The 144,179-nt window shown below is 42.3% G+C and overlaps 2 protein-coding genes across 2 annotated transcripts; both read left to right on the top strand.

The window, feature by feature from the left end:
• Nucleotides 1-26,106: 26,106 nt before the first annotated feature.
• On the top strand, nt 26,107-89,313 carry ATP10B (ATPase phospholipid transporting 10B (putative); the record flags this gene model as incomplete). Its single annotated transcript, XM_082621775.1, is given in 9 exon segments — nt 26,107-26,381; nt 27,307-27,501; nt 44,977-45,181; nt 76,785-76,870; nt 79,028-79,134; nt 83,254-83,385; nt 86,826-86,953; nt 88,847-89,162; nt 89,165-89,313. Coding segments are annotated over 9 exon segments (1,593 nt in total).
• LOC309805098 (ubiquitin carboxyl-terminal hydrolase 1-like) lies at nt 52,320-55,667 on the top strand (the record flags this gene model as incomplete). The annotated part of the gene is given in 2 exon segments (XM_082622918.1): nt 52,320-52,460; nt 52,462-55,667. Coding segments are annotated over 2 exon segments (2,346 nt in total). The 3' UTR covers nt 54,667-55,667.
• Nucleotides 89,314-144,179: the final 54,866 nt, after the last annotated feature.

The raw sequence follows: 144,179 nt of genomic DNA, 5'->3' as shown, positions 1-144,179 counted from the left end.
TATTTGGCCAACAACTGGAAGGATGGAGTTGTAATTTGGGAACAAGTTATGATTAACCTCTCTCTGCCTCCTTTTTCTCATCTGCCAAATGGGTCAATTAATTAAAATGTGAAAAGTAAATGAGTTGTTACAAGCAAATGGCTTAGAATTATTCCTGGTATGTAAAAATCAAGTGTTAGCTACTCATCTCAGGATTATCCTCCTTTCCATGCTTACTTCCTTCAGAGAACTAAGCACAGTCAGCTATGATCTTGTTTACTTTTCTTTGTCATCTATCCCCTCCACCGAAATAGAAGCCTCATGAGGGGAAAGATCTCATCGGCCAAGCTCATGCCATATCGTCAGCTTCTACAACACTATTTCAACTTTAATATATGCTTGGTAAATACTTACGTGTAGAAGCATGAAAGGCTATAACACTCAGCCTGCATTTCCCGTGATATCTCTGCTTGACATCTGTCTGTTTCATACACTCACACTTGTCCGTTTGCAGCTTAGAAAATGTCACTAAGGAGGGCCTTTTTAAAAGGTGGATCACGCTTAGGCTAAATAGTTCACTCAGAGAAGTCTCTGTACTATGCCTTGATGAAGAGAAAAGTTCTACCTAAGTGCTGCCATCTACAGGAGCTCCGAGATTCCAGGCACCACAATCTACGCTGCTCCTTCTGAAGCTGAAATCAATGCATCCAGTTCTTTAATTAGCAGAGCTGTTGCCCTGCCTCTGCCCCGTTTCTGCTGTCAAGATGTCGCACATCTCTGGGCTGGCTGCCTGTCCCAAGATGGTTTAGCTCTCTGTGCATGGCTGAGGAAGGCAGGAAAAGGGCAAGGAGCCAATTAGATTGAAATGGAATCTGGTCTTTGGAGGTCCCTGTTAGGGTAAAGAGTTTTGGATGTTCCCAAAGATGACAGATGTTTCTTTATTTGAGCTGATCTCAGAGGTTAGAGGTCATTTGTAAATAAGATTTGGTCCATTTGGCATGGCAAGTCCTGTTCTTCTTGCCTTCTTTTTTTTAATCCCTGAGTCTTTTTCTCTGTGTTTTGACATGTTTGCTGTCCGCAGAAAGGCTATTTGGTCTGTAATGAATATTTCATATTCTTGGGAGCAGCTGAAATAGCAGTCAAATTCAGTGAGGGTGCCCGTGATCAACTGACATGGTGCTAAGACAACCCACTGGGAAGGATAATATAGAGCAACTGGGGTACTGAATGAATGAATGAGTGAGAAAATGAGTGAAGCGTCAAAAATTATTTCCTCTGATTTTAGCTGAGAGGAGAGGAAATAACCTAAATTCTATTATTTAGTCTTTCTGTTGTTGGTCTAAGGAATTTAGTCTTTGTATAGATGATATTCCATGGAATATAATCTTCAAGTAAATAACCCATTCTGATTATAAACACAAATTTTAATCCAAATCAGGAAATATTTCTAACTCAGGTCAATGGACTTATAAGTATCCACAAACTGTCTTTGTGTATATATATTTACATATGAAATATAAATGTATATATTTATATATATAAGTTAGCAACCACTTTAAAAAGAAACATTTAGTATGGGCAGTCATTGCTCGAATGTTTTAGAAACTTTTTCTCATTTAATCCCTACAACCCTAGAAGGTAGATATTATTACTATCTCCACACAAATAAGGTCACTGAGATACTAAAAGGATAAGTAGGACTTAGAGCTAGGGAGTGGCAGAGCTGGGGTTTTAACTCAGGTAGTCTGGATCAAATTGTATACATGATGTCATGATAGGTCAAGGAGAAAGCATGGATGTGGAGTTGTTTTTCAGTTTTGTTTTATAAAGGAGGGTATATTGAAGGAAATCAGAGCATCTCATAGACTCCAAGGGCAAGAAAGCAGCTACCCTCACAGAGATTAGAACCAGAGGTCAAGTCATCAGGAAGCTCTGCAGCCATCTATCTGGTCTCTTAGAGTTTCTGTGTGTTTTCTCTGCAAGACTGTCCTATGAACCCATCCATCAGCTTGAACATGACTCATTATAGCTGATCAAAACACACCTTGAGGGCTTCCCTGGTGGCGCAGTGGTTGGGAGTCCACCTGCCGATGCAGGGGATGCGGGTTCATGCCCCGGTCCGGGAGGATCCCACATGCCACGGAGTGGCTGGGCCCATGAGCCATGGCCGCTGAGCCTGCACGTCCGGAGCCTGTGCTCCGCAACGGGAGAGGCCACAACAGTGAGAGGCCTGCGTACTGCAAAAAAAATAAAATAAAATAAAAAATAAAACACAGCTTGAGCTTCTTAAGCTTAAGCTCCAGAAGCTTCATTGGAAATCTTGATTTGCACTGTAGCAGCCTGTTCGGAACTCCCCATTCCATGTTCCTTCCTTCATGCTATCATACTCATGGCAATGGACTTGGGCCAAGAAGAGGCAAAAGTGTGAGCTTTAGCCCAGGGATGACTGTGTTGAAGATCTAGCAGAACCCACTTTATATCTTAAAACCTCATTTCAATATTCAATCAGTATTATGAATTAGGTCAATATCACCATAATTACCTATGAAAGCTCATTGCTCAGGAAGTGTTAACATTTGGTGGGGAGCAGAATACATCATCTCCAGAACGTGCCACTTTGGCACGTGGATTATTTTGAGCTGAAGACAATTTGGGCCCAGCAAACTCAGAAAGAGCTTTTTTACCTCCCCGTTAACCGCCTAAAAGAATTTTAGATAGAGGGCCTGTACCAGGAAGAGAAGAACTATTACCAGAGATAAATTTTTATATCAGAAAGACTCATTTGGATGGCAGGGCAAACATTGTTTACCAAACATTTGCTCGTCTCATCTTCCTGTGAATTGTCTTCCTCCCTTCTAAAGCCCCAGATCCCTTACCCCTTCTCCTTAGCTCAGGATGGTATGTAAGCCTCAATCACCTGACTGCTGGGGAGTCTCATCTTTACAGGCCTCTCATATGTACAAAACTTGTTTTTCTCCTGTTAATCTGTCATGTGTCAATTTAATTATTAGACCAGCCAAAGAACCTAAAAAGGAAGAAGGGGAAAGTTTTCCACCACTACGTGTTCCATAAGGAGCGAGCACCATTGTCCATGGATCCCTAGGTGTTCTGATGCATCTTATCCTGTGATTCAAAGAGATCACTGTGTGTGCGCTGTCCCCAACTTAGAAGGCCCAACTGGCAACTTTCCACATTCATACTGTTCTTATCACAAGTCACACACACACACTCTTAGTCCTTAGCACCCACAACTTGTGTTAAAACTGGCCTACTTACTATACCAATGTAGTCACTCATGCCAATTATCAGCTGAGTGAATTGGCAGAACACTAATTAGAAAAAGCAATGAACCCACACACCTATGGTCAATTAATCTTTGAAGGAGGCAAGAATATACAATGGAGAAAAGACAGTCTCTTCAGCAAGTGGTGTTGAGAAAGCTGAACAGCCACATGTAAATCAATGAAGTTAGAACACTCCCTTATACCATACACAAAAATAAACTTAAAACGGCTTAAAGACTTAAATATAAGGCATGGCATCATAAAATTCCTAGAAGAGAACATATGCAAAACATTCTCTGACATAAATCATACCAATGTTTTCTTAGGTCAGCCTCCCAAGGCAAAAGAAATAAAAGCAAAAATAAACAAATGGGACCTAATCAAACTTACAAGCTTTCGCACAGCAAAGGAAACCATAAACAAAATGAAAAGACAACCTATGGAATAGGAGAAAATATTTGCAAGTAATAAAACCAACAAGGGCTTACTTTCCTAAATATAAAAACAGCTCATACAACTCAACAACAACAGCAAAAAAAACCCAATCAAAACATGGGCAGAGGGCTTCCCTGGTGGCACAGTGGTTGAGAGTCTGCCTGCCGATGCAGTGGACACAGGTTCGTGCCCTGGTCTGGGAAGATCCCACATGCCGAGGAGCAGCTGGGCCCGTGAGCCATGTCTGCTGAGCCTGCGCATCTGGAGCCTGTGCTCCGCAACGGGAGAGGCCACAACAGTGAGAGGCCTGCATAACGCAAAAAAAAAAAAAAAAAAAAAAAAAATGGGCAGAAAACCTAAGTAGACATTTCTCCAAAGAAAACATACAGATAGATGCCAATAGGCACATGAAAAGATGCTCAACATCACTAATAGAGAAATGCAAATCAAAACTACAATGAGGTTTCACCTCACATGGGTCAGAATGACCATCATTAAAAAGTCTACAAATAACAAATTCTGGAGAGGGTGTGGAGAGAAGGGAACCCTTCTACACTGTTGGGGAGAATGTAAATTGGTGCAGCCACTATGGTAAACAGTATGGAGGTTCCTTAAAAAACTAAAAACAGATTTACCATATGATCTGGCAATCCCACTCCCGGGCATAAGAAAACTCTAATTCAAAAAGATATATGCAACCCAGTGTTCAGAGCAGCACTGTTTTCAGTAGCCAAGACATGGGAACAACCTAAGTGTCCATATCAACAGATGAATGGATAAAGAAGATGTAGTATATATACACAGTGGAATACTACTCAGCCATAAAAAAGAATAAATTAATGTCATTTGCAGCAACGTGGATCGACCTAGAGATTATCATACTAAGTGAAGTAAGTCAGAAAGAGAAAGACAAATACCATCTGATATCACTTATATGTGGAATCTAAAACATGACACAAATGAACTTATTTACAAAACAAACAGACTCACAGACAGAGAAAACAAAGTTACAGTTACCCAAGAAGAAAGGAGGTGGGGGAGGGATAAATTAAGAGTTTGGAATTAGCAGATACAAACTATTATATATAAAATAGATAAATAACAAGGTCCTACTGTGTAGCACAAGGAAGTGTATTCAGTATCCTGTAGTAAACCATAGTGGAAAAGAATATGGGGGGAAAAAAAGAAAAAGCAATGGGCTAAGTCATGAGGTGGAATAATTTTTGATCGCATGGCTTTATGTGCAGACATGCAAATCATATACTTTTCCACCAAAGCAACAATTTTTACCAAGACAGTATCTCTCTGAAAAGCTAACAGCACATGTGATGAGATATCAAAGATGAGTTTCTACCATGAGTTTAAGGATAGTTTGAGATTTCAAGGCTATAAACACAGGGGGGAAATATAAATGCATCAAAGAAGCAAAAGAAGAATCTTCAAGAGAACTGAGCTGAAACTCTTGAAGAGGGTAGTCATTGCAGAGTATTTTACATCAAAAAACAAGGATCAAGATTTCCTGGTCAAAGCCTGATTGCAGAGGTTTTCAGGCACATTGACTCATAAGAAAAGTTTGAGTTGATTTTCATTTGAATTCAATTCAAAGGACCCTGGAGCAAAAAAGAGTGCTTAGGAAGCTTGTTAGAGGGATATTTGCCAAAAAAGGAAGCCAGCGCTTGCATTTCAGACTTCGTTGCTCTCAGATTTTTATAAAGTCTCTTTAAGAACAGAAAGAAGAAAATACAATGTAGCCTTTGCATTCCCTATTTGATTTTTCTTCTTAATAAATATTTGCAAAAGCATGCATTTGGGGGTTGCTTTTTCCTTCATTTATGTTCAAGATTAATGTTGGTATTTTTAGGGTATACCAAGTTTCCATAGGGTAATACCAATTCACAGCGTCACTCCTATGGGAAATAAGGATTTACATTAAGTCAACTAGATTTGCCAGCAGAAAACAATTAGATTAGGAGCTGCAGCTTAAGTATATTCAGAGTAGCCATAAGATCACCTGTGCCTTGGGAGGAGTTATGGGAACATGCCAGAATCTTTCCTTAAGGAGAAATGTAACTTCTTTACTGCCATTTTTTGATGTTGCAACTCAGTCGGTGAAAGGGGAAAAGTCTGGCCACCGCAGTAGTAGAAGTATAGACTTTGGAGCCCAAGAGAACCGCATTTAAATCCTAACTGGGATCCTAACTGGGCTCCTATGTGATATGTTTGATCTTCAAGAGGCCACTTAACCTTCTAGGACTGGGCCTCTTCATTGTGAAATGGTAAGGATAATACCTACCTTGCAAGGTGATGGTAAGTTTTAGAGATAATATACTTAACAACACCTGACACATAAGATAGACCAAATAAATTGTGGCCATAATTTTTTTGTTTTTGATGATGAGATTCATGATGTTTTTATTAGAGGTTTGGGATCATTTTCAAACAACCCCCTGGCTCTTTACCTGTGGATCTCTGGAATACACCATACGATTCCAGTGCATTGTTATAAATCCCTGTTTTTATTTTGTAATTCATCTCAATTCTGCTCAGCTGTGGGCATGATGCTGGGGCAAAGTGTGCAAACACGAATAATGCCTTGCCCTCAAGGAACTTAAACTAAATTTGTGTTTATTGTGCTGAGTGTTCAGCCCCAACTCAGAGGACACCAGCAAACCTCAGTCCTCTTGAGTTTACTTGTTTGTTTGTTTGTTCATTTGTTTATTCAGCAAACATTTATGTTCCTACCGTATGCCGACACCATCTCAGATCTTGCACCAGACAGTCTCCTCAAGGAGCTCTCTAGAGGGGAAGCAGAGGGAACAGGCAGTGAGAGCACAAGTCATTGGTACTGTGCCCTGCTTAAAACTCAGGGAGAAATGACAGTGGGGACGTCAGTGTAGGTACACTCTTCCTGGCCAGGGTTCCACCCTGAGTGCCTGGCTGATTCGTACCCTGTGGCAGCAACACTGTGACTGATGAAAGCCTCTTGAGAAATCCCCTTATTTCTTTGGCTTCTAGACCAAGTCCCCGCTCTGAGCACTTAACTTTCTCCTTCATCTCAGCCTGGCCCTCCGTGGCCTTTCCAAACTGAGACCCCTATCAACCATAGGAAAACCCAGACTGTTTTTCCATCCCGATCCTAGCATCCATCTTATCCTTGGCATCTTGCTTTGGCTACATCCCAGAGAACCCTTCTTAGAAGTTCTAGCAGGAGATGGGGCAGGGGAGTGATTGGACATCAGAAGAGCTGGTTACAAGCCCAGATCCAGAGGCCAGACAGGTGTGGCTTCCAATCTGGACTCTGCCCCTGTGGACTATGGGATCTTTGGAAAGATATGCAAACTCTCTGAGCCCTATTCCCTCCTCTGTCACATGGAAATAACAGTAGTTCTTAGCTGCCAGGGCTCTTGTGGATTAAATAAGTTAATGCTTGCCAAGGCAATAGCTTAGTGTTTGACATTTGATAAGCCCTCAACCAATTTTTTCCTGTTGAAGCAGGTGCACTCCAAAAATGCTGCAGTTTGGAACAAACTGCCATAAGTTCGGTGAGGGCTTGAGCTTTCGACCGGGGACATGGCTCTGGGGGATCTCTCCCCTTCTCTAGAAAAAGAGAGGAAAATGAGAAGGAGTGTATGAATCACACAGAAGAAGAAGGAGAGCATTGAAAACATACATACCTGCCCAAAAGGCACACCCAGCCTTACCCTCCACCCAAATTATTGCAATTTAACCGTCATTTTTGCTTCAGATTTTTTTTTGAAGTTGACATGCAATTGAAGTTTATTGTGTATCCTCCCACTTCCTTCCTTCTCCAAACATAACTATTGTCCTAAATTTGGTATTAATTATTCCCATGCATGTTTTTATATCATAATAAGTATGTATATATCTATAAACAGTATATCACATTCTTTTAAACCCTATATAAATGGCACTTCCGATAGAAACTCTTTGTTGCCTACTCAGTATTTATTTATTAGTTGACGTACTTCAATATTTACTTTTCTTCTTTGAAGAACAAGTAGTTTGTTCTGGGCAGCAATGCATCCAGCTAAAGGCCTACATTTCCCACCTTCACTTGCTGCTAGAGAGGCAGCCAGTGAGCTGAAGGTGAAGGTCATTGGCCAGTGTTTCTGGAATGACCCTTTGAAGAGACTCAGCTGCCAGGTGCACCCTTGCTCTTCCTCCCCTTTTCCTCCTTCCTACCTGGAATCTGAGTGAGGTGGATGAAGCTCCAGTAGCTCTTTGGTTTATAACACACCTGGAGGTTGGACGCCAGTGCTAAACATGGTGGAGCAGAAAGGCCTGCGTCTCTCATTACCCTGGAGCTTGTGTATCAGCCAGCCTTGGAGACTTACCTCTAGATTTGTTTTGTGTCATGACTAAATACCCTGGTTAAGGCACGTTTTGTTACTGTGGTTAAATGCAGTTGAAGCTAAGCCTAATCATACTAACCAGAGAATCAGAGAATCATACTGTATGTATCATCTTCCAAACTGAATTTTTGTTCAACATTATATTTTCATTGCTCAGCATTCTTATTTATTTTACAAGACAGGTATAGGGTTTAAAGCACCCATTCTGGAATTAGACAGGCTGGCTCACAGCCCACCTCCGGCACTGGCAGCTATGAGACCTTGGGTAACTGCTTAAACGTCTCTGTATCTTAGTTTACTCATCTATAAAATGGGAATGATAATAGTACCCTTATCACAGGATTGGCAAGGGAATTAAATGAGTTAATATTCACATGCAAAGTGCTTACAGTTGTACCTACAGCAACATGATAAGTAAACCTGTAGAGACTTATTAACTATTATTTTGCAGCTTATTGATGGTGATATAGTTCAATTTTAACTGCCATATGATATTCCATTTTATAAACATGCTATAATCTATTTTTTTATTCTATGTTTGATGGATTTTTAAGTTGTTTCCAGTTTTTAACTTTTACTAAATGATGGTGCATTGAACATTTCTGAATGTTTCCTTCTGTACATGTGTGTGAGTTTCTCCTGGGTATCTACCTAGAAGTGGAAATGCTCAGTCCAGAGCCATGTGCACTTTCCACCTGGCTTGATAAAGCTAATTTGCTTTCCCAAGTGGTCATAACAATCTCTCTAAGAAAGTGTCCATTACAGCTCATCTTCCCCAAATCCCAATGTAATTCAGCTTCTTATTTTTTGCCCATCTGATGTTGTAGCAAGGTATCATTTTGTTGTTGTTTAAGTTTGTATTTCCCTGATCAGTAGTGAAGCTGGATATAATTTCATGTGATTTGGAGCCGTTTGGGTGCTCTCTTCTGTGAACAACTTGTTCTTATCATCTCTCATTTTTCTTCAGGGTTGTTTGCCTTTTCCTTTTTGAATTTGTATCTATAATAATGTTACAAAAATATCTTCCCAATCTGTGACTTGTCTTTCCACATTCTTTAGGGCATAGAAATTTTAATATAGTCAACTTTATCAAACTTTAATTATTGATGTCTGTGCCTTAAGAGTTCCCTCTCAACCTCAAGGTCATAGGGATTTTCTCCTATATTTTGTTTTAAATTCCTCTCCCCAGGAGGGGAGTCTTGACTGCACCTGCGATTGTTTTTTGTACGTGCAGTGTTAAGTAGAAATTGGTTGCTTCTGTATGAGTTAACAGTGATCTCAACACTATTGATTGAGCAGTCCGTCCACCCACACTGATTTGTAAGGCTACCTCTGTCACTTATTGAGTCCCCATATGTACATAAGTCTGTTGCCCAGCTCTCTGGTGTGTATCATCTGTCTGCTTGCTATCTAGTGCCAGTGCGCACTGCCTGAATCTCAGTCTCTAAAGGGTCTTTAGTCCATGAGAACCCTGGTTTTGTGGCCTCGTGCAGATAAATCAAATCATAGTTAGGATGGATTTTCCCCTGTTCAGACAGCTCTTCCAGCTTTATGTAGGACAAGTCTCAGTGCCACAGGGACACAGCAGAAGGGAAAAATAGGTTTAACTCAAACGTGCATCTTCTCTCTCTTCTCAGTATATACCCTGTGGTGTTTCAGACTCCAAAACCCATACGTGCATCCTGCCACCATCAGAGTTTACTCTACATGATGCTGTACTCAACAGTACCCCCCAACTCTACTTGATAACAAAGCCATTTTGTCTTTCTAATGGTCCAAAGAAAGGGAAAGGTGCCTAGATGCAATATTTATAGCCAGATAGTTATGAAGCACCTGGGACAGGAACCATTATATTGGAGATGTAAAACATCATCAAATCCCCACATGCACAACTCTAAAAAGGTTGAGAAAATTAGAAATAAATTATCTGTTTACCAGATGGAGTGTTATCTCCTTGGCTCTTTCATAAAAGGACAGAATGAAGTGATTAGGAGGTGGGAAGGAGAGTGAGTGTAGCTACCTACATGTGTTAATTTGCTTTTATCTCAATTTTCTATATCAGAATAATAGGCCAAACAAAGTGCCTCAGAGAGAATGCTGATTTTGCTTTATTAATCAGGTAACAAAACCCCTGCAACACCCTAAGTAAATGTTTAAATGGTTGCCAACCACCCCCGGGCACCAGGAAATGTCAGTGGGTCTGCTTCAGCAGCCTCAATCAGAATTCAATCAGACAAGAACATAAAAAGCAAGGCCCAGTGGTTTTTCTAAACATCCAGGATCTCTCACCAAGGACTGAGGTTTAATGAAGAGGGGAGAATTGGGCCTCGGGGACCAAGTCTTCAGAAGGGGTAAATTTCCTGGAGACGTGTGCAGCCCCCAAGCTCCATCAAGCAGTCCAGCCAGGGAACATCACTCTGCCATTCTCCTTCAAGCTGATCATGGCTGATTGATTTATCACTGTGCTGCTTCTCCCCTATCTCCATGGGCCTTTGCCATTTAAGGCAGAAGAGTATTTAAATGGTGAAACCTGTTTTCCTACTTTCTTCCCATTTCTTTTTTGTCTATTTTCTCTCTCCTTCTGTCTCTGGGTTTATGATCTCACCATAGGAAACCACAGTCATATTCTCCTTTACAATCTTGTAGACCTCCATTCACTCACCCGATATTAACAAAATTTTCTTTACTGTGGGAAACAAACATTAACAACTGTGGTCTATTATTCTTCACAAAGCCATATGTGGATCTGTGTGCCCCTATCCTGAAGGTAAATTGTGCATATTACAGAAAAGGAAAAAGTGTATGTGATGTTGTCACATGCCAATGCAAAGCCTCTGTCCAGAAATTTGCTTGCTTGCAGTTTACTGAGTCTTCAAATAGCCAGAGAACCTTTCAGAGTCTGAAATGAGGCAAGAAGCTTGTGATTAGCTCTTCTCAAGAGTCCAAAGTTGAGAAGAGCTAGCCCCCTGCCCACTCACACCAGCTCAGGGCTCTGCCATAGTGGGAGAGATAGAAGGAGTGTGGGTGTCATGAGAAAGTCACTTAGTATCATTTCAGATAGGAATAGAAGGATATGAAAACAAACAATCCACCAACACATATTTAACCCATTGAGTCTCTTGCTGCCAGTGATCAAGTATTGTGGCCCTGGGGTCAAGCTGTGTTTTTTTCTCTAATTTGAAATGCTTTGTAACTTGAGAAATTGTAAAATGCCAACGTAAAACCCAAATAAAGTTTGTAGTTTAATTAATTGTAGTGTACGGACACTAATTTCTCATTTTGACAAATGTATCCTGGTTTTTTAACGTTAGGAGAATCTCAGGTAAAGGAAGTCTCTGTACTATCTTTGCAACTCTTCTGTAAACCTAAAATTATTCCAAAATCAAAAGTTTATTTTCAAACAAATAATCACAGGGCAATCACAGATGTCTAAAATTATAGGAATAAACATAAATGGCTCACATTGACATAGAAAAACCAAAAGCCATTTGTCCAGCCTATACATTAGGAAACTGATGTCAGCTCTACCGCTGATTATTTGTGTGACCTTAAGCACGTCACCTAACCTCTCTTCTTTTTATTTATTATTCCAGAGAAAAAGGGCAATCAGATTGATCTGCAAAATATGGAAAAGTTCAGAATTATCCACAGCCATCCCCTCCAAGGCATGATTTCACCAAATATGAAAATTCAGTAGCAGCAGATTTACTTCTGCACATCTAGTTGACCCAGGCAATATCAGTTCTGGTATATGCAAATATCACGTCATTTCTAACAGAACAAGGAACTAAAGAGGAAGAAGATGGTACATTGGAAGTAGAGATGGGAGTGACATAATACTGAAAGATAAAGAATACTGAAAGCCTGTGAATTGTGATCTTAGAACCGCACCCTGGTTCTGTAGGGAAAGCCTTTGCTGAGAGGTATGAGAGCATTTTGTTACAAGCACTCTGATCAGAATTCCTTCTGAGCAGAGTGAAGGACATGTAACACTGTGTTATGGGAAGGTAGTTTGAGAAGCACGTCCCCAATAATTTGCCCATATCAAAAATCCAGTCATTCAGAGTCTCTGAGATCTGAGGAGCCAGAAATCAAAAGCTCTGAGTCATAAATCAGCAATTTTGTTTTCATGCTTCATAACAGATGCTAGTGACAAACAAAATTAATTTCAAGTTTCTCGTGTTAGCTGAGGCAAGCATTAAAATGTTCCAGGGAGCAGATTCTGAGTGAAATTGTGCCATACCTATGGTTATTTTAAAAGATAAATGTCATTGATATTGACATGCTATCTTGATTGCTTTGTTCAAAATATTTTTTATTACACTCTCAAACTTGGTCGCAAGGAAGAAGAACTTCTACTATGAGTTCTGAAGTTCCTTAACCACAGGTTCTCCTAAATGGGCATATTGAGGAACTTAACACCTACAGCTGGGGAGAACCAGTATAATACAGACCCAGCCTACCTCAAAGGATTATTTGGGGGGTAAAGTGGAATACAGTCATACCTCATTTTATTGCACTTCTCAGATACTGCGTTTTTTACAGATTGAAGGTTTGTGGCACATCTGCTTCGAGCGAGTCTTCCGATGCCACTTTTCCAATGGCATTTGCTCACTTCGTGTCTCTGTGTCACATTTTGGTGATTCTCCCAATATCTCAAACCTTTTCATTATTATTATATCTGTTATGGTGACCTGTGATCAGTGATCTTTTTTTACATCTTTATTGTAGTATAATTGCTTTACAATGGTATGTTAGTTTCTGCTCTTTAACAAAGTGAATCAGTTATACATATACATATGTTCCCATATCTCTTCCCTCTTGCATCTCCCACCCTCCCTATCCCACCCCTCTAGGTGGTCACAAAGCACCAAGCTGATCTCCCTGTGCTATGCAGCTGCTTCCCACTAGCTGTCTATTTTACGTTTGGTAGTGTATATATGTCCATGCCACTCTTTCAGTTTGTCATCATCAGTGATCTTTGATGTTACTATTGTATTTGTTTCGGGGCGCCACGAACCACACCCATATAAGACTTGAACTTGATTGTTATTACATAAACTTAGTTGATAAAGCAGTGGCAGGGTTTGAGAGGACAGACTCCAATTTTGAAAGACGTTCTACTGTGGGTAAAATGCTATCAAGCAGCATTTCATGCTACAGAGAAATTGTGTGCAGCAGACTTCATTGTTTTTTTTAAGAAACTTGTACAGCCACCCTAACTTTCAGCAAGCACGACCCTGATCGGTCAGCAGCCATAGACATAATGCTCTTGCATACTTAATAGACTACAATGTAGTGCAAACATAACTTCAAATGCCCTGGGAAACCAAAAAATTCATGTGACTCACTTTATTTTGCAACATTCACTTTATTGTGGTGGTCTGGAACTGAACCTATAATATCTCTAAGGGTATGCTTGTAATAGAGTTGAAGTTCTTTGAAATTTTTAAAAATAATATTGGTATATACTTTTTTTTTTTTTTTTTTTTTTTTTGCGGTACGCGGGCCTCTCACTGCTGTGGCCTCTCCCGTTGCGGAGCACAGGCTCTGGACACGCAGGCCCAGCGGCCATGGCTCACGGGCCCAGCTGCACCGTGGCACGTGGGATTTTCCCGGACCGGGGCACGAACCCGTGTCCCCTGCATCGGCAGGCGGACTCTCAACCACTGCGCCACCAGGGAAGCCCGATATACACATTTTTTATTCATCAGAGAAATCAAGCATGTCTTGGTGCCTATCATTGCACTGGGAAAGGAGGTGTAAAGTGCTCACTGCTCCCAGGAGACACTGGTGGGTAGAGTAGTGACTACCCTGTAGAAACCCTCAATCCTGACAAGTACATAGGCTTAATATACAGAACTAGGAGCTAAAACGGGATAAGGACAGAGAACTATGAGGCACATGAGTAGCTCCTCAATCATATTTCAGGACAAAGGAAGGCTTTCTGGGGGAGGTAACATCTAAGTCCTAAAAAAAAATGAATGGAAACTAGCTAGGTTTTGGGGGGATGGGAGCTAGGGAGTGCTGGTGGTGTTGGCTATGACAGACAGACACAAAGGGCAATAAAATAATTTCCTAGGATTAAAATAGAGCATGAACGAGAGATTAACAAAAGATGAGGCTGGAAAGAGAGGCCATCGCCAGACCATGGAGGGAAGGAGTTGTCAGTTATATTAAAGTTTTGTTCCTTATCCTGTCTGAGGGAAACTGAAGCCAGAATGGGGTTTTTTTGTTTTGCTTTGCTTTAATAAATTTATTTATTTATTTATTTGTTGCTGCATTGGGCGTTCGTTGCTGTACGCGGGCTTTCTCTAGTTGCGGCGATCGGAGGGCTACTCTTTGTTTTGGTGCACGGGCTTCTCACTGCGGTGGCTTCTCTTGTGGCAGAGCACGGCCTCCAGGCACACAGGATTCAGTAGTTGCAGCGCGCGGGCTCAGTAGTTGCGGCCAGCAGGCTCTAGTGTGTGGGATCAGTAATTGTGGCGCACGGGCTTAGCTGCTCCATGGCATGTGGGATCTTCCCGGACCAGGGCTTGAACCCGTGTCGCCTGCATTGGCAGGTGGATTCTTAACCATTGAGCCACCAGGGAAGTCCCCAGAATGGGTTTTGAGCAAGGTTATGGCATAAATGGATGGACAATTTGATGATGTCTTTCTGACTTTACTGTGGAAAAACAGATTGGGTGAGGGGGGTGGGGGGTGTTGGAAGCAGAAGGACAAACTATGAAACTGTTCAAGTAATCAAGGCAAGAGATGTGAGTGGCCTGGACTGGGGTGGTGGCAATGGGCCCAGAAAAGAGTCAACAGAACTGACAGATATGTAGAGGTTACAATAAACAGGACTTGGTAACTGATTGGATACACTGGATGAGAGAAGAATCTAAAGCTTGGGTAACTGAAAGGATAGCATTGCCATTCCATGGAGATAGGAAAGAGGGGGTAATAGCAGATGTAGGAGTAAAGATAATGAGTTTACTTGGAGGCAAACTGAGTTTGATATTCTTAAGAGATGTCCAAGTGGTGATGTCCAATAGACAGTTGGATCTTTCCTGAAATGTCTCTCCACTTTGAGAATAGAAGTTTGGAACATATGGAGGCCTTTTGAGAACCTTGTTATTAATATATTAATCTAATAGAAGAGGAGAAATAAAAATGAGAGAGTAAGTTATTTCTTTGGAAATAAGAGAATGTTCAGTCCAAAGTATGTGTGAGAGAGTAACTCAACCAAAATGGATGGATGAAAAATCTGCATTTCTGAAAAGAGAAAAGATCAGCCACTTAGCAATTATGTGCTGTGAGATCACTTACCTTTTATGAAAAGGCTGGCATCTGGGGAGGAAATAATCTGCCCTCTGGCAATATCCCTCATCAGGGGCACTCATCCCCTTGATTTCAGAAAAGTCAGTGAATTAAAGCTGAAGTGAAAGTGTGAGAGACATACATGGGCCTTCACCATTACCTGGTCCAATTCTTTCATTTTATAGAGAAAGGAACTAAGACCCAGAGAGTGTGACTGACCTGCCCATGGTCACACAGCTGGTCAGTGGGATGTGTAGGCCAGATATCAGCTTGGTGTCTTACTCTGCCCTTTAAAATCCAGATGAGATCAACCTGAGCCCCCATCCCATATCCTATGGAAAACCCCATGCCACCACTTCCCCTGCCCCCAACTTCTGTGAATTCCTGTGGGACTAACATTTCTGCCAGTCATCTCTGGTTCTCATTCCCAGAATTTGCCAAATTTCTCACTCTCTACTTTTTCTTGTGGCTCTTCTTTTAGCTTCTCCCATTGGCATTGAGCCAAATATGGGGACGCCTCCTTCTTGACTTTTAGACCTCTACCCCCAATCAAACGATACCAATCAGACAAGGCCACTCTGTGTTGTAAAGTTTTACTAACAATTTTAAAGTAACATGGATGGATATTATATCACATTATAATATCATACATATTTGTAAGTAAATATTGTTTAAAGTACCATTTATACCATGGAATATTATTCAGCCATAAAGAAATAAGGAAATCTTATCATTTGTAACAACATGGATGTATCCTAAGGATGGATTATGCTAAGCGAAATAAGCCAGACAGAGACAAATGCTGTATGATCTCACATATATGTGGAATATAAAACAAATAAAAAACAAGTTCATAGATACAGAGAACAGATTAGTAGTTGCTAGAGGTGGGTGTGGGCGGTGAGATGTGTGAAGAGAGTCAAAAGGTACAAACTTCCAGTTATAAAATTAAGTCATGTGTAGTGTACAACGTGGCGACTATAGTTAATAATGATTTGAAAGTTACTAAGAGAGTAGATCTTAACAGTTCTCATCACAAGAAAAAAAAATTTTGTTACTGTATATGGTGACAGATATTAATTAGAATTCTTGTGCTAATCATTTGCAAAATATACAATTATAGAATCATTATGTTATACACCTGAAACGTATATAATGTTATATGTCCATTATACTTCAATTTAAAAAAATAGCCCCTCTGCCCTTTTTTGACAACACAAGCACCAACCTGCTCCCATCTTAATCTCATTTCTCATGCTTTTGGCAACTGATTCTCTCCCGTTCCCTTTCCTGTTTCCTCTTCCCCTTAATTCTTGTCCTCTTGCCTTTCATCCCAAGTACTAATCAGAGGATATTCCCTCCCTAGAGAAACTCTGGAGGTACCTGCTAAAATATCCATTTTTCTCACCCCACTTAACAAATCTGGTCCTACGCTCTTTGCACTAAGCCAGGTGACTCATCCATCTGACCTTGTAGAAAGGTCCTCCCAAATTTCCCAGGTCCTGCTCCCTGCCTGTCCCCACCTCAGGCTTTCCTGGGCTTGTTAGTCAGCATGAAACTCACATAAGCACGCATATGTTTTGAGTGACATGAACTGAGGCCATTAGTGTGTACTATTGTCTTTTAATTGCTTTCAGCCCTGCAGACTTTGAACAACTTTCTTCACCCTCAGCTCAGCACTGATTTATTCAGCTTCTACGAGCAATTTATTCACTTTTAATTAGACCCAACTTAATTATTTTGTTGGTAAAAAAACCCAAAAGAATCTATAAAACAACTTTTAAGTGAAATCACATCTCTGCCTGGAGAGATATAAAAAATGAAATTACGCATCTCATTTTACCTGCCTCTTACAAAGACAGGATTGCCCACATTGTCTTTATTTCCCAAGACCTTTTGTCTTTCATTAAGGAAAAGACTTGGGAAATCAGGCTTGGAGTAGAGGGGAGAAAATGAGAAGAGGTCATTTTCAATGGAGAGCAGATATGTGAGTGCATATGGCAGGGCCTCTCCAGGTTGGTTCTTTGGCAACCCCTGCCATAGAATATCTGGGAACTGGTTAAGAGAGCAGATTCCCCACCCTAGCCCCAGGCTTTCTGACTAGTAGGTCTGAGAGGTCGGGACAACAGATGGGGCTTCTCACTTGCCTATTCTTATACTTTCTGGACCCAAGCCTGCTTCTGGATACCTAAGTCCTCATATTCACTAATTGGCCACTTCTGCTTCCCCAGGAACTTGCCTCATCCTTTCTAGTCACCCAGGTTTTCTTCTATCTCTGACAACCGCCACTCCTTGATGTCTGCATTTATTCAATTCCCCATTGATAGCCTATCCAGTTACCTTTCCTATGTATACATCTCATGTCTGCAATTATTTTGTTACGTCAGGAACTGTGCATTACAGATCAGTCTCTCGGCCAAACACCCTGCGTGCAGTCCTGGGCTCCCTCTACTATACCAGTGTTTCCAACCTTTCAGAGCCCAAAGATCTCTTTTGTCATCAGAGAATTTTGATGACGACCTCCACCTGGAATTTACTATAATTTTAATTGAAAAAATGCATAGCAGCTAAATCCGATTGTGTATTTGGTAATGCCTTTATACAAATTTACAATATATCTATCTTAAAAGTATCTGCCACGCTTTAAAATAGGGGCTCACATATGTATGCAGCACATAATGTGTTCCATCTACAGACTGTGCCAGGAGCCCATGGGAATTCTCTGACCTCTTGCTGTCAGCAGTCTACCTCAAGGGCAATTTTGAAGGGTCAGAGTTTAGGAGCTACTCTCTTGGCCTCAAATTTGAAGTAGAACACACAAGTAGAAGGTGTCAGAGTATTTGGAAAATGTAAACTCTTTCTTCAGCTAACGGCAATAATGACGTTCTGACCATGTCCTGTCGTCATGCTGCCACGTTACTCCAGTAGCACTCACTGGATTAATCTGTTATTTAACTCTCTGAAGAAACGTCTTTTAATCTGCGACCTGGAAGAGACAGCCAATACCCACCAAAGATTCTGTGTGTTTCCCACATAGCCCAGCCTCCCTTGCAGTTAAGATGAGGCCATGTGACTGATTCTGGCCATTTGACTATGAGCAAAGTAATGTTATTCACTTCTGGGTCCTTGTCATGGCTATATTTAAAGCCACATGTTGAGATCATGGGGTGGAGGGAGCTTGGATCCCTGAGTCACTGGATGGAGGTGAGTTACTTGGACCTGCAAACTCTTCATATGTTGTGCTAAACCACTGAGATTTGGAGCCTTATTTGTTTCACAGCCTAGCCTAGCTTAAAAGTGAAAAAAGAGCTTTTAAGGAAAGGAACTACTAAATGCCTAGATCCATGCACCAAGAAAAAGAGAGAGAGAGAGAGAGGGAGAGCTTGGAGTGTTTGAGAATATTGAGCAGCAAGGAAAGAGGTAGGCAGGAGCTGCATCCTATAAAGAAATGTAGGCCACAGTGAGAAGTCTCGATTTTGTACAAAGGCAATCATAAAGAGCATTAATAAGAGAACTGACATGATCTAACTTACACTTTAGAAAAATAACTCTGGCTGCTATGTGAAGGCTAGATTGGAAAGGGAACAAGCAAGGATGTAGGAACCAGTTAAAAGTTTGTTGCAGTCACATCCAAGACAAGAGATGCTAATGCCTTTTTTAAATGGAAGCAGTAGAAATGTTGAGAAGCTGATGGATTTGAAGAATATTCAGAAGACAAAAATGGATAGAACACAAAGATAGATCGGCTGTATCACATGAAGGAGGAATCAAAGGTAATGACTAGGTCATTTGGGTAACTGGAGATGCTATTCATAGAAATAAGGACTACTGGAGCCAAAGTGAATTTTGGAGAGAATCCAGGAGTTCTAGAAATGATAAAGTTGAGGTACTCAGCAAAGAAGTAGAGATGGCAGGTAGGCAGGGGGATTACCTTGGTCCAATACTCCATGAGTGAGGTTTGAGCTCCAAGTACACTGAATGAGAGATAAGCTTGCTGGATAACTGGTGGTGCCCAAGTGCTAATGAACTCAGAGGATAATGACATTTAACATGGCAGACTACAGAAATATCTTCTCATCTGTTTAAAAAATAGTTGTCCTTAAAAAAAAAAAAAAAAGTTGTCCTTGAAAATCTGTTGGAGTAAGTCTTTTATGGACTGAGGAGCTAAGAGAAAATCAATCAGGTAAGAAACATTAACTAGACTCATCATGGACACTGAGTGTGGCACGCTGATAATGCATAAGTTTTATAAAAATCTATCTTTTGATAGTTCCTTTCCCACAAAAGTCCTATAGGATTTCATTTGTCAGGTATTTTCATCATCTTCTGCAGACCTGCATCCTTTGGTTAATTTTATTTAAGGTGATTGCTGTTTTGTTCTCACTCTCCCCCCACCTTTCACACTACTCCCACTTTCACCAACCTCTAAAAGCAGCCATCCTCACCCCACCCTGTGCAAGGGCCTGCAGACTCGGTTCTTATTCAGTATTTCTTCCTCTCTAGAGGAAGGCAGCATCTGGCATCCTAATTATAGGACACGTTTTGTGGTCTGTGAATGAGGCACAATCACAGCTTTTGTCCTTCCCTTTGGGAAGGACAGAGCACTGTCTAGTACTTACAGGAACTGATGGCTCATAGCAGCTCTATGTAGACTCCTGTACTGAATTCAAGGCAAATGAAGACTCTGAAGTTGAGGCATCCACAAGGCTTCTGCCCGAGCTGAACTCTACTGCAGGAAAAGGTCTCCCCTTTGACCATTCCTTTCTCATGAAGCCTTACTGAACTTTCCTGGACAGGTCCCAGAACTAGAAACCTTAGTGAGCGGCTCTCAAACTATGATTTCTGTTTTCTGACTGCAACCAAAGACATTTCTTTGAATCTAAAATGCTATCAATTTAATAATGTTGTGAGGAAGCCTGCCGGCTAACTCAGTTGGTAGAGCATGAGACTCTTAGTAATGTTATGAGGGTAAAAAAAAAAAAAAGAAACATTACCGTATCAATAATGTGACATATCCTAGGTTCAAAACAAATGTGAAAAAAAAAGTTGGACTTCCCTGGTGGCACAGTGGTTTAGAATCCACCTGCCAATGCAAGGGACACAGGTTCAATCCTTGGTCCAGGAAGATCCCACATGCCACAGAGCAACTAAGCCCGTGAGCCACAACTACTGAGCCTGCACGCCACAACTACTGAAGCCTGTGTGCCTAGAGCCCATGCTCCACAATAAGAGAAGCCACTGCAATGAGAAGCCCGCGCCCACAACAAAGGTTAGCCCCCGCTCACCTCAACTAGAAAAAGCCCATGTGCAGCAACAAAGACCCAACACAGCCAGATAAATTAAAAAAAAAAAAAAGGTATACCTCAGATTCTAGTAAATATAGGTTTTCCTGAAATGGAGTAGGAAGAAATGACAGGTTCTACAGAGAAATTATTCTATTTCCCTTATTTTTGTTTCTTCATCTGTAAAATGAGTATGGGTAAAATAGGTAAAAGACTACATAAACGTGATGGTCATTTCCTTAAGCAAATCCAATCAACATAAATGGAAAAAGCAAAATGAATAAGAAATTGATGATAAGATTGTTTTATTGCAAATTTTTCCTTGATCTAGTAAAATGCTTGGGGAATGGATAGGAATGTGGTCACTGGACTTTTGCTTTAATTCAGGGTTGATGAAAAACCTTTTGTTGCCGTTGCGTCTGTTGTTCTGAAACTTCTGTGAGAAGTAAACAAAAGTCTTACAAAACGTTTTAGCAGTCTTTCCTGCAGTAGTTGGAAATACCTCAAATAATGAAAATGACTGATACTTTCTTGGTGATTGGTGATGTTTCTGAACCTGGTTTCCAGATAGCAAATAGAGTTATAAATGGTCTAGGACAAATGTTTTAGTAACAGGCCAACAGTTTTTATTTTAATAAAAGTCAGACCTGTTAGTGCCTATTAAAAAAAATAATGTGTGTCAAACTCCTCATTTCAGATATCAGTGCTTTAGCACAAAGCCAAAGTTGATTAAGCTTTTAAAAAGTGAGTTGACTTGAAATAAAATATACTGCATTTAATAAAACAAATGTTATTAGGGTATGGCAAGAATTGGAAAGATGACTCTAGAATGCTTGCAATTTGGGGAAAACTGATATAATTGATAGATTTGAGGACACGCTAACCCCAGACTATTTCTTCTAAGGTGTTTATTGTTTAACTCAGTGTCTAACAGGAAATTGTTTTTGTAAGATTTACACGTTTTGTCCTCAGGGTGGAGTGCTTTAAAAACCCCTGTGGTTAACTGAAGACCAAACTTTCTTAGATTCTAATTAATTCTAATATCAGGACAGTGTACTATTCTTCAAGAATCTAAGTGTAGATTAAACTTAATTTTTTAGGGTCCCCCTGCTCCCACGGTCCTGACCAACTGATATCATTTTCAGAGAACTGTACATGAAGGGAAAATAATTTTCTACTCACCACTTTGTCCTGCTTTCTAGCCCCACTTGGGTCTTTCCATTTTTAAAGTCAACATGTTTGCTGTAGCCACAGGAAGCCTGCAAATGTGGCTGCTTCCTAGGTTGCTCACTTACATCCAGACACACATACTCAACTTTATCCAGTTACTTCTCATCTCTTGATCTCAGCTCAGTGAACCCCACCTCCTCAGGGACGGGGCCACATCCCTCTGTCCTGCAATCACATTGCACCCTCTTCTCCTTTGTGACACTTATCCTGACAAAGGTTCAGTAAGTATTTTTTTGATTCAATGAATAACTGGTTAATTGACCCCTAACGATAAAAATGGAATTTGCTAAAGATGGGGTTTAGTTGAGTTCATTACAATGTAAAAACAAAGAACTAGGGTGAATTGAAAACATGAGCCAGGCAGGATAGAGAAAGTGTGGGAATAAGAACAGAATTTCTTAGCAAACTCTCATTAACCCAGACTAATGGTCCACCGTATAGAAATACTCCCCCACACACCCCATCTAGGGGACATTCTACCCAGTGGAAAAGTGATATTGGTGCTGGAGAGGATTACTGTCTCAAGCCAGAGGTGATCTGAGTGTTCATTAGCAAAATAAGATAATCCCCAAGTTTATTGTTAGTGGAAGGTGCCATTTCGGAAAAATTAGAATGAGAGAGAGATTTTACAATCGGAAGGACCTTGGAGAGTTGCTTCAGATATGCCCCTCCCTTTCTGAAAGCAGTAATAAACCACACCTCAGATAAAAGAATTGCACAATCCCCCTTTGTTTCCTGTTCTACTTTTGGAAAGAAGTGGCTTCTCTGGAGCAAAGGGGAAGCAGTGGGTTACGGAGCTGCCTCCCCGTCTTGGTCCCTCCAGCCCATTCTCGTGCACTTCACGTGGCCTGGGGGCCACAGCTCTGCTCGATGCTGCTTCCCTGCCCAACACCCTCCAGGACTTCTTACTCTCAGCATAATAAATAGCTCTAACAGGCCACCTCGCCCTTGCCTGCCTCTCCACCCTCACCTTTTGCTACTCTTTGTCCCCTACTTCATGGCCCCTATAGAACAGACCTATGAACTTTCTGTTTCTAGAGCCAGTTCTTCTACCTGGAACACCCTTCCACAACCTCCTACCTAGCTAACTGTGTATATATACACATACGCATATATGTATACACACACATATACAAACATATTATTGTCTGAACCATTGAAGTGTCTTGCCCCTTAACCCATAACTACTTTAGGATGGATTTCCTGCAAACAAGAGCAATTTCTTTTTTTCCTTTTTTTTTTTTTTTTTTTAGTATATATTGATCATCTGCTTTGTGAAAGGTCATATGCAAGCTGCTACAGATAATACAAAAGACACGATATATGGCCCCTTCCTTAAGATTCTTTGTTTCAAATGACTAATGAAAAAGAGCTTATTTACTAAATTCATATATATTATTATTTAATTAAGTACTGACTAAATATAGCCAACTGCCTAAGAGGCTGGATCAGGTAATACAGGTATGCGCGGGGACAAGAAGTAAGATTTCAATGCGTGCAAGAGTTAGGAAATGACACTAAAGTCAACGTAAGGGAAAGCAGAGCTAAGATGGTTTACTGTTGACATCATCTGCGTACCTACCTCTAACCATACTTAAATATAATCTAGCTAAATAAGTCAATCAGTTTCCTTCCTCCCCTTATTTTCCTTTAGCTTCTTCTTGCTGACCTCTTTGTTGCTTTTTATTTTTTATTAATTTTTATTGGAGTATACTTGCTTTACAATGTTGTGTTAGTTTCTGCTATACAGCAAAGTGAATCAGCTATACATATACATATATCTCCTCTTTTTTGGAGTTCCTTCCCGTTTAGGTCACCACAGAGCACTGAGTAGAGTTCCCTGTGCTATACAGTAGGTTCTCATTAGTTATCTATTTTATACATAGTACTGTGTATATGTCAATCCCAGTTTCTGCATTCATCCCACCCCACCCCACTCCCTTCCCCTCTGGTTTCCATATGTTAAGAACAATTTCTTATATAACCACTATGTAATTATCATAATCAGAAGATTTAACATTATTAAAATCCTGTTTCTAATCCACATTTCATATTTAAATTTTCCCCATTATCCAATAATGTCTTTTATACCTATTTTATCTCCCCCTGTCCAGGAGCCAATCCAGGATCATACATTACTCTTAGCTGTCATACCTTTTTAGTCTTCTTTAATCAGAAGCAGTTCCTCTGCTTTTCTTTGACCTTTGACATTTGAACAACCTAAGCCAGTAATTCTGTAGACCAGCCCCCAGGTTGGGATTTTTCAGTGTTTCCTTGTGACTACCACAGAAGTGACGTTCTTCTCAGTATATTGTATCAGGAGACCCAACATATCCAGTTATCCCAAAATGGGTGATGTTTGCTTTGATTTCTTGGGTAAGGTGGTGTCTGCCACATTTCTCCACTACAAAGAGATTCTTTTTTTTTCCTTTAACCATTGTAATTAATAACTTGAAGGAAAGATACTTTGAAACTATGCAAATATTCAGTTCCTCATCAAACTTCATCCACTTGTTTGGCATCCACTTCATACCTGCTTTGCTTTTAAGGACGCTCATTTTACATTGTTAATAAAGAAAATAAAAGAAAAGAATATGATAAGTGGACTTTCTCAATTGCCCCACCTAACATACCTGCATCTCCCGTGTCAATCCAGTCTTCCTTTATGAAGACCTTATCACATAAAATTGACAGATGTCTGATATGTATGGCATTAGTCAAGGCAAGATTTCTTGTTTGCATTTTCCACTCTATTCATGAATGATATTTTCATTTCCTTTTCTTTTATAATAATAATATTTTAAAAAAAGAATCCGTGAAAGGGGCATTTATTTTAATAATGAGAAAGAAGATATACATTATTATTTCGGGCTTACCACATGTCATAATATTGCTTTTGTCTCATTATGATGGGTGTCAGTAATTGCATTTACTTTTTTTCATGCTTGATACAAGGGCTCACTTAAGACTCTGAAGAGCTTCTTTCAGCCTTGGGGTCTGTGCATTAGAAATCATTTGGATTCATTAAAGTCATGAGGAGAATTAGGGTAAGGGTCAGATCATAGGAGCATCAGGAAGGTAAAATATTACCATTTAAACGAGAAATGGAACTTCTCCTTTAGTGAATCACATTTTCAATGACAGATGGTGTTGCTCACTGAGATTAATAATGCCTGACATTCACTCATCCATTTATTCAAAAGAAAATCAGCCTGCAAGCCTACTAGGTGAGAAGCAAACTATCTACAACTTCTAACCTTATAAAGTATGTATTTGAATTAATTCTACTGGGTCTCTAAGCAAGATTTGGCCAAAAGGAACTTTGAGAGCTTGCTTATAGGTTCTATTAAAAGAGCTCAGAAACTGGAATATCCTAGATAAAGCAGCCTCCTTCCTCCATCTAGGTTAAGGGCTCAGTTTCAGAAACCACCAAATGGAATAGCAAGAAAGAAAGGGGTCTCCAACCCTCACCCCCAGACAACCAGATCAGGAAAAGCCCACGGCGTTCATGGAACCACATTCAGTGCAGTCCAGTCACCTCAGGCCCAAATTTCCTAGGAAAGAGACTTTCTCCTGTTTCACCAATCACTCTCACGTGAGGTTCTGACCACAAATGAGCTTCTCTGAAATATCATCAGTATCAGAAAACTTTAGAGTGAGGGAAAACCTAGAGAATAAACAGCTTTCCCTTTAAGACATGTCTCCACTTACTCTTTATACTGTCCAATTTGTTCCTCACAAAAGGCTTGTGAAAAAAATTACAGTAAGACTAGGTCTCCTCATACTCTGGTGAGGACACTGAACCCCAGCGAGGTGAAGGGGCAGTTTGGAGTCAGGAATGAACCAGAGCTAGAATTCTGAGCCCTGGGTTCACAGTCCTCCAGGCCACACTTCTGCCCCAACGAGGTCATCTACAGCCTCTCCATACCATCCACCAGCTGAAATGCTTTCATGGCACTTATCAGAGTGTTAGTTGTATTTTATTTATATGGTCATTTGTTTAATGTCTCTCACCCTAGAATGGATGGATTATAGGGATTGAACATATGTTTCTCACCTCGTGTGCCACAGTCTACCTTGGATGGTTGGGTGGACAAGTGGATGAGCCAATATGCCACCCGTGTATCCTAAACATAGCCACACCTTGTGTTGACATGCCTCATATTTCTCCTGACCATGGTGACTTCATGTCCTTTCTCAGGTCGTAGCTTGCTGCCAGACATGGCCCTCTCAGTGGACTCATCTTGGTACCGGTGGCAGTGGCGAGTCAGAGATGGCCTCCCACAGTCTCCATCAGAAGCCACACCACTGCTGTCCCCAGAGGAGGGGGCGCAGAACTACAACCTGGCGCAGCAGCGGGTCGTGTTCCCCAACAACAACGTATTCCACCAGAATTGGGCCAAGGTCTCCAGGAGATACTCTGGCAACAGAATCTGCACCACCAAGTATACCCTCTTCACTTTCCTGCCCCAGAATCTCTTGGAGCAGTTTCACAGGTATATGACCACTTGGCTGAACAGTACACACATTATAACCAAGTATTTGCCACTCAGATGAACTCAGAAATGCTACCCTCTGGGCCAAATGCGTGGTAGCTTTGTCATTCATTCATTCATTCATTCATTCAGTATTTATCAGATTCTACTCTGTGTTAAGTCATGTGTTGTGTATTAGAGATACATGAGTGAAAAAAAAAAAGACACATTGTCCTGACTATATTGGCTAGTGAAAGAGACAGATACTAATTTTAGGAATTATGTAAATTGGCGTAAACTATAATTCAGATAGATACTTCCAAGGAGAAGTATATGGTGCTATTAGAGTGAGTACAAGAGAAATCGGGCCTAGTTAGGAAAGTCAAGGGAGACTTCTAGGAGGAAGTAACTGTGGAAGTCTAATATGAAAGAAGAGAATGTGTTAACTAGGTGGAAAGAGGCAGAGAGAAGTCAGAGAAGGGAGCCAGAAGAATGTTCTTTCAAACAGAACTTCATGTGCAAAAGCACTGTGGCAAGAGGGAGAAAGATGCACTTGGAAAATGTAGAAGTGCAAGCCACTCTTTTGAGATAATATATGCAAAATTATCTTTTAATTATAAAACAAAATATGCACCTAGACATTATCCTAAGTTTTGTAATTATTAGCACCTACCATTTACTGAGCAACTACTATACTCTGGAACCCTCCATTGCATACATAACAAATATTCATCCCATGTAATATTTATAGGAGCCCTTTAAAGTAGATAGTACTATACCCATTTTAAATTGATTTGACTTTAAAGCCCTTACCATGATGTTCGAGGTGACACTGAAAGAGACTGTCATTTTTAGCTGGCAAGGGCTAATAGTAGGAAAGCAGTTATGCGGCAAGTATATTTCTCTTCTCCACGGTTTTCATTCATACCTTGCTTGCCCCTTCCAGATGGGCTAACCTCTATTTCCTGTTCCTGGTGATTCTGAACTGGATGCCCTCCATGGAAGTCTTCCACAGGGAAATCACCATGTTACCCTTGGCCATTGTCCTGTTCATCACCATGGTCAAGGATGGCATAGAGGACTTCAAGAGACACCGCCTTGATAGAGAGATAAACTGCTCCAACATCCAGATATATGAAAGGTAAGGGAAATCATTCCTCTGTTTTCTCTGTGGCAAATAGATTATGCAAACTTATCAGTGTTTTCAAAAAATTGGTCTCTCTTCTCACATTAATTTTCTTCAATTCATTTAATTCAGTGATACTCAACCAGGGCAATTTTGCCCTGCAAGGAACTTTTGACAATGTCTGCAGATGTTTTTGGTTGCCATATTGGGAAGGAGGTTGCTACTGGCATTTAGTGAGTAAAAGCCAAGGATGATGCTAAACATCTTACAATATATGGGACAACCTTCCACAACAAAGAATTATGATCCAGCCCAAAATGTCAATAGTGCTGAGATTTAGAAACCTTAATTTAACTCATGTAAATGCCATAAGAGCAGCGTTGAAACTTCAAGAATTAAACTCTAAAATTGACTGAATCATCTCAGGAGACCAAGTTCAGGAACAGCTCTCTGGAGAGTGACAGGCAATGTCTCCCAAACAGGAAAATGTATACCGTTTTTTTGTTTGTTTGGTTGGTTTTTTTCTTACATCTTTATTGGAGTATAATTGCTTTACAATGGTGTGTTAGTTTCTGCTTTATAAAAAAGTGAATCAGTTATACATATATATGTGTTCCCATATCTCTTCCCTCTTGCATCTCCCTCCCTCCCACCCCTCTAGGTGGTCACAAAACACCGAGCTGATCTCCCTGTGGTATGCGGCTGCTTCCCACTAGCTATCTATTTTACGTTTGGTAGTGTATATATGTCCATGCCACTCTCTCGCTTTGTCACAGCCTACCCTTCCCCCTCCCCATATCCTCAAGTCCATTCTCTAGTAGGTCTGTGTCTTTATTCCTGTCTTACCCCTAGGTTCTTCATGACATTTTTTTTTCTTAAATTCCATATATATGTGTTAGCATACGGTATTTGTCTTTCTCTTTCTGACTTACTTCACTCTGTATGACAGACTCTAGGTCCATCCACCTCATTACAAATAGCTCAATTTCGTTTCTTTTTATGGCTGAGTAATATTCCATTGTATATATGTGCCACATCTTCTTTATCCATTCATCCGATGATGGACACTTAGGTTGTTTCCATGTCCTGGCTATTGTAACTAGAGCTGCAATGAACATTTTGGTACATGACTCTCTTTGAATTATGGTTTTCTCAGGGTATATGCCCAGTAGTGGGATTGCTGGGTCATATGGTTGTTCTATTTGTACTTTTTTAAGGAACCTCCATACTGTTCTCCATAGTGGCTGTACCAATTCACATTCCCACCAGCAGTGCAAGAGGGTTCCCTTTTCTCCACACCCTCTTCAGCATTTATTGTTTCTAGATTTTTTGATGATGGCCATTCTGACTGGTGTGAGATGATATCTCATTGTAGTTTTGATTTACATTTCTTTAATGATTAATGATGTTGAGCATTCTTTCATGTGTTTGTTGGCAGTCTGTATATCTTCTTTGGAGAAATGTCTATTTAGGTCTTCTGCCCATTTTTGGATTAGGTATACTGTTTTTAAAGCATCTGTGGCTCTTGGCTAAAAATCCTTGCTTTTAGAACTTAGCCAGGTAGGTTTTAGGACCCAGAGTTGGCACACCTGTTCTTGGTTGCCTGGGGTGGAAAAGGAAGCTACCTGTGGGTGACGTCTGCATTCCAACAGGTGGAGTCTCAACAAATAGAAGGAAGTGACCTGGTGGGTACACACCTGTTCTCTGCAAGCTCTTTCCTTGTCATACTTCTCCCCTAGTGTTTATACACCGGCTTTTTATTTTTAGTTTTCCTTTTGAAAGAAGAGAGAAATTTTCAGCAGAGAAGGCGAGCAAAGGATGTCAGGAACATCACTCGCTGACAGCTGAACAATGGAACTGATCAGGGAAGAGCCTCTTTTATGGGGAGCTCAAGTGTCCTGCTATGAGAATTAAAGAGACGGGATTGAGCAGAGATGAGAAAGGAAGGCAAGAAAAGGCTTAAAAGGAAAGAAGACAAGAAGCGAGTGGTGGCCTCCAACCTGCCCTTTGAAGGACGGTCCCACAAAGAGAACCCCAACAGACATTATCATGGGAATCAAATTAAGACCAGCAAGTACACTCTCTTGTCCTTCATACCCAAGAACATCTTTGAGCAGCTACACCGGTTTGCCAATTTCTATTTTGTGGGCATTGTGGTTCTGAATTTTATCCCCGTAGTCAATGCTTTCCAGCCTGAGGTGAGCATGATACCAATCTGTATCATCCTGACGGTCACTGCCATCAAGGATGCTTGGGAAGACCTCCGGAGGTACAAATCCGATACAGTGATCAATAACCGAGAATGCCTCGTCTATAGCAGGTAAAACAAAACACCCGGGCGAGTCTCGGCCCCATCTCTGATCTTTCTGTGGCTGCTGCTACCGCAGGTACTGTTTATAGAAGGATGGGGTAGGGAGATTGCGTTATTTTATCGCAGTGAAGCTGTTCAGTTCTCCACAATGGGGATTATGGTTTAAAACCGAAAAACACAAAGCGAAAGAAATTGAGGCTTGAGTCAATCGTTCATTAAAATTAGGAGGTCTTTATTATGTAACATTTTCTTTGCTGTTTCAAACGTGTTAGACACTTAAGAGTTTTGCATAAATTCACAACCATTTTAGGTCCAGTGTGGCCATGAGCACATTGGAGCAGGTTTGGAGACCCTTGGAGAAAAGTGGCATCACTGTTTTTCAGGGAAGCAGTAGGCAGTGTATTAGGGGAACCAGCCCTGGAGACACACTGCCTGGATTGAACGCTGTCTCGATCAGTCGTTAACTCTGTGACCTTAGGCAAGTGACCTAACCTCTCTGAGACTCATTTTGTCCTTCGTAAAATTGGAACACTTCCTGAGGTGGTCGTGAGAATTCCATGTGATAATCCTTGGAAAGTACTTAGCACTGCTCCTGATGTATGATAAATACTCCGTATGCAAACTGTAGTTGCTTTATTTTTAGAATGTAAAACTCACATTAGCTCGATCAAGACTATCCTTAAGCTTTCTCTCTGATATCCCAACCCAAACAAAAATGGCTCACCACCTGTCTTGCCATGTTCTTTAACATAATTTTATACCTGTCGTTGTCTTAGAAAGACTCCATTGAGTCAAAAACCAAACTGGGTTGTTAGGAAAAGGACATGCTCTCGATCAGTAAGGGAAGAAAACAGAGTTACCGTGTGTCTCAACTTTGTGACAATCCATGTAGCCCAGAAAGAAGCAAGGGAATGGAGGCTGGGCTTGCAGTGAGATTGCGGTGACAAAGAGTGCTTTCTGGGCTGGCAATAAGAAACTTTGGATGAGTCAGTCACTTAGATGAATACAGCAGGTAGGGGCTTGACTTCCTGCCAAGTAAGGGGAAAAGTCCATCTCTCTCAAGAAGCACCATCCCTCTGACTTGTTCCTTCTGACCTTACGGACCCCAAGATGTTCTGCAGTTGCTCGGGTCCTTCTTAGAGTGAAAGGGGCTTGCTCCGATGTGTGCCCTACAGCTGTTTAAGGGCTGCTTCTTTCTAAGAAGTTCTCTTCCCCGGGGGAGAACATGGAGCTTATGACTTGGAGCTGGCTGATGATAGCTTATGAGCCAGACTCCACTCGGAAAATTGTAGCCTGGGAAAGCTTCTAAGGAGATCATGTAATGCAAGGGACTCAGCTGTCTCCAGGGCACCCCTAAGAGAACTTCTGTACCGTCTCCTCAGCAAAAATGAGCTTCTGTTCTGTTTGCCTACAGGACCAAAATTGCACATCTAAAAATATTAATCTGAAGGTTTGGGGTTTTTTTTTTTCAGCTGGATCTAATTGTCTTGAGTATTATTAGCCCACTGAATACCTAGAGTTGAGATTGAGTCATTCCTCACCTTTGAGTAAGGAAATCATAAAGAGAGAAAATTAAAAAAAACTGTTGGAGTGTGCCACTTTTCCTAAAGAGACTGATTTTTTAAGAAAACATTGTTTTTCTCTTGTCACAAAGCCACCCCATCACTTTTTGTTTTCTGTCTTTCTCCTTTGTTGTTTTTCTCATAGAAGATGCACAGTGAGGCTGGTTCCTTGGGGAGGGATACAGGTGGACCTCAGTGAGGCTGGTTCTCTTCTCCCTGCTTTGCCAGAAATCTTCTGCCCTGAGCATCCCAGAAAAATAGGCCTGTTCTTGGGGATAATCTCAGTGTCAATCAGACCACAGACTGACCTGTGCTGGGTGCTGGCCTGATACAGGCCAGGCTGTTGTCATTCTGTTCTCAAAATTGCTTCCAGGAAAATGGCAGAAAACTGAGGAGATAACAATCCAGAAAAAAAGAGACATTTATCCCCAGGCTCACTGGCAGGGAGGGACATACAGGTTTGTTTTTTTTTTTTTAACAAATAATATTATTTATTTCTTAATAATATAATTTCAGAGAAATCATTCTAAAATTATTATAGATAAAAGTTTAGTGATAATAATGGGTTTGATCATTCTTCACTATTTTGGTGAATCATAGTTTAACAAAGAGAGTATTTGAAAACCAGGTTCTAAGTTCAGTTTATTTCAATACTTGATTATCATAGTTGTCAGGACGGAAAAATTACCTTGGAAAAGCACACATCGGGCTCCCCTGGTGGCACAGTGGTTGAGAATCCGCCTGCCAATGCAGGGGACACGGGTTCGAGCCCTGGTCTGGGAAGGTCCCACATGCCGCGGAGCAACTAGGCCCGTGAGCCACAGCTACTGAGCCTGCGCGTCTGGAGTTTGTGCTCTGCAACAAGAGAGGCCGCGACAGTGAGAGGCCCGCGCACCACGATGAAGAGTGGCCCCAGCTCGCTGCAACTAGAGAAAGCCCTCACACAGAAATGAAGACCCAACACAGCCAAAAATAAATAAATAAATTAATTTTAAAAAAAAGAAAAGCACATATCATGCAATATGTACTTGGGAAGACTTTATGGTTATTGATAATGGATATACAAATTCATATTTTTAACTGAAGTATAATTAATTTACAGTGTTGTGTTAGTTTCAAGTATACAGCAAGGTGATTCAGTTTTATATATATTCTGTTGTGTCAGTTGAGATGCTCTCTACTGCAAGAAGCAGAAACCTCAACTTAAACAATTTTAACAATGAAGAGACTTTGTTTCTTAAGTCACTACAAATATGCTGAGGTGGGCAGGTGATCAGGCATGGTTCATTCAGGCAATCAGCCTTCTAGCTGCAGCAGTTAGCTCTCCTTTTCATTCAGTCCCCCTCTGTGTCATCTTTACCCTCAGGTAGATTTCCCTCATGGAAATGAGATGGCTGCAGCGGCTCCAGCCCTCACATCTACATATAATAACCCACAAAGGGAGAAAGAAAAGCACTTCCAGAAGCATTCTTGGAAGGTCCAGAAAGCTTACTCCCCAGATCCTCCTCATCTCTCAGTGACCCCAGTGGGTCACATGCCCATTCCTGAACCAATCCCTCTGAGCAGGAGGTGAGATTATGCTAATTAGGTTATACCTGAGCCATAGAGCCCAGCATGAGGTTCACTTCCCTGAAAGCATATGGGCTACACAGGGAAGGTGAAAAATCCAAATTTAAAAAATGAGGTATTTCCAAGAGAAGGAGAAACACATGTTGGAGAGGCCACCACCATGTCCTCAACATCATCACCTTAAAATAGTTTTGAGCCTCAACTCCTTGTGAATTGCTTTCCACATATTAACAGGGGCAGACACACTTTGGGACATTCTGTAATATATATCCTTAAAGTTCTTCTAACCCTGAAGTGGATTAATTCTATGAAAAACCTCAGAATAGGAAGTTAGAAAATGCTAGATATTATTATTATCTTAAGTGATGATGCTGAGGGAACATTTCCTTTTGCCAAACGTTGAAGATATTGGATTGGCCAAAAAGTTTGTTTGGGTTTGTCATCCCATCTTACTGGAAACCCCGACTGAACTTTTTGGCCAACAAAATACATGACGGGATGTCAGGCAAAGAATACAAGATCTGAGAGGACATTTTTTTTTTTCTGAGAAGCAGCATAAAAGCTTATATCTCAAGCACTAGTTCTATCCATTTTGTCTCAGATTCACACATTTGAGAAACTGATGTCAAATGTCCTCATTTTTGTACAGTTGAGTACTAGGACCCTAAGAATTTTGCTCACCTTAATCCCATGTATCATCCAGCCTAGACTTGTTTATACTGTGAGAGAATCTTTTTGCAAACAGCAGAAGCCTTATTTACAGAATTACAATCCTGTTAGAGTATTTTCTTTTAAGATAGCAACTGTGCTTGTGGTCTAAAGGTGACCCATTAATCAGATTTATGGAATGACTTCAAGGAGAGATTAGCTTCAGAATTGTATTAGCTTAGTTTCTCCCAGGGCTCAATTTAATGAATCTAGAAACCATACCCAGCAAGAGAATTGTATTTTTCCATCCAGCTTCATATATTTTTATTTGTATTCAGAAAACAGGCAACAAGGAAGCAGGAGTGGGAACCAAGGGAATCCGTGAAGGTTTTTGTCCCCATATTGTAATGCAGTAAAAGCCTTCCACTGTTTCAGCAGCTGAGCACACAATTATTCATCTGTTCAGCAAGTCTTACGTCTGGACCGAGGACGTGTATATCAACATGGAAGGCCCCATGTACCCTCGAGGGGCTCTCAGTCCAGAGAGCATGAGGAACTTGTAAACAGCTACAGTGTCCCTTGCCTATGGACAAAGGGTCACAGTCATGCATGGGCCGCAGTGACACAGCTGCCTGCCAGAAACATCAGAGCCAGCCGAGGGAAGCCTTCTCTGAAGAGGTGACATTTCAGGAGGGCACTGAAGGACAAGCAGCATTCAAATAGGTAAAGAAAACAGGTCAGCTCACAGCCTATTCATGTGTCACCTAAAGGTCGTATGTGTGATTTATGCTGGTATCAAAAAGACCAGGATCAAGAGATATCAGGAGCTTAAGAGAGAAATGATTCCAATTAGAAACTTTATTTTATTTTATTGGCCTCGCTGCATGGCTTGGGGGATCTTAGTTCCCCGACCAGGGATCGAACTCAGGCCCTGGCAGCGAAAGCTCCGAGTCCTAGACACTGGGCCGCCAGGGAATTCCCTAGAAGCGTTTAAATTCTGACTTTTTACCAAGACTTGAAGATTCTCTTTTCTGTAAGTCAGGTGGCTGCTATAACATAAAAAGAATCACAGACGCTACAGGACTGCAGCCAGTCTTCTGACAGCATGGCACTGAAGGCCTGGTTTCCCGGCTGTGGAAAGCTCTGTTGGAGAAGGCAGATGCCTGGCCTGCAGCCTGTTTTTATTTGTATGTCAGTTTCCTTCCGTGCCGGTGCCCCCATAGGAAAGCCTGAGAATGAGGAAACCAGAGGTCCTCATCCTGGGTCTGTCACCAATTATCTACATGACCTAAATGAAGCCACTTAGGCAGTTGTGTCCCCATTTGTCTCATCTTTAAATAGTGGTCATAGTCTCTCTATGGTAAATTTTGTGAAAAGATGTGAGATGACATGTCAGAGGGCTTGAACGTAGCAGAGCTATAGAAACAACTAAACGGTGCAGTGCCAAAGGAGAGTGCATAAAGCAGTCTCAGCAAGGATGTTTAAAATGTGACATCATACTGAATGCTTGGTATTACACCTGGGCTTGTCTCAGAACTGCCACTTACTAAATGTGTGGACACTTGTAGTTACTTGATCACTACAGCCTCCATTTCAACTTGTATAAAGTAGGGCCAGTATCTCCCAGGGGCATGTGGGTTGAATGAAATAATCCTTATAAACCGTTAACTCAGTGTCTGCACCATAATTAGCACTACGTAATTTTTTAAATTTCCAGTCACTTCAACTCTAATTTTTTCAATGTCAGGCCCAACCTCAGCCTTCATCTTTCTTGCTACATTTCCCACCCATACAAGGGAGGAATTGTTTATTTTATTGGCAAAAGTCACGGACATTCACTGCGCCACATTTACCAGTGGGCAGTGTAACAGTGTTTTCAAAGCAAAAACTTAGGCTCTGCTCTCTCATTTCTCTTCTATTCTATGTGGCAGGATTTAAAATCTGAATTTGGGAAACCCTTCTAGAGCCTGGACCTCTTTCCCCTAACTCCGTTTCCACAGCACTCCTGAGCACACCCAGACCAAGATTTAGATTTAGGTGAGGGATTTAGGTGGCTTCATCTGGCCCAGAGCCTAAGCCACTTCTCCCAACCCAGCTTCTAACATAGAATGTACATTCAAATATCATATTTGTGTGACTCTTAATATAGTAGCTATTTGATCCCCATTCTACTATCATTTTCCTCCATATATCATCCCTCTGGGAAACCCAAAGGATATGAGATGATTGACAGGGTAGAATTTAGGCTTTGCCAGGGCCGTCCTAACATCGAAATACAATGTATTCTTTACCCTAAAACTATATCCTCAGTTTGCTGCAGCTGTTAAATGAACAGCTGTACCATCGGTTTGCTGCACCTGTTAAATGAACAGCTGTACCATCGGTTTGCTGCAGCTGTTAAATGAAGTAATGCATGTGAAATGCTTAGTATAGTTTCTGGCATTCAGTAGCCCTCAGAAAATATTGGCTAAAGTATTACTAAGGAGATTTCTATAACCTTGATAGCCAAGAGTCACCATGAGCTTGACTCAAGGGAAGTAAGAAAGACAGATCATTGGCTGGGGTGTTGAACCGCATGGAAGAAGACAAACGCTTTACCATAGAACTTGACGCCAAGCTATAATAACATAGCAAAATAGGCCTGGGGAAAGAATCTGAAAGTGCACAAAACAGAGGATCACAGTGTCATTTGAAGCATGACTATGAAAAGTGCCACTGGCTGTAGTTGACAGACCAGCAGACCACTGCACCCACTCTGCGGGTCTTTGCTCTGCATTTGGCACCAGCCAAGTAGCCTCCTCTCTAAAGGGTCAGTTTTGCAAGTGCCCACCCGACTCCCATGGCCTCGCCCTGTGCTCAGAGAAGGCCATAAACTATGTTGGCCAATTCAGCTTGTCATTTCAGGATAGAATGCATTAGGTTCTCCCCCAAACTCAATGGCTGGAAGAATCATAAAACAAGAATTCAGGTGTCCCTGAAGCTCTGCACTTGTGTCAACAGGCCTGATCTGTATCTGAGCGGGTGAGCATTTATAGCCTCTGATTTGCCATTGTGGAACTCACAATTCCAAAAGCTGAGGCTCCTGTTCCCCACCCAGCCTCAGTTATGTTTATGTCACCAGCTTCTGAGGCATCATCTGCTTAGTACTGCACTTTTGAACAGGACCAAGAGACCACACTGAGCCATGAAGTCCCCACAGCTATCACTCCTATGTCCTGGCAGACACACCTATGTGACCTTACACAAGTTAGATAACCTTTCTGGGCTTAAGTTTCCTCATCTATGAAACTGAGATAACAGTAATAATAAAAGTTGTGTCATTATTAGGCAGCTAAATGGTAACGTTGGTTAAATGCTGGGCTTATTATAGGCACTTAATACAAATAAGTTTATTCTATTACATTACATTAAATACATTATATTATATTATATCATCTCATCATATCTCATCATATCATACATCATATTATTATGATGTCATTTTTGGAAGCCTCCATTAGTGCGTCCATAACAAAAAGATGTCAAAATGACTTAAGATTAGGAAAAGCTTCTCCTCTACTGCCTCATGTTCAAGACAAATCTACAAGGAGTCAATTACTGAATATTTACTGAACACTCCCCTGTGTGCTAGACACCATACCGGACTCCGTGTAGGTACGGAAATATAAGACTCAGGGTCATCCCAGCTCTCAGCCAGCTTATTACATAGTTGAAAGTAGAAGACACATGAAACAATTAGGCCTCTGGGTGTTAATGAATTCACATAAATACAGATGCCCCAAGCTGCTGATTTGGGTCTTCATTCTTCCCGCCCTAATACTCAGGCCTCCCCAGGTATATCTGGGCATCCTCAGGTATAGCTAATATGTTCATGTCCCCCAATATTTCCATCCAAGCCAGGGGTCCAGGTCTCCTACCCACTCCTCTGGCCTCAGCTGTTTCTTTCTGGAGCTTCCCTGAGTCTAAAGCCCCTGTCATCATGGTCTGTAGCAAACAGGCGGGTGCGGGGACACAGCTGCACTCACTGCCCTCTGTCCCAGGCCCACGCTGTCTTTAGCGTAACTTTAACTTAACGCCAAACCTCTAACTGCTGTTCCATTTCCATTTTGTGGGACCAGGTCAGGACAGAAGCCACAGGACCCTTCCTCCCTTTGCAGTTCCTTCCCCCTTACTAAGCTCCTCCTCCAACCACAAAGCCCACCCCTCATTCACGACAGCTCATGAAAATAGACAACCACACAGATTCTGTTCTCCTATCACCACAGCAGTGACCCTGTTTGCTCCAAGCTAATAATAACTAATGATAATAATAGCAGCAGTAAATGCCATTTGCTCTAAGGTCATTTCATGTATTATCTTATTGAACTCTCACTTTAACCTGTAGAATAGATTTTATTTGTCCATTTGGTAGATGAATAAATTGAGGGTCATATAGTCAAGTAGTGGGTTCAGGGTCACACTACCTTGTATGTAAGAAGTAAGTAGTAGTTCTGGGTTTTAGTCAGGCTCACATGACTCCAGAGCTTTTAACCACCCCCACGATATTGTCTCTACGTGAGCACACCGCTGTCAAGACAAAGACAGTTGGGCATTTCAAGTATTCCTGAACCAGCTTCAGGACGCTTGACTCTTCTTGGAGCCGTGGAAAGAATAGAGGTTCCAACCCAAGTTTTGTTGCTATACACCTTGGCCAGGTCAGTTTCCTCACCCAAACTGGAGATTTATCAAATTTCCTCCAGCCTTGTTTTAGGTTCACAGTAAAACTGAGGGGAAGGTACAGAGATTTCCCATATACCCTCTGCCCTCACACACGCACAACTTCCTCCATTATCAACATCCCTCACCAAAGTGGTCCGTTTGTCGAAATTAATGAACCAACATTGAGACATCATAGTCACCCCAAGTCTGTAGTTTACAAGACGGCTCACTCTAGGTATTATACATTCTATGGGTTTGGTCAAATGTATAACGACCTGTATCCACCATGACGGTATCATACAGAGTAGTTTCACTTCCCTAAATATCCTCTGTGCTCCATCTGTTCATCCCTACCCACCTCCCAACCCCTAGCCATCACTGTTATTTTTACTGTCTCCATAGTTTTGCCTTTTCCAGAATGTCTTACAGTTGACATCATACAGTGTGTAGCCTTTTCACATTGGCTTCTTTCACTTAGCCATATGCATGTAAGTTCCCTCCATGTCTTATCATGGCTTGATAGCTCACTTCTTTCTAGCTATGAATAATATTTCATTGTCTGCATGTACCATAGTTCATTCATTCACCTACTGAAGGACATCTGGATGCTTCCAAGTTTGGAAATTATGAAGAAAGCTGCCATAAACATACATGTGTGGGTTTTTGCATGGCATAAGTTTTCAACTCATTTAGGTAAATAGGATATGTGATTGCTAGATCGTAGAGTAAGAATACGTTTAGTTGTATAAGAAACCACCACCTTGTCTTTCAAAGGGGCTGGACCATTGTGCATTCCTACCAACAGCATGTGAGAGTGCCTCTCGCTCTACCTCCCCACCAGCAACTGGTGGTGTGAGCGTTCAAGAGTCGGGGCATTCAAACAGGTATTGTGTGGTATCTCATTTTAATGTGCATTTCTCTGATGACATGGGATGTGCTGCTCTTTTCAGGCTTACTTGACATCTGTATATCTTCTTTGGTGAGATGTCTATTCAGATCTTTTGTCCATTTTTAATTGGGTTGTTTGTTCTCTTGTTGAGTTCTGAGTTTGTTTTTTTCTTTTTATATTTTGAATAATGACCCTTTATCAGATGTGTCTTTTGCAAAACACATATTTTCTCCCAGATGGTGGCTCGTCTTCTCATTCTCTTACCATTCTTTCACAGAACAGAAATTTTTAATTTTAATGAAGTCCAGCTTCTCAGTTACTTCTTTCATGAATAGTGCCTATGGTGTTTACCTAAAAAGTCATCGCCATACCTAAGGTCATCTAGGTTTCCTGCTATGTTGTCTTCTAGGAGTTTTATAGTTCTGCATGTTACATTTAGGTCTGTGATGCATTCTGAGTTAATTTTTGTCAAGAGTGTAAGGTCTGTGTCTGGATTCTTCTCTTTTTTTTTTTTTTTTTTTTGGCATGTGGACATCCAGTTGTTGAAAAGATTATCTTTCCTTGGTTGTATTGCCTTTGTTCCTTTGTCAAAAGTCAGTTGACTATAATTATGTGAATCTATTTCTGGGCTATCTGTTCTGTTCCATTGATCTATTTGTTTCCTCTTTTGCCAATACCGCACTGTCTTGATTACCGTAACTTTATAGTAAGTCTCGAGGATAGGTAGTGTCAATCCTCTCCTTCAATTATCGAGTTGGCTAGTGTGGGTCTTTAGCCTCTTTATATAAACTTTAGAACTAGTTTGTCAACATCCACAAAGAACTTGATGGGCAGCCCTGATTTTAACAATGTATTTTTCTGGGAGTTTGCCCAGTAGCCAGCCAGCATCCAGAGCCCTTAGTCTTCAGTAGGCTGAATTTGGGTCCTTCTTTTCTGGACTTGGGGAAAATGTTTGGATTTTTTAAGTTCCTTGTGTTTGCACATTATGTGCCTGAGCCCAATTCATGAAATGTAATCACAGACATAAAGCAGGCATCCCAATAGCATGAAGAAGAAAATGCTGGGGCTGGCGGTGGTGGTTAGCCCTCACCATAGCATTAACATTCACTGTCATCAACATCATAAAAGAAGCTTGTATTCCTCAAGTACTTACTAAGTGCAAAACCAAGATCTCAGTCCCTTACATGGGTCATGTCACTAATCCTTCCAATCACCCTCTGAGGCAAATACACGTATTACCTTCAACTGAAGAAATAGAGTCTCTGAAAGATTAAGTAACTTCCCCAAGTCACACAGGTAGTAAGTGCTGAAGCTGAGATTCAAACCCACTCTTAATCCCTAGATTGCACTCATTCTCACTGGCTTCCCCTTTCACCCTCGGGTAGTGATGCTGACCATCCTGGGCCTGACATTGCAGCTTCCTGAAGGACAGCCCAGGTCAGCTCATCATCTTACACTGAATGGGAAATCCCACAGACAACTAAGCTTCCTGATAAATCCACTCTACTCTAGTTCCTTGAAACCCTTTTTACAAAACCCACATAGTATTTGAGAAATGGAAGCTTAAGCACCTTCTCCTCCTCCATTCCCCCCCTTTCACCTGCTTCCCCACAGGATCCAGTTGGTTATAAACCTCTCTTGCTGTTTATTTACCTCTTAATAAGCCCTATCTCCTCTCAGAAAGCCATTTAGCACTGCACCACTTAATTTCTCCCCAAGGCAGAATCTGCCAGATGGAGTCTTCATCCCCAGCCATGTCGATTTGTCTTATTTTTAAGCAGCAGTGAACATGCCACAAAACTAAAATAGCAATCAGTTCCCAGGTGTGGACTCACTGAGCAGGGAAATGACCAGGAGTGTGTGCATGTGTCCACCCGGGGCAGCTGTTCTGAACGGGCTGGATTAACCCAGGAATGACTCCCGAAGGTGGCTCCCAGCTAGCTGTGGCCACATCTGGGCACCCCTCACTGCAGAAGCACGCCACTTTTCTGCCTCAGCTGGATTCAGCCACTCAGCACCTCCTCGGGCTGGACGCCCCAACCCTGGAGCTATGCACCCTTGCCTTTTCCACAGTTGAGGAGACAAAGTGGGCCCCCAGAGGATCAGGAAACCAGCACAGAATAACCCAGTGCAAGAAGGAAATGTCCCTGATGTCACTTTTTCTTATTCCAAAATTCCTATGAAATCTGACTCTGATTCTATAATATTACTACATTTGGGTCAATATAAATATAAAATTCTTCAAATTTTGTACCAGCTAAATTACTAAATTATGTCCCCCCCAAAAAAATTTTGAACACCCCAAAAATCATGTTGTTCCCATAACTTCAGTGCTCCTGGACACACACGACAAGATGTGTGCCTGGAGGTGTATGTGCCTCTGTTTGAGCAGCACGACCCGGACATGGGCAATCTCTGTTTTGGGGAGGGTAAGCCTACAACAGGGATGAAGAGTGTCCCTTCACCACTGCATGTCATCCTAAGGAAGAGAAGATGACATCTAAAGCAAAGACAGGCGATTATTAACAGGACAGCAGTACTGGACAGGACCTCCCAGGGACCCAAAGAATAATAGAAAGAAAACAGAGACCAGTCTGACTTATAGCTTCTTGTGTGGTTCCATTGACCTTGCGATACCTATCATCATTATGGGAATTGACAAGTCAGCACTCCAGCCAAACTCACAGAAGTGACTGCTCATAAATATATACGTATACAGACACACACACACACACACACACAAATATACACACACATATATTTCATAAGTTCATCTGCATAACATCCATCGTCCATCCCATTAATAATTCACATCCCATAATATGCAGTGGAGCCCTTTATTAGAAGGAAGAAGAATGAATATCAGTGTTCACGGGTGGAGGTGCATTGGCCTCGCCTTCAGTATGTCTATGTATGTAGCGTTCCCAACTAGCTTTTGCAAACCTTCTGGTTTGAGCCAGTGTGCTCTGGAAGTGTTGGCAGTCAGGATATTGTTCACAGTCAAAGGTGTGCTCATTGAATCTAATCTCAATACCGGCCAGATTGCTGAGATTACAGCAAGCAACCAATGGTGGGCCATCCCCAAAGGCATTACCCAATAGGGCAGAAGTCAAAGGGCAGAAGTGTAAAGACAAGTTGAGTGATAATCCTTTATTCCTTGGAGCAATTTTGCTGTAATATTCAAGGATCCTTTTTTTTTAAGTGTCCTCTCAAAAAGGAAAAAAAAAAAAGCAATAGAGAAAGCCTCCCTCCTTCACCATACAAGATTCCTTTTCCAATGGAGAGTATCTGCCATTCCAATTTCTTTAAGTAGCTTTATATTTGGACATTTAACAGGTGTTCCCAAGGCTGCTCTAAAGAAAAAACAATTCTTCCCTGAATCAACAGGTAAATGTTTTTCTGAAATGACAGCAAGAAACAGATCTGGGGGGACTATCTCTATTTTTCATGGTAAAAAATAATAATAAAAAAAAATAAGGTAGAGCAGATGATAATCTGCTCTAAAATAAGCTGAGGGAATGAAAAAGTGCTTAGAAACCTGTTGCATCCTTTTTCCATTAAAATAATTATTATTAAAATGCTACAGATGCACTGCCCACAAAATGCTCAGAAGCGGTCCCCGTTTGGGTGATACTGCCCACGGTTAACCAGTGGCTGCTGCACTGGGCTCCCTAGAGCATGGGCACTTCCACAGAACTCTGTGGGTCTTTACAGTTACAAGACTGCTCCCTAATTGTAATCCCTGATTATTTTATAGACTCTGATCCCATCTTCCCTTGGTTGGCCTTCCAAAAGTCTTCCAGATGGATGTGCATGTATTTCAGGAAACTGGGCGAGTCCTTTGCAAGGATCTTTTTGACAAGGAAAATGGGGTCTTAGGAGGGCTTGCTTGGGGTTCTCTAGAGGGCCCCCAAAGAAAGGAGGAAGGCGTCAAACGCTTATCCTCCTCAAGGACTTTTACGAACTCAGAGGAGAAAAGTGAAATTTGTCACGTCTCTTTCTCTGTGGAAGAGTGGTCTTGTCATGCCCAGGGCAGCTCAGATTCCAACAAATACAGAAGCAGTAACATGTCCAGAGAGGCTGGAGCATCAGTGGAGAAAAAGAGCAAAAGAGAGCCTGCTTCTCCAGGCCTGGATGGGCTCAGAGGCAAGCCAGCTGGACTTAGTTTAAAAGACCACGTGTGGAATATTGGTTTGGTCCCAGATCCCACATTTTAAGAGGAACATTTCCAAACACAGCCTTAGTCAGAAGAGCCCTCTCCTCTAAGACAGACCTTGAAGCTGTGTCACACAGAATAATTGAGGGCACTTGGAAAGTTAAATTTGACTTGGCAAGTCCAAAAGGCTTCAAAAGACACTTGATGAACACTTTCAAGTATTTTTTTAGGGCTTCCCTGTGTGGCGCAGTGATTAAGAATCCGTCTGCCAGTGCAGGAGACACTGGTTCGAGCCCTGCTCCGCGAAGATCCTACATGCCTGGAAGCAACTCAGCCCGTGCGCCACAGCTACTGAGCCTGCGCTCTAGAGCCCATGAGCCACAGCTACTGAAGCCCGGGCACCTAGAGCCCGTGCTCCGCAACAAGAGAAGCCACCACAGTGAGAAGCCCGCGCACCGCAACGAAGAGTAGCCCCTGCCTGCCACAAGTAGAGAAAAGCCCACGTGCGGCAACAAAGACCCAACACAGCCAAAAATAAAATAAATTCATTTAAAATATATATATATATATATATGTATTTTATGGTAGAAGATGGAGTAAATCTGATTGCCTGGGAGAGCAGAATTAGTTCAACATTTGGCTAATCAGAAGGAAGAATTTCGTAAACTGAGGGCTCTTAGAAATGGAATGTATCCCCTTGGGGAGTAGCGAGTCCTTCTGCCAGGGCTATAAAGCTGATGCTGCCATTCCACTGGAGAGGAAAGAGGGGAATGATTTCCAGGAGGCAGGATATTCACGCAGTGAAAACTGGGTTTTGTGTCAAGTTGGACCCAGACTTGGGGTCCAGCTCTGTTTTTGTAAGGCCCTGGGAAATTTCTCTTGAACTCTCAAGTTCCTCATTGTGAGATGGGTATAACGTCTCCTCCAATGAGTTATTATGCAAGTAAATGAAGTCTTAATTCACCCTAGTGCTTGGCACGGTAGAAATGTTAAATTCACGATTGTTGCTTCCCCTGTTATTACCCAAACTTGATAAATTGGATAGGAAGAGAAAGTACATCATTTTCTCAGATGTCTTTAGCCCTCTGATCCTGTGGTCACTGTGGGGCCCATCCTATCAAAGTTCCTGGTGCCATCTTCCTAATTCCCTGCTTCCTATTTCAGCACCACTCCAGATCTTCCTAGACAATGGTCTATATTCTCACCTTTCCCACTGCCGCTCTCCACCCACAACCAGAAGCAGTCTTTCCTATACTCCATTCTTTTGTGACCCTGCTTTCTACAGCGATAACTGGGTATTCTAGGAAGTGATGTATATTAAGAATACTATGTTAATATGACTATATAATCACCTTATCCTTTAAATTTTTTCTCCTGCTAGAAAGCAAGGGCTGAGCACAGCAACCAGTCAATAGCCGACAGTCAATCAAAAGTCTACATGGTCAGAAGGAGGGATCTTTACTGGTGGGATTCTATAGATCATGCTTCGCTTTTCTAGAGACGATGATAGTGGTCATTTGGGGAGAGGTAGAATACAGAGCAGTCCTGTGACAGGCTGCCTGGAGGATGTTAGGTGCAGGGGGACCTTTTCCATTCACTCATTCATGCTCTGGAGAGCTTTAACATTCACTCTGCCCCTGTCTTTCTCCAACCCCAGAAAAGAGCAGAGCTACACGCAGAAGTGCTGGAAGGACGTGCAAGTGGGGGACTTCATCCAAATGCAATGCAATGAGATCATCCCAGCCGACACACTCCTCCTCTTTTCCTCGGACCCCAGTGGGATCTGTCATCTGGAAACTTCCAACTTGGATGGAGAAACAAACCTCAAACAGAGGCGTGTTGTAAAGGGCTTCACACAGCAGGTAGGGCTCTTTCTAAGATCTTCAACTGGAATGGCGAAGGGAAGATGCCAGCCAGTTCTACTGGGAAACTTTATTTAATCTGTTGTGTAGAGGAGAATGTAGTAGATGCCTCCTTTTCCCAGGCACTTATGTACACTTAATCTTCCCACCAACTCTCTGAGATGGATATCATCCCCTTCTCATGGATGGGGAAACTGAGGCTTGGGAAGGGTAAAGAACTTGCTGAAGGCCTCAGAATCCTTAAATGGGGACCCCCTCCATTCAACTGAAGAAACTCTGCTTTCTGCTCTAAACTGAGGAGTCTAGTATCTGCTCAATTACTCAAGACCAACCCATTTTTCTGTGCTTATCCAATCCTGGCTCATCCTGCCCAGCTCAGCTTCAGCAATTTCTCCTTCCATGAATGTTTTCTAGTACTCCTTTGACCGCAGCAAGGTATCATTAACTATTTTTCCATTTGTGTAGGTCTTACCTTCTCAACAGTACTGAAACCTCTTTAAGGACAGGGAGTGATCATCAACATTTTAATTTAATCCCCACTTTACGTGTGTGATACCTTGGATATCATGGAGGAATCATGATTGTTTGGTGGTGAAGAGCCCAGGCTCTAGAGTCTGGCAGAGCTGAACCCAAAGCCCAACCCCACCATTTATTAGCTGTCTCACCTAAGGCAAGTTATTACCCTCTCACACCTTCATTCCCTCATCTGGAAAATGGGCACAAAAATAGTACCCTCTCCATAGGGTGTTTCTGAAGACTGCATTGTTACTGAGCCAAACTTGGTTCTGCTTTTGCCCACGTGCAGTAAAGCCAGTCTACTGACACTGGGTCGTAGTGAAGGAAAATGCAGCATTTATTGTAAGGCTCCATACAAATAGTCTGGGACAGCTAGTGCTCAAAAAGACTGAACTCCCTGATGGGTTTCAGGAAAACATTTTTAAAGGCCAGCTAAGGGAGGGGGGTCACAGGGTATGTGATCTCCTCGTGCACAATTCTCTGATTGGTTGATGGTAAGGGAACAGGGTGGTGTCACAGGGTTTATCAATCCACAGGCGCCATTAGGTCTTGGGCTATGTGCTCATGGTCATCAAATAGTTAATATCTTCCATTTGATGGGGGTTTTCATGTCTGTCAAACAACTCAGGAAATGTGCATCAGATACTATTATCTAGGTACTTCAGAAAGGAACTAAAGCAAGGAATATGGGGGAGAGGTCAGCCCCAAAAAGGCCCCATAAGGTCCTGCTCGATTATAAAATAATATGTACATGAATTACTTAGCATGAAGCTAGGCACATAGTAAGTAAGAGACCAGTAAATAGTTGGCAGTAAATATCAATGGCGTTCATAGGCAATATGCGTTGACTGATCAAAACTGGGTGTGATATTCCAGTTTTCCATTAAAATTCCCCTTGAAAGTGTTGATTTCCCATCTGGTACCTTGCTCTATGCATGGAAAAGAATAAAATTCTATCACTCCTCTTCATCCTGACAGCCTGTGGCTAGGGAGAAAACGAATGAATCAGGGGATTTAGAAGAAGGAAGGCAAGTGGTTCATTCCTCAGAGATGCTCATGAGCTAACGTTTCGTTATCTAGACAGAAACTTCTCAAGAGAAGGCCACTCATCATACCTCACTTTGCCTCTCTCAAAGCCCCAGATGAACAGTTCTCATAAAATCGCTTGTCTATGACTGAACTCTGTTCTCTCATCCTTACAATGGGAATACTAAGAATGGCTCTCCCAAAGTTGTGCTGTGTGATTCAAGTGAGATAAGGAACGTAGAGAACAAACTAGAGGGTTTGCTGCATTGCAGATACACAGTAAACGGTCTATGGCTGCTACCTCGGCTACAGTTCCTACAATGGGAATGGAAACCGCCATGACCACCGCGCCGTCACCTTGCTTTGTGGTTGTGATAGTGGCTCGGTCCTCCCATTGGTGTCCAGGCTCTGTTGAGTCAATCACTGCCCTGGGGCTTGGCGTCTGAGTTTCCTCTACCTTTGCTTGTCCTTGTCACACTCACCCAATCATCCCAGTGTTTACAAAAATGTAGGGCGGGATCTGGGTAAGCTCACAGCGCCATCCTAGACACAAAATAATCTATTTCTTGGCTCAGGGCCCTGTGGGCTGCCCTCTAGAGCAAAGGTTTTCAAGCTTTTTTAACCACAAGTCACGATAAGAAATACATATTGCACACACACACCTAGCCACATGCACATGTGGGTATGTGTGTGAGTGTGTAAGACTGCCACCTCAGTCATACTACATGCAAAGGACTCTGAAACTTTCTATTCTATTCTATCGGGTTTTGGTTTTTGTTGTTGTGTTAATTTATTTATTTATTCATTTATTTATTTTTGGCTGTGTTGGGTCTTCATTGCTGTGCACAGGCTTTCTCTAGCTGTGGTGAGTGGGGGCTTCTCTTGTTGTGCAGCACGGGCTCTAGGCACTTGAGCTTCAATAGCTGTGGCGCACGGACTCAGCTGTGGCTTGCAGGCTCAGTAGTTGTGGTGTGTGGGCTCAGCAGTTGTGGCACGCAGGCTCTAGAGTGCAGGCTCAGTAGTTTTGGCGCACAGGCTTAGCTGCTCCGTGGCATGTGGGACCTTCCCGGACCAGGGCTCGAACCTGTGTCCCCTGCACTGGCAGGCGGATTCTTAACCACTGCGCCACCAGGGAAGCCCCCGTTTTTGCTGTTGTTGTTTTAAGTTCCAGGAGCAGCAAAACGTGTGTGCGTTTGTAAATCTACCCTTCAGCTGGCCCACCCCAACATCCTCACCGTAACTCTAAGTCGTTTACTCTTTCTCAGGCAGTTATTTCGGCACTGTTGAGGTTCACCCAGTCCCTTCTCTTTTTTGCCACTGGCAGTGGCTCCCAAGCTGTTTCTTGTATATTAATTGGTCTGATAGTTTGGGATTTGACTAGAATGAAGAGCTGGATGAAAGGGTCATTCACGCTCCACTGCTATAAACCAGCTAATTCAAGTTAATCACATCTCTCAAACTCTAACCCTAAATTCTAATAGGGTACTTGGTGTCATGATTTACCAAAATAAATAAATTCACTTGTAAAGGGAACAAGATTTATCTGATTTTGAAAGTTTCCAGAATTCTCTATTCTATTTCACTTCTTGATTCTCCCCCTCACTTTGCTTAAGTGTGCTTTTCCAGTTCTATAAGAACAGGGATAAATAGTACTAATAATAATGCCCTTTTTTAAAGCTCTTATACATATAAGGTAAGTGAGGCACAGAAACGTGAAGTAACTTGCCCAAGGTCACTAAGCTGGGAAGTATTGGAACCAGGATTCAAAGCCAAGTTTGTCCAGTCTCAGCACTTAAGGTTTGCAGTAGCTCATCTCCCTGGTCCTTTGACTCTCACCCAGACTTTACCCAGAATTGCTTACTTGAAAACACACATTTATCGTTTTCAATACTCTTTCCACATGTAAGTAACAAGCAGCAGGAAGAATAAAAGCAGGCCTAGCCAGCTCCCTGGGGAGGAGGAATTTTAGCTGCTCTTTGCGACCTTGCCTCTCCCTTATGTCTTCAGTGCAGAAAGATTTCTGAATATGGACAGAATTCTCTTCTGACTAACTCTCTATATAATATTTCTCAAATGTGCTGAACAAAGATGTTGACGAGAGTTGCAAGAAAAATACATGCTGCACTGTCATGTGAGATCAGAAGGCAATAGGTTACAAGTTTTCCAACAGTGTGGACTGCAGAACTTCTCAGATACTTTAATAAAGGGGAAGGGAGGGGGAGGGTGGTACTAGTATATAAGATCTCTACTTATTTAACCACAGAAACCGTTTATTCCAAGGACCATATCCCAGGACTACTACAGGAGAGCTGGGATCACAATTTAGAAATTTGCCTTAAACGCACTGAAGGTGTTTTGGATGTATCATAACCATCACAGGGAGAAACTTTTTCATATATACATGCATCCTTCCCCATTATCATCACCCAATTATGATTCATGGGGACTGAGTAGTGGTCTGGGCATGCATATTTTTTAAATGTTCTCCCGGATGATCTTAATAGGAACCTACCACTAGTTCATCAAAAACCTGTGTAATAAAGGGAAGGTGTTACCTCCAAAAAACACTCATCATAATAATGGGAATAAAGCCACCATCTACAGGAGTCTTACATGTTTTGCCCATATTGTCCTTTGTCCTCATGACCATCCTGTGAGGGGGACATCACTACTCCATTAGACAGATGAAAACCCTAAGGTACAGAAAAGGCAAAATTCACCACTTGTCTCAGAGAAGATTTTGAACACCTGCAAATGTGGTTTGTTTGTCAACTTAATACCTTAAATAATTAGTATTAATGACTTTTTTTAGCTTGTTATTCCTATTGGCTATGAGACTTTGATTTTGCCCAAAGGGGATTTTTACTAACCTCAGAGATTTCTAGAAACTCCCAACCCCACACCATATACCCACAACCATTTTCACTGCTGTGTTCTGTTCATCCAGAGTCAGTAAGACAAACTTTGTCCCAGCTCCTCTAGATCAGCACTTCTCAAGGTGGAGTCTGCCAAACCCTTATCTCAAGAGATAGTTCTTAAAAAACAAGGTCTGTGGTCAAATCTGATTAGGAGGCCGGAGTCCTGTGGACCCCTCTGGGAGGTTCCAACGTCCATGAACATTTTAAGGTCTCGGAGAAGACCTAGAGGAAGGAGGCCAGTTAAACTTTCTTTAACCCTGAGCTTTCTAAACTCATTTAACCTCAGAACCATTTGGGGCACAATAAGTTTTCACCTTCATATGGAAACTTGAACACATTAATCTACATTGTGTGGAACACAAGTGATCTCAACAGGTGAGGAATGACCGAGAGGCTGACCATCCTCATGGCTTAGACAGCTCATCCTTGCCTTTCCTGTCTAGGTTCAGAGGAAATTATAAACATGAGAGAGCTTCTCAAAAGGATCTTTCCCCTGTGACACAGCACATCATTCTCAAGGTTGCCAAAGAGTTAGTTTCAAAATCCATTTCCCAGAATGCAACTTGGACAAGTCAGGTTTCGGGTTTTGTTTTTTTTTTCAATTGGAACTTTTATCATGATGGGCCATCTTTACTTTCACAACATTATTGACCTGTTCTTGAAATATTTATTCCTACATCCCATTGCTGGGAAAAGGACAGAAAAGGAAGGAATACAAAATTAGGATTATGCCGAGGTCTGCAGAACAGGCAAGAGGACTTCATTAGAGAATTAAATTGTACAGTTTTCTCTTTGGGGACATTTTTGACACCTGAAATCACTTCTTTTGAAAAAAATTATGAATTGAAGTATAGTTAATTTACAATATTATTTTAATTTATGCTGTACAGCAAAATGAGTCAGTTCTACACATATATACATTCTTTTTTCATAGTCTTTTCCATTATGGTTTATCAAAGAATATTGAATCTAATTCCCTGTGCTATACAGTAGGACCTTGTTGTTTATCAATTCTGTATATAATAGTTTGCATCTGCTAATCCCAAACTCCCAATCCATCCTTCTTCCACTGCCCCCGGCTTAGTAAAATCTCTTCTTTAAAGGGGTTCCAAGATGGGCACTAGAGATTTAACACCTGAAAATAAGTATGTGCCATTTATTTTGGTAGATGGAACATTTACCAAAGCCAAAGAATCAGAAATGAATTCTTCCAATTAGTATTTCAGAGCAATTCTCCTAGTTATCTTTTGTCCAAACCATTGAAGCCCAAATCCTGCTGAAGTGTGTGTCAGATCATTTCCCAGTGACAAGGAATTTGAGACACCAAGTTGACATGGACTAGCCTCTTCAGCATCACCCGAAAGCTTGTCAGAAATGCAAAATTTCAGGCCCTGCCCCGAACTAAACCAGACTCTGCAGTTTAAGAGATCCCCAGGTGATTCATGTGCAATTGAAGTTGGAAAGTACTGGCCTAGAGCACCATTGATTAATGTAATAATTGTGCCTATCTGTTTTATTGCCCACGTGAAAGATTCTTAATTGACTCTGCCTTTTAACTAGCTTGAACTCCACTGATGGTTAGTGCTTTTAAGCCATTTGCTCAACTAAAAAGAGCCATTGTAACCTGGATCCTCCGCAGTGAATGTGTGTGCTGATTTAACATATTTAGACAGGAGAGCACTTTACCTACGGAGTTGAGGTGGGATGGGGAATTATCTGTCACCATCCCAGTTCAGTGGTGATGCATCCTGAATGAAACAAAAAGTCTCTGCCTGTCCATTCAACTTGTCTGCCCTGAGGACCAGAGAAGAATCCTCTTTCCTGGTGGATTTGATAATGGGACCGCCCCTAGTGGGCTGTTACACATTTTCTTGAAGAATGATACTTAGGGCGAGCTGCCCGTGACGTTGCCTGCGCTGTTTGAAACTGCAGAACCCGTTACCAGCTTGGGGCAACTACCGCTCCGGCTGGTTCCGGAGCCCGTGCGTGCCAGGAGGGCTAGTGGCGGGCGTGAGGTGGCTCTAGCCTTTCGCGTCTCCGCAGCCTGGAGACTAGAACCGGCACTTTCGTAGGACGCCACCTCCAATCGCAGCGCTGGCGCGGGCGGAGGCTAAAACACACGAGTCCTGAGACTGAGGAAAATGCGCCAAGTTCCCGTCGGCGGCGTCGTGGGGAAGACCCCAGCGGTTCGGGCGCCGGGCGAGCAGAGCCGCTTCTGGCGCTCCTTGCCGTCCTGGGGCGGGGACGGGGGCGGGCGCGGTCGGGCGCCGCTTCGGGGATGTAGTCGGTGCCGGCGCCCAGGCAGGACCGAGCCGCAGCCCGGGTTCCCGCTCTTGAGAGCGAATGGGCACTCCCCTGCGGGGAGGGCGATCCGGCCAGCTTTTCCGTGGGTCGCGGGCCCCCGCAGGCTCGGGGCAGGGGCTCACCTGTCGCCCCCGCCCTCAGCCCGGTTAGACTTGTCGGCGTCACCGCCGCGGACCTCGCTCTGGGCCATGACCATAGTTACGGGAGAAACATTGGTGATGTCACAACCCCCAGTGATTAGGACAGCCAGGAGCAAGAAATGGTATAGCAGAAGAGACGGCCCCTGGGCAAATGTTATATTCTACATATGCTTGGTGATTACAGGGTCCCTGTATAAATGAATTCTCCTCAACTCCTTGGGATTTGAAGAGAAAATGCCCCGTGTCATACCTCGTGAAAGTAATAGGCTTTCAAGAGGTAGTCCCTCACAAAAACCCAGACGTTCTTTGAAGTTTTTTCAGAAAAAGGAAACCAAGAGAGCCTTGGATTTCACAGATTCTCAAGGAAATGAAGAAAAAAACTTCTGAATACAGAGGATCTGAAATTGATCGAGTTATTCCTGCAGCACAGTCCTCACGTGTCAACCGTGAGAAGAGAAAAAACTTGTTACCGTTTGTGGGACTGAATAATCTCGGCAATACTTGTTATCTTAATAGTATACTTCAGGTATTATATTTTTGTCCTGGTTTTAAATCTGGAGTGAAGCACTTATTTAATAGTATTTCAAGGAAGAAAGAAGCCCTAAAAGATGAGGCCAGTCAAAAAGCTAAGGGAAATTGCAAAGGAGATTCTTCAGTAAGTTTTGAACTAATATGCAGCTTACATTCCTTGATCATTTCAGTCGAACAGCTTCAGGCTAGTTTTCTCTTACATCCAGAGAAATATACTCGTAAACTTGCTACTCAGCCAAGGCGACTACTTAACACACTCAGGAAACTCAACCCTATGTATGGAGGATATCTACAGCATGATGCACAGGAAGTATTACAGTGTATTTTGGGACACATTCAAGAAACATGCCAACTCCTAAAAAAAGGAGTAAAAAATGTGGCAGAGTTATCTACTAAGGTAGAAGAAAAACATCCGAAAGAGGAAATGAGTGGTCATAACAGCATGGACATGGACAGTATGAGGCATTCTGAAGACTATAAAGAAAAACTGCCAAAAGTACATGGGAAAAGAAAGAGTGACACTGAACTTGGTAACATGAAGAAAAACGTTAAAGTCTCTAAGGACCACCAGTCTTTGAAAGCAAACCAGAGACAAACCAGATCAAAAAGAAAAGCTACAGTTGATTCATCAGATATTCCTGCTAAAATCATCCCCAAGTACATTTCTGAAAATGAGAGTGCAAGACCCTCACAAAAGAAATCAAGAGTTAAGAGAAACTGGTTCAAGTCTACAGCTAAGCAACCCAGCATTATTTCTAAATCCTTTAGTCTGGGTAAAATAACAACAAACCAAGAATCCAAAGGACAATCTAAAGAAAATGAATGTGGTCTTGAAGAGGACATGGGGAAGTATGAGAATGATAATACAGCTGATGGTTGTGGACTTGAATCTCCAGGGAAGAATGTTATGCCTGTTAAGGAAGTTAAGCCCATCAACAAAGGTGCAGAGCCAATTGGTTTTGAGCTGGTGGAGAAATTATTTCAAGGTCAGCTGGTAATAAGGACTCGTTGCTTAGAATGTGAAAGTTTAACAGAAAGAAGAGAAGAGTTTCAAGACGTCATCGTACCAGTGCAAGAAGATGAGCTTTCCAAAGCAGAGGAGAGTCCTGAAAGTTCTTCAGAGCCAAAACCAGACATGAAGACCCTGAGATGGGCAATTTCCCAGTTTGCTTCAGTGGAGAGGATTGTAGGAGAAAATAAATATTTCTGTGAAAATTGCCATCATTATACTGAAGCTGAACGAAGTCTTTTGTTTGACGCAATGCCTGAAGTTCTAACTATTCATTTGAAGTGCTTTGCTGCTAGTGGCTTCGAGTTTGATTGTTATGGTGGTGGACTTTCCAAGATCAACACTCCTTTACTGATACCTCTTAAACTGTCACTAGAAGAATGGAGCACAAAGCCAACCAATGACAGCTATGGATTATTTGCAGTTGTGATGCATAGTGGCATTACAATTAGTAGCGGGCATTATACTGCTTCTGTGAAAGTCACTGACCTTAACAGTTTAGAACTAGATGAGGAAAATTTTGTGATCGACCAAATGTGTGAAGTAGGTAAGCCAGAACCATTGAATGAGGAGGAAGCAAGGGGTGTGGTCAAAAACTATGACGATGAAGAAGTGTCGATTAGAGTCAGTGGAAATACCCAGCCAAGTAAAGTTTTGAACAAAAAAAATGTAGACACTCTTGGACTTCTCAGAGGACAAAAGACTCAAGCAGATTATGAGTTATACAACAAAGCATCTCATCCTGATAAAGTTGCCAGTACAGCATTTGCTGAAAATAGAAATTCTGAGACGAACAATACTAATGGGACCCATGAATCTGATAGAAACAAGGAATCCAATGACCAAAGAGGCATTAACATGAGTGATTTTGAAAACAAAATTTCATATGCAGTGCAAAGCTTAAAGGAGTATGAGGGGAAGTGGTTGCTTTTTAATGATTCTCAAGTGAAAGTTACTGAAGAGAAGGACTTTTTGAATTCTCTTTCCCCTTCTACATCTCCTACATCTACTCCTTACTTGCTATTTTATAAGAAATTATAGAGTGAGTGTATTTTCCTTGTGTGTATATTAAACATTGGTAAATTGATTACATCAAAAAGTCTTTAGCTTATCTTTTGAAGCTATTGGATATTATGGGTCTCTCTAGGTTTCTATATAAATAGTGAAATCTGAGTTATTGAAAACCATGTTAATTTTTAGAATTCCTTTATCCTTAGTGGAGACTAGGGATTGATGCATTAGCTTCTGGGAACAAACTTGTATAGGTTCTTAACTGAATTATTCAAAATGGAAGCATTTAAACACTTTGAATTTACACCTATCTTTTGTGTTTGCTTTTTCAAATAAAGTGCTTGTATTTTTATCTCCATATTTTGGAGTAATTATCTACATGATGTTTATAGGTTCTGTGGTTTTTCAGCTAAGAAGCAGAATCTCATTTCAGTACATTTACTTGTGTAAGTCATGAAGCCAGATCTTTGATGGGCTGTATTAGAGGCACGTGTATGTATTCACAATAGTGCACATTTTGTGCCTTCAGTCACTTTGAAAAGTGTCTCAGGAAACCTGAAGAGTCAGTCCTCTACTATCTTCAAAAGAATTTTATATGTATTTATGAAAATGATCCTGTACCCTAGTAAATATTTTTCAGTGTGGACTAATTTGTATCTCTTCATAGTCATACTCTGCACGATCTGTATATAATGCAACGAACTTAGAGGTATGACCTTAAATTTAACTTTTTTTAAAAAACCAGGAGGTCAATAAAATTTAAACTGCTTAACAAGTAAAAAAAAAAAAAAAAAAAGAATGATACTTAGTCTTTTTACTCTTGGACCAGTGATTAAATGTTGAGCAGAGATCACATTTTCTATATCTTTTAATATAAGATCTACATAACAGTATACAATAATACTACTAATAATAAACAACAGTATCAGTAGATAACTTGGTTGAGCACATACTCTGTGCTATAAGCAGCTCTTCTAAGTGTTTCATAGCTATTATTTCTTTCTACTCCTTCTGAAAAACCCTATGAGAGAGGCACTTTGATTATCCCCATTTGACAAATGAAGCAAGGACAGTTCAATAACTCTGCAAGCAAAGGACTGAGCTCAGCTTTAAACCCAAGCAGAGTTCTTTTATTTTAACTTTTCATTATGGGAATTTTCAAGTATATACAAAAGTAAGAATAATATGATAAATTTTTATGTGCTCATCACCAAATTTCAACAATCAGCTCATAACCAATCTTGTTTTATCTAGATCCCCACCCTCTTCTGTTAATTATTTTGAAGCATGTCTTTTCAATATCCAGCATTGTATCTGTAAATATTTCATTATCTATCTGTCAAGAATAAGATTTTTTTTAATATACCATTCTATCTTTGTCATGCCTAAAATGGTGGCAATGATTCCTTGATCTCAACTTTCAAGTTGGTGTTCAATACTTCCAGTTTGTTTGAATAAGGATCAAAATAAGGCCAAATACTAAGATTACTTTCTTAAAACTCTTTTACTCTGTAGGTTCTCTATTCAGTTTTTCTTTGTTCCCTTGCGTATTTAGTTTTTGCTGCTGAATAAACCAAGTTGTTTGTCCCGTAAAATTTCCCATAGTCTGGATTTTGCTGACTGTGTTGTTTCCTTGTGGCTCCATTTTATGTTTTCCTACCCACTATATTTCTGTAAATTGGTGGTTGGATCTAGTGCCTAAATCAGACTCAGACTAGACTTGTGTTTGTGTGCATGTTTATGTCAACATTACATCATAGGAAATAAAGTGTGTTACCATCTTGAGGTACAAAATGTCTGGTGGTCTTTTTTCAGTGTAAGCAGTCATTGATGATCATTGTTTAGATCCATTAATTCAGTGGGGTTTGCAAAATGGTGACACTCTAACTCATGTATAAAGAGGAATTTCCCCTCATCAAGTATTTGGTTACTGTGCACTACCCTCTATAAAGGCAGGATAAGTGTTTGTTCCTTTCCTTTTATTTACCAGTTTTAAAACAATGACTTGATTCCCTAACATCCCCCAAAGTTGACCAATGAGTTTTTCTTTCTTAGTATCAATATGAACTCCTGGATTTAAACATGTTTGATGTATGTCAAATCATTGCAGTTATTATCTTGATTGACTATCCCATCTTTAGCCAGTGGGAACTTCTTCAAATTGGCTTCCAAGTTCTTTTGCCATGACCTCAGTAGTCTTTGATAAGTCTAGTCCCTTTCGATAGAAAAATAGCCTTTAGAAATCATAGTAAGTACATGCTGGAGGTACTTTTTGCTAGTGGGTTGATCATTGTTTCTAAGCCATTTAAGTGAACAGAACTAGGACTTTTTTTTTTTAGGATTAAATACATCAAGAATTATGCTGATACTTCAATTCAAATTCAGGGCTAGAGGGTTTTACTCAACCTCATCAATATCGAGTATGTAAATCCTTCTCCCACATCAGGCAAAGTCCTTAACCACTGTCCTTAACCAAGATTTTTAGAAATTTCATGTAATGTCTGAAACATTTATATTAACATATTTCCATACAAATAACCCAAAGAAAGTTTAGTATTACTTGTTTTTTGTTTGTTTGTTTATACTGCAGGTTCTTATTAGTCATCAATTTTATACACATCAGTGTATACATGTCAATCCCAATCGCCCAGTTCAGCACACCACCATCCCCACCCCACCACGGTTTTCCCCCCTTGGTGTCCATACATTTGTTCTCTACATCTGTGTCTCAACTTCTGCCCTGCAAACTGCTTCATCTGTACCATTTTTCTAGGTTCCACATACATGTGTTAATATACGATATTTCTTTTTCTCTTTCTGACTTACTTCACTCTGTATGACAATCTCTAGATCCATCCACGTCTCATCAAATGACTCAATTTTGTTCCTTTTTATGGCTGAGTAATATTCCTTTGTATACATGTACCACATGTTCTTTATCCATCCGTCTGTCGATGGGCATTTAGGATGCTTCCATGACCTGGCTATTGTAAATAGTGCTGCAATGAACATTGGGGTGCATGTGTCTTTTTGAATTATAGTTTTCTCTGGGTATATGCCCAGTGGTGGGATTGCTGGGTCGTATGGTAGTTCTATTTTTAGTTTTTTAAGGAACCTCCATACTGTTCTCCATAGTGGCTGTATCAATTTACATTCCCACCAAGAGTGCAAGAGGGTTCCCTTTTCTCCACACCCTCTCCGGCATTTGTTGTTTGTAGATTTCCTGATGATGCCCATTCTAACTGGTGTGCAGTGATACCTCATTGTAGTTTTGATTTGCATTTCTCTAATAATTAGTGATGTTAAGCAGCTTTTCATGTGCTTCTTGGCCATCTGTATGTCTTTTCGGAGAAATGTCTATTTAGGTATTCTGCCCATTTTTGGATTGGGTTGTTTGTTTCTTTAATATTGAGCTGCATGGGCTGTTTATATCTTTTGGAGATTAATCCTTTGTCCGTTTCTTCATTTGCAAATATTTTCTCCCATTCTGAGGGTTGCTTTTCATATTGTTTATGGTTTCCTTTGCTGTGCAAAAGCTTTGAAGTTTCATTAGGTCTCATTTGTTTATTTGTTTTTATTCCAATTACTCTAGGAGGTTGATCCAAAAAATCTTGCTGTGATTTATGTCAAAGAGTGTTCTTCCTATGTTTTCCTCTAAGAGTTTTATAGTGTGTGATCTTACATTTAGGTGTCAAATCCATTTTGACTTTATTTTTGTGTACGGTGTTAGGGAGTGTTCTAATTTCATTCTTTTACATATAGCTGTCCAGTTTTCCCAGCATCACTTATTGAAGAGACTGTCTTTTCTCCATGGTATATCTTTGCCTCCTTTGTCATAGATTAGTTGACCACAGGTGCGTGGGTTTCTCTCCGGGCTTACTATCTTGTTCCATTGATCTATGTTTCTGTTTTTGTGCCAGTACCATATTGTGTTGATTAGTGTAGCTTTCTAGTATAGTCTGAAGTCAGGGAGTCTGATTCCTCCAGCTCCGTTTTTTTCCCTCAAGACTGCTTTGGCTATTCAGGGTCTTTTGTGTCTCCATACAAATTTTACGAGGATTTCTTCTAGTTCTGTAAAAACTGCCATTGGTAATTTGATAGGGATTGCATTGAATCTGTAAATTGCTTTGGGTAGTATAGTCATTTTCACAGTATTGATTCTTCCAATCCAAGAATATGGTATATCTCTCCATCTGTTTGTATCATCTTTAATTTCTTTCATCAGTGTCTTATAGTTTTCTGCATACAGGCCTTTTGTGTCCTTAGGTAGGTTTATTCCTAGGTATTTTATTCTTTTTTGTTGCAATGGTAAATGAGAGTGTTTCCTTAATTACTCTTTCAGATTTTTCATTATTAGTGTATAGGAATGCAAGAGATTTCTATGCATTAATTTTGTATCCTGCAACTTTACCAAATCCATTGATTAGCTCTAGTTGTTTTCTGGTGGCACTTTTAGGATTCTCTATGTATAGTATCATGTCATCAGCAAACAGTGACAGTTTTACTTCTTCTTTTCCAATTTGTATTCCTTTTATTTCTTTTTCTTCTCTGATTGCCGTGGCTAGGACTTCCAAAACTATGTTGAATAATAGTGGTGAGAGTGGTCATCCCTGTCTCGTTTCTGATCTTAGAGGAAATGCTTTTAGTTTTGCACCATTGAGAATGATGTTTGCTGTGGGTTTGTTGTATATGGCCTTTATTATGTTGAGGTAGTTTCCCTCTATGCCCACTTTCTGGAAAGTTTTTGTCATAAATGGGTGTTGAATTTTGTCAAAAGCTTTTTCTATATCTATTGAGATGATCATATGGTTTTTATTCTTCAGTTTGCTAATATGGTGTATCACATTGATTGATTTGTGTATATTGAAGAATCCTTGCATCCCTGGGATAAATCCCACTTGATCATGGTGTATGATCCTTTTAATATGTTGTTGGATTCTGTTTGCTAGCAGTTTGTTGAGGATTTTTGCATCTATATTCATCAGTGATATTGGTCTGTAATTTTCTTTTCTTGTAGTATCTTTGTCTGGTTTTGATATCAAGGTGATGGTGACCTCATAGAATGAGTTTGGGAGTTTTCCTTCCTCTGCAATTTTTTGGAAGAGTTTGAGAAAGATGGGTGTTAGCTCTTCTCTAAAGGTTTGATAGAATTCACCTGTGAAGCCATCTGGTCCTGGACTTTTGTTTGTTGGAAGATTTTTAATCACAGTTTCAATTTCATTACTTGTGATTGGTCTGTTCATATTTTCTCTTTCTTCCTGGTTCAGTTTTGGAAGGTTCTGCCTTTCTAAGGATTTGTCCATTTCTTCCAGGTTGTCCATTTTATTGATATAGAGTTGCTTGTAGTAGTCTCTTAGGATGCTTTGTATTTCTGCAATGTCTGTTGTAACTTCTCCTTTTTCATTTCTAATTTTATTGATTTGAGTCCTCTCCCTCTTTTTCTTGATGAGTCTGGCTAATGGTTTATGAATTTTGTTTATCTTCTCAAAGAACCAGCTTTTAGTTTTATTGACTTTTGCTGTTGTTTTCTTTGTTTCTATTTCATTTATTTCTGCTCTGATCTTTATGATTTCTTTCCTTCTGCTAACTTTGGGTTTTCTTTGTTCTTCTTTCTCTAGTTCCTTTAAGTGTAAGGTTAGATTGTTTACTTGAGATTTTTCTTTTTTCTTGAGGTAGGCTTGCATAGCTATAAACTTCCCTCTTAGAACTGCTTTTGCTGCATCCCATAGGTTTTGGATCGTGGTGTTTTCATTGTCATTTTTCTTTAGGTATTTTTTCATTTCCTCGATTTCTTCAGTGATCTCTTGGTTATTTAGTAACGTATTGTTTAACCTCCATGTGTTTGTTTTTTTTAGGTTTTTGCCTGTAATTCATTTCTAATCTCATAGCGTTGTGATCAGAAAAGATGCTAGATATGATTTAAATTTTGTTAAATTTACTGGGGCTTGATTTGTGACCCAAGATGTGATCTATCCTGGAGAATGTTCCATGCGCACTTGAGAAGAAAGTGTAATCTGCTGTTTTGGGATGAAAGGTCCTATAAATATCAATTAAATCTATCTGGTCTATTGTATCATTTAAAGCTTCTGTTTCCTTATTTATTTTCATTTTGGATGATCTGTCCATTGGTGTAAGTGAGATGTTAAAGTCCCTCAATATTACTGTGTCACTGTCGATTTCCTCTTTTATAGCTGTTAGCAGTTGCCTTATGTATTGAGGTGCTCCTATGTTGGGTGCATATATATTTATAACTGTTATATCTTCTTCTTGGATTGATCCCTTGATCATTATGTACTGTCCTTCCTTGTCTCTTGTAACATTCTTTATATTACAGTCTATTTTATCTGATATGAGTATAGCTACTCCAGCTTTCTTTTGATTTCTATTTGCATGGAATATCTTTTTCCATCCCCTCACTTTCAGTCTGTATGTGTCCCTAGGTCTGAAGTGGGTCTCTAGTAGACAGCATCTCTATGGGTCTTGTTTTTGTATCCATTCAGCAAGCCTGTGTCTTTTGGTTGGAGCATTTAATCCATTCACGTTTAACGTAATTATAGATATGTATATTCCTGTGACCATTTTGTTAATTGTTTTGGGTTTGTCTTAGTAGGTCCTTTTCTTCTTCTCTTGTTTTTCCCACTTAGAGAAATTCCTTTAGCTTTTGTTGTAGAGCTGTTTTGGTGGTGCTGAATTCTCTTAGCTTTTGTTTGTCTGTAAAGCTTTTGATTTCTCCATCGAATCTGAATGAGATCCTTGCTGGGTAGAGTAATCTTTGTTGTAGGTTCTTCCCTTTCATCACTTTAAATATATCATGCCACTCCCTTCTGGCTTGTAGAGTTTCTGCTGAGAAATCAGCTGTTAACCTTATGGGAGTTCCCTTGTATGTTGTCATTTTTCCCTTGATGCTTTCAATAATTTTTCTTTGTCTTTATTTTTTGCCAGTTTGATTACTATATGACTTGCCATGTTTCTCCTTGGGTTTATCCTGTATGGGACTCTCTGCACTTCCTGCACTTGGGTGGCTATTTCCTTTCCCATGTTAGGGAAGTTTTCGACTATCATCTCTTCAAATATTTTCTCTGGTCCTTTCTCTCTCTCCTCTCCTTTTGGGACCCCTATAATGCGAGTGTTCTTGCATTTAATGTTGTCACAGAGTTCTCTTAGGCTGTCTTCATTTCTTTTCATTGTTTTTTCTTTATTCTCTTCCACAACTGTTAATTCCACCATTCTGTCTTCCAGGTCACTTATCCGTTCTTCCGCCTCAGTTATTCTGCTATTGATTCCTTCTAGTGTAGTTTTCATTTCAGTTATTGTATTGTTCATCTCTGTTTGTTTGTGTCTGTTTGTTCTTTAATTCTTCTAGGTCTTTGTTATACATTTCTTGCATCTTCTCAATCTTTGCCTCCATTCATTTTCCCAAGGTCCTGGATTATCTTCACTATCATTATTCTGAATTATTTTTCTGGAAGGTTGCCTATCTCCACTTCATTTAGTTGTTTTTCTGGGGTTTTATTTTGTTCCTTCATCTGGTACATAGCCCTCTGCCTTTTCATCTTGTTTACCTTTCTGTGAATGTGGTTTTTGTTCCACAGGCTGCAGGATTGTAGTTCTTCTTGCTTCTCTGACTTCCTTTTGGTGAATCTCTCCTCCAGAGTTCTGCTGGGGCATGGGTGCACACACACACACAGAGACATGGGATGCCCCCTTCCCAATGGTTTGCCCACTTCTATTAAACATTCTTTTTCCATTTTTACCCCTTAAGGGCCTCATTAGGAAGCTCTGCCATGTTGTGTGAAAGATATAATCTCGTTAAGGTGTTAAACAGATGAAATCTTTAACATCTTAAAGTTTTTCTCCCTCCCACTATCTCCATACCCCACGATAACATATTTATGTTGTAATAGTGGCCTTCACTGTCTTAAACACTATGGCTAATTGTGGATATTTCAGGCCAATGTGGGAAATACTTGGTATCTCAAAGGAGAGACATACCACTCTAGTATATGGATTAGTTGGGACTCTTGGTTGCAGATGACAGAACTCCAGTTCAAAGTAGCTTGGACAAAAAGGAATCTTATTGGAAGGATACAGGGTGAGGTGGGCCTCAGAGTGATGTGGACCCAAAATTTCTATCCATCAGTACAATCTCCATCTCCTTTGTCTACATTTCTCTCCATGTTTGGTTTCAATCTCTCAAACCAGTTTGTTTCATGTGGAAGAAAAATTGGCACCAATAAAACTGCATTTACGCCCTACCCCCCAAAAAGGGACTGGAGACCTTCCCTGTTGTCCAGCTTGAAAAGCATCCCAGGGAGAGGGAGTGATTAGCCTGGCTGGTGTCATGTGCCCACCCCTAGACCAATTCACTCTGGCCAGTGGGGAAGGGTTCTGTCCTTGGCATCCTCTAGTTCAACTTCATGTTTGAAATTGGCCTGTGACGCAGGAGAGTACTGAGCAGCATATCAATAAATATCCATTGCATCTATTCTGCATCAGGGCTATATAAGCCTAACTTAGGTACAACAAAGGTCATCTATGCTTAAGGAGGGGGGTCCAGTGTCCTCTCTCCTATAGCTCCCAGTGGCATTTCCTCTTCCCCAAAAACCCTTTCCCATCTGCCCTTTCTCTGCCTAGGCACCAGGTACCTGTGATGAATCCCTCCTTTCTTTGTGCTCCCATAGACTTCGTTCTTGCCACTCTCAACCACTGCACATACCTCTTTGTAGTTCATTCGATAAATTCATTTACTCAACCAGCCCCCGATGAGGTCCTTCTGTTGCCAGACACTGTGTTAGGATTTGTCACTGTTGTTGTTGTTATCACAGGGGTGACTCATTATGATCATCTCTTCTGGAAATAACTGAATATAGATTTTCTCAAACTGGAATTCCTACCCTCTTCTTTGTCACCTCTTTTGCCAAAACATGAGGTACAGAACATTGGATCTCATGTCATTTTCTTGCGTCTCAGTTATCCACAGCAATAAAAATGTGTACAGAAAAGAATGTCTTTGCAACACTCCCTTAAGGCTCCACTGCCCATCTGGTGGCAGCTGCTCATATTTCCAGCATCATGCATTCATGCATTCATTCACCAAATATTGACTGAATGCCTTCTATATGGCAAGTACTGTAGCATGCTCTGGGGGTCCAGGTGTAAACAAGAGAGATACAGGCTCTAAGAGGGAATTAAACAGACAATTGTTAACAAACAATTCCACCAATAATTAATTGATTCCTTTTAGGAATGACAGAAGAAATCATTCTTTTTTCAGTATTAGCTTCACATGCCAAACCCACGCCTTTTTGTTGGAAAAATATCATGGGAAGATTTCAAGATTAAATTTAGTCTTCGCCCTGAATAAAAACCAGAATATTTATCCACTTATAAAAAAGGGAACACAGACTATAAGGAATACTTAAATAGACCTCTTCTCCCGCAGCCCTCCAGCCCACTCTGTGTGCTTTTGTGGGAATCACTGGGGCAGGCAGGGAGACCCAGGTACTTGCACACGCAGACAATTTCCTCATCCAGAGTCAGAGAGGAAAGTATCTGCCAGTCACTGTTGCAGGTTATCTTGAAAAGAACTCTGACCAGAAAGCAGGAAGGTTATCAAGTTCTGGTAAATGTCATCAGTTTTCAGATAGAATTCTCAGAAATCACCGGGTTAATTTGCATGTCGCATGTCAGGGAGGAAACCTCAGTCACCTGACTCAGCAGCTGGGGCATGAAGAACATTTAATTCTACCATTTATCCAAACTAGTATGCTAAAAAAAAATATTTTTTTAACCACTTTAAGTAGTACTCTTCTAAGGTCACATTATATCTCCTGTGTAGCTGCCCAGGTTGGTGTGGTTTGTGTACCCTGTAACCCCGGTCCTTGCAGAGTCCCTGTGAGCCTGTGAGTCCTTGCAGAGTCCACAAATGACTTACAAATGCTGCTTTGTCATCCTCCTCCTGGCATGGAGTGGAGATGGCTCTTCTAGTCGTCTAACCTGAGGGTTGTGTAAAAACACACACTGAGAGCTTTGCAGAAGCTTGGCAATCCCTTGTTCAACTCTTCTTTTTCACATACATCACCAGCTTATGATAAAAGCTCAATATGTAAGTGCTTTCTCTGTTGGAGGAAAGAGTTTAGCTGATTTCTCTTTCTTCAATGAACAGAATCTTTCGTTTTATTTTTTTAATGAGCTTAGCTCTTTATTTTTTTGTTTTGCTTTTCATTTTCTTTGAGTTTTATTGAGATATAATTGACATACGGCACTGTTTCCGTTTAAGGTGTAGAGTATAGTGATGTGACTGACATACATCATGAAATGATTACCACAATGAGTTTAGTGATCATCCATCATCTCATAGATACAAAATAAAAGAAAATGAAAAAGTATGTTTTTCCTTGTGATGAGGATTCTTAGGAGTTATTCTCTTACCAAGTTTCATATATAACATACAGCAATGTTAATTCATGTCAGCAATGTTAATCATGTTGTACATTCCTTACCTAATAGTTATTTATCTTATAACTAGAAGTTCGTACCTTTTACTGCCTTCATCCAATTCCCCCTCCCCCCACCTCCTGCCTCTGGTAACCATAAATCTGATCTCTTTTTCTATGAGTTTGTTTGATTGGTTGGCCAGTATTAAACTATAATTGACCTACAACAATTTGTTAGTTCTGGTACACAACATAGTGATTCGATATTTCTATACATTACAAAATGATCACCGCAAATCTAGTTACCACCTGTCACCATACAAAGATACTACATTATTATTGACTATATTCCCCATATTGTACATTTCATCCCCATGGCTCATTTATTTTGTAACTGGAAGTTTGCTTTTGTTTCCCTTGCCTGAGGAACCAGATCCAAAACAATATTGCTAAGACTGATGTTAAAGAATGTACTGTCTATGTTTTCTTCTAGGAGTTTTATGGTCTCAGGCCTCAGATTTAAGTCTTTAATCCATTTTGAGTTTATTTTTGTATGTAGTATGAGAAAGTAGTACAGTTCATTTCACATGTAGCTGTCCAGTTTTCCCAGCACCATTTATTGAGGAGACTGTCTTTCCCCATTGTATATTCTTGCCTCCTTTGTCATAGGTTAATTGACCGTATAAGCATGGGTTTATTTCTGGGCTCTCTATTCTGTTCCATTGATCTATGTGTCATTTTTTATACCAGTACCATGCCGGCTTGATGACTGTAGTATAGTTTGAAATCAGGGAGTGTGATACTTCCAATTCTTCTGTTCTTTCTCAACATTATTTTGGCTATTCTGCATCATTTGTGCTTCTAATTAAATTTTAGAATTATTTGTTCTAGTTCTGTAAAATTTACCATTGGTGTTTTAATAGGGATTATATTGAATCTATAGATTGCACTGGGTAGTACAGTCACTTTAACAATATTATTTCTTCCAGTCCATGAGAATGGTGTACCTTTCCATTTGTTTGTGTTGTCTTCAGTTTCTTTTATCTTACAGTTTCCCAAATACAGGTCTTTAATCTCCTTGGTTAGATTTATTCCTAGGTATTTTATTCTTTTTGATCCAAATGTAAATGGGATTGTTTTCTTAATTTCTCTTTCTGATAGTTCATTGTTAGTGTATAGAAATGCAACAGGTTTCTATGTATTAATTTTGTATCCTGCAGCTTTACCAAATTCACTGATGGGTTCTAGTAGTTTTTTGTTGGCGTCTTTAGCATTTTCTATGTGTAGTATCATGTCATCTGCAAATAGTGACCTTTTACTTCTTCCTTCCCTATTTCGATGCCTTTTACTTCTTTCTCTTGTCTGATTGCAATAGCTAGGTCTTCCAATACTATGTTGAATAAAAGTGGTAATAGGTGGCATCCTTGTCTAGTTCTTGATGTTAGAGGAAATGCTTTCAGCTTTTCACTGTTGAGTATGATGTTGCTTGCAGGTTTGTCTTACATGGGTTTTATTATGTTTAGTTGTATTCCCTCTATGCCCACTTTGTTGAGAGGTTTTTTTTTTACATAAATGGATATTGAATTTTGTCAGAAGCTTTTTCTGCATCTCTTGAGATGGCCATATGACTTTTTATTCTTCAGTTTGTTAATATGGTGCATCACATTGATTTGCAGGTATTGAATGATCCCTGCATCCCTGGAATAAATCCCACTTTATCATGGTAAATGATCCTTTTAATGTATTGTTAAATTTGGTTTGCTAATATTTTGTTGAGGATTTTTCCATATATATTTATCATTGATATTGGCCTATAATTTTTCTCTTTTTTTAACATCTTTATTGGCATATAATTGCTTTACAATGGTGTGTTAGTTCCTACTATATAACAAAGTGAATCAGTTATACATATACATATGTTCCCATATCTCTTCCCTCTTGCGTCTCCCTCCCTCCCATCCTCCCTATCCCACCCCTCTAGGTGGTCACAAACCACCTAGCTGATCTCCCTGTGCTATGCGGCTGCTTCCCACTAGCTAGCTATTTTACGTTTGGTATTGTATATATGTCCATCCCACTCTCTCAGTTTGTCATGGCTTACCCTTCCTCCTCCCCATATCTAATTTTTCTTTTTTTGTCTTTGGTTTTGGAATCAGGGTGATGCTGAACTCATAGAATGAGTTTGAAAGCATTTCTCTTCAATTTTTAGGAATAGTTTGAGAAGCGTAGGAAGTAACTCTTCTTTACGTATTTGGTAGAATTTACCTGTGAAGCCATCTGGTCCTGGAGTTTTGCTTATTGGGAGCTTTTTTGGCTACTGATTCAATTTCATTTGTGGTATTAGTGGTCTGTTCATATTTTATATTTCTTTCTGATTCAGTCTTGGGAGATCATATGTTTCTACCAGTTTATCCATTCTCCTGTCTTTTCATTTTATTGGCATATAACTGTTCATAGTAATCTCTTCTGATCCTTTGTATTTCTGTGGTGTCAGTTGTAGTTTCCTTCATTTCTGACTTTTTTGAGTTTTCTCTCATTTTCTTGATGAGTATGGCTAAAGCTTTATCAATTTTGTTTGTCTTTTCAAAGAACCAGATCTTAATTTCATTGTTCTTTCTTTTTTGCTTTTTTAGTTTCTATTTCATTTATTTTCACTCTAATCTTTACTGTTTCTTTTCTTCTACTAACTTACAGTTTTGTTTGTTCTTCTTTTTCTAGTTACTTTAAGTATAAGGCTATGTTGTTCTTTTGAGATTTTTCTTATTTCCTGAGGTAAGCTTGTATCTCTATAAACTTCCTTCTTAGAACTGCTTTTGTTGTGTTGCATAGATTTTGAATCATTGTGTTTCACAGGCTGGTGGGTGGGGCCAGGCCCCAGCTCTAATAGGCTAGAAAGAGGACTTCAGGATGGCAATTGGCAACATCAGAGTCCTCGTGGTAGAATGAGCTTCTGAAAATGACTTCCACCAGCATCTCTCAGAGGGAGTCCCAGTTGCCTCTGGCCTCTCTGGGAGGCTCTCCAAGATTAGTAAGTGAGTCTGACCCAGGCTCCTTTCAAATGACAGCCTTTGTTCTGGGTCTCAGAGTGTGTGAGATTTTGCATGTGCATTTTAAGAATGAAGTCTGTTTCCTTCAGCTCTCCCATAAACAAGCCCCACTGGCCTTCAAAACAAGGTAGTCTAGGGCCTTGTCTTCCTCATGCAGAACTCCTGGGCTGGGGAGCCTGATGTAGGGCTCAGAACTTACTCCTTGGGGAGAACCGTTGCAGTTGTGAATTACCCTCCCATCTGTGGGTTGCTTACCTGGGGGTATGGATCTTGACTATTACCATGTCTCTGTACCTCCTACCCATCTCCTTGTGGTTCCTTCATTATAGAGAGAGTTTTGAAAACTCTCTTCTGCTAGTCTTCAGGTCATTCTCATTGATAGTTGCTCTGTAAATAGTTATAATTTGATATGCCCATGGGAGGAGTTGAGCTCATGGTTTTCCTACTCTGCCATCTGGCTAGCAGAATCTTTCTTGAATATTTCCTAATGGCTCTAGAGGGGTTTCAGAATGGTCTAAGACATACTTCCTGTCCTGTAAGAGCCTAGAGCTATGGGTCCCTATTTTTCTTTAACATAAAGACCCTCAGTGACTATCAAAAAATTTTGATAATCCTAACCCCCCCATCCTTTCTCCCTGAAAGTGGTTGTCTTTTCAGTGTCCGTTAGTTAAGAAAATAAATTAAAACAAAAAGCTACCATGAATTTGGTGACCTTTTTAAATGGATTTGTATTTATTGATCTCAGGAATTCCTACAGAAATTTGAAAACCATGTATGTGTGAGAGTTATTTTTACTCTGTCTACAGACAGCATTTTGGTGCACATGGGGATGTATAGACAAGTTGCAATGCTTCATCTACCAATTGGCTTATAGAAACAGCTTGGTATTTGACAAATAAAAGTGTAAAACATTTCAAGTTCCAAGTGAGTGTTGTGGATATTACAAATTGTCTAGGCTCAAAGGAAGGAGAATTTGCTATGATCTGTGGTAGACATATGGATCCTTAAGAGGTAAACCCTTGAGCTTGGCAATGAAGGTTTAAGGGAATTGTCAATGTGAAAAACTTGCAAAGAAATCATGAAAAAGGCTCAGAGGGTTTGCTCTATAAGAAGAGAGCATTAAATGCTTACATCCAGCAAAGAACAAGCACAAGCTTTAGAATCAGACAAACGTGGGTGTTCATGAGCTGTGTGACCTTGGGCAACTTACTTAGCATCACCAACACTCAGGTTTCTCTCTTATAAAATGGGACTAACCTGTCCTGAACACTTCACAGAAGAGTTGGGAAGATCAAATAAGGTCACATAAATAAGGGGCAGCATTTTGTGAAGTGTGATTTTACCAAGTAAACAAACGTCATTATTTTTTAAAGGCCTAGAGATGTCCAATGGACTGAGTAGACCACTGTGTTGATTAGGATTCTTTGTTTTCAAGGAACAGAAATGATTCTGGCTCACTTAAACAAGACAGAATTATCAAAAAAAAAATGTGCTGGGAGGTGAGGTAGAAGGGATGAAGTACACAATATGACTCACAGATTCTAAGGAAATCTGAAGAACCAGGCTCAGAAACAAGAACCAGGAAATTTCAGCTCAGCAGGAGAATAGTGGTAGCAGCAATTACTTAATGTTCTCCTTTGTTTTTCCTTCCCTGAGTTATTCTACTCAAGGCAAAGTCCCACAGTGAACGAATTTAGTGGGCAGGGCATCGTGATTTATAGTCTCATTAAGATTATGAACCAGGGAGAAAAGGTAGTTTTCCAAAAGGAAGTTAAAGGATTGTTAAAGAAAGGAGAACACAATAGAGAGTGAGTCACCAGAAAACAACTATTCACTACAGACAATTTCAAAAGATCATCCATACATTAATGTAATCATATTTATTGATCAACTTTGAATAATAGTGAAAAGTAAGCCTAGGAAAGTAAAAGTTGAGGCTAATTCAAGGGAAATGGCCTATTCTAGATACAGGAATATATCTCAACCTCTTTGATTCACCATGGTCTTCCCGGTTGCCCCAGGAGGATACAGCTTACTGTATCTAGGGCATAGGTCAGTGAGGAGTACATTAATCCTGGAGGGTCATTACACACTAACACTTGGCTCACTTTCCTTTGCTTTCACTGATACCACCATTGACACACCCGGCTAAACTGGGAACTTTGAATTGTTTTATGGCTGCAATAATTGATTTGTGTCAATAACCTCTGCCTTCTCTCCAGTTCTCACTTTCATGGCTCATACATTATGAGTATTCAATAAATACTTGAATACATGGATGGATGGATGGATGGTTGGATGCATGGATGGATGGGAGACTAGTCTGGCCCATGTTGGGATCTAGGATTTTGACTACTTTTTTTCTTTTTTTTTATTAGTTGAGCCAAAGAATTTCCTTGCAAGAAGCAATCTTATTCCCATGAATCAAAGTTAAGATTTGTACCTGGGGCTTTTCCTACTTGTGTGGAGCAGTCTTTACAGAGAGGTTTTCTTTGTTACCTCCTCATCCATCACCTTTCAGTATTAATATTTATAATATTCATCTCCCCAGCACTAACCTTACCTCTCCAAGTCTTTATAGTGTGCCTGTTAACACAGGAGATGCTCTAGAGGAAGATGACAGTTTATTCAAGGAAGCAGAGATCTAGATACATCAGTGTTAAATGGAGGCATGAGAGTTGATGTGGAAACATGTTAAAAGAGCAATTTTTGTTGGCTGGGGTGAAACAGTCTGTGGGGATATGGGTGGGCTTCATAGAGGAGGTGGCAAATAAAAAAACTCTCAAATGCTAAAAATATATATAAAGTAATAATTCTCAAAAGAATGTTCTCTGTCTAGGCAATTTAGTATCTTAACCTCTACCCTTTGAAGGTACCCTACTTTAAAATGCAAATTATACTTGGAAGAGGTAACACACCACATTGCTTATTAGTTGTAGTAATTTTTATATATTTTCTACTATATGTTAAAAATGAATTCTTTTTTCATAACAAATACCCTTTGGTTTATTTATTTATTTATTTTTGGCTGCGTTGGGTCTTTGTTGCTGCACACAGGCTTTCTCTAGTTGTGGTGAGCAGGGGCTACTCTTCATTGCAGTGCATGGGCTTCTCATTGTGGGGCTTCTCTTGTTGCGGAGCATGGGCTCTAGGAGTGCGGGCTTCAGTAGCTGTGGCACACGAGCTCAGTAGTTGTGACTTGCGGGCTCTGGAGTGCAGGCTCAGCAGTTGTGGTGCACAGGCTTAGTTGCCCTGTGACATGCGGGATCTTCCCAGACCAGGGCTCCAACCCATGTCCCCTGCATTGGCAGGCGGATTCTTAACCACTGTGCCACCAGGGAAGCCCCCCCCCCGCCTTTTTATTTGTAACTGTAGGATAGTACATATATTGCCGGGAACCTCCACCATGCTTATGCAGTAGTTTCTGTGGCAGAAGAGTGATATATACAGATTTCTCTTATTACAAGTCATTATGACCCCCAGTCATAAAACCTAACTTTTTTCCAACTGAAGAGAAGAAAATAGAAAAATTTGGACTGTGTCCTTTCCTAATGGACTGGTAGGATAGAGGGTATTCTCAATCTCAGCAACTTATCTCATGTTAACTTGGAACTTTTTCTAGAGCAATTCTTTGTTCTTCCCCCTCCCCCAAGGGACATTTGGAACTGTCTGTAAACATTTTTGGCTGTCACAACTGAGGGGGAGAAGGGGAGGGTGCTACTGGCATCAAGCTGGTAAAGGCCAGGGATGCTGCTAAACATCAAAGAATTATCCAGCCCAAAATGTCAAGAGTGGCAAGTTGAGCTACCCTGGTCTAAAAATGCCTTGAGCTGCCAATCAACCAGATGTCTGTGTAGACACTAGAAAAAATGAAAGTGAGCCAGTGCAAAACCTTTCATGAAACATAAATACAAATCTTTTAGAAACAATCAAAGAAATAAAAAAATTTTAATAGCAGTAAATCAAAGGTCAACATGACAATATTATATAATTTAGTTTTTGATTCTTCCTTATCTGACCCAAGTTAAGAAGGGTGGTAGTGATGGTGATAATGATGATGGTTTCTAGACACTGGGGTTTGCTTACATTTTTTATTGAGATACAACTGGCATATAACATTATATTAGTTCTAGGTGTCTAACATAATGATTTTATATTTGTATATATTGTGAAATGGTCACCACAATAAGTCTAAGTTAATACCTGTCATCATACATAGTTACTTTTTTTCTTATGAACAGAAATTTTAAGGTGTACTCTCTTAACAACTTTCAAATATGCAATACAGTATTATTAAATATTGTTGCCATGCTTATGTTATATTCCTTGACTTATTTATTTTTTAACTGGAAGTTTGTAACTTTTTTTTTTTTTTTTTGGTTTTTTTTTTTAATATTTATTTATTTTGGCTGCACTGGGTCTTAGTTGCAGCATGTGGGATCTTGTTGCGGCCTGTTTAGTTGTGGCAGGTGGACTTCTTAGTTCTGGCATGGGAACTCCTAGTTGCGGCATGCATGTGGGATCTAGTTCCCCGACCAGGGATTGAACCCAGGCCTCCTGCATTGGGAGCATGGAGTTTTACATACTGGACTACGAGGGAAGTTCTTTGTAGTGTTTTTTTTTTTTTTTTTTCAAAGAAGATGTTGGGTAGGAGTTTTTATTAATTAATTTATTTATTTTTGCCGTGTTGTGTCCCCGTCCCCGTGCGAGGGCTTTCTCTAGCTGTGGCAAGCGGGGGCCACTCTTCATCGCGGTGCGCGGGCCTCTCAGTATCGCGGCCTCTTGTTGCGGAGCACAGGCTCCAGACGCGCAGGCTCAGTAGTCGTGGCTCACGGGCCTAGTCGCTCCGCGGCATGTGGGATCCTCCCAGACCAGGGCTCGAACCCGTGTCCCCTGCATTAGCAGGCAGATTCTCAACCACTGCGCCACCAGGGAAGCCCCCGGAAGTTTGTAACTTTTGACCCCCTTCACCCATTTCACCCACCCACAACTCCCTGCCTCTGGCAATAAGTTTTTTCTTTAAATTTAGATTCCACATACAGTTGACCCTTGAATAACACTGGGGTCAGGGATGCTAACCATCCACACCATGGAAAATCCACATATAATTTATAGCCAGTCCTCTGTACTCACAGTTCCACATCTACCAATTCAACCGACCACAGATCGGGTAGCACTGTAGTATTTACTATTGAAAAAACCTGCATAAGTGGATCCACACAGTTCAAACCCATGTTGTTCAAGAGTCAACTATATACAGACCTCATTTATTGTACTTCGGTCATAGGAAGTGGAAAAGGAATATAGAAAAGGAAATAGAGCCAAAAGGAGATCTTAAACAATAATCTTTCATTGTGCATCAAAATAACACTGTGGTTTAAGAGAGCAGTCTGTGTGGCGTCAGACGTCCTGAGGTTAAAGCCTGTCTTCTGCTTTGCTAGCTGTGTGCCATTGGGAAAATTCACTGAATCTCTCTAAGCCTTAGGTCCTTCATTTGTAAAATAGGGTAATAATAGTACCTACCTGATGGAGTTATTGTGTGAATTCAAGAGAATAGCATGTATAAAATATTTAGTTATACTTGACACACAATAAGCATTCAGTAAGTACTGTAATAATAATAACAATGAGAGGAGAAAGTGGAAGAAATGTATTGATGATGATGACGATGATAACAATGAAAATGACAGTAATGATGATTGGCTTTGGAGTCTGACGACGTGGATTGCAGTGCTGGCTCTGTTACTTACCAACCAGAAGTCAATTGTTTTATTGAATCTGCATTTGCACTTCTATCCACACCTCTTAAGGTTACCGTGAGAACTTAATGAACTTATGTGCCTGGCACATAGTAAATACTCCCGATCAGTAGGTCTGGCCTGAAGAACCACAAATACACTGTGCTCTCTGGAAAGGGTTTGCCTTTTCCTGTACCCTGATGACTGTTCCTTTCATAAGGACAACACCTTAGATAAAAGCCTGGGTCAGAAAGAAAAGGTGGTTAGGTGGGCTTCATTCCCAAGCTAAGAAAAGCTAAGGGGTAGTGAGTCAGAAGTGAATCAGAAATTCCTGAACAAGGTAAAAAATAAGGACCCTGACAGATTTGTAGGGCTTGGCAATGCCCCCGCCGCTGCTGTCCTTGAGTTCTCCTAGCAGCTCCCTGGAGTGAGTTACAGGAAAGCCTAAAAAGCAAGCAATGCTGATGGGTTCTCTGGAGACAGCCAGGCTGTGTGGCCCTCTCCACAGTCTATCGCGGGGAGGAACAGAAGGGGCCCGGGGTCAGAGAGCTAGAAAGGGTGAAATCACCTCTCCGTGTAGAGAGGGAAACAAAGCACCCAAGGCCAGTGCCCAGAAGAATAAAAGAACAAGGGGTGCTTCAAGAGGAAGGTCATTGGGAAGCCCCACTGAGGGACAAGAGACTTCAACACTGCCAGAGATCCACCTGGTATGATTAAACAGCTGACAGGGACTCACTGCAGCAGAATCATGAGCTCTCAGACCCTGCTGCCAGTCACATCTGAAATAAGTCTGGATTTAGAAAGCTAGCGATGAGCTGAGTGGTACAGATCAGGAGGGAAGCACACGGCTTAATCAGGGCCATGAAAGCAGCTGACAAATTACAGCGTGATTTGTCATCATCTCAGAACTCGGCAAGTGTTTGTCCCTGAAAGAATCAATACTTGGAGGGAAAAGGGCTGTATTTTTAGAAACTCCTGGATGGGTAATTTATTTCAAGTGAATGGAGAGTTTATGTTGGCGCCCCACAGAACCAATGGACAGTATATTTACACGAAGCCAGAAAATGCTATCATTTCTTCTAATCAATTTACTCCTTTGAACAGCTGTACCTTGAAGCTTGGAGTGATAAATTCACTCCCGGTGCTAAAAGCTCTACCCTGGGAACCACTTCCAATCCCGCCTTTAGTACTCCTTCATTCTATATGCATAGCATGTTATACCTTTCAGAACTTTCCCACATGGATTCTATCTTCTGGGGCACAAGTGAGATGGACAGGGAGGTGGTGTTAGCCCCATTCTACAGAGGAGAAAACTGAGGCTCAAGAGCTGAATGTACTATTAGCCAATTAGGAATTAGAAATTAGGGTAGAATTAGAAAGCAAGATCTCCCCACTCCTAGTTATGTTTTCCCCCTCATTGAACGTAAAGAGATTGTACAACTAAAATACTGAATGAAAGAGAAAAGTGAAGAGTCAAGAATGTGTTTTAAATGCTTTGCCATAAGAATGTTCACCAGGGGGCAGTGTGCTGTGCAAGTAAAGAACAGAGGGTCTGCACTCAGACTTGGATTCAAATCCCAGTCTTGATATGACCACGGACAGCCACTTAACCCTTGTGAGTCACAGTTTTTCCATCTCTAAAGAGGGGCTAATCAAAGTTCTTACTTCATAAAATGATTGAAAGCTTGAAAAAAAATAGCATTTCTTAAGTTCTCATTGCAGCATCTGACAGAAATAAGAGTCAGTAAATGCTACTTGTTTTGTGTTTTTTTGTTTGTTTTTGGGGAATTTTTATTTTATTTATTTATTTTTGGCTGCGTTGGGTCTTGTGGGTTGTGGGCTTTCTCTAGTTGTGGCAAGCGGGGGCTAATCTTTGTTGCGGTGTATGGGCTTCCCATTGCAGTGGCTTCTCTTTGCTTCAGAGCACAGGCCCCAGGTGTGCGGGCTTCAGTAGTTGTGACTCACGGGCTTAGTAGTTGTGGCTCACGGGCTCCAGAGCACAGGCTCAGTAGTTGTGGTGCACGGGCTCAGATGCTCTGCGGCACACGGGATCCTCCCAGACCAGGGCTCTAACCCATGTCCCCCTCACCAGCAGGCAGACTTCCAACCACTGTGCCACCAGGGAAGTCCCTACTTATTTTGTTTTATTAGCTACTATTTTCACAGCATTTTTGCAACAGCCAAACAATTGAAACCATGTCAATATTCAGTAGTGAAAGGATTAAATGAAATAGGGCAACATTCATGCAATAGGTATCTATCCAGGTAACATGTAAAAATGTTCAAGTTGTACGAACACTAAATCTCGTTGTTGAAATGCGTAAATGTGTATGTTTGTCCATACATAAATGTGTATGTAGGTGTATGCATATATTTTTTAAAGCCTGGAAGTTCTGTATACACACGAATATCTGCTAGCTGTAGGTCGTGTGATTTATAATCTCTACTTTTTTGATCATCTATTTCTGTGCTGCCCAGTTTGGTAGCCACTAGCCGCCATGTGGCTATTTAAATTAGTTAATGAAATTAAATAAAATTTAAAAATCAGTTCCTCAGTCATACTACCATATTTCAACAGCCACATGCAATGCGTGGCTTCTACATTATACAGTGTGGACATAGAACATTTCCATCATTGCAGTAAATTCTATGGGGCAACTTGAGTCTAGAGACTCAAACCCAGGCCAGGGAAAAGTGGTCAGGACAGGGCCCTCCCTTTGCAGCACATCCAACTTTTCATCTGCATCTATTCTCTCCCTCTTAATGAGGATTTAACTGTTTCTTTTAACACATTACAACTATCACAGTGTGACAAAGCGGAGATTACCTTATTTGCAATGGTTCTAACAGTGATTAGCTCTCCTGATGATCCTATTAAAACGAGATCCCTCTGACTTAATAACCTCACAGCGTCCTCTCTCTCACAGGAGGTACAGTTCCAACCAGAAGGTTTCCACAACATCATCGTGTGTGAGAAGCCTAACAACCACCTTAACAGGTTTAAGGGTTATATGTAAGTATGTGCCGCCTGTATGCTGCTTGTAAATATCTCCTCTGCAGCTAGAAAACATTTTTTCTTGAAATGGCCAAACAGATAAGCATCTGGATCCTAAGGAAGTTTATTTCTTTTTATCATAAAAAAAGGGCTAGGGAAAACTAACTAAATTGGGAAAACTTTTCTAGTCTCTTTTTTTTTTTTTTTTTTTTTTGCTGGAGTGATATTTAATTATCTCACAGGGTTAAATTCACTAATAGTTTTTTCAGAACTCTGGTGAAACAGCATCAAAATCGAGACCACACTCTGATTCAGGGGAGGCAAGTAGGATTGAATTTAGATCAGATTTCTGAAGGGGCCTTTACTGCCCTGTAGGTGAGAACGGGGACTTTGGAGTTGGAAAGACCTAGGTTCGAAACCAGGCTCCATCACTTACAAGCTGTGTGACCTTGAGTAAATTAATTAACCTCTCTGGGCCTTCATTTCCACATCTGTAAAATAAAGATTATATCTACATCACAGGATTTTTCTTGTCTCAGAACTGATCATATGCAAAGCCCATAGCACAGAAACTGGCACAGAGTAGACAGTTAATGCGACTGCTGCTGTTGAAATTATTGCTGTTATTGTTCCTCACCTCTGGTTCAGCCTAAGAGTTTTATTGTAATTTTGCTCCCACATTTGACTGCCGGTCTTACTGCAAAAAAAAAAAAAAAAAAAAAAGACCAAAAAAAAAAGAGTAGTGGTAACAGATGTGAATAAATGCCCGTATTCTGGCTTTAAGGGTTAGAGGACTTTCACAGACCATGGTCTCATTTAATCTGCAAAACAACCCAGGGAAGTGAGAATTATGATTCCCATTTTTCAGATGGGAGATCTGATGATAAGATTTTTCAGGATTCTCCCAGAGGCACACAGCAGCTTCAAGGCAAAGCCAGGACTTACAGCCGGGTCTTTTCACTCCAACCCCGGTGTGTTTTCCATTGTCTGCACACACAGCTCAGACATGTTATAGCAACTTCTCTACCAATGTGCCCTGCAATGAAGCTTAAGAAGGCTTCTTGGGAGGCAGGTGTCAATGCTTTCCCTCCATCCACATTTTCTCAGGCCATATGAGATATCTTGAGGAGCAAGATAAGAGGGGAAAGCGTAAGAACAGTACAAGAGAAATAGCAGCTTTTCAATGCAAATTACTTTTTAAAAGCTCATAGAGAGCAGACGGAGACAGGCGAGAAAGGACGAGCTCCTGGGAGAGAAGAGGATTCGTCACAGTCACCTGGCAAGGTGGAGCTTGCCACCTGCCCAGGCAAGGAGTCTACCCTCGTGCCCGAGTTTTGTGGATTTGGTTCATCCCAAGTCACCCATCCCTTGAGTCATTCTCCTTCCTCTTAGAGAGCAGCCTCATCGCTGGGTTTCTCTTTGTAATCCTTTCTCCCCCAAACAGCTCATGCCAGCACCCAGCCTTTCTAAGCTTCATCCTGGTCTCTGGCCCCTCATCTCAGACAGCACTTTCCCAGTTCCATTCGATCCCCAGCACCTCCTCTTCCTGGCTGCTGCCCTTAGAGTTGTCTTTCCCACCTGCCCGGGCCTCATGGATGAGCCCTGAAAGTCCAGTTGGTCAGTCCAGATTATTACTTTTCTGTTCTCCCCAATGTTGTGGGAAAGTTATATTTAAATTTCCTGAAAAACCCAAATGGAGGGCATCAGGATAGAATAAGGGCCAGACGCTGAGTGATCACTAATGTGGACGGACTCAGGTGTTTCTAGTGTGAGGTGGAAAATTGCAATGCTTCCAGAGGCTAGAGAAAGGGAAACACTCCACGTACCTCGCTTTTGAGAAGCTGCCTTGCAGGATGTTGCACAGGGTCGCTGGTCCACCTCCGGTGAGGTCTGTTTATTTTAAGGCTTCCTCAGCAGAGTTCTGCCTTTTAGGTGAGTAAATGATTACGTCCTTAGGGATGGGTAATTCCCTTCTAATGGTCCAGCCCCCACTAGACATCCCAGGAGCAATGAAGAGTTGCACTTGAACATGGGGTTTAGATTCTGAGTTAACATCACTCTTCTGAAGAAGAGAGAGAAGAGGGATCTTGTTACTCGCCACTCGAATTCTATGACACTAACCCATGACAGCGTGGAGAGGCCACCAAACAGCTCCCTCTCTTTCCTCATCCCCAGGGAACATCCCGACCAGAGCAGAACCGGCTTTGGCAGTGAGAGTCTTCTGCTTCGAGGCTGCACCATCAGAAACACCAAAGTGGCTGTTGGCATTGTCATCTATGCAGGTGACTGTCCCTGGACAGCTTCCTATGTCCCTGTCCTTTACCCTCTCTCCTCCAAAACCTCCTCCAAATTTATCTTCAGACAGTGGGAACTCATATCAGTTCTAAGGAGTAGTCATGTGACTTCCCATTTCTCAGCTAAGCAAACTGAGGCTGGAATCACAGCAGTTCACTTGGTCCACAGAGACATAATCCAGTTCCAAGTTACTGTCACTCATCCAGACAAGACAGGGAGGGGGACTCATGCTCATGTATCCCTAACACTTTTCTGACACTAACTATAGTTGGGATGAAGAGTATCTTCTTGAGCCTGAGGAATAACCTCACCAAACTTAGCAACTTCACCTTGTGTGCCTCAGCGTCCTCATCTATACGACAGGAAGAATATTTGTATCTGCCCCATAGGTCCCCCATGAGGGTCCAGTGACCCAGCACATGGAAAGAACCCAGTACTGTGTGTAGCAAGTGAGGGCGGGATGGGTTTTAGTTATTGTTTTTATTATTATCTTTATTCATTTTGTGACTCCATATATGGTGGTCTGTCTCTCCTTTGCACTTTGATTTTGCTTCCCATTGAAGAAAGGTAACAGCAGCACTTCTCACAATGATACCTGAAGTATTGGAGGGAGGTCTTGGGACTGCTGTATCCCCAGTACCTAGCACCTGGCACTCCGTGGGTACTCAGTACGTGTCTATTGTTACGTGAACAACTGCAGACTTCTTCTGTAGAGGAAACACAGTCTCCCTGGAGTGTCTGCCTTCCCTGGAAGTCTCCAGAATATGTTTCCCTGGATGTTCCACTCACTGGGACACCTTGTAGTATTTCATTTGCTTGTTATTTTGTTTGATTTGATTTGTTTTGGTCTGAGTAGACTCCCACTTTTGTTAGACATAGAAGAGCACTAAAACATCAATCCACCCTAAGATTCCCTTTGGGGGACTGTGAAAGAAAAACAGGTTTTTCAACAAATGCTGGAGAAGGTGTGGAGAAAAGGGAACCCTCTTGCACTGCTGGTGGGAAAGTAAATTGATACAGCCACTATGGAGAACAGTATGGAGGTTCCTGAAAAAACTAAAAATAGAATTACCATATGACCCAGAAATCCCACTACTGGACACATACCCTGAGAAAACCATAATTCAGAAAGACACGTGCACCCCAATGTTCATTGTAGCACTATTTACAATAGCCAGGTCATGGAAACAACCTAAATGTCCATCGACAGATGAATGGATAAAGAAGATGTGGTACATATACACAATGGAATATTACTCAGCCATAAAAAGGAACAAAATTGGGTCATTTGTAGAGACATGGGTGGACCTAGAGACTGTCACACAAAGTGAAGTAAGTCAGAAAGAGAAAAACAAATATCGTATATTAACGCATATATGTGGAATCTAGAAAATGGTACAGATGAACCGGTTTGCAAGGCAGAAATAGAGACACAGATGTAGAGAACAAACGTATGGACACCAAGGGGGAAATGTGTGTGTGGGGAGGGTGATGAATTGGGAGATTGGGATTGACATATATACACTAATATGTATAAAATAGATAACTAATAAGAACCTGCTGTATAAAAAATAAATTAATCAAATTAAATTTTAAAAAAAGAAAAATGTTTTTTAAAAAGTTGTGTCACAGTGTAGCTGGCTTTCCCTAATTTGGGGGAGGGATGTTATATTTGTCAGCACAGGTCACTGCTTTCAAGGGTCTTTGGCAATGGAGTTCAATGCCATCTGGTAGACCTAGTAGACATGAACGCTTCAACAATCCCTACTGCACCAAAAAACCTGCATAGACATGGATTTACTTCTCTGCCTAATCAGAAACAAAGGTCGGAGTGGGTGATGGGAGTGGTGTGTGGGAGGCAGATGGAGGGAGAATTAATCGTGACTGGGGACTCAGGCTGCCTGGGGCTGAATCGCTGCCTGGCTGCAAGTTCCTGAGAAGCTGGCTAAGTTTTCAGCACAAGGAACACTGATAACCCCTGCCTCCTAGGGTTATAAGGTGCACAATGCCTGGCACACATTAGGGTTTCAAAAAATGTGAGCAAAAATGGTACAAATTGTGTTTAGTGTTACTGTCTAGACCAGGGGTTCTCAACCTCAGCACCATTGACATTTGTTCCAGATTGTTCTTTGTGGTGGGGGCCGTCCTATAGGGTGTTTAGCAGCATCCCTGGCTTCTGCTCACTAGATGTCATTAGCACCACCTCCTCAAAGGTGACAACCAAAAATTTCTCATGACTTGGCCAGGTGTCCCCTGGGGAGAATGACTGGCCTAGAGCTACATTCTCTGCCTTGATAATACAGATGGACAAAGTAGGAGCACCTAGGAGTCAAAGGCCAGAAAATGGACAAGTGAGCTTTCCAGAAGGAAGAGATTCAGTGTGGAGGTATGCATTCCTCACAGCAAACATGTATTGAGCCCCTACTGTGTACCGGAAACTAATTTAGGTACTTTATGTATATCAGTTCACTCCCCTACCCCAAAACACACAACGATTATATCTCATTTTGCAGATGAGGGATTGAGATACAGAAGGATTAATTCCCCCAAGGTCACATGTCTCCTGAGATTAATTCCCTATAACCCAAGGTCAGGTACCTGCAGAGCCAAGCTCTGTCGGACACTAGAGCCCACATTCTATCCACTACACCATACTGCCTCCCCCTTGAGCCCAAATTTTGCCAAAAGAACAGGGGGATCTTAGGAAGTGAGGAAGCAGGTGGGTGCAGGGGGTGGTCCGAGGACCCCTTTTACGGAGTGAGCCTGGGGCACGCAGGAACCACAGCTGTGTCAGCCCCTGCACAGCTGCAGCAACTTGAGTCTAATTTAATAAGCCTAGCATGCTCACTCCTACAGTTTTGTTGCTGCTTTAAATCCACAAGGCCACCAGCTAAGTAGCATTAAACCACGCACTGTTGGAGCTGATATATTGGTTTTCTCTAATTTTGCACAGAAAATATGTGACGGGTCTCTTAATTTGACTGCTGAGGGGTACAGTGTGGTAAATACAATTTGGTAGCCCCAAAGGGGGAGGCTCTGTTCTAAAGACAAAGGCTCTGTTCTAAAGACAAAGGCTCAGTTTGACTCTCACCTCTTAGCTGGGTGGTTTCCAGGAGTTACTGGAAGGAGAAATAGACTGGGAGCCAGAACCCTGGGTTCTCCATGTGGCTCTGGGGTCAATTTATTCTTTCATTTGGAGCGGGTCCCTTCTACGTTTTGGTCCTGAATTTCTCTAATTGAAAGAAAAAAGGGGGGGCGGTGCCTGAATGAGCTCAGTAGTTTTTAAATTTTACTGTCTTTTTTTTAAACAGAACTTTATGCAGAACTCCAGGGTAGGAGAGTAGCTGCCCAGAGTTAATGCTGGGGTGGAGACCTTTGACCGCTACCACTCTTGCACGAGCACGACAACACCTTAGGCAAAGAAGCAAGCATGATAATTACTGGCCTCAAGTACAGTCCTGCCACAGGGCCTTGGTGCATACTGTTCCCCAGCCTAAAACCCTTTTCTCCCAACTCTTCTCTCTCCCTTCAGGTCTCCCTCAAATGTCACCTCCTCTGAGAAGCCTTCCCTGACCACACTCTGTAACACCCTCTCTTATTGATTAGCCCCTTACTTATTGTTTACTTCATGGGACCTATGGCTAACTGTAATTACCTTATTTACTTATTTCCCTGTATATTTTCACCAGATTGTGAATCATCTGTCTCACCACTGTATCCCACCACTGAGCCCATAACAGCACCTCTGCGCAAATTAGAAAAAGATGGCTCTTCCTCAAGACAGCTTACTGTCATTTGCTACAAATGTGTCCTAATGGACTTACGAATCTGTGACAGCTACAAAATGAGGGCCACCTCTTGAGTTGTGCAGGGCACAGCCTGTGCACAGTAGCCCTGTCCATACCCACCAGTGCCTGGCAGGTAGGGGATGTTCAGTGAAAACCTGCTGACAAGTTGTGTGAGGTCTCTTTGGCCATTCCCAGAACCTCCCTGCAGCAGGACAGATTCAGGTTAGAGAATGAAGCTTCTCTTGTATCGAAATCTCATGGGAAAAGAGCCAGAGACAAACAGGGGCCAAGGACTGATGATCTCATTTTCTCTCAAAGGTCATGAGACAAAAGCCATGCTGAACAACAGTGGCCCACGGTACAAACGCAGCAAGATCGAGCGGCGTATGAACACAGACATCTTCTTCTGCATCGGGATCCTCTTCCTCATGTGCCTCACTGGGGCTGTAGGTATGGAAGGTTCTGGAAAGGACAACCCCACAATCATCTTCTGTTTCTTTGGGCATGTTGCTGCAACTCGGAGCCTCAGTTTCCTCATCTAAAGAAAGAAAAGCCTCAAAGAAAGCCTACTCTGTACTCGAACAGGGTGCCAATTAAGTATAAATGCAGATGACATTCTCCTGAAAGTGGTATGCACTCTAAATCTTAGGAAGATCATCTATCATGTATCTGTCCAAGAAATACTTCCTGAACCCAGGCACCCCCTTATCATGAAAGGGTAACAAGATGAATCAATCACAGGACCGGTCCTCAAAGAGCAGGAAGGTCCTCATAGTCTAGTAGGAGGAAGTCCAACCTGAGAGCAGAATCAGTAACACCATCTATCCCACTCAGTGAGGGCGGTACCAGGTGCTGTGCTCGTTTCCTAGTGCCACTGTCAAAAGTCAACACAAATTAAGTGGTTTAAAACAATGCTAGTTGATTCTGTTATAGCTGTGGAGTTCAGAAGTCCAAAGTCAGTTTCACTGGATTAAGACCAAGGTTTCCTCAGGGCTGGAGATTCCAGGGGGGAGAATCGGTCCCTTGTCTTTTTCAGTTTCTACTGGCTGCCTGTGTTGCTCCCTTTGAAGCATCTTCTTTCATCTTCAAAACGCATTGCTCCAATTTCCACTGACATTTCCTTCTCCTTGTCTGTGGGAGTGTGGCCCTCTGTCTCCCTTTCATAGGGGCACTTGTAGTTCCATCATTGGGCCCACCTGGATAGTCCAGGCTCCCCTTCCCCATCTCAAGATCCTTAACTAAATCACATCTGCAAAGTCCCTTTTGCCATCTAAGGTAGCACATTCACAGGACCCAGGGATGAGGACGTGGACACCTTAGGGGGCCATTATTCAGCCCACGACCAGGATTATGGGAGCATCAAGGAAGAAAGTCTTGCTGGAGCTGATTCCAGATGCAGTAGGTGCTCACCGGAGGAGGGTGGTGACAGGAATAGCATGGGGCAGGCAGCTGTGAAAGGAAAGAGAGAGGTCACTTTACCCCAGGGACAGCACAAGCAAAGCACAGCAGCAGGAAGGAGAGCCATGTTATGCAGAGGAGTGTTTGGCCATTTGGTGTGCCAAGAGCAAGGCCAAGGATGGAGACCTGATTAGAACTGGGCTGTGGCCAGGTTCTACAACGGCCAGGTGTAGACAGCTGTGGGAGGTATAGACACAAGTGATCCGGAGCCATTTCAGTAGATCCTCGGAGGGTAGGGGAAGAGAGGCCCTCACTCTTACCCACTCTCCCCCTCTATGGCTTAACACTAAGGATGGTTCTCAGGACCCTAAAGGAGACCCCAAAAAGAAGCAGGGAGGATCAGAAGGAAGAACTCGGATGCTGAGTCCAGAACCCCCTGCCAACCCCACACCAGTGAGCAGCTATAGCGTTTGCGCTTTACTTGCTTTTGTCCGAAATCGCACCCATCACTGTTTTTAAAAGACAGTGTCCAGGGAGTCCCCTGGTCGCCTAGAGGTTAGGATTCAGTGCTGTTACTGCTGTGGCCCGGGTTTAATCCCTGGCAGGGGAACTGAGATCCTGCAAGACATGAGGTGCGGAAATAAGCCCCAGTGAGGCACAAAATTAAAAAAAGACAGTGTCTAAAGCTTAAGATCTTCCTAGGCCCACAGAGATTTTCTGTGTCACGACAGTGAGGACAGTGGGATTCAATCTTGTGCGTGGCCTGGAGTTTTGAGTGAATATGCTTCCCAGATGTGTCTAATGGCACTCCATGTGAGGGGCTCATGGCTGGAAGAGCAGCACCTGCATGCGAGGGAAGCAGGCAAACAAGAAAACCAACTGTTTGTTTTGTGGGCCATCCCCGTGTCCCCGGAAATTCTGGAGAACTGTCAGCTCTGCTTCAGGACAGGTTTTTCAGGGGACGTCAGACCTGGAAAGGACATCGGAGATCATCTCACTGCGTCTCCAGGGAAAGGAAGTGAATGATTAAAAGGTCACAGAGTTAGGTGAGGTACAGGCCAACCAGAAGCAGCTTGGTAGATTGCCCAAAATAATAAAGACGTGGAGAAAGTAATTGGGAGAGGCAGGATTCTATTCTGTCTGAGAATAACACAGGCGGCTGCTGGCACCATATCAAACACAGTTCCCGCGGGAGAGGAAAGCTCTCGAATGAGCACCATTCAGGGTCATTTATCACATGTGTGCTTTAATTGTGTGAAGACGGTGCTTCATTTTTATTTGCCCAGAATGTCCTCCCCAGGTTTTTCTGATCACCCAGTACCCACCTGGGCTTCAGAACCCCTTCAGGCCTCCTCCTCCATGCAGCCTGCTCCGACTTCTTTCATGGTCTGTAGTAACCCTTACTCTGTGCCTTACATTTGGCCCTTAACCTCACGTCGGTAAGTCTCCTTTCTTCTGCTGTATCTGATGGTATGTGACCCAACCTCCTGTGCAAAGAAGTATCTTAGGGGCAGGGTAGGAACCCCTATGCCTTTTATTCTCTATAGTCCCTGCCCTGGGGCCAAGAGCATCACACACATTAGGTTATCCTGTTCTCACAACAACCCCATGGAGAAGGTATTATTACTAATTGACCGATGAGGATGCTGAGATTCAGAGAGCTCGGTGCGAGGTGCACTTATCAGTCCTCACTTGATGGGTGTTGTTATCCCCGTTTACAGTTAAGGAAACAGAGGGTTCGGTCTGCATCTGGTGCTGTCACTATGGGCTCTTGGAGTGCTCCAGGAGCTGGCATAGCACACCTCATGCTAGGTGGGATTTGTATCTTTACATCGTACTCCCTGACTTGGTAGGGAACTCCTCAAAGACAAGAAGTAGGACCGACTCTTTCTTGAATTAAAAAATGTTGGATAAAGGGAGGGAAGGAAGGAGGCAGGGAGGAGTGAGTGAACAGAGATACAGATGGATGGACGGATGGGTGGATAGATGGATGCATGTATGGATGCATGGACGGGTGGAAGGGTGAATGGGTGGATAGGTAATTGGATGATTGACTGGATGGATGGATGGGTGGATGGGTATGTGCATGGGAGAGAAAGAGGGACTAGGATTCAGGTCTGTCAAGACTTCCCAGCCATGTACTTTCTACCACACAACTGAAAAAAAAAAACTCATGCCACTTTCTCGTTTTCCAACCCCTGAATAACAGGATTTCAACAAAATGTAAGTAATCCCCATGCTAGTCTCCTCTGGGAGGACAGACTTAATGCCTATCAAGAGATTGAAATGTAGTATATATGAAGGACCACTTTAGACATCATGAATACACACACTCACACACACACACACACACACCTATGTTATATAGAATAAGGATGGGCTCCTGCAAAGCACACTCATTTCTGGCAATAGGTCAAGGAAGGGCTGATGTAATTGACCAATTTAGGATTAGTTGGAGATTTTGCCTCATACCTGGCTTTGCCTCCTCTTAGGTCACAGCCTCTGGAATGGAACCTTTGCAGAACACCCTCCCTTTGATGTGCCAGATGCCGAGGGCAACTTCCTTCCCCTTGCCCTTGGAGGCTTCTACATGTTCCTCACCATGATCATTCTGCTCCAGGTAGGAGGCTCTCTGTAACTTGGGACTCAGAAGACCCAATATCTGCACAACTTTGCAAAATAAAGAAAAATCAGCGCTGGCCCCGTGAAAGAACTAACTGGACTGAGATGGGGAAATATTTGTCACTTTCTTATGGGTCTTTGAAAGTATTCACAACTGGGATTATGCCAGGACCAGCCCTGCCTTGTGGAGGGGACCTTGGCCTCAGATAATAACAGAGGGAAATATTTATCAGGATTTTCCATTTAAAAGTAAGATTATAGCAGTGATCCACGTGTGCCTGTCCCTCTGCCAGATCTAAACAGGTAAACCCTAGTGACCTGGGAACAACAAAAGATAATGCAGCACAGAGAACTACAGAGAACTTTCAGACCCCAAGCACTGAGAGAAAGAAACCACAGGTTAGTGTTTTCTCATTTGAAAGTTTGAGATGGAAAAAGAGAACTGGCACTATATAGGAGGAAAAAAACAAAAACATAGAGCACCTACGAGAGAGGTAAGAAAGGCAATTACTGTAGGTAAACACCTGCAGTGAAGTATAAAGAGACAGATTTTAAAGATCCTCAGGCTCTATAAGTAACCACAGTCTATGAAAAGATAAGGCAAGTTGTAGTTTTGTTTTAACAAAACCCCATCTATGTTTGAGTTCTTACAGTATTTGAGGGTGTTTCACTGTCCTCTTACTGATGATCCTTTTTCATTCATGAGTTCGTTCATTCATTGAGCACAGTAATCCTTTTAAAATGTGAGTCGGGTCATGCTCTCCTCTGCACTGAACCCTCTGGTGGTTTCACATCCACTCAACGTGAAAACTGAAGTTCTGACTGCAACCAACAAGGTCCTAGGTGATCTGGACCCCGACTCCCTCCTGGACCACGTCTCCGAGCTGTTTCCTGCACACTCACACACAGGCCTGCTGACTCTCACGCCCGCCCTGCAAGCACCCAGCCACGCATGCACTGCCCGGAACCGTCCTCTTCCCACAGATAACCTCACACTCACACCCTCATTTCTTCAGGTCTCTGTGCAAAGGTCATGGCTTATGACCCACTCCCTCCCAGCCTTCACCCTTTTCACTTTTCTTTACTCTTTTTCATGAGACTTACCGCTACCCAGTATCTATTTCTTTGTTTGTTTACTAGAATGTGAGGTTTTGTTCTGCTCACTGCCATTTGCAGGACCTAGAACGGCATGTGACACCTAAAGCACCTGATAGGTACTAGGTATTGGATCAGTGGGCAGTGATCAACAATGAGTCTGAATAGGAAACAAACTTATGGTTACCAAAGGGAAAAGGGGGGGGGAGGGATAAATTAGCAGTTTGCGATTAGCTGATACACACTACTATATATCAAATAGATAAACAACAAGAATCTACTGTGTAGCATATTCAAAACCTTGTAATAAACGACAATGGAAAAGAATATATATATATGTATATTATATACATAAAACTAAAGCACTTTGCTGCATACCTGAACCCAACACAGCATTGCAAGTTAACTATCCTTAAAAAGAAAATGAGTCTGAATACCCGTCAAAATGGGCAGCAGTCTTTGGTGGCATAGAGATCCGAGGGGCATCAGGAGACTCTGGACTGAGGTAGCTAGAGCTCCTTACCTCCTTCTGGCTCAGTCATTAAACAAGCGATGGTGAGTGCCTACCCCGTACTGGATATCTCTGGTTGAAGAAGGCGTATCTCTTTCTCAGATGACCCTAAGAATGCCAAGGGAGGCATGAGGTCATTAATCTTTAATTTCTCAGAGAAAGTCCATCATGTGAGCTAACCTGAGCTTTCCATGAAATCCCTTTGCTACTCCCATCACCCAGTGAAGGTTCTGAGATGGGGCACCGGCCGGTTTTCTGATACGATGGGAATTGATCTCCCCACAGATACTGATCCCAATCTCCCTGTACGTGTCCATTGAGCTGGTGAAGCTCGGGCAAGTCTTCTTCCTGCACAATGACCTTGACCTGTATGATGAAGAGACCTATTTGTCCATTCAGTGTCGAGCCCTGAACATCACTGAGGACTTGGGCCAGATCCAGTACATCTTCTCTGACAAGACGGGGACGCTGACCGAGAACAAGATGGTGTTCAGGCGTTGTACCATCATGGGCCATGAGTATTCTCACCAAGAAAATGGTACGAGGGCTTCCAGGGGCTCCCACCCCTCTTCTAAAGGAATTGCCCCTGCTCTCCTGAGAGAATGGTGATAAAAACCATTATCCTGGCTCCCAGCAGAGGCTGGGTGGCTCTGTGGGAAGTGGCTTCCTGCATCCCTGTGGCTTCCTTGTCACAGATCAATGCTGTTCTTATCACTTGTAAACTTTCATTTGTTCACAAAGGCTATCAGTGATCTCCTGTGTGGGAGCCCTCCAGTCAGTTGATCTTTGTCTGGTGCCATTTACACACAGGATTTTTATCCGTCAGGAATGCACTGGGGAAATGTCCAAATTATGTGCCAGTCATGCAGCCAAAGTTTAAGAATTTCTCAGGTCCCCTTACCTGACAGGACAGGCCCAGGTGTAGGCACATGGTGAGATGTGATACATCCAGGAAATGCCCTCCATGCTAACTGATCTCTTAGATTTTCACCGACACAAAGCTTTGCCTTAGGGGATGTGGCTATAAAATGCCTGGACTGTCATCTTGCATAGACTGAAGGTGGCCAACAGAGCTGACTGATCCCCTCAGCTCCCTCCCGCAACAACACACACACACACACACACACACACACACACACACACACACACACTTCCTAACTAGGAGAAGAAACTCACAAGAGCAGCATTCATTCTCTTGAGTGGGAGGGATGGAGAAAGAGAAAAGAGGGGATATTATAGGCGGTGCAATCCCCTTTGCCACAGTGGTCACCATTTACATGGAGCTTCTAATCTCTTCTTAATAATAATACAGCTACCACTACCAGCCCTTAGAGTCTGCTAATCACTTTTATATCATTATATCATTAAGTCTTCAAAACAACCCTGTGAGTTAGGTACTTTTTTATAACCCCTAATTGAGGAAAGAGAGGCACAGGTTATGCGAAGCTCAAAGTCACATAGCTAGGAGGCAGGAGAGCCAGGCTTTGAACCTATGCAACTTAGTTGCACCCCTCTTTCACCAGCTAGGGTAGCCAGCAGCCTACTCTTAGCTCCACCCCCAAAGTCTGGCATCTCCCCAACCATGATCTGGCCAAGGTATGACTGGCGCAATAACGGGGTTTCTTTCCTGCAGCTAAGCGACTAGAGACCCCAAAGGAGCTGGACTCAGACAGTGAAGAGTGGACCCAATACAAGTGCTTGTCCTTCCCAGCCCGAAGGGACCAGGGACCAGCAACAAAAAGGGGCCAAGGAGGGTCCCAGCCTCTGAGAAGGAGCCAGAGTGCCCAGGCATGCATCCAGGGCCACTTGCGACAAAGGTCCATGGGGCGCTGTGAAATCTCACAGCCCCCTGTGGCCTTCAGCAGCTCCATAGTAAGTCCCTGCCTTTTCCTCTTTGAATTGCTAGTGGCCTGTCTCGGGAGAGAAGGGGGAGGGCTCTGGGGTATGAAAGAGAAAAGGGTGTATAAACCCTGAAGAGCTCTCAGAATGGCAGCTCTTGGTCGTGTATGTAATCTACACAGGTTTTTTGGGGCATGTACGAGTCTTGTTAATTTCAAATGTTCAATGTTTAGAAATTGGGAGATTTCTAAATGGAATTGAAAAAAGTGTCCCCACTAAGCCGGCATTTCCTTGTGGCAATAAGTGGTTTGAATGAAGAAGTCAGTGCTCCTCAGCCTGGGCGTGCCATCCTCAGTTCATCACTGTCCCTCACCCCCTCTCTCTTTATCCTCATCCCTGAGCTGAGGCCCAGCAGCATGTTCATTATGCATTTTTTCCAAAATACAGTTAAGAGGAAAAAGAAATATCTGACATGCCCATGTTTCTATAAAGTGGAAAAACAAAAGATGAGCTTGTAAGGCTTAGGTTTCAAGAAAAATGGGAGAATGTATTTATTGTGATAAAGAGTCTTAAATTGTTATGATGCAAAGAACATCTCTGTCAAATTTCCTCAGTCCACCTCACTCCCTTAGGCTAACTGCCAGGGCCCCTAGGATGTTCAACTTTGCAACTGTGGGGCTTTCTGCATCTGGTCCCTCACATTTGATCCATTGGGATAGTTACCACTAGACGTCCAGGCAGCAGGTGAAGAAACTGAGTTCCTTCCCCAAGAAGACACAGCATGCCCAAAAAGTCAAGGCCAGAACCAGGGCCTCTGACTCCTGTCTCATCCCACTTTCCTCTGCACCAGGCTCTTCCTCTGGGGAACACATCATCCAGAGTCTTCTGCACTTACAGAAAAGGCCTCAGGGAGCCCCAGGTATCTTGAACAAGACACACATACAGAGGGACTGAAAGTGCTATTATACCATTATTAGAACATTAGATTTTCAAAATGATCATTTTGGTGAATTTCCTTCCAGTCTTTTATTTCCCGCACTAATACACACACACACACACACACACACGCACACACACAAACTACATATTTTAACATTTTTGCAGTCATAGTACACGTAAGTTATAGCTGCTGGGTTTTTTTAATCTGACACGATATCAAGAGCCTTTTCCACATTGCTACCTAGTATTCATTACCCAGGACTCTGTTTTCTGACTGTGACAAGAAATGCTGTGAGTCTGTATGTTCTGGGTTGTTGTTTATCTAACTTTAAGTAAGTACAGGTTTAGCTCTCTTATGTTCTTATCATGCACAGAAATGCAGTAGTAGCAAGGAGAAAACAATAACAGTGTGGTAAGACATATGATGCTTATAAACCCACAAGAAGAATGATCCATTGATGCCTTTGGGAAGATTTGGGGTTTTATTTTTCTTTCTGATTTTCCCAAATGAAGTAACAACGAGACATGCATGTTGTCAAGTCTTTCCTTCTTTAATTTAATTGTCCCTTCTGGATGGACTGCCCTTCCCCTCAGCTCTTTACCTAAATATCTGGACAAGGAATTCAGTGAATTCTCATCGGGCACAGGTATTAAGTCTTGCACTGCTGATGTCTTTTGGCATCTTCCAGTTCTAGACACCACGAGCATCCCGTGTGCCTGAGAATGTCTCCCCCAGGACACGGGGGCAAAAAGGAAGCTTTCCTGTGTAGGTCTCATTTGGGATACACAGATTCATTGCCCAGCCTGACAAATCTCAGCAGCCCAGAGAAATTGCAGCCCTGAGTCAGTCAGTATAACTTGTATTCGGGGCCCTTAGCTGACGGTCAGTGAAAGGGACATGTTAACTTATGAGCCGTCTCCAGATCCTGGATGTCATCGTTCTGCCTGGCTGGCACATTCCAAGTCCAGTTCTAACTAAATGCATTTAGGAACAATAAGGAAATTGACACATAGAGTAAGACCCAACTCTTGTTGCCTGAGCAGGAGAGGATGGTGATGTGTTCTCCTTATGAGCTGCTAAATATGCTGTTCTACAAGTCAGGCTGAAAATCTGGGGTCAGTGGGACAATAGCATCCTGGCTATTTGTTAGGGAGGGCACTGGGCCAAGGGTCAGGAAACATAGGCTCTGGTTTCAACTCTGCTGAGGCTTGCTGGGTGGCCTTATGCAACACGTTAAACCTCTCTCTATCCCTGTTTCATCACCTGAAAATACGTTGCTTACAACTCTGACTGGCTGTTCTAAAAGTCAAATACCATGATGCTTGTGCTGACCTGCAAGGTCGCTGCCAGCTACGAATTAAGCACATTTGGGGTCAAATGTCCCAGGTTCTCATCTTTGCTCCACCGTGTATTAGCTCTGTGACTTTGGTCAACTCACTGAGCTGGAAGCCTCGATGTTCTCATCTTGAAAAGGGGTTATTGTTATGCCTCGTGAGTTGATTTTGAGGATTTAACTCTTAAAGCTCATGTGTTCTAGACAGATGGATAACTAATAGAAGTTTTAAATGACTTTTCTAAAGGAAAGATGTCTGCCTTGGGCAAACGTTCACATAACTGATGACAGGGAGGGGAAATGGGAGTTTTCATAAAACACAATGTCAAGCTCTCTCCCCTGAGATTCTGGGATATTCGGTCTAGGGTGGGGCCTGAGCATTCATGTTTTTATTTCTGATGATTCCAGTGAGCAACCAAGATTGAGAAACACTCTAAGCATACCATCACCCCACTGGAAAATAGTCTTCATTTGGCTCAGACAGGCGCCTTGTACAGCTTGGGAGGCATTGGCTAAAGGGAGTGATTTATGTTGTCTTAAATGGCTCTGGCACTAAACTGTAAACTCTCTGTGGCTGAGTGGCAGACCCTTGAGTGAGTCCATGGAGAACGTCCGTGGCAGCCCCAGGGGGATGCCCTGGCTCCTGGCTCCCGCTCCCCCACCACCCCTTGGCAGGCTTTCTGTGTTGCCTCCTCTTCCACCCGCCCGTCTGGCAGCCAGCCTCGTTGGATAATCTCTTGGCAAAACCAGTGCTTTACCTTTCCTTTGTGAACTCAGCCAGAACTTGCCTCTGAAGCCCCAGGGATGCCAGGTCATGGCGGAGCACCCAACCCCATTCCAAAGAAGCCTATTGCTCTGAACCAAAAATAAAATGAGCATCAACAATAACAACCACTACAACAAAAGCTGGCTTTTTCCTTTTACTACAAAGATCAAGGAAGCATCTGTTATTGCTGTCTAATTGGCTGCTCTAAAATCCGTGGCTTTAGGGTGGGGTAATATTCTTAGGAAAGTGGTGAGTTCTGAGCCAGCATTTAATAGTCCTGCCAGAGGGAAAATGAAATGCCTTTTCACCCCTGGTCTGTAAGCAGCCAAGATTGGAGTAGAGAGTCTTTGTTTAGACATGCCACTTGGAAATATATTTTTGTGTCATCAGACCAAAGACTATTTTCCTAATCATAAAGTTTGCATCAGGGCCGTTTAGGTTCCAAACCCCACCACCTCTCCCTTCTGAGGGCACGACCCCTCCCACCTGTCTAGAAAGAATGCAATGGAGGGAAGTAGAGGCGATGTCTTTGGCCCTCTGCCTCATTTCTTGAAACTTGGTCTTCCTTTCGTTCTTGGGAAGATATTTGTGCCACACTTATAGTCTGCTCCAGGCTGACAGGGACAGCCAACAGGCACAGACTCCCACGGCAAGGTTAGCTAAGAGTCCTGATTTAACTAGTCAAGCACGCAAAATCTTTTAGTAAGTGATGTGACCACGCAGGGCAAGAAATGGATGAAGCCTGTCTCAGCTTTGCTTCCCTTAGCTCCCAGGGTCCCAAATGGGGGCATACAGCTGTGGTGACCCTTTTCACAGAACTGGGTCTTACAAGATCTGGGATACTTCCTTCTTTTTTTCTTTTTTTTTTTTAATTGAAGTATAGTTGATTTACAATGTTGTATTAGTTTGTGGTGTATAGCAAAGTGATTCAGATAGATAGATAGATAGATAGATAGATACAGACATATTCTTTTTCATATACTTTTCCATTATGGCTAATTACAGGATATTGAATACAGTTCCCTGTGCTATACAGTAAGACCTTGTTGTTTATCTGTTTTACGTATAGTAGTTTCTATCTGCTAATCCCAAACTCCTAACTTATTCCTACCCACCCCCTTTCCCTTTGGTAACCATAAGTTTGTCTTCTATGTCCATGAGTCTGTTTCTGTTTCATAAATAAGTTCATTTGTATCATATTTTATATCCACATATAAGTGATATCATGTGGTATTTATCTTTCTCTGTCAGACTTACTTCACTTAGTAATAATCTCAAGGTGATAATCTCAAGGTGCATCCATGTTGCTGCAAATGGCATTATTTCATTCTTTTTAATGGCTGACTTACACACACACACACACCTTCTTTATCCATTCATCTGTTGATGGGCATTTAGGTTACTTCCATGTCTTGACTATTGTAAATAGTGCTACTGTGAACACTGGGCTGAATATATCTTTTTGGTTTGTTGGGGGTTTTATTGCAGTATGCGGACCTCTCACTGTTGTGGCCTCTCCCGTTGCGGAGCACAGGCTCCGGATGTGCAGGCTCAGTGGCCATGGCTCATGGGCCCAGCCGCTCCGCGGCATGTGTGACCCCCCTGGACTGGGGCACGAACCGGTGTCCCCTGCATCGGCAGGCAGACTCTCAACCACTGCACCACCAGGGAAGCCCCTGAATATATCTTTTTGAATTAGTTTTCTCCGGATATATGCCCAGGAGTGAGATTGCTGGATCATATGGCAACTCTATTTTTAGTTTTTTAAGGAGCCTCCACACTGTTTTCCATAGTGGTTGCACCAATTTACATTCCCACCAACAGTATAAGAGGGTTCCCTTTTCTCCACACCCTCTCCAGCATTTGTTATTTGTAGACTTTTGATGATGGCCATTCTGACCAGTGTGATGTGATACCTCATTATAGTTGTGATTTGCATTTTTCTAATAAGTAGCAATATTGAGCATCTTTTCATGTGCCTATTGGCCATCTGTATGTCTTCTTTGGAGAAATGTCTATTTGGGTCTTCTGCCCATTTTTAGATTGGGTTTTTTGTTTTGTTGTTGTTGAGTTGTATGAGCTGTTTGTATATTTTGGAAATTAAGCTCCTGTTGGTCACATCATTTGCAAATATTTTTTCCCAGTCTGTAGGTTGTCTTTTCATTTTGTTTATGGTTTCCTTTGCTGTGCAAAAGCTTATAAGTTTGATTAGGTCCCATTTGTTTATTTTTGCTTTTATTTCTTTTGTCTTGGGAGACTGACTTAAGAAAACATTGGTACGATTTATGTCAGAGAATGTTTTGCCTATATTCTCTTCTAGGAATTTTATGTTGTCATGTCTTATATTTAAGTCTTTAAGGCATTTTGAGTTTATGTTTTGTGTATGGTTTGGGGGTGTGTTCTAACTTCATTGATTTACATTTACATTTGCAGCTTTCCCAACACCACTTGCTGAAGAGACTGTCTTTTCTCCATTGTATATTCTTGCCTCCTTTGTCAGAGAGTACTTGGCCATAGGTGTGTGGGTTTATTTCTGGGCTCTCTCTACTGTTCCGTTGATCCATGTCTGTTATTGTGCCAGTATCATGTTGTTGCTGTTGTTGTGGTTGTTTGTTTGCGGTACGCGGGCCTCTCACTGTCGTGGCCTCTCCCGTTGCGGAGCACAGGCTCCGGACGCGCAGGCCCAGCGGCCACAGCTCACGGGCCCAGCCGCTCCGCAGCATGTGGGATCTTCCCGGACCGGGGCACGAACCCGTGTCCCCTGCATCGGCAGGCGGACGCTCAACCACTGTGCCACCAGGGAAGCCCTATCATGTTGTTTTGATTACAGTAGCTTTGTAGTATTGTCTGAAGTCTGGGAGGGTTATGCCTCCAGTTTTGCTGTTTTTCCCCAGAATTGCTTTGGGAATTCTGGGTCTTCCGTGGCTCCATACAAATTTTAGCATTCTTTGTTCTAGTTCTGTGAAAAATGTCATGGGTAATTTGATAGGGATCACATTAAATCTATAGATTATTTTGAGTAGTCTGGTCATTTTAACAATATTAGTTCTTCAAATCCGAGAACATGGAATATCTTTCCATTTCTTTGTATGATCTTCAATTTCCTTTATCATTGTTTAATAGTTCTCAGCAGATAAGTCTTTCAGTTCCTTGGTCAGGTTTATTCCTAAGTTTGGTTGTAGTTTTGGGTTTTTTTGATGCAATTTTAAAAGGAATTGTTTTTTTACTCTATCTTTCTGATATTTCATTGTTAATGTAAAGAAATGCAACAGATTTCTATATGTTAAACTTGTATCCTGCTACCTTGCTGAAATCATTTATCAGTTTTAGTAGTTTTTGTGTGGAGTCTTTAGGGTTTTCTATGTATAATATCATGTCATCTGTATATAATGACAATTTTACCTCTTCCCTTCCAGATTGGATATCTTTTATTTTTCTTGTCTAACTGCTGTGGCTAGGACTCGCAGTACTATGTTGAATAGAAGAGGTGAGAGTGGGCGTCCTTGTCTCATTCCAGATTTTAGCAGGAAGACTTTCTCTGTTGATTATTTTTTTGGCTGTGGGTCTGTCATAATTAGATTTTATTATGCTGAGATATGACCCCGCTCTACCCACTTTGGTAAGGGTTTTTATCATGAATGGATGCTATGGGAAACTCTCTTCTTGCTATTAGGCCACTGAGTTTTTTTCCTTGGGGCTTCTGTCCCATTGGGGAAAAGCTTACCTTAATAATCCACATGCTTCTATTTAAGCAAATATTTACTAATATTGAGCTCTCCCCATTCTTGAACCAAACTCAATATCATCAAGGCCACAACCTCATCAAGGGCAACAACATGACTGCCCTAAATAATACTTCAGCCTTCAGCTTCCCAGCAACTGGGAAAGTTTGTTTCCGCAATAGCAATACAACCACGTGGCTAAGTATTCAAAAGGAACCAAAAGTCAAATGAAGAGAGTAAGCCTCCCTCCCTCCTCGATTCCCCACCACCTCAGAGACAACCATTATTTGTATATTCCTGTGTCTTTGCCAGAGGTGCTGTATCTATATAGAAGCAGGCAAGTGGGGTGTACACAGAAACACATCCTTTCCCACAAACAGAAGCATAGCATACACACTGTTTTGGACTTTGGACTTTTTTTTAACCTAATGAATCTTGGGGAATATTTCATATATGTAAACAAACTGACAGATATTCAATGGAGAGCCGCTTATCCCATTTTTAATGGCTGTTAGAATTTGTTGGATGGTTGAGCCATCACATGTTTATACATGTATATAAGTTTTTCTATGGCATTCTTAGAGCATAACTGCTACATTGAGATGGTGTGCGTTTTTTAAATGTTGAGCGATACTTCTCACGTGGTTGTACGAGGTCAGACACTCACCAAAGCAAACAGAAGGGTCTGCTTGCTCCCCTTCTCCCAAGTCTTTGTGTTCTCAGTGTCTACATGTCTTTAGAATAGCCTTTCATTTATTGTCGGTCGGTCAACAAATACTAAATAATATGGCAAGTACTGTTACAGACACTGGGGATGTAAAGTCTAATGGGGCATTGTCCCTGATTTCAGGCACTTACAGCCCAGTTAAGGGGCAAGAACCCCAGTGCCTACAGGACACTGCTCTCAGTGCTGGGGTGTATGGGTGCAGAGGTTCTATAGGCGCCCAGAAGAGGTGCACCTCCATCAAACTAGGCATCAGGGGGCTTCCTGGAAGGGTTAGCATCAGAGCTGAATTTGAGACAAAATTTTAAAGGTTAACCAGAGCAAAGAGAAGAGACCATCTAGTGGGGAGAGTGCAGGTTGTTTTAGGGGAGACATTCTGCACAAGCAAATGGAGACTTGGGGTTCCAAGGAATGGCTGGAATAAGAGGCACAGGTCGGAGAGAGGTGAAGGAGGAGATGGAGGCGTGGGAGGAACCAAGCCACAGAGTTTGCTTCCAGGCCTATATGCACCAGGGTTCCTGTTCATTTCCACCGCTGGCTCTGTGGGTTCCCATAGCAACAATCTGCTGCACCCAATTAGTGATAGTCATCAATGTGACCATGAGTGAGCCGTCACTAAAACCGAGAGGAGAGTAATGGAATGGAGCTTGGCCTTCTTCTCCCAGCCTTCAATGCAAAGCACTCCCCAGTCAGAGAGGAAGTGGGAGTGTTAGGGCAACCCTATAGCCTAGAGCCTTGCTACTCAAACTCTTGTCCTCGGACCCCCAGCAGGAGCACCACTTGGGAGCCTGTAGAAATGCAGATGCTCAGACCCCACTCCAGACCTGCTGCATCAGCATATGCATTTAAATAATACACCCAGCTGATTTGTGTATATGTTAGAGGTTGGGAAGTGCTGGCATCGTGCTTAAGGGTTTGGGTTTTGGCATCAGCAGAACTGGATTCAAGACCCAGCTTTTTAATTGATTTTGGAAGCTTAGCCAAGTTACTTCTCTTCAGTGAGCCTCATTTGCCTCATAAATAAAATGGGAGAATGATAGTAGCTATTTTGATGCTGTTATAATGATTACATGATGTACATGGAAGCACTTACCAAAGCCCCTGACTTTGCTGTAAGTTGTCAATAGATATAATCTGATGATAATGAGAGGATCCTTGAGGGTGTGGTGTGAGGTCAGAGATCACCTTCCCCAAAGAGGGTTTATCTGAGCTTCAGGTGTTCTGCAATAGAAAGAAATCCAACCAGTTGGGTGCCCAGCTGCCACAGAGCTCTAATCTGAGCAACTGGTAGCCCCACAAATGTATATTTCTTTTCCTTCAGAGAAATAGACTAGCCAAAGGGCCTGGAAGGGGTTGGGGGCACTGCTTTCTCTAAAAGCGTCCTACATGCCAAGTTCCTAAATGTTAATGAACCGGACAGCAAACCAGTGGGCTGTGGATGAAGGGAACCACGAAGAAGCTTGCCCTGCAGAAACAAGTTTGTGTGCCTGGCTAAAGCTTCCCTGACATCTGCCGCTGACACCTGCAGGCTGGGCCTGCTGCCAATGCCAGAGAGAAGCAGGCCCTTTGCAGAACTTTTTTTTTTGTGCATTGCTATATGATTGGGTAGAAATATACTAAATAAGAGTTTTAACAAAGAACCCGCATGGGTTAATCAGTGGTGAGGTAGCATGGTGTCCTAGATAGGAGTCAGGCAACAAAGGTTTGAGTGAGTGCCTACAGGCTGCCAGGCACCGGGGACACATCACAGTCTCTGCCCTCATGGCACTTAGAGACTAGAGAGTAATGGACATGCAATACATAACCGTTAAATCATTTTAACTGTGTCACCGTTTGGAAATACACAATGCATAGCTTGGAGCAAAGCGGTGTGCTGTCAGAGGCCGGAGTCAGGTGGTGTGAAAACTGTCCTAGTTCTGACCCTGATTCAATGTGCAATCTTGGGGAGTTCACTATCCTACCTGGCACTCAGTTTTAGCATCAGGAAAATAGGGGATTTGGCCTTGATGACCTCCAAGCTTGTTCCCAAGTCTGGGTATCTTTGGTAAGGGTTAAAAGCATCCCATTCATGTACCCCTGCCAAAAAAAAAAAAAAAATGAAATCTACTTTCTGAGAAAGATCCCCATAATCCCCTTTATAATCTCATGGACTCCCTGCTGAGCCCTAAGGATTAGATATATAAGCCCGTCAGTTGTATCTGGGATCCCAGACGCTAAAGATGCCAACTGTCAGCAAGTATCAAAGTCCACTTCCTTCTCATGGGAGATCTTGCCTGGCATGGAGGTTAAATAACATGAATTCTAGAGTCGGACTATCTTGAATCAACTTGCTGTGAGACCTTGGGCAAGACACTTAATCTCCCTGGGCAGCAATTTCCTCGTTTGAAGTACAGAGGTAACTGGGAGAGTAATAGTACTCAGTAGATAGTGTGCTGTGGGGATGCAGTGAGATAATGGATGTACCCGGAACATAAGAAACACCCCACGAAATGGAACTGTCATTACTATTATCAGAAATTGGCTCAGAGTCCCGTGAGTGATGTTGGTAAACTGGATGGACCCTGGAATCTGGTTAGAGGAATATGCACGGGAGCATTAATAAGGGAACATAGCTACTTTACCACGACCACAGAAAGGAAGACCCTAGGCTCGCAATCAAGGGGTCTGACATCAATTCTGGCTTTACAATGACTCCTTGGGTGACACTGGTCAAGTCAGACATCTCTCTGGGTTTCAGTTAAGTTGGGGCTAGTTTCATCTCAACTTGGGACTGTGAGAACCCAGTGAGATCACATAACTGACATTGTTGGAAAGGTAGGATTAGCTCCGTCACTGTGAGCTCCTGCTATGACAACTGTACTCAAAGGCAGGGAGGATGGATGGTTCCTGCTCCTTCCTAAGCTTTCTGAAAATAGGGTCACTGTATGGTATGGATGGCCCACCATTACTTACTACAGGGCAAGGAAAGGAAATGCAGACTTGATGTGGTTTTACTCGCACTCTTCCTCTTAATAAAAAGGCTTTTTTCTGGACACTGTCCTCTTAAGATGGTATAAACAAGTTGGAAGTGTAGGTGTTGGCTCTGGGAAAGCTCTCCAAATGAAGGTCAGAACCCTTTACAGTGTGAGCTCCACCCGCAGTCCCCTTACCTGATCAAGCTGTGCTGTTGGAAAACCTGACTCTCATCCCTCCAGCCATCCAGCACCTCCACATCAGTCTGGGTTTCCTCCCCTATGGCTCTCGCCTGTGCCAGCAGTCCCAGGGAGGTTAGAATCTGACTTCTGGAGTCACTGCAGTTGGTAGTCAGAGAAGACACAGTCTGAGGACTCTTTCCCCACAGGATGTTTTTCATCTCAACGTGGGTTCTTGTTTGTAAAATTTGCTAGCATGTTGGCCCTCAGTCTTCACTCTGCACGAATCAGTCAAGATTCCCTCAGTTCATTGCTTCCAATCATTGACTCTCTTCTAAACTTTAATTAACCTGTGAACTCTGAACATTGATAGAAATGGCTTTTTGCGGAATGGCTTTTGTCATATCTATGAAGAGCTAGTGTTTATTGAACTTCTGCTTCGAACAAAGCAACCTTTGGGGTTACAGAAGATACAACTTCATGGAAAAGGCAGTCTCTGTCTTTCAGGCTCTTGGTTTTTCTCTAGAGAGATTAAACATGGACATAAGAAAATTGAATTTAAAATATAGGTCAATATGTAGTGAATTCTAGAGGGATGGTAGAAGTGGCAACTTCTACAAAGATGTGGAAAAATTGGAAATCCATGAGTCAGATCCAGCCCACAGTATTTTTAAAAAAGAAAAGAAAAAAAACAACAGTTCTCACATCATCTCTACTTTATCTTGAAAAATCCAGAGATTTGGCAAAATGTACCAGCCCTGGAGCATGTTAGTAGCAGAGCAGTTGCCCCCTTTTAGGTGGGGTGGGATTTGCCAGGTCTCACAGCCCCCCATCCCATAGTGTCCTCATCTGTACCTTGGCCAGCTTCCCTCATTCACCTTACCCTGCCTCCTGTGCACATTCTGCACTCAGGAGCCTGCGGCTCAGAGACAGAGAATTCACTGTGGGCTGGATCAGATCTCATGGACCCGTGGAGTTTTCATGGTTACTGATGTCTAGGTAGGATTTGGGTAGACAGGAGAGGACTTCAAACAGGGTGTGATCAGAGGCATAGGAGGGGAATATACCCCCAGGAGGCAGCAAACAGACCACCTGGCCTAGCTGAGGGTCCACAGTGCAGAGTGGTGGGAATCAAGAGTGGAAATGCAAATGGGAAAGAATTTAGATGCCAGACTGAATTGATCGTGTTTACAATGAAGATCTCCTGGAATTTTTTCACGCTCAAGAATACCTTGAGGGAAATAGTATTTTAGGAGGATGAATGGGTGATACATATGAAGGGTTTGAAAGAAGAGAGGTGAAAGGCAGCCACTTCACTTTAGAGGCTGATGCAGAAATCCAAGCTGGAGGGCTAGAGGGTCTGCGCTTGGCTGGAAACATCAGGAATGAGGGGTAAATGGTGGGGAAACCCTGTGGGGAAAGAACTACCAGAGCCTATAACTGATGGACATGTGGGGTTGAGGGAAAGGGAGGAACCAAACCACACTCTACAATGAACAGGCTCAGGGGAGGGGGAGACGTGCTGGATGCAGGATCGCAGGGGGGGACTGTATCAGCCTTTCCCAGGCATGAAAGAATCTGCCGGAGGGGCTTTCCTCCCCAGTCCCTTCAGGAAAGACTCTGACCTGGGCTTTTCTCTCCCAGGAAAAAGATGTGACTCCGGATAAAAACCTCCTGACCAAGGTACGAGATGCAGCCCAGTGGCTGGAAACCCTGTCAGACAGCAGACCTGCCAAGCCTTCCCTCTCCACCACCTCCTCCACTGCTGACTTCTTCCTGGCCTTAACCATCTGCAACTCCGTCACGGTGTCCACGACCGCAGAGCCCCATCAGAGGGTAAGGACCGCTGATGGTAAGGTGGGATGGATGGGAGGAGGGGGAGGGGTGAGGGCAGAAGCCCTGCACAGGGGGACAAGATACTTGGGTCCTAGCCACACTGTCACCATTTCATCACTGTGAGACCTTGAACAGAGCTCTTAGCCTCTCTGGGCCTCAATCTCATTTTTTAAATAAAATATTAAAAGTTCCATATGAGCTCTCTATATAGGTTTCACATTTTTGTGTCTGTCTGTCTGCAGGGTAGATGTTAAAAGTTAATATTTACTGAGCACTTGCGGTGTGCCAGGCTCCATGCCAAACATGTCACCTGCACTATCATTTAATCCTCACAGTCCAACAGTCCTAGGAGGTATGTCTTTGGATTTAACAAGTGAAGAAACAGTGGCATGGCTCAGAGAGCTAGAGGAACTTAAGGAAGGGTGTATGGTGAATACACGGCAGAATGATCTGTACGATTCTGTAATAATATCACGGTATAGTGGTATCTGCTTTTTAATGGAGGGTTAAAAAAATAATTAACACCATGTGTGAAGTTCTGCCAGTTTGGAGATAATGCACCTGGATGGCCACTCATAGGACATTATACTCTGAATTATTTTTCAGTACAGAAGATAGATTTATCTTTGATTATCCACATACTCTCACCCAAGCTCCCTTGTAAGTGCAAAATAAGAATAATTGGGTGTTATACAACATGTGGCCACAAAATCAAGAAAAAGAGGCATTCATCCAGGCACCAAACCAGAGCCCCCATTATTACACCCAGATTCTAAACTACCCTGAAAAGTCGGCAAGTAATCAGAAGTCTTCAGGGAGTTTTGGGAATGCAGGAAGCATTATCTGAGCAATTCTCCCTATTTTCAAGAGAGAAAGCAGTACCATTTGTGGAAGGACAGCATCCAATTCTCAATTTGCACGTTAATGGGGAGGCTTTAGCTGGCAGGTAGCTCAAGAGCCCAATCCCTGGAGTCAGACAGACCCAGATTTGAGACCCAGCGCTGCTATCTACACACTGGGTGATCACAGCCAATTTAACCTCTTTATGCCTCAGTTGCCTCATCCAGAAATTGGGAAAATAATAGGCTCCCCTAGCATCGCTGGGAGGATGAAGTGAGAAGCTGCGTGCAAAAATAAAGCAGACAAGGCGATGGTAAGGGTGCAGGGCATGTGAAACCCTACTATGAGTCTGCCTTTTGTCTCTTTTGCTTTGCTTTGCTTTGCCCATGATCAGAGTGGGATGGTCATAAGATAGAGGAAAATGAGTATCGCCAATCCCTATGATGTCAGGGCTGGAAGGAAACCAATGGCCTAACTCCCCCATGTTATAGGTGGGTAAACCGAGGCTCACAGAGGGGAGAAGACTTGCCCACCATCACTGAAGGCCCACCCAATTCACTGATTGCAAAATGAGATTCATAAGACAGCTTGATAGTTTTCCCAACCTGGAGAGTCATGGTCTCCTTCCCTCCTCTACCACAAGGTCACAGTGCCACCCTCGACCAAGGCTCTGGTGACATCCCTGGAGAAGATTCAGCAGCTGTTCCACAGGTTGAAGCTTTCGAGCCTCAGCCAGTCATTGTCGACCACCGCACCCTCCGACGTGGACCTGGGGGAGAGTTTGGGGGCCAACATGCCCACCACGGACTCAGAAGAGAGAGACAACACGTCTGTGAGCAGTGGCAGCTACTCCACCGACGGCGGCTACAGGAGCAGCACATGGGAGCAGACCGACATCCTGGGCGCAGTTCCAGGTGCCTCCCTGGAGGAGGTGCTGCAGGCCCCGGCCCTCAGCCTGGCCGGCCCCGAAGTCTGTTACGAGGCTGAGAGCCCCGATGAGGCTGCCCTGGTGCACGCTGCCCGTGCCTACAGCTTCACGCTGGTGTCCCGGACGCCCAAGCAGGTGACCGTGCGCTTGCCCCAGGGCACCTGCCTCACCTTCGACATCCTCTGCACCCTGGAGTTTGACTCTGTCAGGAAGAGGATGTCCGTGGTCGTGAGGCACCCGCTGACCGGTGAGATCGTCGTCTATACCAAGGGTGCCGACTGCGTTATCATGGACCTGCTGGAAGACCCAGCCTGTGGTGAGTCCACCTCCCTGGGTTCCAAGAAGAGAGGGCTTATTTAACAGGCGGCGTGGACGGTAACCAGGGGCTCAGGTTATAGTGTCACTCAGTCCGGCAGGTCCCAACTGGAACACAAACCCTCAAGACGCTCTCCACAAAGCAGCTTGCTTTACACGTCTCCACGACCTGCAGAATTAGAGCTCATTATTAACTTATTAAAGGCTTTGTTTGGGCAGTCTTGTCATAGAGGAACTTCTTTATTTATCCCAGTTTCTAGTTTTCCAAACTCATTTAAAGATGGACTCTCCATACACAATTTTTTTTCACCAGGACACCCATTAACATACCCTAGAACACACTGTGGTCCTAACTCTTAGTTTTGGAGAGAAGCCAACTGAACCCAAAGAGGGAAGTGACTTAAAAGAAGTGGCCCCAGCTAACTAGTGGTAAATCCTATGTGGAGGTATCCTGAATCCCAGTTCAGAGCTCTTTCCGTGCTACCAGAACTCTGCATCAGGCTCGGTTCACTCTGGGAAGCCTCAGGTGGTCCTCTTTATCATCCCTTTCCCCAGCCTCCCCCAAATAGATTTTCATAAACTTGCTCCAAGCCAGAAAAATGTTCTAAAGTCTCTACATATCAGTGTCCAATTTTGGAACAGCATGAATTAGTGTGCAGCCGCTTCCTGATTGCTAGCAAGGAGAAGACAGTTATGGGGCTGTGATTCTCCCAGGGTAGTACATTCTAGCCAAGCTTTAGAATTGCCCAGGCAGCCCTGTGCCTCCTGAATTATCAGCTATGGATCAGAGCCAAGAGGTTCATGGGGATAGATGAGTGTTTTGAATGGAAAGGGAGCTCATTAAGTCTCTTCATCCCCAGACTCTGGCAGACAAGTGAATTCAGTGTTTCCGAGTCAAGGGTGCCACGGCATTCTATCCCCAGGCAACAGCCTTCCACGCTGCCCTGGAAATGTTTCTTTCTCTGTTCCTCACCTGATTCCAAAATGGATTACCGATGCCTCCAATAAAAAATACATAGACAGTGTTACTATAAGATTTGTGAAGCAAAGATTTCAAGAGGAGGGGGAAAAAATAACCTCAGGGTTTAATATATTTACAGTGTTTGAACATTCAATTTGACCCTGAGGTTCCTGGGAGCCTGAGCAAAAATGTAAACTCAAAGGCACACAGGTAGAAGGCAAAAGGTGTTTAATCTCAGGAGGTGATGTCTTTGAAAATAAAATATTGTGGATAGTGCTCAAAAAGATAAGGTACAGGGCTTCCCTGGTGGCGCAGTTGTTGAGAGTCCGCCTGCCGATGCAGGGGACACGGGTTCGTGCCCCGGTCCGGAAAGATCCCACATGCCGCGGAGCAGCTGGGCCCGTGAGCCATGGACGCTGAGCCTGCGCGTCCAAAGCCTGTGCTCCGCAACGGGAGAGGCCACAGCAGTGAGGGGCCCGTGCACCACAAAAAAAAAAAAAAAAAAAAAAAGATAAGGTACAAAGACTGTCGTTAAGGTACCAGGAAACCAGTAGCATCTGAAAAATGAGAAAATAATCTTTGAAGGGATTTTTATACTGCATAAAAGCAGCCTTAGAATAGTATCATGGAGAAAGTCAGAGCTTTGTTGGACTTCCTTATACTTATCTTACTGTTAAGAATTGTACTTTTAATTTTGCACTATATGGAGGGATGGACAAAGTGCACAAAATCTGTTTACCGCTTAGGGCTTCTAAAGATCTCAATCCAGCCCTGGTAAAGAAGGATTCAAAAGCTTTTTCCAAGCTCAGATTTACAAAGTGCTGCCACTGATTAGTGATGGCTGTCACATCTTAGATAAAGGAAGTGGTGATTGCATCAATCCTGCCCCATAACCACCAGCCCAGGCTGAAAAATTCTCTTTTCTCTGATAGATCAAAGTACTGGAATTTCAAAAGAAAAAGATAAATTTCTTCTAAGAGAATCGTATTATGTAGGACTTCAGAAGGGGGACTTTGAGCAACACAATGAAATATTTTTCACAGTAGATTTATAGGAATCCAAAAAATATTTTTTCTAAGCCTAACTCAGCAAACCCAATATGGTGAGGAACTTAGTAATGAGATTCAGGTCTGTAGCCACCTTGGAAGCAACTTGCTATAAGGACTAAAGTAGATGACAGAGAAGGTGATGGATAGTATGTCTGAGACTTAGCAAACTGGTCATCCAGGGCTAAACTGGCCACATGGAAAACTCCTTAGGTAACAAGAAACACTCAGACTTCTGGTCCCCTGATTCAGCAGGCCTTCAACCTGACCTGCGAATCTCTATTATTGGTTTAAGTTCCCTGGTGGTTCTGATTCAAACAGATGTTTGGGTTATCCATGCTTTTTTTTTTTTTTTTTTTTTGCCTCACAGCATGCAGGATCTTAGTTCCCTGACCAGGGATCAAACCCATGCCCCCTGCAGTGGAAGCACATTGTCCTAACTACTGGACCGCCAGGGAATTCCTGCAAACAGGCATTTGGGAACAATACCTGGAACCACCTACCTTCCCTAAATAGTACTTCTCTCAGCCAGACTTTGGATGATCAGATATAGAGAGCAGACAATTTAAGGACCCGTGGAGTTACCGCCTTCCAGGGCAGCCTGGGAGAGCTGTTCCATGTTTATGGGGGGCAGGGGTATGAGGGAATTCCTCCTGTAAAGATGCCTGAGTGTTAGGAACGGGATCCCTAAGCAATTGCCCACGACCTCATGGGGGACAATGACTATTTGACAGCGACTCACGCTGATGTGGAAAAGAAGATGAGGAAAATCCGAGCCCAGACCCAGAGGCATCTAGACTTGTATGCAAGAGATGGCCTTCGAACATTGTGCATCGCCAAGAAGGTGAGAAGAAATTCCACGCTTAGTGGCTGAAAGCCCTCGACCCTGCTTCTGTCTTTTCTATTTCTTTTTTAGAAGATCCTCAATGTTGGTTGTTTTAATACTTTCAAAATTATCTATTCTGACCACAGAGACCCATGACTTTGACAATTTTGCTGGGACAAAAATCTGAGTGGCAAGGTTCCTTATTAGTGTGGCTTTGTGGTTCCTTGCTTTCCATTGTCTATGTAACTGATAACCTATAACTCATCATTTTTTAATGTTATAATTTTGCCTTCAAATATCCTTTGAACATTTGCATTATTTGCCTAGATTTGGAATTGGGGAGATTTTATGTGATCACATACAAATCTAAATTTCTGGTTTCTCTTGAAAATGCAGAGGATCTGGAAAACTGGATCTCCATTCTTGAATAGCTACAAATAGCTAGAGCCATGTAACAGCTGATCCCTTTGGTGAAGGATATATTCTGTTGTGTTCTGGGGTTGGTCACGGCTCCTACCATTCCCGATTGCATTGCCCTTGTCCCAGCTATAGTCAAGTAGATTACCCACCTTATGCCCTTCAGGTCTTTCACTTTGCTGCCCCTACAGGAAAGGAGGCAAAGAGCTATGAATCCCAGAGCTGGGGCATCTAATGAGGCACCTAAAATCAGATAGGGGGCATACATTTCAAGGTGGCTAGAAGGGGCTTCTTCTCCATAAATCCCCAGAGCTCTTCATCTCTTTTGTAGGTGCTTAGTGCACCATAAAGTTTAAGAGCACCCACTTTGAAGTCAGACCTACCAGGGGGCGAATCCCAATCTCACCACTTATCTGTGGTGTGACCTTGGGCAAGTTTCTTCACCTCTCTGAGTTTGGGGATGTTCTTATCCGTAAAAAGGTGCTAGTGTTCCCTACCTCATATAGTTGTCAGGGACATTAACTAAGATAACACAGGTACAGCACCTGGGACAGTGACCAGCATTACTATTCTATAAATTGTAATTATATCCTTACCACCTTCTATTTTTTATTGACATGATCTATTCCTATTTGGCCTCCTCTGATGAGACTGTTCTTCCTTGAGAGCAAAAGGCCTACCTGTGTCCCCTTGGTTTTCCCTACAGTGCCATGCACGGAGGGAAAATTAAAGAATATTTGATGCTTGAAGAAAAGAGTCATTCATTACTATAAGAGACAGTAAGGATATAATGCCAACAGAGGGGTCTAAAAGTGCTATGGACTCCAGATATGCCCTCTAGTTGGATTCTTTCAGCCATTGGGCACCCCCAGTAGCTGGTGGAATGGTCTACCAGGCTATGCAAGATCTGGCTGCTCCTCACATTTCCAGCCTCATTGCTGGTCCTCTCCACCTGGCTCTCCATCCTTAAGCCAACTGGTATGTTCAAGGGACAGAAAGAAAGCCAAGTCCACTGCTATCTCATGGCCTTTGAACTTACCCCTCCCCGTGACAGAACCCTTCTTGTCATTGGATCTCAGCCTACATGTCACCTTGTCTCAGGGACCTGACGATCCAAATGAAATAACCCCTCTTCCCACAACTATCCCCCTACCCTGTCATACGCCATCATATCACCCTCTTTGTTTTCTGTATGGAACTCCTTGACATGATCCATTCTTTTAAATTATTCACTTGGATAATGTCTCTCACCCTCCACTAGCATATAAGCTCAGGCCTATAGGATTCTTGTCTGTCTTGATCACTGGTATATCTCTGGTGACCAGAGCATCACAGGGGCTCAACGGAAGTTTGATGATAATGGAACACGAAGAACCAATACTTCATCAATTCAAGACTCACTCTCTCTCTCTCTCTCTCTCTCTCTCTCTCTCTATATATATATATATATATATATATATATATATATATATATATTGAGGGAAAAGCCCCATCTAAATTGTACAGTGAAGCTCAAACTGGCCCGTAGGAGGCCCAGCACATGGGCAGGGGGAGGGAGTCACCCAGAGCTGTGAACAAGCCTCTTCTTTTTGCATAGATCTTAAGTGAAGAGGACTTCCAGAGATGGGCCAGTTTCCGGCGTGAGGCTGAGGCGTCCCTCAACAACAGAGATGAGCTTCTCATGGAGACAGCACAGCACCTGGAGAATCAACTCACCTTACTCGGTAGGTAAAAATAAGTTATCATTACATTTTAAAAAAGGAATACTGCAAGCTGGAAAAGGAGTTCTTGGCCTTGATTCTGACACTGCTACAAATGTGTCTCAATTAGGAACCTCCCTGGGGTGCCCTTCCAGGCATTTGGCACCAATGGGCTGTGCCGATATCCAACCCAGACTCCACACGCAGCTTCCCGAGGATGCCCCAGGAGCATTCCTGCACTCCCTGCTGGATGAAGCCTGGTTGCTTCTCCTCCAGTCGTTCAAATGTTTATTGAGCACTTACTATGTGCCAAGTAGCATGCTAGGTATCATGGCTACAACAGGGAACAAGAGCCGCAGACCCTCACCTGAAACTAACACAACACTGTAAATCAACTATACTCCCATAAAAATTTTTTAAAAAGCAACACAGACCCTGCCCTCCTGGAGCTCAGAGTCTAGCAAAGACACTTGGATGATTAAACAAGTAATTTCAACAGAGTGTGATGAGAGGTGGGCTGGAAGATGTACCTGGTGGGATGAAAGCACAAAGAAGGTGGCAACCTACTGTGGAGCCAAGAAGGGTGCAGGGCAGCCAGAACTGAGCAGAGTAAAGGAGCCGGTCAAAGGGGGAGGGTGTTCCAGGAGAGGGCAGGACCCGAAAGAAGGCCTGGAGGCAGGAAAGCCTAGGCTAGCTGGAGACTCAGAGGTCTTCTACGTCTGGACCCCAGAGCGCGGGGGAGATCAACAGGATGAGGCGAGGTGCAAGAGATCAGCAGGATGCAGGTTATGAAGGGCCGTGTAGATCATAGGCTAAAGGTTTGGAGAGGGGACGGGGATCAAAGCAGGGACAGATTTGTGTTTTACAAAAATCACTCTGCTGCTGTAAAGACGTATAGAAGTTAGATAGATACTCTCGGGGGAAAGATGGAAAACACCAGCTAAGAGACAGCGTTGGATTTCTGTTGAAGGAAGAGCGTTGCCCAGGGAGAAGGGGGAGGCTTTATGTATCAGACTAATCTCTTCACAGCTCGGGAATAAGATCCAGGAAAGGCGATGCCTGAACAGCATGCACATACTGGCCATGTGGCAAAAGGCTTCTTTCATCTTGGGAGGCAGTGCTGGCCTGGGGATGAAGGCCACATCTTGGCCCTGTGGAGACCTTGCTGTGTGCTCAGGGACACATCCCCATACCCCTCTGAGCCTTTGTGCCTCCTCTGGCTAAATCACCAAGCTCAGCCAAGCAGGGTGGAAGGGGGAAGACCCAGGGTCGCTGTAAGGAGACGGTAATACCTCTTTATATATAAAAGGTACCAGCAAGATTTGGTCAGATGGGTGGAAAACAGGGGGAGACAGGTTTGCTCCCCACCTCCTTTGGCTTTTTTGTTTCCTGTGTTTGGACCGCAGGGGCTTTTGTCCGCTGCCTCACAAGGCCCCCTTGAAAGCTGGCCTCGAGAACCCATTTTAACAGGAACTAGAGGGTAGCTAGTCCAGACAGCTCCATCCAGCACCCCGGGCCACCCCTGGAATGTCATCCCATGAGGGCACCTGACCCCCCTTCACACCCTCTCCCCTGCGGTTTCTTCTGTTTCAGGGGAGCCTTTTGGCCTCAGCTGGTGAGAAATGCCCCTGAGCCGGTAGTTCATGAAAGAGAACACACCTGTCAGGACCCGTCGTCGGCTTCCCTGGCTAAGAAAGGCTCTCACCACCTTCCTGGTTCATTTTCTCTTTCACACAACTAAATGTGTTTTTCCTGCTCTCTCCTTCACCCTGCCTCCCGGGAACACACATCATTTTCAGTCTCACCTTCCAGGCTAACGCTTGGCAGAAGAGACGACGATCGGGCATCACTTTTCATGGGTTGGTTTACCTGTGCACTTGGGCCTGAAATACGAAACAGGCACATTTCACGATAGAGAGGTTTGTTTTTTTCCCTCAAGATGGCTTGCGATGGAGAGGACTAGGGCTGGGAATAGAATTCATCCTGCCACGAAGAAACTGCCATGCCATTAAAAAGCTGCCATGCAGGGCTTCCCTGGTGGCGCAGTGGTTGAGAGTCCGCCTGCCGATGCAGGGGACACGGGTTCGTGCCCCGGTCCAGGAAGATCCCACATGCCACGGAGTGGCTGGGCCCGTGAGCCATGGCCACCGAGCCTGCGCATCCGGAGCCTGTGCTCCACAACGGGAGAGGCCACGACAGTGAGAGGCCCATGTACTGCAAAAAAAAAAAAAAAAAAAAAGCTGCCATGCATTCACACCGAGTCCCACAATATTAAATCAACTTTTCAATATGCATCTAATGTAACTGCTTTGCCAACCTATTGTCACTCGGGATTATTAAAAGAAATGGCACGCCTGTTCCTGCCCAGAGTGAGATGGGTAGCCATTAGTCTGTGGTCTGAAATGAATCTCAATTTAAATGCAGATTTATTTTTGCTTAATCACTGAGCAGCTATTGGATATTTGGGTATATAATCATCAAGTTTGGCTCAATGCTTGAGACCATTCAAAAAATGATGGAATCCGCATCTTTAATGCCCTCCAAGAACGTTATCAAAAACCCAAGTCTGTTAATTCTGTGGTGAGCGCTTGCAGAGCAAAGATTCCAGTCTCTCCATATCTTTCCACTGCTATTGCCGCTATGCCAGTCCAGCCACACCAGCTCTCCTCTGACTGTTAGCCCTGAATCTCATCCTGCTTCCTCCACCCTCCAATCCATTCTCGAGAATGATCTTAAAATTCATGACCGATCCCATCACTCTCCAACTTAACTCCCTTTAATAGCGTTCTTTCTACCAAATAAATGCCAAATCCCTTCATGCCCTGACAGGCTCTACAGGATCCAGCTCCACCCCTCCCTGCCTGGCCTCATCTCTCTCCCTGCTCTGCCTGCCTTTCTGTGTCATCTTCTACTCTGACCTCTGGGCCTTCACACATGCTGATCCCTCTGCCTGGAATTCCCCCTCCTTCCCCACCTTTTGGGTTTATCTCCCAGGTCTGAGCTTAAGTGGCCCTTCCTCAGCAAGGCCTTCCCTGACCTTCCAAATGAAGTTCGGGTCTCCTGATATATGTTTGCCCGGCACCCTGGGCTTCTCTCCTCACATAGCTCAGTTATAAATCCTTATTCAACAGGCCTTTGAGCACCGAGAGGGTGGGGACCAGCTCTGTCTATTTCACTGCTGTATCCTGGGCATTTAGCACAGCCTAGAACATGAGACATAAGTTAATAATCATTGCCTGGCTTGATAGGGCTTTGGGGAAATTAAGCAGCTACTTGCTCAACATGAATGTGAGTTCTGGTGTCTCTAATCACTCCAGGAGCCACTGGGATCGAAGACCGGCTGCAGGAAGGAGTTCCAGACACAGTCGCTGCTCTGCGGGAGGCTGGGATCCGGCTCTGGGTCCTGACTGGAGATAAGCAGCAGACGGCAGTCAATATTGCCTATGCCTGCAGACTGTTAGACCAGACGGACGCCGTTTATTCCATTAACACAGAAAGTCAGGTGAGGCCAAAGTAGAGCTCAAATGTCCAAGTGCGGAGCAGCTTCTAGGCCAACAGGAGACGGGATTGTGGGTGGGACTTGGGTACACAGGAGAAGCACCCCTACCCCCAAATCTTGGAGTTCCGAGGGCCCTAGAAGGCATTCAGCCCAATATCCTCGACCCCATCCCCACATATGGTTGACCAGTCTATTTATATTACATCTAGCAGTACCTAGTAGCGAGTTGTGCCTCTCTCGAATCTCATCCTTGGCCCAGTCTCCCCATTCTACACATGAGAAACTGAGGACCACTGGAGCTAAGTCACTTGCCCAGGGCCACCCTGGTAGTTTCTGATGGACTAAGTCTAAAATGCTCTTCTCCGGCCAGGCCAGTGCTATTTGCATTATACCAGACTATTTGCTCACAGATCCTCAATTGTTTCTTATACTTTGGATTAACTTATCCATTGAAAAACCCCAATTAAATAGAAATGATTCTGAGTTTTAAATTTCAGCTCCAATTCATATGTGCAATTTGTTGTCACAGAATAAAACCCGAAGGAAATGATACATGAGACCAGTATGTTTTGATGGGATGGAGGAGAGAGAGAAAGATAAGCCAAGTTTGAAAACTGCAATTTTCAGCCTGAATAGGTTGTGAGTGGCAGGGAGCAAGGTTTGGAGACAGAGGACCGTATAAAGTCTAAAGAAGCGTATTTAAAGTCATCACACAGTTTTATATTTAGGAGGAAAAAATCTATTTTCATGATGCAAACTGCAGAATGTAAAGTTCCACTATCTCCTTGGCTGATGAATATGGGAAGTAGGCATTGAGTTGTGTGCTCCTATCAAAGGGAGCAGGACTGGATTAGATGTGCGGTTGTAACAAGGAAAGCAGTGGGTTGTTGGGGGGGACGGGCACCTGGAGACCTAGAACATACCATGGGGAAAAGGATGGAGAGCGGGAGGAAGATGGAAGATGGAATGAGCAGCGCAGAAAGAGGCAGGAAGGGTGATGGGATCTCACGCCTTCCCTTTTGCCTGAGGCTGAACTGGACCCAGAATAGACGTTTACAAGTTTCAATTTGGTTTTCATTCCATGAAGAATCCACGTACACATATGTTTTTTAAAGAGGTAGTGAATCCTAATAAAAGTGCCAGAGGCCTTTTAGATGAATTGGGAAAATCACTTACTTTCTTGTCAGGTGAACAGATAATGCCATGATTAGATTAAACCCCAGTGAATTTTCAAAATGAAACTATTCTCAGGGAAATCTTGGCGTTAATATTATGCCTAGGAAAGAAAATAATCTGCAGCTTGCTTGAGTGCTTGATCCCTGCAATAGTGTGGATATCTGCCTGCCCCACTTGCAATGGAAATTCCATTTGCAATCATTTCACTCCAGCAGATTCCAGGAGGAGGATATCAACAAGCCTGTGAGTGCTCCTGAGGGGGATAGAGTGGGCTTCTGTGGGTTCTGTTAAATGCAATGCATTCCTGTAGGAAGCGGAAGATGTCTCTTGATTAATTAGCCAAAGTTCCCAAGGAACTGTGGGCCATGTTCCAAGTTGAGCTCAGTCACTGTCAACAATTTTAAAGCTGTCCACAACCCTCCAAGATGGTACCTGAATGTTGGGCCCTACCTACACCCCCAGGCCCACTAAGCCTGGAAAATTAGGCTTTCTCATCCCCTTGGGAAAGTAGTAGGTGCAGAGATATGTTAAGACAGAAACTGGGGAAACCTATTCTAAATCTCAGACTTATTTAAACCCCAGTTTAATGTAATTACATATTTGGTGGATATTTCCTCTAAGGGTTTTAATCTGCCTGATTCAATATAAATTGATTTAGGGCTATGGTTTTTTTGTTATATATCTTAAAGCTATAAGCAAGCCATGGGACCTGTCTAGGACTCAGGGTTCTCATCCATAACATGAGAAAATTACTAACCCACCACTGGAAATGTTGATCTGTCAAGGAATTTTAGAAGGGACTATATAGTATTAGATAGGAACTGGTAATAGCAACTATTATTGTTATTATTAACAACATATATTGAAGGCTTAATATGGTCCAAATACCGTATCTCTCTGAACTTCATTCTTCTCATCTGTAGAATAGGGATTAAAAAGATTTATTTCAGGGCTTCCCTGGTGGCGCAGTGGTTGAGAGTCTGCCTGCCGATGCAGGGGACACGGGTTCGTGCCCCGGTCCGGGAAGATCCCACATGCCGCGGAGCGGCTGGGCCCGTGAGCCATGGCCACTGAGCCTGCACATCCGGAGCCTGTGCTCCACAACGGGAGAGGCCACGACGTGAGAGGCCCACGTACCACAAAAAAAAAAAAAAAAAAAAAAAAAAAGATTTCTTTCAGAGGCTATTGGGAGGGTTAAATAAGTTCACAGAAGAACAATACTTACTAGCACAGTATTTATATGAGTTGACAAATTACCCCAAAACTTAGCAGCTGAAAACAGTAAACATTTATTATCCCACAGTATGTGTGGGTTATGAGTCCAGGAGCAGCTTAGCTGGGTACCTCTGGTTCAAGGTCTCTCCTGGGGTTGCAGTCAGGCTAGCAGTCAGGGATGTGAGCTCATCTGAAGGCTCAACTGGTTGGGTCATTTGATGATGGAGAGGAGTCCTTCTTTCAAGCTCACGGACATGATTATTGACAGGCTTTGGTTCCTCACCACAGGGGCCCCTCTACCGAGCTGCTTCACAGCATGACAGCTGGTTTTCTCCAGGGTAAGCCATTCAAGAGAGAGAGTGAGAAAGATTGCCAAAATTGGTAGCCACAGTCTTTAGATAAACTGACCTGGGAAGCGACATCCCATCACTTTTGCAGAATTCTCTTCATTAGAAAGGAGTCATTAGTCATAACCACACTCAAGGGTTGGAGGTTACACAAGGACATGAATACCAGGAGGTGGAGATCACTGAGAACCATCTTAGAGGCTGCCTGCCTCAGTACCTGACAGATACTGAATGTTAAATGAATGGTAACGATTGTGATTATTACATAGAAAATTTGAAATAAGTAAATTCAGAGATTTTATTTTGAAGCTTATATTTCCAATGACTTGCTGCAGTCACATGTTGGAAGAATCGACAGCATACCTCATTTTATTGCACTTCATTGCACTTTGCAGATACTGTTTTTTACAAATTGAAGTTTCGTGGCAACCCTGCATTCAGCAAGTCTGTTGGTGCCATCTTTCCAAAAGCATTTGATCACTTTGGGTCTCTGTGTCACATTTTGGTAACTCTCGCAGTATTTCAAGCTTCTTTATTATTACTGTATTTGTTATGGTGATCTGTGACTAGTGTTCTTTGATGTTTTAGGGTACCACGAACCGCACCCATATAACATAGCAAACCTAACTGGTAAATGTTGTCGGTGTTCTGACTGCTCCACGGACAGGTTGTTCAGTCTCCCCCCACTCTCCTCAGGCCTCCTTATTCCCTGAGACACAACAATATCAAAATTAGGTCAATTAATAACCCTACAATGGCCTCCAAGTGTTTGAGAGGAAGAGTTGCATATCTCTAGCTTTTAACCAAAAGCTAGAAATTCTAGCTTTAAACCAAAAGCTAGAAATGATTAAGCTTAGTAAAGAAGGCATGTTGAAATCTGGGACAGACCAAAAGCTAGGTGTCTTGTGCCAGTTAGCTAAGTTGTGAATGCAAAGGAAAAATTCTTGAAGAACATTAAAAGTGCTACTCTGAAAAACACATGAATGATAAAAAAGTGAATCAGCCTTACTGCTGATACAGAGAAAGTTCTAGTGGTCTGGATAGAAGATCAAGCCAGCCACAACATGCCTTTAAGCCAAAGCCTAATCCAGAGCAAGGCCCTAACTCTCTTCAATTCCATGAAGGCTGAGAGAGGTGAGGAAGCTGAAGAAGAAAAGTTTGAAGCTAGCAGAGGTTGGTTCATGAGGTTTAAGGAAAGAAGCCATCTCCATCACATAAAAGTACAAGGTGAAGCAGCAAATGCTGATGTAGAAGCTGCAGCAAGTTATGCAGAAGATCTAGCTAAGATCATTAATGAAGGTGGCTACACTAAACAACACATTTTCAATGTAGAGAAAACAGTGTTATATTGGAAGACGATGCAGTCTAGGACTTTTATGGCTAGAGAGAAGTCAGTGCCCGGCTTCAAAGCTTCAAATGACAGGCTGACTCTGTTAGGGGCTAATGCAGCTGGTGACTTTAAGTTGAAGCCGATGCTCATTGACCAGTATGAAAATCCTAGGACCTTTAAGAATTATGCTAAAATCTACTCTGCCAATGTTCTATAAAAGGAACAACAAAACTTGGATGACAGCATAACTGTTTACAGCATGGTTTACTGAATATTTTAAGCCCACTGCTGAGACCTACTACTGCTCAGAAAAAGAGATTCCTTTCAAAATATTACTGCTCACAGACAATGCACCTGGTCACCTAAGAGCTCTGATGGAGATGGACAACGAGATTAATGTTGTTTTCATGACTGATAACATGACATCCATTCTACAGCCCACGGATCAAGGAGAAACTTCAATTTTCAAGTCATTATTTAAGAAATATATTCCATAAGGTTATAACTGCCATAGGCAGTGATTCCTCTGCTGGTTGTGGGCAAAATAAATTGAAAACCTATGGAAAGGATTCACCATTCTAGATGCTATTATGAACAGTTGTGACTCATGGGAAGAGGACAAAATATCAACACTACCAGGAGTTTAGAAGCTGATTCTAACCCTCATGGATGACTTTGAGGGGGTCAAGTCTTCAGTGCAGGGAGTCACTGCCGATGTGGCAGAAATGGCAAGAGAACTGGAATTCGAAGTGGAGCCTGAAGATGGGACTGGAGTGCTGCAATCCCAGGGTAAAACTTTAATGGATGAGGCGTTGCTTCTTATGGATGAGCAAAGAGAGTGGTTTCTTGAGATGGGATCTGCTCCTGGTGAAGGTGCTGTGAAGGTGGTTGAAATGACACCAAAGGATTTAGAATATTATGTAAACTTAGTTCATAAAGCAGCAGCAGGGTTTGAGAGGATGGACTTCAGGTTTGAAAGAAGTTCTACTGTGGGTAAAATGCTATCAAACAGCATTGCAGGCTACAGAGAGATCCTTCATGAAAGGAAGAGTCCATCGATGTAGCACCCTTCATTGTTGTCTTATTTTAAGAAATCGCCTCAGCTACCCCAGCCTTAGCAAACACCACCCAGATCAGTCAGCAGCCACGGACATCGAGGCAAGACCCTCCCCCAGCAAAAGGATTACCACTTGCTGAAGGCTCAGATGATAGCACTTTTTAGCCATAAGTATTTTAATTAACATATGTACAGTTTTTTTAGACATAATGTTACTGTATACTTACTAAACATAACTTTTATATGCCCTGGGAAACCAAAAATTTCATGTGACTCACTTTATTGCAATATTCACTTTATTGCAGTGGTCTGGAACCAAACCCACAATATCTCCAAGGTATGCCTGGATATACTGTGTGCCAACCCCAAGTTCCAGCAAGGACTACCTCGATCTCTTTCCCAGAAAAGTGCTTCGGGTATAACCACCTGCTCCTGAACTACTTGCTGTGGCCCCGCTAGGTCCTGTGCACAACCTATTGCTTGCAGTGCTCAGTTTAGCATCCCCTAAAGGAAGCCTCCAGAATAATGAACTGCAGTCCTACTCACTCCAGAAGGAATTATTCCAAATATTCTCAGAAGCTTCTAGATCAGGGGTCTCCAAACTTGTCATTTCAGAACAACCTTCACGATTTTTGCCTAAATCCACATATTATCTACACTGTTGTTTATTTAATGATTTCATTTAAATAGACTCACTTTGAACTTTTCAAAACTTAGTTTTAGAAGAATTTTTTAGCACTACAGTGAATGAAGAATCATCATCCCTTGCCACAGATAAAAGAACACTGCTAAATAAAGACCCCGTGAACAGAACAATGAAATTAAAATTGATAATACAGCTGACTGCCACCACTTTTCTCTATCTTCATTTAAAAGTGATGTTTAAACAAGTGAAAGAGGTATTAAGGATATCTTTAGATCCAAGATCTGTCTTTATCTTTGATACAATCAACAGTAATGGAGGAGAATTGATAAGAGGAGACAATTTCTTCACCATGTTTCAAGGTAAACATCAGAAAAACTCAGTAAGACTCACATACATGGTCAGTTTTAACCAGTACGACCAATACATTTATACAAATGGATAAACACACAGTCAATGTATTTTTTCAGTTAAGAAGCCACAATTCGAGATGACCTTGGGCAAGTTACTAAGGATTTCACTGTTTCAGTTTCCTCATCTCGAAACTAAAGTCAGTTAATACTCACCCTACCTACCACACAGGAATGTCCTGAGGAACAAAGGGGAACAGAAGTGACTTGTGAGAAATGGGAAGCAGGACACCAGCATGACACAGTGTCATCGTTTGCCATCATATCAGTATCATTTACTACATTCTATCATCCCTGTAAAAGTCCCCCATCTTGCTGAGTTATCTCCACTCCCATTCCCAAGCTGTCTCTCTTATTTTGGCCATTAATTTGGTTCCAAATTACTATTGCTTTGATGCTGTTTGAAATATTGCAGAGAAATGTCAAAATCAGAGAGTGAAATCCTGGGTCATCTCTATGGGGGTAGAGTTTTATAACTCTTTAACTAAAGCATAAAGTGACATTTTTAACCTGTTTCCAATGTTGGTTACTGACACAAAATTCATTATTCTGCTCTTTATAGGAAACCTGTGAATCTATCCTCAACTTGGTATTGGAAGAGGTAAAGCAATCTCATGGACCACAGAAGCCGGACCACAAGCTCTCTGGGTTCCGCCTACCTTCTGCGACGCCACCCCCCACCTCAGGAGCTGCAGTTCCAGAGGTTGGATTGGTCATTGATGGGAAGACGTTGAATGCCATTTTCCAGGGGAAACTGGAGGATAAATTTCTGGAGTTGACCCAGTATTGCCGGTCTGTCCTGTGCTGCCGCTCCACCCCACTCCAGAAGAGTATGCTCGTCAAGCTGGTGCGAGACAGGCTAAGAGTCATGACCCTTTCCATAGGTACCCGTCATGTGGAGATGTGGGGGGAAGCTGGGCAAGCCCACTCTGGACCAGAGGTGAGGGGTCACGTATCACCGTCAGGATGCTCAAGCTGAGGGTCATTGTCTTAGAGGGAGAGAGTTCAAAGTGACAATCAAGATGTGGCAGTCAGCAGGTGAGCAGAAGCTAAGCAGGGTGAGAAAGCAAATCCAAGTTCTCAGGATGAACAGGTCTGCTAAGGAAAAGTCAGGACTTGGATGGAGGCCAAAGCCAAGAGGGGCCTCAAGTTCAGAATATCCAGGTAGCTCAATATACATCCAGGCCCACTCACTTCTGGGATGCCGACCATGTGCCCTTCAATACTCAACGCATGGCACAATATCACGCACCTCAGGTGCCTGTGGACTTGATATTCTGTCGAGTGTTGATGGCTGGTGGGGAGATCTAAAAAGTGAAGCTTGTCCCACGTTTAGTGTTGTATATTCATTTCTAAATATGAGACTCCACACAAAGCATACCCTCCATAAATGCTGGCATGTTGGTTGTTGAAGAATTGGTCATAGGGGATTAAATTTTATCCATGGTTGAGGCCGAGAAATTAAGTGCCCTTACTTCAAACCTTCCAGGAACAACCAAAGCTTGTTTATAAGAACCTTCACGATCTGGGCTCCATTCTCTCTCCAGCCACCTTCCTCCCCACAACATTCAGCAGTCCACGTCCCAACCCCATGAAGCTGCTTTCCATTCTCCAGGAGCCTCGTCCTCTCTCGCTTCCTGACCTTTGCTCAAGCCGTTTCCTCTGTAAAACCTCCTCCAACGCCGCCTAATATTCCTTTACTCCGTGGGCTCCCACAGAGCTCCACAGCACTCTTATGCCTTCAGCGCTAGGCTGCTCAGGAGACCAGAAGTTTCCTGAGTGGAGGGGCAATGTCAGTCTTACTCAGTTCCATCCCGTGCCCAGCGCATACCAAGCACATGGTAAACGTTGCTTTTGTGTAAGGACATTTTTACAGATGGTTCCGGTTCTCTTCCTCCTACAAAGACATGGAAAGAGATTTTCTTTCCTGGCATTTCAAATAAGGGGCCTACTTTACATTGGTGGGTTTTTTTTTTTTTTTTTTTTTTCCTTTTCTCCTGGTCTTCAGGTAAAAGCAGTTCAAAACCAGAAAGAAAAAAAAAAAAAAAAAAAAAAAGGAGTGGGCAGGAAGAATAGAGGGGGCAGAGCTTTAGCAACTGCATCCTAAGTTTATTCCCTGAATTGTCCTCTTCAAGGCAACAGCCCGGGATTGATTCCCAGAGGTAAGGGACTGGCTTCACTGCCACAGCAGCAGAAACAAAGCCAGCGGCGCAAGAAATAGCAGGATTCCACACCTCTGCTTCCCCTGCCTTGCTAACAGAAGAAGTTAAAGGGTAGATTTGTTCTGCCATGGGAAAGACGAAAATCATGCATTGCTGTGCTATCAAGGGAAAAAAAATCATCGCTAGAAGAATAACAGCGAGTTATACTGACAAAATGTTTGAGCTTAATGAAGTTTGTTGCCAGATGATTAGGAGAAGAAAATTTTCTCCCCCAAATCCATATTCTCTCTAATATGTCATATAAATTGACTTGCAGATTATTATGAGAACCCACTGGAAAAACAGGTGGTGCCAGGAGAAAGAGAAGGATGAAGGCAGTTCAGTCTACAAATCATGGCCCTCAAGCTGAGACTGGCCCACTGCATATGTCTGTAGAGATGCTAAGAATAGTTTTTGTGTTTTTAATAGTAAAATGTGTAAAAACGATTTGCCTCTCAGCAGGAACAGTTGTTCAGTTTTGCTTCTTGGCCCACAAAGCCTAAAATATTTACTAACTGGCCCTTTACAGAAAAAGTTTGCTAAACTCTAGTCTGATGGATAAGGCATCATAGTCTGGAAAAGCCAGGCTTGTGAGGAAGACCTCACTGTTTAGAGCTGTGCCGTCCAACATGGTTGCCACCTGTTATATGTGGCTATTTAAAGTTAAATTTAAAATTAAAGAGAAATTCACCAGCCACATTTCAGTAGTCATAGGGGGCTAATGGTTTTCAAATTGGACAGTAAAGATATAGGACATTTCTATCACAGAAAAATCTGTTTGACGGTGCTGGTATAAAAGGTGGCATGTGTGTGTATGTATTTCCGTGCCCTAACCTCCAGTTTCCTGAAACAACTGATTCATTGACTGGGAACCCAAAGTGACTCAATGTACCTCAACCTAAAAAATGAGTCAATCCCATGTTCCTATATTTAGAAACATCACTGAACATTGTCTCGGTCCTTGGACACCACTGACAATCTCTGATGATTTAGCTGTCCAGCATTCCAGTTGTCCTGATGTGGTGTCAGTATAAGTTATACTGAGCGAGGGGAGGTATGCTGGCCATGGAAAGAGAAAGATCTTAGTTCCAGTGCTTCTGGGTCCCTTCACTACCTGGATTACCCTTGCCGAGTCCCTGTGTTGCTCAAATTCTCCATTTGCTTCTCAGTGAAGCCCACTGTAACACCTGAGAAGGCCTTTTTGGCAAACTGTAAAGCACTGCCCAAGGCTCACATACCATTGTATTCCCAATACCTAATATTGTACCTAAGAAAAAGACACAATAAATATTTGGTAAATGATAAAGAAAGAGTAGGGCTTCTTGTCCAAAGAAGAAAAGATCTCTCAGGCTAAATGCCTGTAGCAATGACTCTTCCTATAGGCCTACTCAGAGCAACATTAAAAGGATTCACTTATGCACAAAATAGGGACAATTTAGGGCCACTTGTATAAAACTTCTCATTGTCACATAGCAGTTGGACCAGGATCTCATGACCTCTCTCCTTTCAGGTGATGGAGCAAATGACGTAAGCATGATTCAAGCTGCTGATATTGGGATTGGAATATCTGGACAGGAAGGCATGCAGGTATCATTTGTTTCAACTCTACTTGTTACTTTCTTACTCTCCTTTATCATTATTAGTGAGTTAAGCAATTCCCCACAGTGTTGGAGGAATTTATCCTGAAGAGCTTTGCAGAATTATCATCTGAAAGGCAGGTATCCTTGCCTATACAAAACCTCCATCACCACATCCCTACTGCCCAGTCCTTCAGAATAAAGAGAGTGATCAAAGATGCTTGGCTTCTTATAGACAGCTGGCGATACCCATATTCTAAAGCCAAATAGTACCCAACCATTCAGGGAAAACAAAGCCTTCACGATTCCATGCTTCCTCCCTGTAACCTCCACCCACATCCAAGTTTGCAATGCCCTCTGTGAGCAGTGACAGATGTAAGGACATCGGAAAATATTTTTCAATTGCCATTTTAGTCGTGATGGCTACATGGACCTATAAGTTGCTTGGTATACCTTAAAAGTGTACCAAAATTACTCAAATTCAGCTTGGAACAAGCATACTAACTTGAGCTGCTGATGTCCCCCATTAAGACAGACCCCACCTTGGGGTTTTGAACCATTAACGATTGTATTCCCACCACCAGTGCAGACATTAGGTGGTGCCTAAATTTGTTGGTGGGGAGGAACGAACACCGTCACCTTCTGAGTGTCTATTGTAGGCCAGCACTCTATTCGCACTTCACGCTTATTATCCCAATTAATTTCAGCAGCCACCACCCTGTGTGTTAGGGATTGTTATTCCACTTTTTCAGATGAGGAAACTGAGGCTGAGAGAGGTTAAACGCCCTGACCAAGACTCGGACCAGGATTTATAACCAGGCACGTCCAAACCTCATACTCTAAGAAATTAATATGAACTGGGCCTTGTTCTGAGTCATCCCAAGGACAAAAGACACATTTCAGCTCCATGGAAAGGAAGAGCTATCCATCCATCAGCTCCACATGAGACTGGAACAAATGGCCTGCCTTGGTGGGTGGCCAAGGGTGTTGAGAGGTTTGAGGATCACTTGCATGGAAGCCCCTACTCTCTGGTCAACCACCACATCCCTAGATGGTGCCCCAAACACACTGGTTCACAATAAATGCTTATTGGATAAGTGGAAGGAGGTGAAGGGCCAGACCAGACCACTGGTCCCTTCTGACCTGCCCTCCTTGGATTCTAGTGGGGCTTGCAGTTCCCAGAGGAGAGGGTGGGGTGTCAGAGTCCATAAAGCCACCCAAGGGTGCTACACGTGACAAAGGGTCTTTTAGACCCTACCGGCTGTGGACCCAGAACACAGCGGCACTCTCAAGGGAGCCTCTTTGGTGCACTGGCAGCTGTGAATGGAAGCTGATGTGTCTGCTCTGCCCTCTCAGGCCGTCATGTCCAGCGACTTTGCCATCTCCCGCTTCAGACACCTCAAGAAGCTGCTGCTTGTGCACGGACACTGGTGTTACTCACGCCTGGCCAGGATGGTGGCGTACTACTTCTACAAGAACGTGGTGAGTAGCCCTGCGGTAACCTCCCACCGGAGCCTTGGGAGTCGTGGCCAGGGTAAAGCCAGCTCTCCCCACTGAAATAGACAAAGCATCTCTGTGTAAGGAAATAAGTCAGGCTAACCTGGATTTTGAATCCTGCAACTGTCCCTTACTAGCTCGGTGACCTTGGGCAAGATAATTCAGTTCTCTGGGCCTCAATTTTGTCTTTGATAAAATGGGCTAGTACTATTTGGTGAGATTATCGTCAACATTGGCACGCACCTGGCACATAGGAGGCAGCGTGAGTACTCTGGAGTCAGATCAGATTTGGTTCAAATTGAGGCTCCTGTATTTGGTAATGGCTTCACACCTTAGTTTCCTCATCTCTAAAATGGGGATGGTACTAGTACCTTTCTCACACACTTGCCATGGGGATGAATTGACAGCTTGTGTAGAAAGTGATTAGCGCTTAGCGATCACCCTATAAAGTCAGCCACTCTTCTTTTCATCATTGTTGCTACCGTAACTCGTAGAGGGCCTCCACAAATGACATGTCTTTTCTGACTGCAAGGAAGAAGGATTGGAAGAACAGCTCGCCTACCTCGTAGCTTAGGTTTCCTCCCCAGAGAGAGTCACCCGGGTATTCAGGAGCAGCACCCTGACCCTCAGGAGAGTGAAGGGGAAGGTTTAGGATCTTGGGCTTCCACCCAAGACCCTGTGTATCACTTCAACATCACCAGCATTCCCAACAAGGACTTCTAAATAAAACATATATTAGCAAAAATGTTTAGAGCAGGGTGATCATCTGGGTTCTAGTCTTGCCTGACTCTAGTATGCTTTGTGAACTTGAAAGAGTTACTTCAGCTCTCTGAGCCTTGGTTTCCTCATCAATAATATGGGGAGACTAGGACTCCCTCTGTCCCTAGAAGTATTATCGAGAGGTTTTAGCATCAGAGCTCTGGATTGCACGTAGCACTATACAGTCATTTGAAGGTATTATTGTTTCTCTGAAAGATATATGTGTTTTTGTCTTGTTGACAAGGGCCCAAAGCAGGCACACACCAACTGAGGTATTAAAACTGTCAGAGGCTCTTGCTTGCAAAGCCCTTGATTAACAATGGGCCTAGGAAGAAGTCAGAGCACTGCTGTACTAAGGGAGAGAACAGGGCCTGCGTTTTTCATTATCTAGCTTGAGGACCTTTGAATAATCCCCAAGAGACTCCAAATAGAATCCGATTCCTTTTTGCATAAGCAAAAAGGGAGGATTAAGACCAGAGCGATGCAAGGGAAACACAGTAGCCAAGTAGCAGCTACAAAATGGCATATATTTTTTCCTCTCACTCCATTCTCCCAGGCCTGCTTTCAGGCAGTGTCACAGTTACCCTGACTCGGGAATAAGCATTTCTGTGCAAAGTTCAATGTATATGTAAATAAACAGCATGACAAAAAATAATGTAAATTCCATACACTGGATGGTACCATTATTTCAGCAAGTCCATGCAAACAAGTCTCTATTTGACCAGAAAGACTGTGTAGTTAGAATTCAAAATGCCCCCGTTTAATGTTTTTTCCTTGCCTCCAAAAGAATCATTCTTTTGAATAAGCACAACCTCTTCTCTGCATTAAATTTGTGAATAGAAAAGGAAACGTTTCCAGCCAGCCATGTTTTCAGAGCTTAAATGATATTTATTTCCAGCTCAATACCGGGATTGAAATTGTGATATTGATGCCGTATTATCTCCCCTTTGCAATTAGAGGGTGGAATACTATGACTTCCATATCCGAAACCAATTTCAGAGGGGATTAAAACCCTGCCTGCTCTGAAATGTGAACAATGAATTAATTACTGCACTGTAGCTTCTTGGGAGGAAAAACAGGCGCCCAGTCTCAGCGATGCCATCACGGGGTTCAATATGGTCTCCCCGGGGTGCAGAGATTCCAGCCAGGCAGAGCAAGTGGAAACGCACAAGATCCTAACACGACCTGTGGAAGGAAACACACTTTCATGTTAAAACTCCAGGATGCATGTGAGGACAGTAGAACCACCAAGATGTACTTAGTTTGTTCAAATAATTATTGAACATCTGCCGTGTCGGGAACATTATCAGGCACTGGGTATAGAGCAGAGATCTAGACACACGTGGTCCCCACTCTCATGAGGCTTACGGTCTAAGTCGGGGCCCGGCAAACTTCTTCTGTAAAGGGCCTGCTCATAAATATTGTCTGCTTTGTGGGCTGTATAGCCTCTGTCGCACCGACTCAGCTCCACTGTGGCAGCTATAGACAATATGCCGATGCATCGTTGTTGCTGTGTCCCAGTAAAACCTTATTTTTGGCTGGACTTGACATGCAGAATGTAGTTTGTCACCTCCTGGTTTCAATAAATCTCAAAATGTGGTTCCTGGACCCCCAGCATTAGCTCACTTCGATGCTTATTAGAAATGGGGATCCTCAGGGTGCACGCCAGGCCCACTAACTCAGAATCTTCACTGTGAATAAGATCCCCAGGTGATCCATGTGAACATTAAAGACTGACAAGCCCTCCTATGGGGGAAAGAAATTAAAAATTTTAAAACATTTTCTTCAGTGCATCTCCCTAGAGTAAGGCCAGGGTGCTATGGACATATCGCCAGGAGACTCTTATTCTAATCAATCCAGAAGAAAATAGCATTTAAACCGTGGTCTGAAAGACAAGGATATTTAACTATGAGTTAATCAGTTTCCTGGCCAAGGAGGAGATGTTTGACAACCTGAGTCCTTACAGGAAATATTTCAGGAAGTTTATGCATCATTTTATAGCATACGTTGTATCTAATTCCAAAACCAACTGTAAGAGATTTACAGTAAAAACACAAAGGCAGTAGGCAAGTTATAAAGGAAACATAAGAGTGTAGACCAGGACATAGAAAAAGGAGGAGTTTAGTCGCACCAGGAACCTGGGATAAGACACTATTTTTTTTTTAACACAAGTCCAAATTGTTTACTATTACATTCGACAGATATAAACTACTCTGTCAAATTGCTTATACAGGTTTCTAAATGCTTTCTTTCAATTTCTTTACTTGTCTCATCATGGACCAGTAACAAACATTCCTGGGTCAACACAGGTCCATGCACAACACTTGGAGTAGCACTGGTATACATATGTCTCTAACTGAAAATCCCTGGTAGAGCAGAAGAGGAAGAGCAGTATAATGATGTGGTATTAAAAGCTCAAGACTGGAGGTCAGGAACCTTGTATTCTTTTTTTTTTTTTAAGGATTAATACAGTTTCAATTTTTTAATTGGATTATTCCTTTTTAATTTAATTTTTGTGTTATATAAGAGTATACTTGATTTACAGTGTTGTGTTAGTTTCAGGGGTACAGCAAACTGATTCAGTTATACATATACCCATTCCTTTTCAGATTCTTTCCCCATATATGTTATTAGTAATAATAAGAGTAATAATGTTATTACTGATGATTGAGTAGAGTTCCCTGTGCTATATAGTAGGTTCTTGTTGATTATATATTTTATATTATCTATTTTATATAGTATGTATATGTTAATCCCAAACTCCTAATTTATCCCTCCCCCAACCTTTCCCCTTTGGTAACCATAAGTTTGTTTACAAAGTCCGTGAGTCTGTTTCTATTTTGTAAGTTCGTTTATATCATTTTTTTAGTTCCACATAAGTGATATCATATGATCTTTGTCTTTCTCTGACTTATCTCACTCAGTATGACAATCTCTAGGTCCATGTTGCTACAAATGGCATTATATCCTTCTTTTTATGGCTGAGTAATATTCCATTGTATATATGTGTACCACATCTTCTTCATCCATTCCTCTGTCAGTGAACATCTGGGTTGCTTCCATGTCTTGGCTATTGTAAATAGTGCTGCAATGAACACTGGGGTGCATGTGTCTTTTTGAATTATGGTTTTCTCAGGATATATGCCCAGGAGTGGGATTGCTGGATCACATGGTAGCTGTTTTTAGTTTTTTAAGGAACCTCCATAGTGGCTGTATCAATTTACATTCCCACCAACAGTGCAAGAGGGTTCCCTTTTATCCACACCCTCTCCAGCATTTGTTGTTTGTAGGTATTTTGATGATGGCCATCCTGACCAGTGTGAGGTGATACCTCATTGTAGTTTTGATTTGCATTTCTCTTACAGTTAGTGATGTTGAGCATCTTTTCATGTGCTTTTTGGCCATCCATATGTCTTCTTTGGAGAAATGTCTATTTAGATCTGCCAATTTTTTGACTGGTTGGTTTGTTTGTTTTATATTGAGCTGCATGAGCTATTTGTATATTTTGGAGATGAATCTCCTGTAGGTCGCTTTGTTTGTAAATATTTCCTCCCAGTACGTAGGTTGTCTTTTCATTTTGTTTATGGTTTCCTTTACTGTACAAAAGCTTATAAGTTTGATTAGGTCCCATTTGTTTATTTTTGCTTTTATTTCTATTGCCTTGGGAGACTGACCTAAGAAAACATTGGTATGATATATGTCAGAGAATGTTTTGTCTATGTTCTCTTCTAGGAGTTTTATGCTGTCATGTCTTATATTTAAGTCTTTAAACCATTTTGAGTTTATTTATTTTTGTGTATGGCGTTAAAGAATGTTCTAGTTTCATTTTTTTACATGTAGCTGTCCAGTTTTCCCAGCACCACTTATTGAAGAGACTGTCTTTTCTCCACTGTATACTCTTGCCTCTTTTGTCATAGATTAACTGACCATAGCTGTGTGGGTTTATTTCTGGGCTTTCTAGCCTATTCCTTTGATCTATATTTCTATTTTTGTGCCAGTACCATAGTATTTTGACAACTGTAGCTTTGTAGCATAGTCTGAAGTCAGAGAGTCTGATTCCTCCAGCTCCATTTTTCTTTTTCAAATAGCTTTGGCTATACGGGGTCTTCTGTGTTTCCATACAAATTGTAAAACTTTGTGGTCTAGTTCTGTGAAAAATGCCATTGGTAGTTTGATGGGGATTGCATTGAATCTGTAGATTGCCTTGGGTAGTATAGTCATTTGACAATATTGATTCTTCCAATCCAAGAACATGGTATATCTCTCCATCTGTTTGTGTCATGTTCAAGTTCTTTCATCAACATCTAATAGTTTTCAGAGTACAGGTCTCTTTCCTCCTCAGGTCGGTTTATTCCTAGGTATTTTATTCTTTTTGATGCGATGGTAAGTGGGATTGTTTCCTTCATTTCTTTCTGATCTCTTGTTGTTAGTGTACAGAAATACAAGTGATTTCTGTGTGTTAATTTTGTATCCTGCAACTTTATCACAGATGAGCTCTAGTAGTTTTCTGGTAGCATCTTTAGGATTGTCTATATATAGTATCATGTCATCTGCAAACAGTGACAGTTTTACATTTCTTTTCCAATTTGGATTCCTATTATTTCTTTTCCTTCTCTGATCGCCATGGCTAGGACTTCCAAGACTATGTTGAATAAAAGTGGCAAGACTGGACATCCTTGTCTTGTTCCTGACCTTAGAGGAAATGCTTTCAGTTTTTCACCAATGAGAATGTTGTTTGCTGTGGGTCTGTCATATATGGCCTTTATTAGGTTGAGGTAGGTTCCCTCTATGCCCACTTTCTGGAGAGTTTTTATCATAAGTGGGTGTTGAATTTTGTCAAAAGCTTTTTCTGCATCTATTGAGATAATCATATGGTTTTTATTCTTCAGTTTGTCGACGTAGTGTATCACAATGATTTGTGGATATTGAAAAATCCTTTCATCCCTGGGATAAATCCCACTTGATAAGGGTGCACAATCCTTTTAAGTGTATGGATTTGGTTTGCTAGTGTTTTGTTGAGGATCTTTGCATCTATGTTCATCAATGATATTGGCCTGTAATTTTTTTCATGTGTGGTAACTTTGTCTGGTTTTGGTATCAGGGTGATGGTGGTCTCGTAGAATGAGTTTGGGTGTGTTCCTTCCTTGTGATTTTTTGAAATAGCTTCAAAAGGATAGGTGTTAATTCTTCTCTAAATGTTTGAAAGAATTCCATTGTGAAGCCATCTGGTCCTGGACTTTGGTTTGTTGGAAATTTTTAATCACAGTTTCGATTTCAGTACTTGTGATTGTTCTGTTCATATTTTCTATTTCTTCCTGGTTGGGTCTTGGAAGGTTATACCTTTCTGAGAATTTGTCCATTTCTTCTAGGTTGTCCATTTTATTGGTGTAGAGTGATCTCTTACAATCCTTTGTATTTCTGTAGCGTCCGTTGTAACTTTTCCATTTCTAATTTTATTGATACAAGCCCTCTCCCTTTTTTTCTTGATGAGTCTCACTAAAGGTTTATCACTTTTATCTTTCAAAGAGCCAGTTTTTAGTTTCACCGATCTTTTTCTGTTGTCTTCTTCATCTCTATTTCATTTGTTTCTGCTCTGATCTTTAAGATTTCTTTCCTTCTGCTAACTTTGGGTTTTGTTTGTCATTCTCTAGTTGTTTTGGGTGTAAGGTTAGGTGTTTGTGATTTTTCTTGTTTCCTGAGGTAAGACTGTATTTCTATAGACTTCCCTCTTAGAACTGCTTTTGCTGCGTCCCATAGGTTTTGGATGATCATGTTTTCGTTGTCTTTTGTCTGTAGGTATTTTTTTATTTCCTCTTTGATTTCTTCAGTGATCCATTGGTTGTTTAGTAGCATATTGTTTAGCCAGAACATCTAGGTCTGGACCCCAGCTTTGTTACTTACTGGTCTGTGACCCCAGCCCCACGATTTGACCTCTCTGAGGCTCGGTTTTCTCAACTGTAAAATGAGGACAGTAGTGATATACTCATAAGGCTGGTAGGTGGACTGATGGGTCAGAACGGAGTTTGGCACATGAGATGCGCTTTAGGAGTCTGTGTTGCTGCTGTTTGCTGCCGTTGCTATTCTTGGCCTCGTCTGTAGATGGCGTCACTTCCAGCCCTGGCGTCCTAAGGTTCTACAACCTCAAGTCACAGTTCCAGCCCCAACTGGCAGAGGGACTTTGGTGCAGTCACTTACCCCATCCGAGCCACTCAAGCTGCCTGTGCATACATGGAGATAAGAGTTATTGTCTTACACAGCTAGCTGGGGAGGAAGAAGCAAGGCAAGGTGCTCAAAGGGCTAAAAAAAAAAAAAAAACAAGCAGTCAAAGCCTCATGCAGTTGCTGAACCCTAGTATCAAGGAGACTTTAGCACTTTGGTTCTTCTTAAACCAATCCTGTCAAGTGCACAAGTGGGTGATGTTGATTTGGGGACTCAATGTCTGCCCGTAGTATATTTCAAACCTACCTACAGCACAGGAAACAGACCAAGCCCTCTCCTTCCCAAATCTCCTCCTCTGAGAAATAACTTCACCAAAACTCCTAGGAGAAAAGCCCTCACAGCATCACGGGACTGGAGTGGGAGCGGGGTGACCTGAAGCCCCAGAGCAGCAATGGAGGGGAGCCCGGCCCTCAGACAGAGAGATTCAAGGTCCATCCAGGGTGTCTCAGAGCACCGGGGTCTCCTTCAGAGCCAGGAAACCTCCCATTAGTCATCTTGGCAGAAAAGCCAAAGGATGGAGTGCCTCGGATGGAAGAATCCCGGTCAGCATTGTTATTATATAATCCAAAAACAGGGCTAAGAGGTCTTGGGTGTGGTTGAGGAGGAAGCTTTGAAAACCCAGGGGCTGGTTGTGCCATTTCCTGGCTGTGAACACAGGCAAGGAGTAACTGAGTATCTCAGAGCCTCAGATTCCTTGTCTGTAGATAATGTTAAATAATATTAACATTATTATCAAGTTATAATATTTAATAATACATAACTGTAGTATGATATTATTAGCAATAACATTAATCTTGCTAGGTTGATGGGACAAATTATGTATATTGCACATCTACTAATGTGGTATATACTAATATAGTATGTCACACACCTATCACAAATAGAAGCTCAAATAACAATCGTGGTGTTAATATGAATGTTAATATTACTAGTAGTATTAAAATACTAAACAGAGAGGCTCTTAAAAATAACATGGGCCCAGCAATTAGGGCATGAGAATTCTAGCTTGAACACAAACCCACTGAAAGATTCCTCACAACATCCTTCACCCCTCTGTGCCCCAGCCACGCAGAGCTGAGAAGTTCTAGTTCTAATCCCAGGACTGGCTGCTTCTGTGACCTTGGTCAAGTCACCAAACCACATCACAATATGTTCGATAGTAATAGTGACCCAGCCCTTCTCAGGTGAGGAGGTCTTGGGTAGAAAGATCTTTTGAAAGCATAAAGCAACTTAGGCACAAGATTTTCTTCTTCACCTTTTGAGCTGTGGGACCATGAGGCAAGTGTTGTGAGGTCAACCTCCTCACGAAGTCATCCTCCCGCCAGCCTTCCTGCCCGCAGTCAAGTCTTTCTAGTGTCCCTTTCTCTTACCATACTACTAAGCACAACTACTACCTTTTGGTATCACATGTCATGGTCCAGGTACTACTAATTGTATCCAAAAGATGGCAAGATGACGTTCAGAAAGGCTAAGCAATTTGACCAAGTTCACACGCAACTGGGGTGTGACTCAAGCTAGTACATTACCCAACTGGGGATTCAAAACCAGTCCTCTCTGCCTCCAAAAGCCTATGCTCTTAACAACGTGTACTTAACAAATCGGTCGAATTCCTTTCAGGTCCTAAGGAAGGTTAGTAGTAGTATTAGAAGTGGTAATGCTAGAAGCTAAGGGATGAAAATTACCTGGAATCCTTATACAACCGTGCCTGTCACAAACAAGGAAACTGAAGCTCCAAGTCTGAGTAGGGACTTGTCAGAGCTCCAAGCAGCATCTGGTGACCCGGCTGCCCGCGGGTCCTCAGTCACAAGGCCGCACTCTCTGCCTGCAGAGCTACGTCAACCTGCTCTTCTGGTACCAGTTCTTCTGTGGTTTCTCTGGCTCCACCATGATCGATTACTGGCAGTTGATCTTCTTCAATCTCTTCTTCACCTCCTTGCCTCCTCTTGTCTTCGGAGTCCTCGATAAAGACATCTCTATGGAAACACTCCTGGCGTTGCCTGAGCTGTACAAGAGTGGCCAGAACTCTGAGGTAAGGGGCTCGGGCAGGCGGGGAGGTGACCTCCAGCTCCTCCCTTGAGGTGTCAGAGAAGGAGTGCTGGGCTGGCGGTCCTGTGTTCTGGTCACCCCTCTGCCACTTACCTCCCATGTGACCCAGAAACGCTGCTCCCTGTTTCTGGCCTGTTTCTCATTTGCTGTTGAAGGTGATGGACCAGACCAGTGGGTATTTTTCTTTTCAGTTATTTCTTAATTACATCACACATTAATATGGGACTGCCCTAGTTAAAGGGGAAGAGGGCTTACAGAAAGATCCCATCACCCTTATCTGGTCTTTGTCTGTAGGCTTTCAACAGAATGCCCAAGGCTTTGTTTGGGAACCCCTGGACTAAAACCATCAGAACAGTCTCTAACAAGGCACAGAGGCCACACTGATGCCCTAAATGATCTGAAGAAGTCAGACAGCAGGCAGCCTGACTAGCACACACATGGGCCAGGAGCTTGGATGCAGGAGGCAGAGAGGGGACCTGACTGCCTCGAAGAGGGAGCTCTGGGAAAAGGGATGTCGATATGCACGAGGGTACCTTTGCACCTGGGGAAAAGGAGGGCAAAGCCAGATGTGGTGCTTGAGAGCTGGTGATATTTTGGGGACAGCCAGTGAAGAACCAAGCCCCATCCTCACCCAGAGACAGGTGGAGAGCAACACAGCAACCCCAGCACTTCAAGCAAGGGAGACGTGGCAATGGCACGCATACATCCTGGGCCCTTCTAACTGTCTCCTTCCCAGAGGCGAGCTAGCTGCGTAATGTCTTCCTTGAGTAACTAACATTAAAAGAAGTGAATGTGGCAAAAACATACAACGTGAACAGTTTCACTTTTCCCAGGGAAGGCAAGAAGAGTGAAGCACAAAACAAGAAAGGTTGTCTCTGAAGCCATCGAGATCTTGGGAACCTGTGACCCTGGGCTGTGATTGAGGGTTCTCTTTCAGATGCTATTTAGAAACCTCAGAATCTCTAAACCTACCAAGTCTGTATTAGCACTAACAATGTGCCAATGAATGATAATCATTCATTATCATTTGGTAATAATTTGGTAATATATTTGGTAGCTGAGCCTTTACTAGCTACCAAAGCACAATTGCATTTAGACCTCTTGAAACCCAAGGAAATAGTTGGTGGTGTTTTTCTCTACTTTCTAAGGAAGAAGAAACAATGCTCAAAGAAGTTTAGTGACTTTCACTAAGGTCACACAGTGCTGGAGCTGGACCTGAGGTCTGTCACCCCCAGGCCCATGCTCTTAATCGTTCCATTCTATTGCTTCTAAGATAAGAAGCATTGTAAGTGCCGTGTTGTCTAGTCCGGCCATGCACAAGAAAGTTGCTTACAAAGAACAGAGGCTTGCTTTGATGGTGGTTACTGTCGATATTGTTATCTCCTGGCAGGGCTATAACCTGTTGACTTTCTGGATTTCCATGGCGGATGCGTTCTACCAGAGCCTCGTCTGTTTCTTTATCCCCTACCTGGTAAGTTGTATGGTCCCATTCTAACCGTACAAATAGTAGTGTAGAACTGGTCCTGTTTATAGGAAATCCCAGACTAATAGTTTCCTAATAGCATCTTCAGAACAGGGGCTCCAAAGAGGAGGCCTGCAGACTCCACCCTACCCTAGGTATTCAAAAAGTCAGAATATTTTACCAAAACGTCTTAATTTCTGCCAGCTTCTGAAACACTGAAAGCTATTATTACACTGGGTCATTTTTCCCTGGTGGCGAGAATCCAGAGTTGACTCACTGCCCTGCTTAGATGGGGGGCATGTGCTCCAGTTTGCCATAGTCCCCACCATGCCCTTTTGTGTCATGCCTGGCCTTCTTCACTCATTTACTGCTTCTTACTTGAGCACTGAAGGTATTTGGATTTGCAACCCTTGGTTTATATTTAGATTTGTGCTTCCAAGGTCAAGGCAGGAAGTTCTGATAATAAGCGATACTACATTATATGAAATAGAAACAAGAATGCAGATAGTAAGGGATTCCAGCCCCATCTCAATTTGGTTCCCCAGTTTAAAGAGTGAGAATTTATATAGCATAGGATATCTGTATACATCCTAGACAGGGAACTCAGGTGTGGGGTAATTGCTCCCAGGAAACCAGTGGTGTCTAGTCTCTGGCTCGTGTTCGTTTGCAAATAGCAACACGATGAGTGTTGAGGTGGGCATTTTGTGCTTTCTTTGAATTTTCTGGTTTACAATACCCTCCCTGGTCAGGTCTCTAATTGCCTTTCCTGCTTCATCTTTTGCCCTTACTATGTGCTCAACAGACCTACCATGTAGGACGATTTGGACTTTTCACCCTCAGTTCTGGCCTTTGCCTTTCCTCTCTCTTTTCAAGAGACTAACTCCTCTTATTATAGTCTCAGCTGATTCCTTTTCTCTACTCCCAGCGTTCCTTGTACTTGCTTCCATTATAGCATTTATACCCTTAAATTGTACCACATTTGCCCTGCCTAGCTGGTCTCTAAACTACTTGAAAGTGGACACAGCACTGTCTTTAGCAGTTGGTGTTGTGCCTGGTAGGTACTCAGTAAATTCTTTCTTGACTCCTTCTGCAATGTTCTGGAATACCCATCATGGCTTCCTTTGCAAATGTTCTTTAAAGAGTTTAGTCCTGTCAACTCACTCCTTCTCTTGTCTGTCCCTTGGGTCAGCTCCACATGATGGCAGCTGGATGCCTTCTCCCCAGCCTGCCCCTCCCTTGACACCTGCCTTCACTGATGTTTTACAATCACTTGTCAAAGCCAAGGCCTTCAGTCCATGGGCACATCTGCCAGTGCCTGTTTGTTCCTCCTCTGCAGACCTACAAGGATTCTGATGTCGACATCTTTACCTTTGGGACACCCATCAACACCGTTTCCCTCGCCACAATCCTCCTGCACCAGGCAATGGAAATGAAGACCTGGGTAAGTGCCCCAGAGCCCTTATGGCCTAAAAATTGTGTTCCTGTTCATCAACCACCTTCAGATTTCTGAGCTGCTTTACTCCATATAATTGATCCACTGGATAAATACATACTGAACTCCTACCTGTGTTCCACTTGTACAGGGATAAAGAGGTAGAGAAGATAAAATTGCTGGCCTCAACTTTGTAACCATCTAGCCAGGATGAAAAAACTAATTCATAAAGAACAATGAGACAATTTGTTGCCAAAATGCATATTTTTGATTTAAAAATTCAGGGGTGTTTGAGAGACAAAGGAAAACATTAGACTGATCGTACTTGAGGCTGTGTTAGGGAGGTATGCTCCCCATTTAACTTGGGGGTAAAAGATTAGAAGACTGTCTCCATGTAAGCATATCTCAAGCACGTCCAAATATCACATTTTAGTATCTAAAAAGGTAACACTAGGGCTTCCCTGGTGGTGCAGTGGTTGAGAGTCTGCCTGCCGATGCAGGGGACACGGGTTCGTGCCCCAGTTCGGGAAGATCCCACATGCCGCGGAGCGGCTGGGCCCGTGAGCCATGGCCGCTGAGCCTGCGCGTCCGGAGCCTGTGCTCCGCAACAGGAGAGGCCCGCGTACCACAAAAAAAAAAAAAAAAGGTAACACTATCTTTCTCATTAAATACGACTAGTCAATGATAATTACAAAAACAAAGAGCTTAAAATTATATGCCAGGTACATATCTACATGTTTTAATGTATTATCTTACTTAACCTCCCAGAGCCCTTTGTGTTAGATGGTATTTGGAGCGTTTTGTTCTGTTTTTTTTTCAGTTTTATTGAGATATGATTGACATACAGCACTGTATAAGTTTAAGTTGTACAACATAATGACTTGACATACATATATAGTTGACACTTGAACAGTTTGGAGTTTAGGGGCGCCAACCCTCCACGCAGGGGAAAATCCACACATAACTTTACCGTTGGCCTTCCGTATCTGCAGTTCCACATCCACAGCTTCAATCGTGTAGTACTATAGTATGTATTTAGTGAAAAAAACCTGTGTATAAGTGGACCCGTGCAGTTCAAACCTGTGTTGTTCAAGCGTCAACTGTATTGCAAAGTGATGAATGTTAACTAAACTTACTGTGGAAATCCTTTGCAATATACGCATGTGTTAGGTGTTGTCTTTAATTCCCATTTTATAGATAAAGAAATGAATATAAAGAGGTTAAGAAACTTTCCCTAAGTAGTTCAAGACAGAAGCTAGTTTGAACCCTGGCCAGCTGACTCTGCGCTAATAGTGTGAGAAGGTAAGACTGACTGGTGCAAGGAGACCACCTGACAGAAAGATTTGTCTTTAGCCAAGCTGAAATGGCTCTTTCTGAAAGCATTTGTATTAACCATTTAGAAGACCTCCCCAAGTAGGCTCCGTGTGTTCCCAGCATTCTGAAATGGGACTTCCTCCCCATGCCCTACTATCACAAGTTAGGCCAGGCCCTGACATTGGGCAGTGGCTGATAAGAGCCTCCCAAGGGAGCTTCCAGATCACGGAGTTCCCATCTGGAAAACCCCTTTGCTCCAATTCATGCCAATGACAGATGGACCAAAATGATGAAAACGAAAAGGCCTAGCCAAGCTTAAGTACAGGATAAATTTCTTTCAGAACCACCAGAAAAACCACTTAGAAGCTGTGAGGAAGGCAGGCAAGAGTCATAACTTTAATGTTGAGAACTGAGCCAAGCTAAGGAAACATTTAGAACTCTTGAAAAATAGAAAAATTTTGTCATTGAAATTAGACTGGACACTGGCTAAAAGTAAACTACCAAATTGGAAGGTAGTATGGGTACCCATCCAGAATGCCACACAAATGTGAAAATGTAATCAAGAGGAATGGTGGCTAGAATAAATGGTTCCAGCAGCTACATAATAGGAGTCAGAGTCACAGAAGAACAAGCAAAGAATAGTAGAGAAGCAGTATCTGAAGAGATCATCACTGAGAATGACGATTAATCAAAATAAACCCAGGTATATTGCCTGGTATATCATAGTAAAACTATACAGTGTGAAAGACAGACTATGCACAAATTACTTGAAATTTAACAGCAGTTAAAAAAACAGTAGAAACCAAAAAAGCAATGGAGTAATTATCTTCAAAGACCTGAGGCAAAATAACAAACAGTTACACTATCGCTTAAGACTAAGTGATAAATGACATTTTCAGATAAACTCTGTAAGGTCTACTACCCATAGACCCTCACTAAAGGAAGAAAGAAACATGCAAGAACATAAAAGCTAAAAGTACAAGAAACACATAATGGCCAGGAAGGGCTGTTCAATAGGTAATTAACGTATGCTGAAGACTTCATTGTGAATAGGAAGAAAATAGAAATACACACTTAAATTGTTCCAGAAAAGTCAACATTTATTTAGTATCTCCTAAAACTTAAGATTAAGCATAAAGGAGAGGAAAGAAATTAGAGGAATATAGGAAACTATCAATTCTCCAGGCTGTAAGGAAGAGGAAAAGGTAAGAGCAAAGAAAATGATGGTAAAAATAAAAAATATGTTCAAAATAAAGCCAAATATACCAGTACTCATAATAAATGTAAATGGATTTAATTTGCCTATTAAAAGCAAAAATTATCAGATTGGACTTTTTTCATCCAGTGAATATAAAGAGAAATGGAAAAACTTAACAATTCTAGTATGAGGTTTTTATAGACTCTATCAGAAACAGACATAGATCAAGCTTTGAATAAATTACCACATTTGACCTAATGTAGTTAGAGCTAATATATAAAATCCTGCTCTAACAAATAGTAAACATGCATCTTTCAAAGACACCTGGTCCATATACCAAAAATTTAAAGAAAAAGACCAAATTCTAAATCACAAAGGACTCTGAAAGAATCATTATCATAAAGAACATATTTTCTGACAACAATGCATTTAGATTAAAAACAAGTAATAAAAATATAGCCAAACAAGCCTAACATGACTGGATACTTCAAAAAGCACATCTAAATATGCAATTCATGAGGTCAAGTAAATCATGATGGAAATTATACTTATTGCTGCTGAACAACTAAAATTATACTTATTGCTGCTGAACAACTATAAAAATATTATATATGCAAACTTGTGGGATGCACCTAAAGCTTTTACTATGAAAAACAAAAAGATGAAAAAGAGGTAAGTTAAAAAATTCAACTCAAGGAACTTAAAAAAGTTACCATATAAACCTAAAGAAAAAAAGATTAGAGAAGAATCAAGGAAACAATAGGAAAGATCAGTAAGACCAAAACTGAGCTCTTCAAAACCCTAATGAAAACACATCTCAGAAAAAACTGATCCAGGGGAAGACACTGAAAGAGAAGACCACAAAAATGCTACTAGGAATGAAAAAGAAAGACTGCAATTATGAATATATAGTCACCTCTTATACCTGTGGGGGACTGGTTCTAGGACCTCCATGGATACCAAAACCCATGGATGCTCAAGTCCTTTAGATAAAATGGCATAGAATATTCAGCCCTTCGTATCTACAGATGCGAAACTTGCATACACAAAGGTCCATGTAAATATTTTTCTGAAAATTTAAAGCAAGTCAATAATTTCTTTAAATGGGGACTTCCCTGGTGGTGAAGTGGTTAAGAATCCACCTGCCAATGCAGGGGACACAGGTTCGAGCCCTGGTCCAGGAAGATTCCACATGCCGTGGAGCAACTAAGCCCATGCGCCACAACTACTGAGCCTGCACTCTAGAGCCCATGAGCTGCAACTACTGACCCCGCGTGCCACAACTACTGAAGCCCACACACCTAGAGCCCGTGCTCCGCAACAAGAGAAGCCACTGCAGTGAGAAGCCCACCCACAGCAACGAAGACCCAATGCAGCCAAATAAAAATAAAGACTTGGCTTTTTTAAATTAATTTATTTATTTTCGGCTGTGTTGAGTCTTCTGCTGTGTGCGGGCTTTCTCTAGTTGCGGCGAGCAGGGGCCACTCCTCACCACGGTGCGCGGGCCTCTCATTGCGGTGGCCTCTCCTGTTGCAGAGCACAGGCTCTAGGTGCGCAGGCTTCAGTAGTTGCGGCACTTGGGCTCAGCAGCCGTGGCTCACGGGCTTAGTTGCTCTGCAGCATGTGGTATCCTCCCAGACCAGGGCTCGAACCCGTGTCCTCTGCATTGGCAGGCAGATTCCCAACCACTGCGTCACCAGGGAAGCCCCAAGACTTGACCTTTTAAAAAAAAATAATAAAAATAATTCCTTTAAATGTAAATTTTACCAAAACATAGTCAAAATCATTCAGCAAACATGAATAAACCAATCACTATTACAGAAATTGAATCAGTAACCCTGTTCCTAAAGACACCAAGCCAAAGGATTATAAAGGTCAGTTTGACCAAACTTATAAGGGACAGATAATTCCTCTCTCATACCCATTGTTTCATGGATTCAAAAAAATAGAAAATATAGGCAATTCAATGTTCATGGCTAGAATAATTCTGATACGAAAATGAGCACGCATTGTTCAAGAAAACAAAATTACAGACCAATCTGTTCAATGAACATAAATGTAAAAAGTTCTAAATAAAATATTGCCACACTAATTCAGTAGCACGTTAAACATAATAAAGCCCAACCAAGGAACTTTCATATTCTCTTGGTAAACTATAAACTGACACCACCATTCTAGAGAGCAACTTGAAAATAGCTAGAGGAGTTTAAGTACTCACTATATGCTATGACACAATTCCACTGCTAAATATGCACCCTGGGCCATCCTTTTGCACATGTATATACATAGACATGTACAAGAATGTTTGTTTCTTCATTGTTCTTAATAGCAAAAAATCGGAAACAGCTTAAATGTTCATTAAAATGTTCATTAACAGGAAAATAAGTAAATAGTGGCATATTCATACACTAGAACAGTTAAAATGAATAAACTAGAATGGCATTTATCAACAAAAATAAAGGTCCAAAGCATAATTCAGAGGGATACCTATACATGATAAAATTAAAAAGCATCCATTAACATGGATACATAAACATGTATATATAAAATACACAGAAGAATGATGAACACTGAGTTTATTTTCAAGATTAACGAGAAGGCATTTGCAAGGGATACATGGGTGCTTGAACTGTATCTGTAAGGCTTAATCTTTTAATAAAATCTGAGGCAAATATGTGTAGAGGAAGAAAAAATAATTTTCCCTCTACCCTTCTAGGTTCTCAGCTTAGACACTCCTGTAATAAAAGACAGATTAATGGGAGAAAAACAAAAGTTTAATAAATACTTCCTATACACATGGGAGAGGCCAGGAAACGGAGTAACTTTCTGAAATGGCCCTGGCCACCACCTTAAATACCATCTCTAGCTAAAGACAAAAGAAGTTTTGCGGCTAGGGGAGGCCAGATATTGGAGTTGATAAAGATTTCCTAGAAATAGAGAATTGTCCTTTTCTTCCAGGTACAGAGAGGGAGACACCCTTACAAATGGAGATTTTCCCTTATAACTGTAAATGTCTCTTACAAAAAGATAACTTCTTTTCAGTTTCCAGAGCTCCTCCTCTGTCTGCTGTTTCTTAAAAATAACCAGCTCAAGATAATCCTTATGCCAGAGACTTATTTTGGGGTGATATATTCTGCTCCCCTTTATATGGCATAGGGTTAAAATTGATAAAGCTGGATGTCAAGTATATGAGATTTGTTGACTATGCGCTTGAAATATTTCACAATAATTTAATTACTTTTTTTTAAAACACCAGCACAAGGTATTTCCCAAGAGGATCTCTGCTCTCCATGACCCTCTTAACCATTAGGTATCTCATTAACCTTTCAAAATTGCCCTGTAAATAATCAGGCCTCAATGTGTAATATATTAAATGGGTAATGACTGGTCATTCAGCCCTCTTTCTCAGAGCACTGCATTCAGCTGCTTTAAAAGACAGAACCTGTTCCTTTCACTCACCATTCAGCACTATTAATCCACCTAATAATGCATCTCTAGACCAGGTACCCTGGTAGTTACTGGTGATTTCTGTTGCTCTTGGGAAAGGAGTTAGTTAGCTACTAGAATCATTATGAAAAAAGTGTTTCCCTTTTTAAAGTGCTTGAAGCAGAGGGAGAATGTCTTTCTTCCCTGCGTAGAAATCTAACATGAATTTTAATAGCTGTGTCAGCTTTCACAGTCCCCACCAAAGTGATTTTAAAAGTTAGCTAACTGCTTTCTTTTTCAGGAACAGGGGCTAGGATATTCAAACCACCTCTTCCACTGAAAACAAATTAATGTGTGTGTGTGTGTATGTATGTACGTATCTATTTATTTAATATATGTATACATATATAAACATATATATGTATACACACATATAATATATATATAAATATATATACACACACAAGTATATATGTATACATATGCTAAAGGTATGAAAACGATGACAGGATAAAGACCAAACCCTCTGGGAAAGTGGGTTTGTAGAGAAGCAAGCTGAGCCAAAGCCTCTGTTTTCTTCAAAGCGTTTGCAACCCTGCCCAAAATGAACTTTTTGGCAGACTTCATTGAGCGTAAAGTTCAGAAATTAAAACCCAGGCTGCTAAAGTGGGAGTCTAATAAGAGATCACGTTAAATTAGGACCCCAAAGGCTCTACCTTCAGAGTAAAAGTATACCCAAAAGTGGACCTACCTGCACTCCCCTCCCCAGCAGGGACTGTAGGGATTGTTCCCACTGTGCTGAAGAGAGCAGGGAGAATCAGTAAAAAGGACTTATCCTGGGGAACGGACCATGGGCTGGCCTCACACAGATGTGCAGCCCAGATTCTTTGTACCACCTGGGTGAGCCAAATTTTGACGTATGAATTCAGTTTAAAGTAACTGACAATGCCCAAGGATATTACAAAATACACACACACCCTCTCCAGGGAAAGTTTTCCTAAGCCTCAAAGGATCCCCACTAATTTTCCAAGGCCAAGAAGCATCACATATTCAAAGATAAGGAAGCTCATTACCATACTAAGTGAAGTAAGCCAGACAGAGAAAGAGAAATATATGATAGCACTTATATCATAATTTTTTAAAAGATACAAATGAACTTATTTACAAAACAGAAATAGACCCACAGACATAGAAAACAAATTTATGGTTACCAAAGTGGAAAGGGGTGGGGGAGGGGGAGGGATTAACATACACACACAACTATATACAAAATAGATAACCAACAAGGACCTACTGTAGAGCACAGGCAACTATACTCAATTTTGTAATAACCTATAAGGGAAAAGGATCTGAAAAAGTATATATATATATATATATATATATATATATCTGAATCACTGCAACTATACTTCAATTAAAATATATATAATAAACAATAGACTTTAAGATTTTTGCACTATATAACAACAGATTGCATTAAGAAATT

The sequence above is a fragment of the Mesoplodon mirus genome (assembly GCF_964341445.2).
Source record: "Mesoplodon mirus genome assembly, chromosome: 5".
Lineage (NCBI taxonomy): Eukaryota > Metazoa > Chordata > Mammalia > Artiodactyla > Ziphiidae > Mesoplodon > Mesoplodon mirus.
Note: the sequence above shows the minus strand (reverse complement) of the source record. Positions and strands in the feature narration are given on the sequence as shown.